The 135,179-nt window shown below is 51.8% G+C and overlaps 10 protein-coding genes and 4 non-coding genes across 41 annotated transcripts; 3 read left to right on the top strand and 11 right to left on the bottom strand.

Moving 5' to 3' along the window:
• Positions 1-6,300: 6,300 nt before the first annotated feature.
• GPR32 (G protein-coupled receptor 32) lies at positions 6,301-7,305 on the top strand. Its single transcript, XM_086349403.1, is given in 1 exon segment — positions 6,301-7,305. A coding segment is annotated over 1 exon segment (1,005 nt).
• A 22,689-nt stretch (positions 7,306-29,994) lies between these two features.
• On the top strand, positions 29,995-35,474 carry ACP4 (acid phosphatase 4). Of its 2 annotated transcripts, none has more exons than XM_086354068.1 (9): positions 29,995-30,435; positions 30,507-30,593; positions 31,366-31,512; positions 31,822-31,920; positions 32,272-32,367; positions 33,785-33,917; positions 33,998-34,080; positions 34,454-34,596; positions 34,769-35,474. In XM_086354068.1, exons 1-9 carry the CDS (start codon positions 29,995-29,997, stop codon positions 35,196-35,198), a joined length of 1,659 nt encoding a protein of 552 aa, XP_086210194.1. In that variant the 3' UTR covers positions 35,199-35,474. The 2 variants fall into 2 exon arrangements, with proteins under 2 accessions (XP_086210194.1, XP_086210195.1); XM_086354069.1 differs by having other exon boundaries at positions 34,829-35,263.
• A 1,811-nt stretch (positions 35,475-37,285) lies between these two features.
• LOC147354303 (Friend virus susceptibility protein 1-like) lies at positions 37,286-43,578 on the bottom strand. Of its 2 annotated transcripts, none has more exons than XM_086353982.1 (5): positions 43,512-43,578; positions 41,625-41,662; positions 40,173-40,211; positions 39,128-39,168; positions 37,286-38,703 (listed from the first exon to the last, which is right to left on the bottom strand). In XM_086353982.1, exon 5 carries the CDS (start codon positions 38,647-38,649, stop codon positions 37,819-37,821), a length of 831 nt encoding a protein of 276 aa, XP_086210108.1. In that variant the 5' UTR covers positions 38,650-38,703; positions 39,128-39,168; positions 40,173-40,211; positions 41,625-41,662; positions 43,512-43,578; the 3' UTR covers positions 37,286-37,818. The 2 variants fall into 2 exon arrangements, with proteins under 2 accessions (XP_086210108.1, XP_086210109.1); XM_086353983.1 differs by having other exon boundaries at positions 39,128-39,302.
• On the bottom strand, positions 38,774-38,865 carry LOC147354304 (small nucleolar RNA SNORD88). Its single transcript, XR_015146735.1, has one exon. It is a non-coding gene; the product is annotated as a small nucleolar RNA SNORD88 (small nucleolar RNA).
• On the bottom strand, positions 39,257-39,346 carry LOC147354305 (small nucleolar RNA SNORD88). The gene has a single exon (XR_015146738.1). It is a non-coding gene; the product is annotated as a small nucleolar RNA SNORD88 (small nucleolar RNA).
• LOC147354306 (small nucleolar RNA SNORD88) lies at positions 40,296-40,389 on the bottom strand. The gene has a single exon (XR_015146736.1). It is a non-coding gene; the product is annotated as a small nucleolar RNA SNORD88 (small nucleolar RNA).
• LOC147354307 (small nucleolar RNA SNORD88) lies at positions 41,741-41,831 on the bottom strand. Its single transcript, XR_015146737.1, has one exon. It is a non-coding gene; the product is annotated as a small nucleolar RNA SNORD88 (small nucleolar RNA).
• Positions 43,579-43,895: 317 nt separating the features above from the next.
• Positions 43,896-57,792, top strand: LOC147354308 (transmembrane protein 202-like). Of its 16 annotated transcripts, none has more exons than XR_015146351.1 (5): positions 43,896-44,267; positions 53,392-53,592; positions 56,369-56,515; positions 56,831-56,903; positions 57,121-57,792. XR_015146351.1 is itself a non-coding variant. In XM_086353995.1 (5 exons), exons 1-5 carry the CDS (start codon positions 44,216-44,218, stop codon positions 57,288-57,290), a joined length of 801 nt encoding a protein of 266 aa, XP_086210121.1. In that variant the 5' UTR covers positions 43,915-44,215; the 3' UTR covers positions 57,291-57,792. The 16 variants fall into 16 exon arrangements, 13 of the variants coding, with proteins under 13 accessions (XP_086210121.1, XP_086210125.1, XP_086210122.1 ...); XR_015146350.1 differs by having other exon boundaries at positions 43,915-44,267; positions 56,831-56,964; XM_086353995.1 differs by having other exon boundaries at positions 43,915-44,267; positions 56,734-56,964.
• On the bottom strand, positions 46,259-51,979 carry LOC147354309 (uncharacterized). Of its 4 annotated transcripts, XM_086353916.1 has the most exons (5): positions 50,784-51,979; positions 50,063-50,337; positions 49,353-49,499; positions 46,861-46,992; positions 46,259-46,510 (listed from the first exon to the last, which is right to left on the bottom strand). In XM_086353916.1, the coding sequence occupies exons 1-5, from the start codon at positions 51,758-51,760 to the stop codon at positions 46,443-46,445; spliced, it is 1,599 nt and encodes a 532-aa protein (XP_086210042.1). In that variant the 5' UTR covers positions 51,761-51,979; the 3' UTR covers positions 46,259-46,442. The 4 variants fall into 4 exon arrangements, with proteins under 4 accessions (XP_086210042.1, XP_086210040.1, XP_086210039.1 ...); XM_086353914.1 differs by lacking the exons at positions 46,259-46,510; positions 46,861-46,992 and having other exon boundaries at positions 47,462-49,405; positions 50,063-50,192; XM_086353913.1 differs by lacking the exons at positions 46,259-46,510; positions 46,861-46,992 and having other exon boundaries at positions 47,462-49,405.
• A 262-nt stretch (positions 57,793-58,054) lies between the features above and the next one.
• Positions 58,055-63,066, bottom strand: LOC147354310 (kallikrein-1-like). Of its 3 annotated transcripts, XM_086354011.1 has the most exons (5): positions 62,985-63,066; positions 61,034-61,193; positions 59,078-59,364; positions 58,811-58,947; positions 58,055-58,259 (listed from the first exon to the last, which is right to left on the bottom strand). In XM_086354011.1, exons 1-5 carry the CDS (start codon positions 63,028-63,030, stop codon positions 58,104-58,106), a joined length of 786 nt encoding a protein of 261 aa, XP_086210137.1. In that variant the 5' UTR covers positions 63,031-63,066; the 3' UTR covers positions 58,055-58,103. The 3 variants fall into 3 exon arrangements, with proteins under 3 accessions (XP_086210137.1, XP_086210139.1, XP_086210138.1); XM_086354013.1 differs by lacking the exons at positions 61,034-61,193; positions 62,985-63,066 and adding an exon at positions 59,463-60,205; XM_086354012.1 differs by lacking the exons at positions 61,034-61,193; positions 62,985-63,066 and adding an exon at positions 59,548-60,161.
• A 1,408-nt stretch (positions 63,067-64,474) lies between these two features.
• Positions 64,475-69,554, bottom strand: KLK15 (kallikrein related peptidase 15). The gene is made up of 5 exons (XM_086354066.1): positions 69,479-69,554; positions 66,282-66,438; positions 65,696-65,979; positions 65,434-65,570; positions 64,475-64,806 (listed from the first exon to the last, which is right to left on the bottom strand). The coding sequence occupies exons 1-5, from the start codon at positions 69,519-69,521 to the stop codon at positions 64,654-64,656; spliced, it is 774 nt and encodes a 257-aa protein (XP_086210192.1). The 5' UTR covers positions 69,522-69,554; the 3' UTR covers positions 64,475-64,653.
• A 9,833-nt stretch (positions 69,555-79,387) lies between these two features.
• On the bottom strand, positions 79,388-83,391 carry KLK4 (kallikrein related peptidase 4). Of its 2 annotated transcripts, XM_086354054.1 has the most exons (5): positions 83,321-83,381; positions 81,631-81,793; positions 80,919-81,172; positions 80,696-80,832; positions 79,388-79,828 (listed from the first exon to the last, which is right to left on the bottom strand). In XM_086354054.1, the coding sequence occupies exons 1-5, from the start codon at positions 83,379-83,381 to the stop codon at positions 79,676-79,678; spliced, it is 768 nt and encodes a 255-aa protein (XP_086210180.1). In that variant the 3' UTR covers positions 79,388-79,675. The 2 variants fall into 2 exon arrangements, with proteins under 2 accessions (XP_086210180.1, XP_086210179.1); XM_086354053.1 differs by having other exon boundaries at positions 80,919-81,084; positions 81,631-83,391.
• Positions 83,392-106,311: 22,920 nt separating this feature from the next.
• Positions 106,312-119,756, bottom strand: KLK5 (kallikrein related peptidase 5). 2 transcript variants are annotated; one of them, XM_086353972.1, is made up of 6 exons: positions 119,538-119,659; positions 119,159-119,242; positions 116,398-116,659; positions 114,708-114,964; positions 114,391-114,524; positions 106,312-106,506 (listed from the first exon to the last, which is right to left on the bottom strand). In XM_086353972.1, exons 2-6 carry the CDS (start codon positions 119,229-119,231, stop codon positions 106,459-106,461), a joined length of 774 nt encoding a protein of 257 aa, XP_086210098.1. In that variant the 5' UTR covers positions 119,232-119,242; positions 119,538-119,659; the 3' UTR covers positions 106,312-106,458. The 2 variants fall into 2 exon arrangements, with proteins under 2 accessions (XP_086210098.1, XP_086210097.1); XM_086353971.1 differs by lacking the exon at positions 106,312-106,506 and adding an exon at positions 109,825-110,327 and having other exon boundaries at positions 119,538-119,756.
• A 2,909-nt stretch (positions 119,757-122,665) lies between these two features.
• Positions 122,666-131,244, bottom strand: KLK6 (kallikrein related peptidase 6). 4 transcript variants are annotated; one of them, XM_086354025.1, is made up of 7 exons: positions 131,106-131,244; positions 130,271-130,422; positions 129,868-129,915; positions 129,076-129,232; positions 126,011-126,258; positions 124,442-124,578; positions 122,666-123,316 (listed from the first exon to the last, which is right to left on the bottom strand). In XM_086354025.1, exons 3-7 carry the CDS (start codon positions 129,911-129,913, stop codon positions 123,164-123,166), a joined length of 741 nt encoding a protein of 246 aa, XP_086210151.1. In that variant the 5' UTR covers positions 129,914-129,915; positions 130,271-130,422; positions 131,106-131,244; the 3' UTR covers positions 122,666-123,163. The 4 variants fall into 4 exon arrangements, with proteins under 4 accessions (XP_086210151.1, XP_086210150.1, XP_086210148.1 ...); XM_086354024.1 differs by having other exon boundaries at positions 130,271-130,442; positions 131,106-131,239; XM_086354022.1 differs by having other exon boundaries at positions 129,076-129,244; positions 130,271-130,442; positions 131,106-131,239.
• Positions 131,245-135,179: the final 3,935 nt, after the last annotated feature.

Raw genomic sequence — 135,179 nt, forward strand, 5'->3', positions numbered from 1 at the left:
AAACATTGTACTGAGTGAAAGAAACCAGCCATAAAGATAAAAGCATTGCCAGATAAAATACAAAATGTCCAGCTAAAGTTGAATTTCAGATAAACAACTTGTTAAAAAGCATGTCCCATGAAATCTTTAAATAAATTATTTTTACTTACCTGAAATTAAAATGTAACTAGGCATCCTGTATTTTCACCTGTTAAATCTGGAAACACTAAAAGGATTATATATTTATATGGAACTTGGAAAAAGTTTTCTGATATAATCTATAATATTAGAAAACAGATTAGTGGCCATTTGGGGCCTGGGGGAACTTTGGGGAACAAAAATGTTCTAGCTCTTAATTATAGTGCTGGTTACTTCTCTGGTGGCTCAGATGGTAAGAATCTGCCTGTTATGTGGGAAACATGGGTTCAGTCCCTGGGTCAGGAAGATTCCCTGGAGAAGGGCATGGCAACCCACACCAGTATTCTTGCCTGGAGAATCCCATGGACAGAGGAGCCTGGCGGGCTACAGTTCATCAGGTTGCAAAGAGTGGGACACAATGGAATGACTAACAGTTTCTCTTTCACGTGGATGCATGTATTTAGGGGGAAAAAACGAATGTATGCTAAGAATGGGAAATTTTATTATATGTAAAGTAAACCTCAATGGAGTTTATTTTTTTGACAGACTGACAAGGTTTCGTGTGTTTTGTTGTTGGCTGGGCTTATCCCCATTCAACATTTCTCTCTGCTGAAAGGCAATTGATTTTTAAACTATTGGACCTTCCCAAGGCTGACTTCTTGACTTCCTTGACTTTCTTCTGGGTCGATGAAAACATTTCACGCTTCCTATTCTATTTGTTGGGAATCCCTTTTGTATGTTTCTTTCCCATATTTGTGTTTTCAGCTTTATAGGTCTGCTATTTTCTTTCACTTTCAACTAAGGCAATTTTGGTGCTTGGTTTTGGAAATTCCAGCTGTCCCAAATTGCTGATAAAAGAAACCTCAGCAAGATAAAAAAGAGAAAAGTCTCTGCTGTCCCCAGGGCCTTTGCACGTGCCGTTTCCACTCTCTGGGACACTGCTCCCTTCCTCTATGGCTGTTGAAAACTTATCAGCCTTCAGATCTCACCCTGAGTGTCACTTCCTCATCAAACCTCCAGCCCTGATACCATCTCCTTTGTTGCAACCCTCAACGAGTGTTTCTTCAGAACTCTTAACCCCATCTGTAAATAATACATTTGTTGTCAGTGTATTATTTCATGTCTCTCTCTCTCAGTACTCAGAATTTCCTGGAGGCAGAATTTGTGTGTTTACCCTGTTCTCCCCAACATCTAACCCAGCGCCTGGTTCATGGCAGGTGCCTAACACATAGTCAATGAAGTTTGAATGAAAGTGGCTGTTTCCCATGTGTATCAGTTTTGCCGCCAAACAAACCACCCCAAAACTTAGAGGCTTAAAACAACAACCATGTCTCCTGCTCATGATTCTGTGGGAAGTTCTGATGTGTTGGGCTTTGCTACAAATCCCTACTGACCCTAGGAATCTGGGGGAACTCCTCTTAGAGCTTTGGATTCTATGGACCACCAACCCCATGCATCAGAAAAATTAGTAGGGAGGACATGTATTTTTTATGTTGGCTTATACAAAGCCAACTGTGGACAGTGACTGCAGCCATGAAATAAAAAGCCATTTTCTCCTTGGAAGGAAAGTTAAGACAAACCTAGACAGTGTATGAAAAAGCAAAGACGTCACTGCCAACAAAAGTCTGTATGGTCAAAGCTATGGCTTTTCCAGTAGTCATGGACAGATGTGAGATTTGGGCCTTAAAAAAGGCTGAGCACCAAAGAACTGATGCTTTCAAACTGTGGTGTTGGAGAAGACTCTTGAGGGTCCCTTGGACAATAAAGAGATCAGACCAGTCAACCCTAAAGGAAATCAACCCTGAATATTCATTAGAAGGACTGATGCTGAAGCTGAAGCTCCAATACTTTGGCCACTCATTGGAAAAGACTCTCATGTTGGGAAAGATGGAGGCAAAAGGAGAAGGGGGTGGCAGAGGATGAGAGAATTAGACAGCATCACTGATTCAATGGACATGAATTTGAGCAAACTCCAGGAGACAGTGAAGGACAGGGAAGCCTGGCGTGCTGCAGTCCATGGGGTCGCAAAGAGTCAGACACGACTGAGCGACTGAACAACAAGGAGAAACCTTGCCCACCATTGCATCCACTATTATTTCCTAAGAGAAGGTCAACTGGAGCTCTCCAAAGTAGGGATAAGCAGGCTGAGTTTTCTTCCTGAGGTGGGGTAGGGCGCTGGGGTGTTAGAAAGGACATACAAGGGGGGGCTGGAGTGGTACAAAATGATCCGTCTGGAGCCCCTCTCCTCTTAGCCCCATCAAGCTCCCAGCCTCCAAAGTCTATCAGGACCCGCATCTACTGATGCTTCGTGGGCTCTGATGTTGATCTCTGGGGCCACCACGATTCTTGCTCAAGACTGTTTCCTGGATCTTATCTGCTCCAAACTCACTGACCATCTTCTGGCCACATGCCCCCTGACTCCAACACGGGCTCAAGGCTGGAGACTTCCCAGGACGGACGGAGGAGACAGAGTTTCCTCAGCCTGACACCCGTGCCCTCGGACACGGGAAACGGTGACGCTCACGAGGAACTGGTATTTGGAGGGAAGAGCCTCAGGGAGCTCAGAGGGTGGAGGTGTGACAGCGAGGACAGGGGAAGTGCAGCAAGGAGGTTTGAGGAGGTGGTGGTGGCAAAAGAGATGAAAAGCTCTGAAACACCTCCTCCAGGTGAAGAGCTTTCTCATGCCTTTCATGTCGGCTCCACCAAGAAAGAGACATCTGTTTTCATCACTGCTGCTCCCCTGGTGCTTAGAGCGTGTGACACACACTGTGGGCTCAATGAGTATTCTTAGACTTTTTAATGAATGACTCCATCCTTTGGGGGACAAGGAGAAACTGTCCTCCTTAGACAATCGGTTTTCAATTATTTATTGAGTGCTTACTATGTGCTAGGGGCTTGTGAATGAGTCACATACTAGCCGCGCCTTTATGGAGCTCAGAATCTTGTGGGGCAGACAGACATGAATCAGAGAGTCCCACAAACTCAGGTCTAATTGCTGCCAGTCATTCGGCTCAGCAGGTAAAGAATCTGTCTGCAATGCAGGAGATGCAGGAGACACGGGTTCGATCCCTGGGTCAGGAAGATCCCCTGGAGGAGGGCATAGCAACCCACTCCAGCATTCTTGCCTGGAGAATCCCCATGGACAGAGGAAACCGGCGGGCTGCAATCCATGGAGTTGCAGAGTCGGACACCACTGGGCGCTAGAGAGCAGGGCTTTCTCTGGTTGCGGGAAGCGGGTGCTACTCTCCAGCTGCAGTGCGTGGGCTTCTCTTGTTACAGAGCATGGGCCGTAGGGTGTGAGGGCTTCCGTAGTTGCAGCTTGCGGGCTCTAGAGCACAGGCTCAATACTTGCGGCGAATGGGCTTAGTTGCCCTGAGGGTGGGTGGGATCTTCCAGGACTAGGGATCAAACTTGTGTCTCTTGCATTGGCAGGCAGATTCTTCACCACTGAGCCACCAGGGAAGCCCCAAAGCACAGCTTTTGAGCTGGGCTTTTTTTTTTTTTTCCCGGCTGCACCACGTGGCGTGCGGGATCTTAGTTTTCTGACCAGGGACTGAATGCACATCCCCTGAAGTGGAAGCACCCCGAGTCTTAACCACTGGACCAAAGGGGAGGTTCCTGAGTTGGGCTTTTGAAGGATCATTCTGGCTGCAGTGTGACAAATGGCTTGCAGGGGACCAAAATATAGGAGCAGAAAGATTGGTAGTAAGTGGGAGACACTGGGGCTCCACTCCCCTCCATTGGACGGAGGGGCTGGGGAGACAGGAAGAAGTGTACGGACACAGAGGCTTTCTGGAGGCAAAATCAACCAGGCTTTGTGGTGAATTGGAGTTAGGGGATAGGAGAAAGGTGTTCAAGGACTCTATACCCCTTTCTCAAGTGGGCAAAACTGAGGCTCAGAGAAGGAAAGCTCTTTGCCCAAGATCACACAGCCAGCCTCTCAACTAGAATTTCAACTATGACTGTCCCACGTCTAAGCTCACATGCTTTCTCCAACACTAGATGTCTGTTCTCTCTCTACACTAACCCTTGATGGTCACAGTCAGGCTCAAGGCCTCAAGAACAAGAACATTCAATTTGACTGATCCATGGTGATGTGTGGCAGAAACCAACACAACATTGTAATTATCCTTTAGTTAAAAATAAATTTAAAAAAGCGTTTAAAAAAAAAAGAACACAAATTTTAATAATGCCCACATATCTCTAGCTGGAAACTCTCTCCTGTAATCTCACTGCCAATATCTAACTGCCTATTTGGGTGTCTAACAGGCAAACTCAGTGCATCCAACACTCAACTCCTAGTCTTATCCTAAACTCGCACCACCCCCACCCCACCCCGACCTCAACAGTGTCTTCCCCATCAGTTACTCAAGCTCCAGATTCCAGCTGTTCAGCCGTCTTGCGGTCACACCTGACTCTGTTCTTCCTCTCACTCTGCACACCCAGTCCATTGGCAAATCTGGTCAGCTTTGCCTTTAAGACATATCCAAGATATGCTTCTCACTGCCTCTTCTGATGGAGCTTCCCAGGTGGCGCAGTGGTAAAGAATCGCCTGCATTGCAGGAGACGCAAGAGACATGGGTTCTATCCCTGGGTTGGGAAGATCCCCTGGAGTAGCCAATGGAGGCCCACTCCAGTATTCTTGCCTGGAAAATTCCATGGACAGAAGAGTCTGGTGGGCCACAATCCATGGGGTAGCAAAGAGTTGAACTCAATTGAGCACGCGTGCACGCGAACACACACACACACACACACACACACACCCCTCCTGTGATGTTTATTACCATGATCACAGTCACCACCATCGCTCACCCCAATTTTTGCAGACACCTCCTCACTGGCCTCTTGCTTCCATCCTAGCCCCCTTCAGTCTAGTCTCAACTCAGAAGCTGCAGCAATTGTTAAAATCTAAGTGAGAACCGGTCCCTCCACTGGCCAAGAGTCTTCCTGCAGCTCCGGCCTCATTCTCAGTAAAAGCTGGGGGAGTCCTCCCTGTGGCCCACAGGATGCTACGTGAACTGATCACACCTGCTGTCTTGCATCACTTCCAACCCCTCTCCCCATCACTCACTGGCCTTCCCACGGCTCCTTGGACTGAGAAGGTGTGGTCTTACTTTAGGGTCTCTGCACTGCTGTTAATGCTACCTGCAACACTCTTCCTCTGGATATTCACACGGCTTTCTTCCTCGCCTCCTTCAAACCTTTGCTCAAAACTCCAAATGCTAACCTCTGTGGTAGCCAAACGACTGAAATCTCTGCTTAGTTCTTGCAAATTCCAGCTCTTGCTTTCTCACCAGGCATCCTGGGGTCTCCCTCAAGCTTAAATAATTTAGTCAAGCAAGGATTTGGATGGAGTCATATGCAGATTTTGGACTTTACCTGCCCTGGGCCTCCCTTCCCTCCACAGTTACCTCTATTTTCACTTTCTGACTGGTCTGCCGGCTTACAGCTCTCTCCTCTCACACCTGAAGCCAGCGAGGATGCAGCAATTACAAAAGGTTCACACCCAGAAGATGCAAACTCACACTGGAGACCTCATCCAGTTCTCCCTATCAAGGGCTAGACTCTCCTCCAGTTTATATTTGATTTTGATCAGTCTCCAATGTCTTCAAACAATGACGTTTTAATGTTTTTGGCCAGAATGTTATAATTTTTTAATGTCAGACTGTCTGACGAAGCTACTCGGACATAAACGAAAGTCAGAGGCCACTCCTTTTTTTCTTTTGTATTCCTTTTTTTCCACAGGGCTTGCAGTCTTCTAAAATAGTACATTCCGGATTTCTTTAGTCTATGCATCATGTTTCCATTCTGACACCCTCTTTAGGATGTAAGTTCTATGACGGCCTGCTTTGTTATGTGATTCAGTTCCAATTATCTAGCAGTATCAGAGTGACATGACAGGCAGTCAATAAAATATATATTGAATTGGTGGACTTCCCAGGTAGTCCAGTGGATAAGACTCTGTACTCTTAATGTAGGGAGACCAGGTTTGATCCCTGGTCATGGAACTAGATCCCACATGCCACAGTTAAGACCTGGCACAGCCTAAATAAATTTAAAAAAATGTTTTTTAAAAAATGTATTGAATCAGAGAAATGAATGGAGGGGTCTCGGAGGGGGCTCTGGGGCTCTGAAAAGCAGTGAAATGTAGCCCTGACGTGTGGTCCTTCGTCCTCTAGAAGGATGACTCCTACCTCCGAGACCGAGTGCCAGCCTGAGAGGATCCAGGGCCTCCACCAGCTGACCATCGCTGTGCTGTCTGTGTCCTTTGCGGTCGGTGTGGTGGCCAACGGGCTGGTGCTCTGGATGATGGTTTTCCGAATGCCTCGCGCTGTTACCACCATCTGGTTCTCCCACCTGGCCTTCGCAGACTTCATGGCCTTACTGCCCTTGCCGATCACCATATATAGCTTGGTCACTGGCCAGTGGCCCCTCACAGCTGCAGCCTGCAAGCTCTACATCACCTTCTTGGCCATCAGCTTCTTCACCAGCATCTGGTTCCTGGTCCTCATCTCCCTGGACCGTTGCATCTCCGTTGCTTACCCGTTCTGGTCCCGAAACCACCGCACCATGCAGCGAGCAGTCTGGCTGGCTGGGTGTGTGTGGCTCCTGGCTCTTGTCACTTGCTCTCCAAACTTGATTTTCCAAGACGTTGAAAAACAGAAGGGATGTGAATACTGCAGCTTCAAGTTTACCACAAGGGCTAGGAATGACTCCAAGGCTGAGGAGGAGAGAGTCGCGGTGACCCTCATCCACATCCTGCTGGGCTTCTTGGTGCCCTTGGCGATCATCGGTACCTGTGCCTACTTCATCCGCACCCGGCTTCGGCAGGAAGGCTGTGCCCATGCCCGCCGGCGAAAGAGGCTGCTGCTCATGCTGCTGAGCGCCTTTTTCGCCTTCTGGTTCCCGTTTAACATGGTGCTGGTGGCCTGACTGTGGCAAGCCAGAGATAAGTTGCGGCCCATCCTCTGGGCTACCTTCTCCCTGGGTTGTTTCAACAGCTGCCTCAACCCTTTCCTGTATGTCTTCATTGGCAGAGATTTCCAAGAGAAGTTTTTCCAGTCTTTACCTTCTGTCTTGGCCCGGGCATTTGGCGAGGAGGGGTTTTTCAATCAGCCTGTCCCCAAGGTGAAGCCCCCAGGGGATGATGGGAACCTTCAGATACAAGCTGGAAGCCCTCCTGCTTAGTTTGCAGCTCCTTCCCCAGGCTGACTTCTGAGACTCTGCCAAATCCTGCCTCTTCTTTCAGGAAGTCTTCCTGGCAATCTCTTATCTAAATCTCTCCATTAGAAACATCTAGTTCCCCTCCCCCCCGCCCCGCCCCTGCACCAAAATCTATTTCACCTTCCTTTATAGTGAGACTCCTACTTGTTTCAGGCTAATCACAAGGTTAGTCAAGGAAAAAAAGGCTTCATTCCCCAGTGTCCCTTGCAACTAGAGATGGCCCTGTGACTACTTCCTGCCAATAGTATGTGAGTGAAAGTAATCAATGTAACTTCCTTGAAGTGCCCTTAATGGAAGGTGCCTGCCCTCCATTCCTCCATTTCACCCTTTCCATTGTCTAGAATGAAAGTGTATCATTAGCTTTGCAGTGTAAAAAACATCTCCAAATCTAGAGGCTTGAAATAATAACCTTTTGTGATTTCTTTGGGTCATCACCTTGGGCAGGGCTCAGCTGAGCAGTTTTCTGTTTTGGCTGGGCTTCCTCAGACATTTGTGGTCAGCTATGGATGTGAGAAGGCAATGGCACCCCACTCCAGTACTCTCGCCTGGAAAATCCCATGGATGGAGGAGCCTGGTGAAGCCCATGGGGTCACTAAGAGTCGGACACAACTGAGCGACTTCACTTTCACTTTTCACTTTAATGCATTGGAGAAGGAAATGGCAACCCACTCCAGTATTCTTGCCTGGAGAATCCCAGGGACGGGGGAGCCTGGTGGGCTGCCGTCTATGGGGTCTCACAGAGTCGGACATGACTGAAGTGACTTAGCAGCAGCAGCAGCAGCATGGATGTGAGAGTTGGATCTTAAAAAAGGCTGAGTGTCACAGAATTAATGCTTTCAAACTGTGGTGCTAGAGAAGCCTCTTGAGAGTCCCTTGGACTGCAAGGCAATCAAACCAGTTAATCCTAAAGGAAATCAAACCTGAATATTCATTGGAAGGACTGATGCTGAAACTGAAGCTCCAATACCTTGGCCACCTGATGTGAAGAGTCGACTCATTAGAAGACCCTAATGCTGGGAAAGATTGAAGGCAGGAGGAGAAGGGGATGACAGAGGATGAGATGGTTGGATGGCATCACCAACTCAATGGAGATGAGTTTGAGCAAACTCTGGGAGATAGTGAAGGACAGGGAAGTCTGGTGTGCTGCAGTCCATGGGGTTGCAAAGAGGTGGACACGACTGAGTGAACAACAACAAATGGGTCAGCTAAGTGAGGGTTTCTGGGAGGAGTGGCTGGCCTTCAGCTAGGATGGTGGCGTTGTTCAAGCCATGTGTTAATGTTTCTCATCGTCCTGCAGGCTGACTGGGTTTTTTTTCACATGGTGGCTGGGAAGGGTTGCAAGAGTCGGAGGGGAAGCCTAAGATCTACACTTGACACTTTGCTCAACGTGACTGGCTTCAAGGGGTAGGAAAAAAGATTCCACCTCACAATGGGAAAATCTGCAAAGTGACATTGTAAAGGAGCATAGATACAGAAGAACATGCAGAACCAGGGCCATTTTTGCAATCTGCCATGGAATCCGTGCTGGTGAACTGTATGGAAAATGACATGTCCCCATACTGGCCCTGGAATACTTAACATCCATGCCGTGAAGAGAGAGATTTCCATTTCTAGCTCATTGAAGGGGTGGTTGTTTTGTGTGTCTGTTACAGCTGCTGAATCTATTCCTTAACTATTATGCTGCCAACCTCTGAACTTGTGTGAGCGACATAATAAATCTCCTTACTGTCAAAGCCCTTTGGAGTCAGGTTTTCTGTTACTGGAATCCAATAGCAGCCTATTGATACATATAATAAATACTCCTTTCTGGGAACAGAAATCCTAGTGGTCGGTCACAGGGGACCATTCCCTTGCTTCTAGGTAGAGGCAAACTTTTTTTTTTTTTCACCCAAATCAAAAGCGATAATCCTACTTGTTTGTAATCAGAAGCACGAGCTCTGGTCCTGCTTTGACTAGCCCTGTGAACTCCGCACCCGGAGCCTCAGTTCTCTCAACTCGGTGAAATGAGACCAAATGCTTTCCTATTTCACAGATGGGGAGAGGATGAAACCATACCATGTCTAGCATCAGGAAGGATAGAAGCACCTTAAAAATAAGTTGGGAAATCAGTTTATCAAAAAAATAAAACTTTAAGATAATGTGGGCACATAGTAAAAAAAAAAAAAGAAAAGAAAAGGAGTGGCTTCCGTGGTGGTCCAGTGGTTAAGGATTCGCCTGCCAACGTAGGTGACGCGGGTTCGATCCTTGGTCCTGGAAGATCCCACGTGCCGCAGAGCAACTAATCTCGTGCGCCACAACTACTGAGCCTGCGCTCTAGAGCCTGGGAGCTGCAAATACTGAGTCCACCTGCCGCAACTACTGAAATTCTCGCACCTAGAGCCCACGCTCTGCAACAAGAGAAGCCACCTCAATGAGAAGCCCGCTCACGGCCGCAAAGAGCAAGCCCCGCTCACTGCAACTAGAGAAAGCCTGCAGACAGCGATGGAGATCCAGCACAGTCAAAAATAAATACATGAACCTTTTAAAAAAAAGATGAAGAAAATGATTCTCCCCCTCCTTCCAGATCCTCCATTCCCTCTTCTTTTCGCTAGAGACTTGTCAGTTCTTGTGTATCCTTCCAGATATCCTAGGTAAGGCTGCATAAGCATTTTTAAACAGAGCATGTGTGTATGTTATCTTACATTGTGGGTGTGCATGCGTTTCATTAAAAGTGTATCTTGGAAATGCTTGGATGTAAATACAGCAGGTCTGACGTTATTTTTCAGTGCTGGTGGGCAAGTGTTTCCTGTATATACTGTGACAACAGGTATTTCACCAACCCACTACTGATGAGCATTTAGGTTGCTTTGAGTATGCTTCAGTGATATCTTGGAAACTTTAAATTATTCCATGTTATCCACATTTTGAACAACACAGAAACCGGAGTGGAAGAACTGATATATCGTGAACTGAACATCTGTGCATGAGTTTGGGCCGTCTCCAGGAGCTGGTGATGGACAGGGAGGCCTGGCGTGCTGCGATTCATGGGGCCGCAAAGAGTGAGTGACTGAATTGAACTGAACGTCCATGCAATGTTGCATTACGGAGTGGAGCACCATCAGCAACCCCAGCATCCCTCTCCCTCTCCCTCCCAACCACCCCTCCATCTGCTTCAGAGATAACCTCTATCCCAACTTTTAAAATAAATCTTAAAAAAAATTTTTTTTTTTTTTTGGCCGCACTATGCAACATGTGGGATCTTAGTTCCCTGACTAGGGACTGGAACTATGCTCCCTGCCTTGGAAGCTTGGAGTCTTAACCACTGGACCACCAGTGCATGCATGCTAAATTGCTTCAGTCATGTCCAACTATGTGAGACCCCATGGACTGCAGTCCGCCAGGCTCCTCTGTCCATGGGATTCTCCAGGGAAGAATACTGGAGTAGGTTGCTATGCCCTCCTCCAGGGGACCTTCCCGACCCAGGGATCAAACCCACATCTCTTATGTCTCCTGCATTGGCAGGTGGATTCTTTACCACTAGTGCCACCTGGGAAGTCCCTAAATCTTTTCTCTCTTTCTCTCTCTCTCTTTTTTTTTTTTGACTTGCTTTTTTCCTCTAAATTTTTTCATTTGAAACAGCTCAAATCTACCACTACAAGAATAATACAGTATAACTTGCAACTAAATTTATCAAACGTTAGTATTTGCCCATGTCCATATATTTTCTCTTCCATTCTCTTTCCCTCTCCCCACTACTTTCTCATCTGTGTATCTCTCTATTGCTTCTATTTCTGTCTTTCTCTGTCAGTGTCTCCTCTCTCTCTACTTCTCTGTGTATCTTTCTCTTTAAACATACACCCATCTGTCTATCTAATCTCTCCACACACACACTTACGCACTGAGACGTATCCGCCCTGATGAACAGACCCGCAGGGAGATTGTGAAGTCTGGGAGGCCAAGGGAAGAAGCCCACAGCACAGCTGCTCTCTCTTGATGGATTCAGTGGTCAGAGGCACCTCTAGCATATTCTGAAACTTTTGAAAGTAGGGACAGACATCATGCTATTTTATCTGCACGTTCTGTAATCTGAGTCTCCTAAGGATATCCATAATATCATCACCACCCTCAAGAACTTTAACACTGATATTATCTAATTAACAATCCACATTCAGACTTCCCCGGCCGTATAGTGGATAGGAATCTGCCTGCCAACACAGGAGACACAGGTTCGATTCCCAGTCTGGGAAAATTCCACATACGCTGAGGAGCACCTAAGCCCATGAGCTAGAACTACTGAGCCGATGTGCAGAAACTACTGAAGCCCATGCATCTAGAGCCTGTGCTCCACAACTGAGGAAGGCACTGCAAGAAGCCTGCACGTTGCAAGGAAGAGTAGCTCCGTTCGCTGCAACTACAGAAAGTCCACATGCTGCAAAAAAAAAAAGAAATGAAACCAATTCACATTTGAAATTTCCTAGCTGTCTCAATAACGAACTTTATGTCCTTAAAACAAATCAGAGTCCTGCAAAGATATTCTCCGCTTTCCTCAAGAATAGACTGAGTCAGAAACTTAGCACAGGTTGATTGCCAAAAGCAGAGACAATACAGGCCACATCCACATTTAGAAATGAATAACAAGGAATAACCACAAGCATTCAAATGTCTCGTACATTTCAAAACACCCTCTAAGTAACTCCTTGGCTAATAGGAAGAATAAAACTGGAGGGTCATTTATTTAGAAATGAGCATGTGTGTGTGCTGAATTGTATCTGACTCTTTGCGACCCTTTAGACTGTCACCTACTTTTCGGGTGGATTCTTTACCTGCTGAGCCATCCGGGAAGCCCTTAGAAGTGAGCACATAACACTGCAAAACTTGTGAAGAGGGGCCAAAGTTGAACTCTGAGGAAAAGCTATAGCTGCAAATGAGAATTAGGAAAAATGCTCACAGAAATGAAATGAACAAAACAACAGTCTAGAAAAAGAGCAATAAAGCAAATGCACTATAATTTTTTAAAAAACAAATTTTATTTTTCATAGGAGGAATCATTATTATTAATTTGCCATGTGGCCTGCGGGATCTTAGTTGCTTGACCAGGGATTGAACCTGTGCCCCCTGCATTGGGAGGGAGAAGTCTTAGCATCTGAACCACCATTCCTGAGTTTCCAGTCCCTGAATGCACTAACATTTGAAAGAAAGCATGGATAGATATTAATGCAGAAATTAACAAAAAAAGAAAAGAAGTGGTTAATATAAAGGTGGCACTAGTGGTAAAGAACCCGCCTGCCAATGGAAGAGATGTTAAGAGAAGCCAGTTCGATTCCTGGGTGGGGAAGATCCCCTGGAGGAGGGCATGGCAACCCGCTCCAGTATTCTTGCCTGGAGAATCCCTTGGACAGAGGAGCCTGGCGGGCTGCAGTCCATGGGGTTGCTAAAAGTCAGACACGACTGAAGTGACTTACCACACATGCATAAAGAAATTTTGCATGCAAAGAGCTGACTCATTGGAAAAGACCCTGATGCTGGGAAAGATTGAAGGCAGGAGACGGGGATGACAGAGGATGAGATGGTTGGATGGCATCACTGACTCGATGGAAATGAGTTTGAGCAAGCTCTGGGAGTTGGTGATGGACAGGGAAGCCTGGCGTGCTGCAGTCCATGGGGTCGCAAAGAGTTGGACACAACTGAGCGACTGAAGTGAACTGAACTGATAAAGAAATTGGTTCTTTCTCTCTCTCCTACAATAGCATCCTGTTACATGCCTACCTGTGTAGGTTGGTGAACGCTCCATGAAGGCAGGGTGGCATGAGTGAAGTCACTCAGTTGTGTAGGACTCTTTGCGACCCCATGGACTGTAGCCCACCAGGCATGGAATTTTCTAGGCAAGAGTACTGGAGTGGGTTGCCATTTCCTTCTCCAAGGGATCTTCCCAACCCAGGGATCGAACCCGGGTCTCCAACGTCGCGGTCAGACGCTTTACCGTCTGAGCCACCAGGGACTGGCCGCGTGTAGCTGGGTGACACCGTCAAGACGCTTTCATTCCCTACACCTCAGTTTCCGTCTACGTGAAATGGGAACAGAACGCACCGCCCTCAAAGAGTCACTGCGTTGATTAGGCGCGTTACTGTGGATAAGGCGCTCAGTTCCGTGCCTGGCACCGCGGGCGGGGGTGGGGGGGGGGGGTTGACGTATTTGGTATCATCAATCTTGTCATCTGTTGTTAGAATACATCTTTCCTCAGGGACGGGCAGGGTCAGCGGGCGTGTTAGATGTTGCTAGCAAGACTCCACCGGGAGCTCGGAAAGGCGGTTTGCTGGAGCTTGCCAACGCAACCGCGAAGTCAGCCTCTTTGATCTCCGCCTTCTCAGAGGAGAATAGTGGGATCCGGGCGAGGTTTTTAATTTGCATTGATTTCCTAATGAAATCGGTTAAGCAGTTTTCCGAGGAGACTCTGTGGTTTTCACAGCAGCTGCAGGACTCTCCTGGGGAGATTGTTGTCTTTGATCAGGAGAGCCCGTCGTGGTGGGCGAGGTGGGTTTTGGGGGCGAGGCCTGGCTTGGGAATCGGCATTTCCTTGTTCAGCCTCCGTGAAGAGGGGCAGAGGGAAGTGGAGGATGCCCCAAGCCTCGGATTCTCACTCTGTCAAACAGGGACTGAAATCCTGCTAAAAAGATTTCTATGAGGATCCAAGAGGGCGATTCACCCCTTGATTCATCCCATAAGTATGAGCTCACAGGTGTTGAGCGTGTCCTGGACACCAGGTCCTAGTGCAGAGCTTTACAAACAAGAGAATTCCAGCAACTTGATCCTATGAGGGCGATAGGACGATTATGCCCCCTTGATGAGGAAACGAAGCCCAGAGAAGTAAAGTAACCTATCAGAGGTCACACAGCAAGTAAATGATACTCAAGACTTGAGCGGTCTGACTCCACTAGTCCGCCCGCTTATGTTTATTGAATGCCTGTCAGATGAAGGGCGTGGTTCTAGGCACTAAAAATAAAAGGTGAAGAAGAGGGACTTCCCTGGTCATCCAGGGGCTAAGACTCTGTGCCCCCAGTGCAGGGGGCATGGGTTTGATCTCTGGTTGGGGAACTAGATCCCACATGCCACAACTAAGACCCTGTGCCTGCGAGTGTGCTAAGTTGCTTCAGTCGTGTCTGACTCTCTGCGACCCTATAGACTGTAGCCGGCCAGGTTCCTCTGTCCATGGGATTCTCCAGGCAAGAATACTGGAGTGGGTTGGCACACCTTCCTCCAGGGGATCTTCCTCACCCAGGGATCAAACCCGCAAATCTTACGTGTCCTGCATTGGCAGGCCGGTTCTTAACCACTAGCGCCACCTGGGAAGCCCAAGACCCTGTACAGCCAAATCAATAAATGTCCTTTTCTTCCTGAATTGTGAAGGCACAGACATCCCTGTGGGGGGAGGGGGGGCGGGGCTGACATTCAAGGGGGAGGGGCCAACATTCCAGGGGCGGGGCTATGGTTCCACCCTTGAGAACCCACAGCCTCCACCTCCACCCCATGCTGCCACGCTCTGTTCCCACAAAGTACAGACCGAGCACACAGTAGGTATAAATCTCTGCCATTCCCGGGGATTCGGGTATGCCTGCCAAGGCCGTAGCCTCTGCCCTCACACAGCTCCCAGCCTAGGAAAGACAAGCCTGAATAGTAGGATTGCACAGAAAGAGACTTACCCCCCAGTCAGGAGGGAGGCAGTTACGGCATGCTTTTAATCAGTACCTCTGTGTCTCTCAGCACCCAGAGATGGGAGGCGGTGCCCCCGATCTGGCCTGGTTTGAGACGTTCCCAGCCGTGGGAGACAGACAGACTGTCATCACATGTCGGAAAATAGGTGTCAGAAGACTGCTCACCCCCTTGACACCTGAAACCTTCTTCCCTCCGCGGCTGCCGAGTCATAGGTTCTGTTCCTGCTGACTGAGCACCCGAATCCTTTCCAGTCCTCGTGCAGCCTGACTGGGGTAGAGACTTCCTCGCCCGAGGTCTCAGCTGGGGTCAGGATGTCAAGGATCGGGTTCAAACTCAGCACCGTGGGTGACACGGTGAGCCGTGCTGTGGGTCTCCGGCTGCCCATTCTTGTTCGTGTGGAATAAAGTGAAGGCACGACAACGTGACAGTCTTACACCCTTGTCTGTTTCATTGTGTCTGTGTCCTCCGTGGGCTTCCCAGGTGGCGCTAGTGGTAAAGAACCTGACTTCCAATGCGAGAGACATAAGAGATGCAAGTTCGGTCCCTGGGTCGGGAAGATCCCCTGGAGGAGGGCATGGCAACCCACTCCAGTATTCTTGCCTGGAGACTCCCCATGGACAGAGGAGCCTGGGGGGGGGGGGGGCTACAGTCCATGGGGTCGCATGGAGTCGGACACGACTGAGCTACTGAGCAGCAGCAGCATCAGGGTCCCCCAGGCCTGGACGTGGTTTGTGGGTGTGCTGTCCCTCCCCGTCACCTCAGACTCACGCTGACCCAGACCTGGGCTTTGTTTTGTTGTTGTTGTTGTTGTTGTTGTTGTGTTAGTCGCTCAGTCATGTCGGACTCTTTGCAACCCCAGGGACTGTAGCCCACTAGGCTCCTCTGTCCATTGGATTCCTCCAGCAAGAATACTGGAGTGGGTTGCCATTTCCTTCTCCAGGGGATCTTCCCCACCCAGGGATTGAACCTACATCTCCTGCCCTGGCAGGTGGATTCTTTACCACTGAGCCACCAGGGATGGGCTGCTTATAGCTGGGTTAATAGAATGTTAAAGGATTTACGCACTTGAAAATGGGGATCCACTCCTCTCATATACTTCCCCTGTGGTGGGTGATGCTGGGGACCCTGGAGGAGTCAGGCCAGGGCCCTTGGTCTCAGAGAGACTGACTTGCCACAGAGATGGACACAGGCAGTGAGGACTGCAGTGGTCATGGCTGTGACAGAGCAGGTACCAGGGGTGCAGCGCCCAGAGCTTAGGGTGATGCCATGGACAGGGAAACCGAGGGATCTGATGGGCGACGGTGGGAGAAGAGCAGGCTGAAGGGCTGGGATTTTGTCCAGGGACACTGGGTAGCCACAGAGGGTGAGCAGGGGAGGGGTGAGGCCAGCCCTGGGTGTAGAAAGACCCATCTTGGGTCCTGTGAGCATGGACACTAGCTGGGAAAAGGTCTGGGGATAGAAGAGGAGGCCTGAGCAGGGACCAGCTGGTGGGGATGGGGGTGGGGTGGACAGGACAGACAGGGCTGGAGGGGGGAAGGGAGGGAGAAGCTGGCAGTGGGCTCTAATCCAAGACCCCCTCCTCCTCCCTCCTCTCACCCCCGCCTCCCAGTCTTGGGCACTTTGAAGCCCACAGGAGCCACAAGATGAAGCCTGGCAGAGTAGGTACCCCACCTCCCTACCCACCCTCCCTGGCTCCTGCTTCTTCTTTCCCCACAGCCAGCCCCACCCCTCCCACCACAGCCTGGCCACCCTCTCCAGGCCTCCCCTTTGGCCATTTGGGGGTCCAGATGCCCCTCTCCCTGAGGCCTGTCCCCAACTTCCTACCCCCTCTTACTCAGCGATTGTGTGGCCCTCAGCAAGGCTCCAGTAGCTGGTCTACAAAAGGAGGGTATTATTTTCCTATGGTCAGTGTAACAGATTCCTACAAACTTAGTGGCTTAAAACAGCATCCATCTATCTCATGATTCCGGAGGCCAGGGGTCCGAGATGGGTGTCACCAGGCCCTGGAGGACAATCTACTTTCTCTCTTTCCCAGCTCCTGGAGCTGCCCTCATTTCATGGCTCATGGCTCTTTCCTCTGTCTTCAAAGCCTGCAGGTAGCATCTTCATTTATTATTAAATTTTTGAAAATTATTTTTGACTGTGCTGGGTCTTGGTTGCTGCACGGGCTTATCTCCAGTTGCCGTGCACAGGCTTCTCACTGCGGTGTGTTCCCTTGTTGTGGAGTACAGGCTCTAGAGCACCCGGGCTTCAGTAGTTGCGGTGCGTGGGCTCAGTAATTGCAGCTCCTGGGCTTTCGAGCACAGGCGCAGTAGTTGTGATGCATGGGCTTAGTTTGCTCTGGGGCATGTGGGATCTTCCCAGACCAGAGATCAAACCCATGTCCCCTGCATTAGCAGGCAGATTCTTTAGCACTGAGCCACCAGGGAAGCCCATTATTAATTTTGTTGTTGTTGTTTTTAGCTGCACCATGCAGCTTATGGGATCTTAGTTCCCTGACTAGGGATCAAACCTGCATCTCCTGCATCAGAAGGCAGATTCTTAACCACGGGACCTCCAGGCAAGTCCCTGTGATGTGCTTATTATTCACTACCCAATTGTCTATGGACCTTTCTCCTTCAACGAGAAAACTGGAGCTCAGGGATGAGGTATATGGTCATATGAGGAGGCGGGTATCTCTGGACTCCTGGTATAGTGCTCACTCAGCCTGCTCTGGGCCCTGAAGCTTCAGCCACCTCCTTACTGGAGGACCAGCCTGAGGTGTTGTATGTCTTCCCCATCATTGGGTTATAGCCTCTTTTTCCTTCTGGTTGGTCTCCAGACCCTGAGCTTCACCTGCAAATACATCCTAAGGCCTCGTGTGAGGGTGGTCCTGAGCTGGGGGGGACTGGGGACATAGATATGAACTGGCCTTTTGGGAGCCTATTTTTCTAGGGCACAGACAGTTCCAGTCTGGAGGGATTAAGGGGATTAGAGGGAAGAAGAGGGACTGTAGGAGGACTGTGTCTGGAAAAGTCATGGAGAACATCCTGGAGGAGGAAGCATTTGCACTGGGAATTGATGTGTGAAGAGGAGTTTGCCAAGTAAAGAGGGGAATACATTCATTCACTCACTCATTCATTTTACAAACATGTCCTGGGGCATTGTGTGGGTTGGTTGTTCAAGGATGATTCATGCATTTATTCACTCAGTCTAACTTTGTTTAGGGAAAATAACACAATGGTTAAGATTTCAGATCCTGGAGTCAGTCAACCTGGATTTCTTTCTCAGTTGTTCCACTGACTGAATGGCTCAGTTATTTAAGTTTGCCTCAGCTTCCCCACCTTGATAAAATGACGACAACAATAGTACGGTCCTCACAGCGTTCTTGGAAGAGTAAATTAAATGGGACTTCCCTGGTGGTCCAGTGGTTAAGAATCTGCCTGGCAATGCAGGGGACATGGGTTCAATCCCCGGTCAGGGAACTAGGATCCCACGTACCCAGGGGGAACTAAGCCCAAGAGCCACAATTAGAGAGTCCAAAATGAAAGATCCTGAATGCCTCAACTAAGACTCAATGCAGCCAAATAAACTAATTTTAAAAAGCTTTTTTAAAAATAAAGCATACTCTAAAAAATAAAGTATACTATTTAAAAAAAGATAGACTAAATTAAAATGAGGCCTGTGAAGGCACACTGCCCCCTACGTAATTGACACTTTGTTCCTGACTTGGCTTAGCTTGAACCTCTCAGAGACTTCACAGTGAAGTCTGATACCTGGTGTAGTCTGGTGTGGTGTGCGGTAGTAGGGAAGGGTTTCTAAGGGAGGGTGGCACTCAGTTGGGTTCTGAAGCTTGAGCAGGAGTTTGTGCATGGGACCAATAGAGTAAAGTGGTCCAGAATGAGGAAATGGCAAGGAGAAAGCCTGGACGGGTGCATGAAATCATGCGGCTTGTTCTAGGAACTCCGAGCAGAAGGAAGGGACCTGGTGAGCCTGGCGACTGGTGATGGGGGTGGAGCCTCTGCAGGTTAGGGCTGCAAAGGCCAGGCTGAGGAGCTCAGATCTCATCCTGGGGATGATGGGAAGGCAGTGCCCAGGCACACAAGCTGATCTTCGGTTCACAGATGGGGAAACTGAGACGCGTGCTCAGACCTGCATGGTGGCCCCTCCGATTTCCAGCCCTCTGATTTCTATCCATTTGTGAGCTGTCCCATCCTGGCTCCTCTGGGAGAGACCAGGCCTGGGGCTGTTGCTCAGATACCCTGGGAGACCCCTGCCTCCCAACTGCCGGTGAGCTCAGGACAATGATGATACAGAGTGGGGAGACGGAGGCCTGCGAACAGAGCAGGATCCCCGAGAGTTAACATCCAGACTCGGAGGTTGCACAGATGTGAGTGCACATCCAGGCTCTGCTTTGTCTGCTTTGATTTTGAGCAAGTGAATTCCCCTTCCCCAAGCCTCAGTCTCCCCATCTGGAAAATGGGGCTGTTAAGAGTACAGCCACCCTGTGGGGCTTGGCACAGCCAGGGTCCTGCAGTCCTGGAAGGATACGGGTCTCCTGAGAGGATGGACCAGGACAGCTAGTTCTGGGAGTGGTTGGATGCGACCATGCATTGAGGACAGGAAAAGGGCTGCAGAGGAGGGTGGGCCAGGGGACCACCCTGGGGTCTCCACTCTAGGATGAGGGGCGGGGACTTTGGCCAGGGGTCCGGGGGAGCCAGGGGAGGTCTCTCAGCAGGGGAGGAGGGGCAGGCTCGCTCTGGACTGGATGGGATGGTTGGAGGCAGGGAGGCCCGGGAGGAGGCTGGGCTGAGCATCCAGCCAGGTGAGTTGGAAGCCTGCACTGGTCAGGGACCGTGGGGTCGGATCAGAGGGGACAGGGCAGAGTCAGGGTGAGACTGTGAGGGGAGAGGGGAAGGGAGGGAGAGAAGACCGTGCCTGGGGCGTGGGTGGACGGTGGGGCCCTCCCTGAGATGGGGAAGTCGGTGGCGGGGGCTGGGTGTGGAGCTTGCTGATGTGGAGGCCTGGCGGTCCCCACAGCATTATCCCGCCCCTGGGGGACCCTTTGGAGACTCGGCCGTCGTCATCCCCTGGAGCCCCTAGCCCACCGGAGGCCACCCTCTTCCTCCTCTACTCCCCAGCCGCCGCCCGCATCTCGTGCTTCCTGGAGGCGGCCAGCCCCAGCCCGGTGGTCCAAGCCGCAGGGCCCTCCTGCCTCCGCCCGCATCAGCTGCCTGGTTCGGCCGCCTTCACCGTCCTCCCGCCCTTGACCCTCACCCGGACGCGCTCTGGCTGGCCCCTGGGTGGCATCTTCCGCCACCTGGACCCCGGCCTGGCCTTCCTGACCCTCTACGGTGGTGGCCAGGGACTGTTACTCCTCGATGCCCCGGCAGGCCTGGGCGCAGAGCCATCGCGCAGCCCGAAGGGCGGTTTTCTGGGCCAGGGCGTTCTGCTTCCTTCTTCCGGTCCTGGGCACGCCGGTTCTACGAACTCTGCGGGGGCCCGGTGAACCGGGCTGACCCTTCTAACAGGACGCCTGCTGGGGAACCTTGTCAGCCAGGCTCATCCTCTGGCCTGACACTGAAGCAGTTTGTGTTTGGACTGGAAGGGAAATCCCTGGAGGGGTTGGGGACTTTTATGGGGACAGAGGAGGGGGGTCTCCCATCTTATCAAATTCTGGAGAATGTGAGATGCTGAGAGAGATAGAGGTTTAGAGAGGGGCATAGAGACCTAGAGAGAGGGGGACAGGGATGCAGAGAGAAATCAGGCCAAGGTGGGGAGAGATGCCAGGAGGGAGAAGGGGGCACTGACACAGATGTGACAGCGTCACACGCACGGGCGACAGACGGGGCCACGGCAGGGAGAGAATGTGAGAGACGGGTCAGGCTGTTGGGAGGGACCAAGCGGGAGACAGGACAGCAGAAGACCTGGGAGGAGGTAGAAATAGAACTCATCTAGAAGGGAAGGAGAGGCGAATGAGTGGAGAGAGACAGGTGGACAGGGGAAGACAGACAGACAGACAGACATGGGCCTGGATCTAAAGACAAAACCAACCATTCCCTGGTGGTTGAGATGGTAAATAATCTGCCTGCAATGCAGGAGACCCGGGTTCGATCCCTGGGTCGGGAAGATTCCCCTGGAGAAGGGAAATGGCAACCCACTCCAGTATTCTTGCCTGGAGAATCCCATGGACAGAGGACCCTGGCAGGCTGTGGTCCATGCTAGGGCTTCCCAGGTGGCTCCCGGTTATTGCCAGGACTCAGCAATGCAATACTGGGCTATAGGACTTTCGGAGCTAAAACCGTGTAAGGCTCATGCCCACTGGGATGTCCTGGTCCCCATAGGTAGGACTGAGCAACACAGGACAGCTCTGGGCCACCAGATTTTCTGGGCCCCTGGGACACACGTTATTATTCACCTTCTCTCACTGCCTTTTGAAACACGCGTGCACCTCCTAAGCATCTCTCCAGTGGCCCAGCCTCTGGGGAAGGATGTCGTTGGTCATCTTTGGTTTTCAAACTCCCTAACGTTTCCAAACTAAAGGTTAATTTTTGCTCCACATTCTAAAGAAACCTGCTGAGCTCCAATGGGGAAAACCTCTCTCTTCTGTCTTTGGAAAACACATTGCTGGGATGCCTCTCTTGACCCTGGTCTGCCCATTAGCATCTCTGGGGGGAGCTTTTAAAATTCGAATCAATGCCCGGGCCCCACCGCTAGGTGTTGTGGTTTAAGTGGTCCAGAATAGAGCTGGGCTCTGGGAGTTTCAAAAGCTCCCCAGTGAGTCCCAGGGCTGAGTTCGGGCTGAACCCCATCCATCCCCAAGTGCCTGTGGTTGTGAAAATGCAACCTCGATAGCTCCCAGGGGACTGAGAAAGCCCAGCCCTCAATGGCTGAAAACCCTGGATGTGGGAGTGGAGGGGGGAGGACACAAAGATCAATTTCTTTGTCAATATTTGCTTCACAAACACTGATAGCCAAGACCCATGCTGGGGGTGGAAGAGGAGTCAGATCTTATTCTGCAGCCCCACCCTCAGGCTCCCAGTCACTGCAGAGAAGGGTGAGGAGCGGGGAAGGTGTGAGGGGTAGGGAGCCTGATTCTGATCGGGAGGGGTTTTAGGAAGGCTTTCAGGTGGAACTGACACAAAATAGAGGTGGATGCTCCAGGCTGGGAGCACAGCATGTGCAATGGCCCTGGGGTGTGTTTTTCTTTTTTTTTTTTTTTAAACCATCTCAGTTACTTATGGAATTTGCCTCCCAATAGAGGAGACACACTCGAGGAGACCTGGATTCGATCCTTGGTGCAGGAAGATCCCCTTGAGAAGGAAATGGCAACCCACTTCAGTAATCTTGCCTGAAAAATCCCATGTATGGAGAAGCCTGGAAGGCTGCAGTCCATGGAGTCACAAAAGAGTCAGACACAACTTAGCAGCTGGGCAAGGGTGTGCTACAGAGGGGGCGTGGGAACTGGGTGAGACTTTAAAAAGAAAGCCTGGAGGGCTGTCAGGTTAGATACACCTTGCTGCGATGCCAGTCTCCTGGGCTGGGACAGCTATCCCCAGGGGAGGGACTGTGCGCAGGGAGGGACAGGTCAGCTCTGCTTGTAGAAGGACCGTTGGGAGGACTGGAGGAGCGAGATGGGGGGCAGGGCTAAGGTCCAGGGAGAGAGGAAGCCTCAAGGAAGGCTTCCCCTCCCAGGTCACAGAATTCCGGTTTTGCAGAAATCAACTAACTTCCCTACTAGAACCAGGGGACCAAGTTCTGGCTGGGAACATGGTCCAACACCGCCCTCGTGTGGTCATTTTGCAAACAAGGTCTCCTGTAAGTGCTGTGTGCTGAGTCGCTTCTGTTGTGTTGGACTCTTTGGGACCCTGTAGACTGTAGCCTGCCAGGCTCCTCTGGCTACGGGATTCTCCAGGCAAGATTACTGAAGTGGGTTGCCATGCCCTCCTCCAGGGGATCTTCCCGACCCAGGGATCGAACCCATGTCCTCTTAAGTCTCCTGCACTGGCAGGCAGGTTCTTTACCACTAGTGCCACCTGGGAAGCCAGCCCCTCTGTAAGTAAGACTACCTTTTAAATCAGGACACTTTCAAGAATTAAAGAAAGGGGCTTCCCTGATGTCTCAGTGGTAAAGAATCCGCCTGCCAGTGCAGGAGATGTGGGTTCAACTCCCAGTCCTGGAAGATCCCACATGCTGCGGAGCAACTAAACCTGTGCACCCAACTATTAGTTGCCCACTTGCTGCAACTACAGAAGCCCATGAGCCCTAGAGCCTGTGCCCTGCAACGAGAGAAGCGGCAGCAACGAGAAGCCTGCACACCACAACTAGAGAGGAGCCCCTGCTCGCTGCAACTAAAGAAAAGTCCTCAAAGCAATGAAGACCCAGCACAGCTAAAAATAAATAAATAAAAAAGAAGAAATAAAGAGGATACGATTCCCAATTATACTGGAATAACTGGCCCAAAGTGTTTGCATTCCGCAAGCCAAAATTATAGTAAGACTATAAATCAATTCCTAATTAGAATTTGCTAGGCCTTCCCTGGGAAACCCAGGATGTTCAGTCACTCTGCTCAGAAGTCTCCTTTTCAAATCTTGAATTGAAATGAAATATTGATCTGATGAAAAAAATAAATAAAGGTCAACTAAAGGCTAGCGTGTCACCCAGGGCATTCCACCTACTGGGGATGGAGACAGGGAGTGGGGAGGAGGCAGTTAGTGATGGAGGGGGTAACTGACTATGTGTTTGGAGGTCTGGATACTTTTATAGTAAGGGGCATTTACAGTGGGCATTGAAGGCTGAATAGGAGTTTGCTAAGAGAAAGATGTGCTGATACAATGTGACAGTGAAGATGACCACTACAGACCCTCCGTAGCTTGCAAATTCCATTCACATCTTTCATGTCAGGTTGTCCTTGCTACGGCCTTTTGGAGTCCAAGGAGAAAACCAAGGCTCAGAGAGAAGAAATAAATCTGAAGTACACAGCAGTCTGTGTTGGTACCAGGTGGGGAATCAGCCCTGTTATTTCTCCTCTCTGTGCTCTTGCACACAAGTTGGAATGTCTTTTCCCCTTCTAAACTCTGACAGACTCCTACTCATCCTTCAAAACTCAGCTCCATGACTGGACCCTAGCCTCAAATCTGAGAGTCTATCTTGCTAGTCCCCAACTTCCCCAGACCCAGGAATCCAGGCTTCCTCTCTCTGACCGAGAAGCCTGGACCTCAGACAGAGCTGGCTGGAGGCGGTGTGCCTGCTGGCCTGATGAGGTGGAGCAGGGTGTGCTGACTCAGTCACATTTATTTGGTCTCAGAGGCAGAGTCATGGTCGGGACAGAGGCAGGACTCTTGGGTTAGGTAGTGCTCTATCTTCTCATTGCTGAGCCTACAAGAGGAAAAGAGACAGAGAGATCCACAGAAACAGAGGAAGGGAAGAGAGACCAAGATGATAACACAGAGGCCGAAGCGACTGAGATCTAGCCTGCCACCTCCACCCCCTTCCCACTCACCTTGTTGAAGAAGTAGATGGAAGCAAGGATGGTGAATACGGCCATGGCCAGGGTCACATTCTGGGTGGAGGGGTCAGAGGTCAGGACCCATCCCTTCCCTTCACCCCCACCCCTGCCCTGGGGCACCGCTCTCCCGCCCATGGGCCCCTCCTCACTTCCTGAAAGTTCATGGCCATGATTTCCAGACTCTGGGTTGCTTGGCCTCCCTCTCCCTTTCCTGGGCCTCTGAGCCAGACAGAGAAGACCAGCAGGCGGAACCCTGAGGGGAGACCAAAATGGTGGCCACGGTGACCGGAGAAGGGCATTCTGGGTAGAAGGGACCTCGCCCCAGAAGCTTTGGGGTAGATGGGCACTTGGATACAGGGAGCATCTGAACTCTGAGACGGGAGTATCTGAGATGAGAGAAGCCAGACCTACGACCCCAGAGGGCGCTGGGGAGCCACGGGAGGGCCAGGAGCAGGGGAGGAACAGGATCAGCTCTAAGTGGCAGAAACATCCCGGAGCAGGAGCAGGAGCAGGAGCAGGAGGAGGCTGCAGGCCAGAGCAGGTGAGGTGGCCCAGGCAAAATTTCCTCCGATGGTGTCCACCAGACGAAAGCTTGAGAGACACAGCAGTGGGGGAGCTGAGCCTTCCAGAGCCCCATCACCAGTTTTGAGGGCGGGAGCAGCATTTGTTCAGTCTCTCGGTTGTGTCCGACTCTTTGTGACCCCATGGACTGCAACACACCAGGCCTCCCTGTCCTTCACCATCTCCTGGAGCTTGCTCAAACTCATGTTCATTGAGTCTGTGATGCCATCCAACCATCTCATCCTCTGTCGCCCCCTTCCTCTCCTGCCCTCAATCTTTCCCAGCCTCAGGGTCTTTTCCAATGAGTCAGTTCTTTGTATCAGGTAGCCAGCATACTGGAGCTTCAGCTTCAGCATCAGTCCTTCCAATTCAGGGTTGATTTCCTTTAGGATGGACTGGTTTGATCTTCTTGCTGTCCAAGGGACTCTCAAGAGTCTTCTCCAACACCACAGTTTAAAAGCATCACTTTTTCAGTGCTCAGCCTACTTTATGGTCCAACTCTCCCATCCATACATGACTACTGGAAAAACCACAGCTTTGACTATACAGAACATTGTTGTCTAGGTGATGTCTCTTCTTTTTAATATGCTGTATAGGCTGGTCATAGCTTTCCTTCCAAGGAGCAACCATCTTTTCATCTCATGGAGCACCAGTTATGAAGGTAGAAATCGGCGCAGGTAACAACTTCCCCATCTCTGGGCCAAGGGCTCTGTGATGCGCCTGGGACTCCCACAGCCCTCCGGTGGTCCCTGTTGTTCACTCCACCAGCCCTCCTTCTCAGCAGGTGGTGTCTGTAGACATCTGAATCTCTTTGGGTCCATCTTTCAGGACTAATTTTGAGGTTAGGAGAGATACGGAGGACAGAGATACCAGTGCAGTCAGCCCTCGTTATCCACGATTCCATCTCTACACAGAGTGGCTACAGTTTGAGACTGAGGACATGCACATTCCCAGCTGTGGCTGATAGAGGTGATAGTTCTCTGTTTTCCTGTTTCAGCTGTGAGCAGAGAGCAGCCCGGAGGCTGGAGACAGGAGGAAGGGGGAGGGCGGGGCTAGGGAGGAACTCCTGCTCTGGGGGCCAATGGGATGGGTTTGAATTCCAGCTCTGGCACTTGGGAGTGGGGTGGCCTTAGGCAAATTTTCTAGTTTGTAAAAAAAAAAAAAGGTAAAAGCAAAAAAAAAAAAAAAAAAAGGCATCTACCTGGCTGAATAGTTTTTTATATTTGCTTTTTTTTTTTTTTCTAGTTTTTGGCCACAATGCTCTGCATACAGGATCTTTCTTTTCCCAACCAGGGATCGAACCCATGACCCCTGCAGTGAAAGTGTGGCTTCTTAACCAGTGGACTGCCAGGGAAGGCCCAAATGAGTACCTTTCTGGATTTAAAATGATAAGCTATGTGATATACACATACACTCCTAGAAGCAATGATTCAGTACTTGCTAATCTAGAGTTTCCAGTGGATTTATACAACCTAAAACCTGGAAATGACAAGAATCGGCTGTGAAATGATACCTTACCAAGAAGGTAAGACATTCAACGGGGAAACTGGCAGGGTCTCTCCAAGAAGTCTGTGTCCCCAAACAAAACAAAAGAAAAAAACCCAAGGCACATGGGCTTGCTCTACTTGAGCAAATCCGTAAGAGACACATGACCAGGTTCTATGGGTGATTTTGAACTGGGTTCTGGCTTGGATATATCAGCTGTACATGATATTTGGGAAGACATGTGGGTCCTCTGAGTGGCTATTAGATGAGGTGAAAGTACTGTTGACGTGGAAAGTAGGAGGTCGTTACAAAATTGCAGGATCTCATTTCAGTAAAAAGCACACAGATATTTTTAAAATGTGTGTTGGAACTTCCCTGGTGGTCCAGTGGTTAAGATCGTGCTCCCAAAGCAGGTGAGACTCTGCGCTCCCAATGCAGGAGACACAGGTTCGATCCCTGGTCGGGGAACTAAGATCTTGCATACAGCTCGGCACAGCAAATAAATAACATTTAAAAAAAATATATGTGTTGAAAAATCTGGAAGGATGTTCTGTCTCAGTGTTGCAGCAGAAAGTGGCAGGTGCAGTTCAAAAAGGTTTAATGCAGGGCTCATGTTCACAGCTGGCAGGATGGTACAGTGCTGGGCTTAGAAAAATCAGGGAGCTGTTGCCACCTGGTAGGAATTGAACTGAATCCCCCCGCCCCAAAGGTCAGTTCAAGTCCTCTCCCCTGGTACCTGTGAAAGTGACTTCATTTCAAAATAGGGTCTTTGCAGATGTAAATCCAGTTAAGATCAGGTCATAGCCAGTGTCCTTATAAGAAGAGAAGAGACCCAGAGACAGACACACATGGAGAGGCCCACGTTTTGACAGAGACTGGAGTGATGCTCCTGAAAGCCAGGGACCGTCAGTGACCGCAGAAGCTAGGGAGAGCCTGGGAACCTATCCTTCCTCCCAGGAGGGACCAACTTCCTGCTGACACCTTGATTTCGGACTCCTGGCCTCCAGAACTGTGAGACAATAAATTTCTGTGGTCCAGTGGTTAAGAATCTGCCTTCCAATGCAGGGGACTCTGCATTGATCCCTGGTCAGGGAACTAAGATCCCACAAGCTCGAGACAACTAAACCTGCACTCCACAACTACGGAGAAGCCCACACTGCAGCTAAGATGCAACACAGCCATATAAACGAACAAATATTTTTTTAAAATTAATTAATTTCAGGTGCCTAAACCAGCCCTTTTGCGGTCGTTTGTTACGGCAGCCCTAGTGAATCAATACACACGCCTAGGCATCAAGGGGGGCTTCCCCGGTGGCTCAGCTGTAAAGGATCCACCTGCAATGTAGGAGCCATAGGAGACATGGGTTCAATCCCTGGGTCAGGAAGATCCCCTGGAGGAGGGCATGGCAACCCACTCCAGTATTCTTGCCTGGAGAATCCCCATGGACAGAGAAGCCTGGTGGGCTACAGTTCATAGGGTTGCAAAGAGTTGGACACAACTGAAGCGACTTAGCACATGCACCATAGGCTTCAACGGGTGAGATCCATGTCACCAGACCCTCAAAGGACAGGGTCCTCCCCTAAGAAAGCTGTGTTACAGCCAGCACCACCCTCAGAGCTCCTGCTCCCCTCACTGGCTGACCCCAAAGGGGACCCAGAGAGTAGAGGGGCCAGGATGGTGCTGAAGACAGATGGCTTTCTTAAAGGCATGGAACAGGGAGGAGAAGGGCAGAAAGTGGGTCAGAGGGGTGGAGCTGGCCACCCCTTATTTACTTGTGTGGTGGGCTGAGTCATAACCCCAAACTGCCCACACCCCAACCCCCAGAACCCCCACATGGCTTAAGGGACTTTGCAGCAATGATTACCTTAAGGATCTTGAGTTGGGGCTTGTCTTAATCCATCTGAGCCACTCTAACAGAATACCATTCTGTTAGAGAAGGCAATGGTACCCCACTCCAGTACTCTTGCCTGGAAAATCCCATGGACGGCGGAGCCTGGTAGGCTGCAGTCCATGGGGTCGCTGAGGGTCGGACACGACTAAGTGACTTCACTTTCACTTTTCACTTTCATGCATTGGAGAAGGAAATGGCAACCCACTCCAGTATTCTTGCCTGGAGAATCCCAGGGATGGGGGAGCCTGGTGGGCTGCCGTCTATGGGGTCGCACAGAGTCGGACACGACTGAAGCGACTTAGCAGTAGCAGCAACAGAATACCATAGATGAGGTGGCTTCTAAACAACACAAATCTCTTTCTCGTAGTTCTGGAAGCTGGAGATCCAGAGATCAAGGTCCTGGCAGATTCAGTGTCTGGTGAGAGCTGGCTTCTTGGTTCACAGATGGCCAGTTACTTAATGTCTCCTCTTGTGATGGGAGAGACCAGGGAGCTCTCTGTGGTCTCCTTAATTTATTTGGCTGCGCCAGGTCTTAGTTGCCGTACGCAGGATCTTTAGCTGTGGCGTGCGGGGATCTAGTTCCTTGGCGCACAGGCTTAGTTGCTCCAGGGCATGTGGAATCTTCCCAGACCAGGGATCGAAGCTGGAAGCTGTGTCCCTGCATTGGAGGGCAGATTCTTATCCACTGCACCACAAGGGAAGTCCTCATTATGTTTTACAGTGATCTGTTACACAGCAATAAATCACTGACACTATTGAGTAGTTACTCTGCAAACCCTTGGATTAAGTGCCCAATATATTGCATTGCATTGCGTGCATGCTTGACCCCCATGGACTGTAGCCTGCCAAGCTCCTCTGTCCATGGGATTTTTCAGGCAAGCATACTAGAGTGGGTTGCCATTTCTTCCTCGGGGGGATCTTCCCGACCTAGGGATCAAATCTGCGTCTCCTACATTTCCTGCATTGGTAGGCAGATTACCACTGAGCTAGTAGGACTCCCAATCTATTAGAACTTGTCAATTCTCAAAGAACCTCTCTGAGGTACAGACCATGTTTGTCCCCATTTTATGAATGAGAAAACAAAGGCAGAGACAGGGGCAGTAACTTGCCCCAAATCACACAGCTTTATATGTGGCAAAGCTGGGGTTTGAACCCAACCTGTCTCAGCTCCAGGGTATGGGTGTCCAGCCTCTGGGCCATGCTGGCTTTGGCCAGCTGTGAGTGGCACTGAAAGAAGATGAAATCACCAAGAAGTTCAAGAGAACCTCAAAGAACAGACGTGGCAGGCAGAGCAGGGAGCAAGGAGAAGGCAGGGTCTAGAATGTGGGGCAGGGGTGGGGGTCTCCCCCCCTCTGCACCCACTCTCAGGGCACTAGGTTCAGATCCCAGCTCTGCCACTCACTAGCTGTGTTCCCTCAGGCAGACTGCCTACCCTGATGGTGCCTCAGTTTCCCCATCCACACCATGGAGACAGAGGCAATCAGATCAACATCTCCTGGGGTTGCGGGAAAGATTAAACGGACACATCCCCGGTGAATCCATGGCTGACAGAGGCCCTGGGGGATCGGGGGTTCTGGATCCAGGGGGAGGCGTGCTGGGACCTGCTCTTCTGGTGAGGGGGTGCTGGGGCGGGGGTAATGAGCAGGTGGGGCTGCGGTGCAGACAGTGCGCTGAGCTCAGCGTCTGGCTGTGTGGAGATGGCCGGGCCAGGGTTTCGGGGCCACCCCGCCGGACCTCTCCTGCTGCTGCTGCTGCTACTGCTGCCCCCAGCCCTGACGGAAGGACCCCTGGTCTTCGTGGCGGTGGTGAGGTGCCCCCTGCCCCGTCCCAGCCCCTCACGTCCCCCAGCCTGGCCCTGACCTGGTCCCCTCCCCAGGTGTTCCGCCATGGCGACCGGGCCCCACTGGCCTCCTACCCCACTGACCCGCACAAGGAGGTTGCATCCACCCTGTGGCCACGTGGCCTGGGCCAGCTGACCGAGGTGAGACACTCAGATGGAGTCTGGGGTGGGGTGGGGTGGGGAGGGGTCCGCTGAACCGGCTCTGTCCCCAGGAGGGGGTCCGCCAGCAGCTGGAGCTGGGCCGCTTCCTGAGGAGCCGCTACGAGGACTTTCTGAGCCCCGAGTACCGGCGGGAAGAGGTACAGCCATGCTGACCTTCAGCCTACCTCATGACCTCTCACCTCTGACCTCCACTGACTCCAGTGCCTCCCTGGGCCTCCATCTCTGGCCCTTGACCCCCATCCACCTGACCTGAACCTTAGGTCTGATCTCTGACCCCCGGAACCATCAACTAACCCATACTGACCCCTGACTCTATCTCAACCTGAGTCACATCTTGACCTCTGACCTCCGTCAACTCTGACTTTTATTTTCAGATCTCCACCTCTGTGTTCTGACTCTCACTGACTCCAGCCAGGCCCTCTGACTTCGAAACTTGATTGATTCTGTCTTTGGCCTTCATTGATTCTACCTGCTCTCTGACTCCAACCTTTGACCTCTACCCTTCATCAAATCTGACTTTTCTATATCTTCCTCTGTCTCCTGACAGATGACCATAGGATCATTCCTGCTGACATGATCTCATGACCTCCAACCTGCCCTCCTCTCTTGACCTCTAACTTTCCACCTTCAGTGACTCTGATCTTCCTTTCTGACTTTCATTGGCTCAACTGATCCCCTTAATCCTCAGTGTCCATCCAACTTCCCACCTCAACTGCTCTTGACATTAACCTCTGACCCTTGATACCAACTTCTAATGTTGAAGGCCAGGTCCTTGAACCTGCCCTGAGTTTTGACCCCTAACACCTGACCTTCGACCCTGAGCTGAATCTGAAGCTTTTGGTTTGCTACTGTAGTTGACTTCTGACCCCGACAGTGGTCTTCTGGCCTGTCCTCTCACCCCCTATCCAGGTGTACATTCGCAGCACAGACTTTGACCGGACACTGGAGAGTGCTCAGGCCAACCTGGCCGGGCTGTTCCCTGAGGCCGCCCCAGGGCGCTCCGAGGCCACCTGGAGACCCATCCCTGTGCACACGGTGCCGGTCACTGAGGACAAGGTCAGGGGGCTGGACTGGCCTGGGGGCGGGAGGGATGGAGAGAGACAGGGACTCAGATGGAGAGGGCCAGCGGCTCAGAGACCAGGCTCGGACCCGATGGGGGTGATGGGGGGCTCCCCGGAACCAGAGCAAGGAAGCCTTCCCTGGGGCTGAGTTGTCCTGATGGGGCTAGCGGCCCACCCCTCGCTGCTCAGCCATATCTGGGAGAAACCGTGGACTGGAGACAGGACGCCCCCCAAGTCCCACTTCCCTGTCTTCAGTCGGGCCCCGGTCACACTTTTGTCCCCTCTGAGCCTCAGTCTCCTCCAGCTGCTGAGGTTCCCTACGCGGAGCTGTCCCCGATACCGTGAGCTGCTGAGGGAGGCCACGGAGGCCGCCGAGTACAAGACCGCCTTGAAGGGCTGGACGGTGAGCCAAGCCGGCCCAAAGCGGCAGGATGGGGAGGGACCCACAGCACAGGGCGGGGCCGGAGAGGGCGGGGCCGGCAGGCTGAAGCGGCGGGGCCGACCGGGATGGGGCGGGGCCAGTGGGATGTGGCAGGACCCACAGGACAGGGCGGGGCCGGCAGGCTGAGGGGGCGGGGCCGACCGGGTTGTGGCGGGGCCAGTGGGAGGTGGCAGGACCCACAGGACAGGGCGGGGCCGGCAGGCTGAAGGGGGCGGGGCGTGTGGGCAGGGCCAGCGGGGCCGGCCGGACACCGCTGGACCCTAGGGGTGCTGACGTCTGCCAGGCTCACCCATCCCGGTTCGGTGCTTGCAGGACTTCTTGACTCGCCTGGAGAACTTCACGGGGCTGCCGCTGGTCGGGGAGCCGCTGCGCAAGGCGTGGAAGGTCCTGGACACTCTGATTTGCCAGGTGGGCCCCTGCCCCATTCACCCAGCCGGCTAAGTCGTTAAGGGCTCTGGGTTCCAATCCCAGCGTTGCCGCTCACTACTTGTGTTCCCTCAGGCAAGTCACTTAACCTTTAGTGCCTCAATTTCTCCATCTATACAACGACAATGGCGACATTCGTATCAACTTGGGTTGCTGATTGGATCGAAAGGGGTTAATTCACGCGATGCGCTTAAAATAGCGCTTGGCACACAGTGAGGCGTTTTCGGTCTACGTGTTTGCTGTTCCAATCCTCCAGTTCCCTAATCGGAAAAGCGCAGGAAGGCAAAGCTTGGGCCCCAGGCGCTGACCTGAAGAGGCATGAGGCTGGCAGTCCTTGCTTACCCACTTAATGGGAATGCTCCTAATTGCATGGTGGGAAGAGCAAAGTGTGTGTCTAAGGCGGCTGCCCCAGCCCCCACAGAATGTGTTACGAGGTATATATTAATACTACCCTCACCACCAGACCTTTCTGAAATTGCAAACGTCTGAATTATTTTTTTTAATTAAACAATTATTTGGCTGCACTAGGTCTTAGTTGTAGCATGAAATCTAGTCCTCTGATCAGGGATGGAACTTGGACCCCCTGCAGTGCAAGTGCAGAGTCTTAGCTACTGGGCCACCAGGGAAGTCCCCCCAAACGTCTGAATTCTGAAACAGCCCTAACCCCAGGGGTTTCTGATAAGGGCTTCTGGAATAATGGTCATTACTATGGTTAATTAATAATCACTATTACCCACACCAAGGACATCCCAGGTGGTGCTAGTGGTAAAGAACCGCCTGCCAATGCAAGTAGAGGTAAGAGATGCAGGTTTGATCCCTGGGTTGGGAAGATCCCCTGGAAGAGGGCATGGCAACCCCCTTCAGTATTCTTGCCTGGAGAATCCCATTGACAGAGGAGCCTGGTGGGCTACAGTCCATAGGGTCGCAAAGAGATGGACACAACTGAAGCAACTTAGCACATTACCCACACCGTAAGTTCCTGACCAGACCTCACCTATGAGGGCATCAGAGGAGGGTTCCCTTCCCTGCTGTCACTTCAGTCGTGTCCAACTCTGTGTGACCCCATAGACGGCAGCCCACCAGGCTCCCCCGTCCCTGGGATTCTCCAGGCAAGAATACTGGAGTGGGTTGCCATTTCCTTCTCCAATGCATGAAAGTGAAAAGTGAAAGGGAAGTCATTCAGTCGTGTCCGATTCTTCGCGACCCCATGGATTGCAGCCTACCAGGCTCCTCCGGTACTGGGATTTTCCAGGCAAGAGTACTGGAGTGGGGTGCCATCGCCTTCTCCAGAGGAGGAGGAAGAGTGAACTGCAGCTGATGGGGGCATCGTGGTGGGTCTAAGGGGAGCATGAAGAACTCAGGACATCGCGGCCACTTTGTCCCCTCTCTCTCTCCCCAGCAAGCCCATGGTCTTTCCCTACCATCCTGGGCCTCCCCAGATGTCCTGCAGACACTAGCTCAGATCTCGGCTTTGGATATCGGAGCTCACGTGGGCCCACCCCAGGCAGCGGAGAAGGCCCAGCTGAGTGGGGGTGAGATGTGGAGCCGGGCGGCTGGGAGGCCCAGGCGCCTTCCTTTGGAGGGTTCTTAACTCTCTGACCTGCCCTGTCAGGAATCCTGCTAGATGCCATCCTGGCCAACTTCTCCCGGGTGCAGCGCTTGGGGCTGCCACTCAAGATGGTTATGTATTCCGCTGTAAGTCTTTGGGAAGGGAGGCAGTGCCATGTGGGCACAGGGATGGGGAGGGGGTGGGATTTGGGTGAACGGGGACTGGTGGAACCTCAGCCTCATGCCTTGAGTAACATATATCTCCAAACCATACTCCCAGATCACATCACCAGATATGGAATCTGGAAGGAGGGAGGTGACAATATGATGATGGGAAAGAAATCAGTTCTTCTGGAAGGACAGCCTTTTTGGCTGAGCTGTCCACTCATTTATTAAATGACCACCTGTAACTGGTGGGGCTGCCTCCAGGGTTGAGGAGGTTTGAGGGCGGCGGGATTTGTTCTAAGGGGTCCGAGGGCCATCTGGAGGAGCCCCGACTCAGCCCTGGATCCGCCCGCAGCACGACAGCACTCTCCTGGCCCTCCAGGGGGCCCTGGGTCTCTACGATGGGCACACACCGCCTTACGCCGCCTGCCTCGGCTTTGAGTTCCGGCGGCGCTTGGGCGACGCAGACCGCGACAACGCAGACGGCGACCACTCAGGGTAAGGAAGGGGCGGTACCCGGAAGTGGGCGGGGCCAGAACGCTCGCGAGGAGGAGGGATGGAGACCCGGGTACAGGGCGTGACCCAGGCACAGGCGGGGGAGTTTAAAGGGACGGTATTGGCAGGGATAGAAGTCAGAAACGCCGTGCTCCATCCAATTGCTCTTCTCCAGATTCAAAGTCAGCGGCAGGGAAGGCGAGGACGGACCAAGGTACCTCCTCTCTTCCTCCAGGAATGTCACCGTCTCCCTCTTCTACCGCAACGACTCTGCTGGTCTGCCTTTGACTCTCCGCCTCCCCGGGTGCCCAGCCCCCTGCCCACTAAGCCGATTCCGCCAGCTGACGGCCCCCGCCCGGCCTCCGGCTCACGGGATCCCCTGCCACGGCTCCCACGAGCCCGCCACCCCCGCAGGTGACGGCCCTCGGCGCTGGGGTGGGAGTGGGGGGCGCCGGTCTCGAGACTCACACCCCCGTGTTCTCCCCGCAGCCACCGTGGTGCCCCTGTTGGCTGGGGCTGTGGCCGTGCTGGCGGCCCTCAGCATGGGGCTGGGCCTACTGGCCTGGAGACCTGGCTGCTTGCGGGCCTGGGGGGGCCCCGTGTGAGCCAGGAAACCGGGCACCCCTTCCCCCACAACTGAACCTGGATCCCAACACTTCTGCTCACCCGCTCCTCTGGCTTCTGTGACTTACTGTGCGCGCCGGGGGGAACGCGGGGGCGGGCTCCCAGGCATGGAAGCCACACGTGGCCCTATGGATGACTGTGGGCTGAAGGGTGCATGGGTCTGTGTGCAGGTGCACGCGGACGGCTATCCACGCGTGCACTCCGGCACGAATGCGTGTAGTGCTTGTGTATATACATACTTTACACTCATGTGCATACTTACGTGGTCCTGTGCTTCTGTGGACAATACCTGTATGGGTGTTTCCGTGCACGTTTCTATACATGCTTGGGAGCACAGCGTGTACGTGTGGAAACCCGTTTCTAGGTGCCATCACCTGTGCTCTGGGTCAGCCCCCCACTGTGGGTTACACACTTCTGGGAGAGCTGAGATTCAAAGCCTGGTCCCACTGCCAGCCTGCTGGGACTTGTCCGGAGGCCGTGACTTTGGGTTAACTGGTCTCTGTGCCCCCACCTGTGATGGTTGGGTGGCATCACCAACTCCATGGACATGAGTTTGAGCAGGCTCCGGGAGTTGGTGATGGACAGGGAAGCCTGGCGAGCTGAAGGTCGCAAGCGACTGAACTGAGCCCCACCTCCTTTGATGCAAAAACTCCCCCACCCCTGAAACTAACCTCCTGGGAACCAGCAGAGCAGGTGGGGACAGTAATATTAACGGAGGGCTGCCTAGCATAGCAGGGGCTACAATGATCTGAAGGGGGAGGGACCCCACCTGAACACTGCCGGGTATGGTAGCCAGTAGCTGCCTTGAGGTCCCATTTGTACCAGTGGAAGGTACAGATCAGGAGCTTCATTTGTGGGCGGGCACTGAACCAAGGGAAGCTACCGCACACCTAATGAACAGCAGGCTCATGGGTGCTTGTCCTAGACCGGGTGATGCCAGGCCTGCTCTTGTGGGGCTTCGGTCACCCCTCAAACCAGGAGGCTCTGCCTTCCCCACACACCAAGTAGCAGTCTGGGGCACCAGCATCGTGTCGACACCCCATCTGACTGTACAAGTAGCCTGGTGTGCAGTGGGCACTCTGTAACGCCACTTGGTGCCTAATTAGATGGGGCAGAGTTGGAGGACCAGGGGTGGGGGCTTGGTGTTCAGACAGACCCAGACACCCCAGGCATGGGAGAAGAAGGGCTGAGGTTAACAGCTGGGTCCTCACAGCTAGATAAGACAGGAAAATTCTCCGCCTGCCCCAAGTGGGGCCAGTACACCCTCCCTGGCACTACCCACCGCCCAGCATCGTGGGGCAGGGGAGCTGGGCCCTCCAGGTTGCCCGGGTCATGAGCATGCAGGCCACCATCACCCCTGGAGTTCCAGGACAGTCACAGGGCCTCAGGGAAGGGTTAGGAATGCTGTCTGCACTCCATGGTCTTGGGGGGTGGAGGGGGTACAGGAACATAGTCTCTTGCTTACGGATCCATGTGAGAGTGCTCAGTCACGTCCAATCCCATGGACTGTAGTCGGCTAGGCTCCACTGTCCATGGGATTTCCTGGATCAGGTTGCCATTTCTTCCTCCAGGGGGATGTTCCTGACCCAGGGATGGAGCCCGTGTCTTCTTTATTGGCAGGGAGATTCTTTACCACTGAGCCACCAGGGAAGCCCCATAGAGCCATAGAAGACCCAAGGAAAGCTCTAGATGATTCACCTAACCCTGCTGCTGGAGCAGCTCCCATGGCCTACCAAGAGCCCGGTGCTCTCCTCTGCAGACAGCTGGGGGAGGGGTGTCAATGGAGACCACGTAACCAACCCCTGGCCTCACTAGGGGAAGGTTCTGGCTCCAGCTTCACCCCTGCACCCAAACACCACAGCTCACAGGGAGTGACACGCGGGGTTTTTTTTTTTTTTTAATGGATGCGTGGTACCACCTGCTAGGGCTGTCCATCCTCACAAAGCTGGGATTCTTGGCCGCAGTGCCCCTCGCCCGGAGGTGACAGACCCTCCAGCCACACACGCAGCTGGAGAAACAGGAAGGGACAGGCCGTCCCCTTCGCAGGCGAGCAAAGGACAAAACTCCATTTTAAGATAAAGTCATTGCAGAAGAAAAAAAAAAAAAAAGTCTTTTAAGAGACAATCCTTCACAAAGGGGGAAACGAGCACCGCTAAAAAACAAGTGTTGTCTGCTAAAGATCATAGAGTAAAAAAAATATTGCATTAAAAAAAACCAAAGTAAACAACAACTTTAAGAAAAAGGGAACAAACTTCAAAGTGCTTTCACGGTGTGGGCGGCAGGGTCTCCCACTTGGCCTGTAGTGCCTGGGGGGTGGGGCTGGGGGCCATGAGGCAGAGTGGTGGGGGCAGAAGGCACACCCACCCCACCATGCCCACTGGGCTAAAGTGTAACAGACTGGAAATGTAACAGATTCTCTCCCTGCATCCAGCAGCAGCTGCCAAGAGCCAGCCACCTGTTTTCCTCCAGCAGTGGCCGGTGATGCCCACGGGTGGCCGGGGGCACAGACACCACCCCTCTTTGGGGCTCCTTGGACACTCTGGCCAAGGCTCTGCATCTCCCCTACAAGGTCCCGGTCCCAGTCCCGAGGACAGGGGGCACCTAGTCGTGGCGCACCGGTGGCTCCTCCCCACATGCCTGGTCGGAGTACGGGGGAGGCGGGGGCTGCTCCTCCCCTAGCCCGTAGGGGGCGTGGCCGCGGCTGCGCTTCGCCTCCTTGATGTACAGCTCCAGGAGGACCTTGGTGGGCTGCTTGTCCACGCGTTCCTTGGGCACGCCGTGGCTCAGCAGCCAGCCCATGAGGTCCTTGCGCGTGGGGTTTGGCCCCAGCATGAGCTTGGCGCGGCCCGGCTGGCTCTGGCGCCAGAGCAGGCCCACGTCGGCGATGGTCTGGATCTCCATCACTGCCTCCAGCACCGTCATGCCCTTGACCAGCAGGCTGACCAGCGAGAGCCGCAGCTCGGAGGGCGCGGCTGTCAGCAGGCGCCGCTGCAGGCCCTGCGTGAAGGGCAGGTCCTCCGGCGCCAGCCGGGCGGGCTCGGGGAGCGGCGGCTCACGGTAGATCCAGTCGAGCATGCCCAGCTCGCGTACCAGCTGGATGCCCTCCTCCATGGTGGTCCAGGGACGGAAGGGCAGCTCGGTGGCCTCGAAGTGCAGGAAGGACTCCCAGCGCTGGCGCCAGGCCAGCAGCAGCCAGGCCAGCAGCGTCTTGCAGTCGCCCCGCAGGGCCTTGCAGCGGTAGTTGAAGACGGCGTCGCCGGTCAGGTCGCCCAGCAGGGCCAGCTCCCCGGAATTCAGGGACAGGGCCTGGCCACCCTGGTCATATACCCGCAGGATCCAGCTGATCATGAGCTCGTTGGGGTTCTGCCGGAAGCGCCGCGCGATGGCCAGGAGCTCGGTGTACGTGTAGTAGCGGTCGCCCCTCCCCGCCATGGCTGCTCCAGGCGCGGGGTCCAGCGAGAATGCCGAGGGGCGCGGCCGCTGGAGCTGCGGGAAGGGTACGGAGGGGCGTTGGGCAGGGAAACAGTCACCCTCCCCCAACCCCTCCCCAGAGGGGGAGCCCCTCAGATCCCCAGGTGTCAAAGGTCCTGGGGGGGCACCGTGTCCTCACGGGAGATCAGAGCCCAGTGCTGGAAATCACAGGGGCCCCAAGCACGGCCCCTTCAGGAGCCCGGATACCGGATATCTCCGCAGACCCCAAGCTGTTCCCCTTATACCTTACACCACCCACCGTGCCCCCATCATGGGGTTACTGTGAAGATTAAATGCCTTCAGTGCCTAGCACTGTGCCTGGTTCATAGTTTAGTGCTCAGCATCTGCCTGTACGGATACCACCACCACCACCACCACCTCTACATTTGATAAGTTCGATACGATTACGGCATTGGCCAACCCACTAACTTGTTCTTACCGGGAGGGCTGAAGGAACTGATGGACTCCTGGAGCAACTGCCTGCAGACGGGAAGGCATGGGGGTGGGGAAGAGGAGGTTGGTGGGGTGCAGCAATCACAATCCCTATCCACCTCTGCCCAGAGCCCGGGACCCTCAGACCCCTGGGTGTCAAAGGTCCCAGGGGAGCACCACGTCTGCAGAGAAGATCAGAGCCCAGTGCTAGACATCATGGGAGGTCCCCTACACGGCCCCTTCGGCACCAAGTGAGCACATCTCTCTGCAAACCAACCCCCGACCCCCCACCCCAGGCTGGCCTGTTCCTCACCCCAGCCCTTCCTGCATCCACTTCCTCTTACCACCACCCCTCCATCTTTGCAGCGGATGCCACAGGAATTCAGGGAGCATGCATTACTTTTCAGGGTGACTTGCAAAGGTTGACTGTTCAAGGACCCCCTAGCTCTGCCACCTCCTGGGCAATCCCTAGGACTGGCTGAGGCATTAGCTACGAGCCCAGGCAGGGTGGGGCCTGGGACCTCAGGGGAGGCCGGCCCACAGCACGCACAAGCACGTACGCGCACGCACGCGCACACACACACACACTGCGCCCCAGCCCTATCCTTGCAGACACATCATGAAGGTGCCCTAATGTCAAAAGTGGCAAAACCACGAATCAAAATCCACCTCCTTGGTCCTGTATGCTCAACTGTAGGGAAGAGGGGTGACAGAGAAAGCCCCCACCACCCGGTCCCCCTGAATGTGGATGGGGGCTGCAGAAATAAGCCCCCTCCTGGCCAGAAGGAGCCGAGGATGGGTAAATCGCAATCTTTATGTGCCTCCGCCTCAGCTGTGAAGTAGTGACAAAAGTGCACCTATTTCAAATCATGAGGTTATTGGCGGGATGACTCTGGGGCTTAGAAATGCGGCCTGGCTCAGACTAAGTGCTCAGCATCCATCTTTATTAATATTACCATACTCTACACATTTTATTAACAAATTGATGCCGTTGCAAATTGGATTATGATTATTACAGTATTAATAACAAGGGGAGTCTCTTCTTTACTTACCGAAGGGTGGCCAGGCTGCTCAACTCCTGGAGGAACCACCTGCAGACAGTAAGGGGTTGGGGAGCTGGAGGTTGGTGGGGTGTGGAGCAACCACGCCCCCTCCTCCATCTCTCCCCAGAGGTGGGACCCCGCCTCAGACCCCCGGGTGTCAAAGGTCCCGGGGTGCACCGTGTCCTCAGTGGAGATCAGAGCCCAGTGCTGGCCATCACGGGGGTCCCAGTGCCCTCAAACCCCACACCCCAATCCCGCCGTCCTCAGACTGGCCGATGCAGAATAAAACGCTTCCATCTCACCAGTTCTGCTGCCTCATAAATCTACAGGTGTTACACATCCCTTAGGGCTTCCTCTTCTCAGCCCCTTCACATATCCCTGTCCAAGTGGCATCCTCCCAACTCCACACTTCCCCAGAAATTCCCTCTCGGCCCACACCACTTTGGATGAAGAGAAGAGCCCTTCCAAAAAGGTGCTCCAATGTTCCCCATTCTGAGCTAACCTTTCAGAGGACACAGCTTCTCACCCCCTCAAGTACTTGTCAGCAAGAATCTAAACCTCCCCAGAGACTACACTTCCAGTTCTCCATAGTATGTATTTAGAAAGTAATCTATTTCCATCAATTTCAAGTCAACCTTATTAGTGGGAATACAGATTTAGGCCCAGACTTCATTGAATAGAGGGGGGGGGAACCCTCCTAGAACTGGGAACAGTTGTTTGTTTTCCAGTAACACACATACCCATGCCTATTTGATGATTTAGCTGTTGAAACAATTGTGAAACACTCTGCAAGACTTGAAACATTTTGAGACAGTCTCCAGATAAACCATGTTCTTTGACAGTGGCTATTGTGTAAACTGAGGGTAAACTTGATAACTGTATCAGTTTACATATGCACGATTCATGGGAAGCTGCCTAAACTCTGCTGAAAGGTACACTGTCTACAAATCCCACAACCACCACCCTACAATGTGACAATGATAGTGCTTCCAGCCTTTCTGCTTCTTTTCTGCTGAGTCTGAAAATCAGACTTTGGATTAGTCTTTCCCCCTGAAACCCAAAAACTTACACTGGGCCCTCCATATCTGTGGGGCTCTGGAACCAATCCCCATGGATACCATGGACAGACTATATATTTCCCCTTCTGCAGTCCATATTCCTTGTTATATTCAAACCCTACCTTTGAAGGCAGGGGGCATCACTATCCCCCACCCAACTGGGCAGAGGACTAGGGCCCATCTGCTCCTGATGGATTGTACCCACTCTACAGACACAGAAACTGAGGCTGAGGAGAGCAATCACTTGACTAACATCTCTAAGCCCAAGAACAGGACAGTTGGGCTTTGCATGATTGCTGGCAGATAAACTAGGTCACAGAGATGTTTGATGCAAAGTCACCGCAAATGAGGGTGAGACAGTTTAGATCTGGGTGGGTCAGGGACTGGGAGCAAGGGTTCTTACCAAGGTGGGGTGGGTGGCCCCTCAGCTTGAAGACACACCTGTAACACAGGAAGGATTTGGTGAGGGCGGGGGGGGGGGGGGGGGGTTGGGGGTGGATCCAGAGAACATCAAAACCAAGGCCCCTCAGATCCCCAGGTGTCAAAGGTCCTGGGGGCACTGCGTCCTCAGGGGGTAATCAGAGCCCAGTGCTGGACATCATGGGAGCCCGGGTCCCTCTGCAACCAGGTCCCAAGGCCACTCACCGTCACCCAATGCCTAGAGACTGGAAAACAAAAGTCCTCCACAGGGTACAAAAGCCCACAGCCTTCCCTGTGGTGACACCAAGATGCCTTCACCTCCCCAGTGTCACAGGTCCACAAAGGACTGTCCTAAACCCACGTGGAGAGAACCTGCTGACTACTCCCCTTACCCAGTTTTGCAGATTTCCAGCATTGACTCTACTGGCTACCGACCCTGAACAGTGACTACTAAGATGCAAATCCCTTGGAAGAAACTGTCCAGGGGGTGGAGGGCGGTGTATAAGGAGGCAAAGAGAAACCTTGAAGTACAAGCAGCAGAAGCAGTCACCAGAGATCCTTAAAACACAACCAGTTTTGAACAAAACAGTGAAAGACATTTTGGAAATGACAGGAGCTATGACCACAAAGCAGACAGGAGATGGCCTCCTGAACGATTTAATCTCATTGAGGACAATGACACCATTGTCATTAAATAGAAAAAATGCTATTTGAGAGACACTGTGTTAACGATTTTGGATGAAACAAGAAATTTATTTCCAAAACATGAAGTACACAAAAAGCAAACATGGCGAAACGTACTGTTAAGCGTCTATTTCCCTGTATGTTTGGGGATTTTAACAACGAAAAGGCCTGAAAAGGGAATATATGGGACAGTAGCAAAGGAGTGATGAATGGATGAGAAACTGCCTTCCACTTGTGACAAGGCAACGATTAGGATAAAATTAACTGTTTTCTAAAAGGAGAAACAAAGCTGGAGGAGATTCTTGCTGGCTTGTGGTAGGGAAACAGAAAATCGGCTAGCTATTCCTGGGCTGAATCTCCTTGGAAGAGGTGTGGTATTGCTCGGGAGTTGGGAAAACGCTATCCAGAAAGCCCCATTAGCCCAGAACTAACGCTTAACAAAACTCTGATGTTCTGAGCGAGCACAAAACTGGTATTTAAATGACTGTGTCAGAATGACTCCTGAAAGTGAACGAAGGCCCCCTTTGCTTTGTCCGACAACTACTCCCCTCTGGTTCTGACACAACCCAGTAATTCACTTAAGAGAACCCAGTAATTCACTTAAGAGATCCCACTCCTTCCTTGGCAACCCTCGAGGTCCTGTCTCTACCTCCCACGCGGCCTCTGTTGTACATGGCACAAAACGCCAGCCACATGAAATCAGAATACAGATTTCCTAAGGAAAGCACGTGTAAGCTAACACTGGAGTGGAAAACCTCCAGGCAGAAAGACTGTCATAAACCTACCTTCCCCACCTCCCCCACATCTCCCCACCCCGCAAAATAACTCCAGAAATGGACAAGATGGCGGAGCCCTGAAACGTGGGCAGCAGACACGGCGCAGCCAGACTGCGGCGCAAAGGAGGGCCAGCCCCGGGGGATCCGCGTTCGCTTCGGCAGCAGGACTCCTCCTCCACCCGCTGGGCGCCCCCAGGGAGCCACCACCCTCTCCGAGCGAGCCACTGCCCGCCCGGAAGGGAACACTCAGGGATCGCCTCGAGGTGCGGGTGCCGAGTGCTTACGAAAGCCCTGACACCGTCCCCGCCACGGCGTGCCCGCCCCGCTGCAGCCCCGGGCACACACGACACGCGTGACCCAGTCCCCAACGCGCGCCCTCCCGCAAACAGGAACCACAGGGGAAACCTCACCCAAACCTCACTCTCTGCAACGCATGTGCGAGTCGCAGCGCGCTCTGCTTTATTGCGCGCGCCGCTCGCACGGCCCGCCCCGCGGCGCCAGGTGGGCCATGCCCCGAGGTGTCCAGCACAGACGCCGGTGTCAGAAACTGTACTTTGGTGCTTGAGGAAGGAAATAATAATAATAATCTTCCTACAGGAGATGAGACATTGGCCCAGGAGGCGGAGAAAATGGGAGCAAGCAAATACTCGGGGCAGTTATCCTGCATTAGAGTCAGGCAATTCTGTGAACAGCATGAGAGGCGGGCCATGGGCGAGAGGCGCCTTCCGGCCCCCTCCCTGAATGTGGGCGGAGCCGGAAGGCGACGCCGCTGGGATTGCCAGCGCGGCAGGGGTGAGCGCTGTGGCTGCGGGGGCGGGGCCTACTCAGACAGTCCCAGCCGCAGGGTGGGAGGCGGGGCCAGCGCGGAGATTGACAAGGGGGCGTTCCGGGAAAGCGTCTGCGTGGCGCCTAGTTAGAGACCGAGCCTGCGCAGTGAGAGGTGGGGAGGGGGCTAGGCGGAGGCTGGAAGGCTGGCCCCCGCCCTGGGTCGAGGTAGGAGCGGGCTGGAGGCCCGGGCTCGCCTGGAAACTTAGATTCTTGGTATGGTTGGAGATCTGAGGAGTGTCTTGCAACTGACATGATTGTAAAAGTTTTTTTTTTTTAAACGTATGAAATGAAACCTCTACTTCAATCCTCCTACTGCGTACAGTCGCCAATGTCAACAGGTTGGTGTGGACTTTTATTTTATGGACACGTGCGCGCGCGCGCGCGCGCGCACACACACACACACACACACACACACGTTTTATGGGTAAAGATGCTTTTTTTAAAAAAAAAAAACAAAAAACTCCAGTTTGTCCCATACGTAGTCTCTTCCCATCAGTACACAGTGACCTCATTCCTTAAGCAGTAGCTAAGTATTCCCTTGTGTGAATAGAACACGCTTTAGCTGGTTCCCCTGATCACTGGGGTTTTCTCCCGTCTAGTGAGGAGACTGATCTGAAGTAAAAGGCAGAGACCTAAACTCTGCACGTTAAAGAAGTGACAGCGTTTCCTTCACTGGTTCTGCCTCACTCAGGAATGCAAAGTCCCCACTGTGGCCCACATGGCCCAGAGTGACCTGGGCTCTGTTCCCTTTCTGCCCTTATCTTTCCTTCCTCTCTCTTCCTTGCTCAGGCTCCACCAGCACATTGGCCTCCCTGGTCTTTCTCGATCCTGTCAAGGACATTTCTACCCCAGGAACTTTGGTTTTGTGGTCTCCTCTGCCTGGAACTCTTTCCCCCCAATCATTCCCCATGGCTCTGTCTCTTCAGTCCTGTTTCTGCTCAGAGGTCAACTTAGCATGGAGCCCCTGCTTGTCCACTCTATATAACAGACCCTCTCCTTTCCAGACTGGTCTCCCTGACCCTCTGTTCTTTCCCTTCATAGCTCTTCTCTCCTAACATATCTACTTGTGGGCACTTTTTGGGTTTTGCAGGGTAGGGGAGGTTTTCCTCCCTGCAAAGTTGTCAATTCCTTAAAGACTAGGATCTGTGTCCAGTTGGCTATAGACCCTGTGTCTTGCACATAGTTGAGCTCACTTTTTGTTAAAAATGAATACACCGGAAAGCCTTTTGTGGGCGACAAGAGGAACAATTATTGTAACAACACTTAATGAGCACGTACTGTAGACTAAACTCTAACTAGATTAAGGTACAGTTGGTTTTCTGTGTCCACAGATTTCACATTTAAACCAATCTCAGGTGGAAAAATTGGGGGAAAAAAATAGTTCCAGAAAGTTCCAAAAAACAAAACTTGAATTTGGTGTGTGCCTCAGCAACTGTTTACATAGCGTTTCTGTTACATTACATATTATAGGTAAACCTACAGATGATTTAAAGTGTACAAGAGGATGTGCATAGTTTATATGCAAATACCCTACAATTTTAAAATCAATTTATTGCTGTGCTGGGTCTTCATTGCTGCACATGGACTTTCTCTAGATGCAGTGAGCAGGGGCTACTCTCTAGCTGTGGTACGGGGGCTTCTCATTGTGGTGGCTTTTCTTGTTGTGGAGCATGGGCTCTGGAGTGTGGGCTCAGTAATTGTGGTACATGGGCTTGGTTGCCCTATGGCACGTGGAAACTTCCTGGACCTGGGACTGAACCCATGTTCCCTGCATTGGCAGGCAGATTCTTGACCATGGGGCCACCAGGGAAATCCACTCTGCAATTTTATATAAGGGACTTGAGAATCCCCAGAGTTTGGTATCCAAGGGAGTCTTGGAACCAATTCCCTGCCGATACCGAGGGACAACTGTACTGTCTTTATCCCCCAAACCATCTGCAAAAACTGGCTACATGTAACAGCCTTTAAAATAAATAAATAGGGAAGGAGTGGGATACTGTAAAAAATTTTTTTTAAGTTAAAGGAATAGACTTGTGTGGAGAGAAGTAAGGGGTGATGGCAGGAGCTGTAAGGGGTAAGGGCAAGAGGTGAAATGTGGGTGCCAGGAAGAGCAAATTGTTAGGGGGTCACAAGTGTGAAGAATGAAGCCCAGAGAGCTTGGGGAGAGTCAGCTGTTCAACAGACATTGCTTGAGCACCATCTGTATGCCAGGAACCTCTCCCGTCTCTTTCCCCCAAGTCCCTCCCCAACCCATCCCTCTCCCCAAGAGGGCCCCGAGGAGGCGTGGCATTTCCAGGGACCGCTTACAAGGTACTGAACTAAACAAACGTTCTGGGTGAGAAGTACAGATTATTTGAAAATACACATCATTAATCTGAGTTGGAGGGATTTCAGAGGGGACTGAAAAAAGGACAAGACTCTTGGTGGGGGGTCGGGGGCTAGAGAGAAGGGCTGGCAGGTTGCTCGACAGGGAGCCGCCAGAGCAGACTCGAGGGTGGGGACATTCCCACTTCTTAAGTCCAGATGGCCTGGTTCGCCAGGAGGGACCAGAAATTTATGTAGTTCAAATAGGAAAAGAAACCTAGGGGAAGGAAGAGAGCAGAGAGGGTGAGGCGCAGAGTTCACCAGCCCAAGCCTGATGCCAGTCGCTTCTCCAAGCCCAGCTATGCTCCCTGTCACGTCCCCAGACTCACGTCTAAACCCAAACTTGGCCCCATACCCCTATGCGGTCCCCAACCCATTCCCAAATCCAAACCCCAACCCTGCCCCTACATCCAGCCCTATGCCCATCCCCAACCCCATCTCCCTCCTCAGTCCAGTCCTCCTTGTCCACAAGCTCCCCCCCATCCCAAATCTATCCCACCCCGGTCCCCATCTGCATCCTGGAATCCATGCCCAAGCCCCAAACCCCAACCCTGCCCTGGCCCCGACCAATCATCACAAAGAAGAAGACTCCGGTCCATGCCAGGTAGAAGCTGCACCCCAGTTTGTAGGTCATGCCTTCCTGCAGGTATTCCCGGGCCTGCATCAGGTAGAACAGGATACCCAGGATCATGCTGGTCCCTGCATGAGTACAGGTGTTAGGAGGCCAGGCGTCCCGTGTGTCAGGACCCCTCCCCAGAGCTGCGTGGCTGCCAGGGTCTTGCTCCTTATTTTCCCACTCGCTTTCACCTTCATGAACCTCTGCTCACAGGCAGGAAAGCAGGCTCCTGACAGTATCGTGGTGGAGGACGTGGGTAAGGGCAAGGCTTGGCTCTTTAGCCGGGCGATGGTGACGTCTAAAACCACAGGCTTTGGAGCTAGCAGACTGGAGCTCTTGCTTCTGTATCCCCCACCTCAGGGCAGCCACTCCCATCTCTCTGAGCCTCATTTCCCTCATCTGTAAAATGGGAGTAGTCGTAGGACCCATCTCCTTGGGTCGTCATGAGGAGTTATTGAGATTGGCACACAGTGGGTCCTCAAAAACTGAGGTTATCATTGCTCTATTGGGTGTTGAATTTTGGGCTTCTGAAGCAGTGGACAAGAAACTTAATCATTCTGAATATTTTAATTTTATTTTGAAATGACATGAATTTAAAGATAATTGGTGAACTTCCCCTGGTGGCCCAGTGGTTAAGAATCCGCCTGCCAATCCAGAGGAAATGGGTTCGATGCTGCTCCAGGAAGATCCCACATGCTGTGGGGCAGCTAAGCCCACGTGCCTCGACTACTGAAGACTGCTCGCCCTGGAGCCCGTGCTAAGAAGCCACCGCAAGGAGAAGCCTTGCAATCAGTGAAGAGTAGTGCCTACTCACTGCAGCCAGAGAAAGCCCATGTGCAGCAGCCAGGACCCACCAAGGTCAAAAATAAATAAATCTTAAAAAACAAAAAAAAGACAATTTGTGAAAAGGAAAAGACTCTTTTTCCTCCCCTCCTGTAGTGGAGCACAGGGTAATTTTTATGGTTTTGAAAAATAATATAGGAGATAAGTGCTTTCCATCTAATTAAAAGGGGGAGTGGGTAAAAAAAATGTTTTTTTCTGGCTGCGTTCAGTGGCACACGGGATCTCAGTTCCCCAATGAGGGATCAGAACCCGTTCTTCCTGTGCTGAAAGCATGGAGTCTTAACCACCGGACAGCTGGGGAAGTCCCAGATGTGATTTTCTTACAGAGAAATGTCCTACTTTAGATGACACAAAGCAGAGATGTTTTCTACACTTTGTTCCTTAAACAATCAGGAAGAGTTACTGGACAAACTGGATAAAATACCTTTTACTAGCAAGAAAACAGGAAGCTGGGTGTTCTCTCTTGTTGCCCCTACTATCACTCTCCAAAAATGTTCTTTTGATGCAACAGACTGTTGTGATCAAGTATTACAGGAGACAGGAACACAATATTCTTCATTTCCAAATTAAAGTGCCCCTCCCCCCCCAGTCCCCTCTCCACCCCCGCCACCGCTTTTCAAAAAAAGCGGAACTTGGCACGCAAATGGAAAACTAAACTATTCTAATCAGAATATCGATTTTGAGTTATTTGGAAAAGAGAGAGGACTATCATGGCAAGGCTGTGTGCAAAGCTAAATAGCTGCCATCATGTACTGACATTTTCTAATTCAGTCCTCCCTGTGTCTCCACGTGGTAGGGAATTTCACCCCCCTCCTACAGATGAGAAAACTGTGGCTCAGAAACATGACCTAGCTTGAACAAAATCACAGAGCTGGTGGTGGCGGTGGTGATGGTGAAATAGGATCTGGGATGGAGTTGAAACTGACCATGGGGTTGAGTATTGGACAGTGGATATTTGTGGGATGGACTCTGAGGTTTGGGGGGATGAGGTTGAGCTGGGGTTGGGAATGGAGATGGATTGGAGACAGGTGAGAAGATGGGGGCGGGAATGCATTGAGTTGAGTCTGAGAGTGAGAGTCATAGGTGATCAGGGTCTGGTGGTAGTTGAGGTTGGGGATGAAGAAGACGGGATCAGAGATGGATGGGGCTTGAGTTGGAGGTTGAGACTCATAGGCGACAGGGGTGGGTTGAATTTGGCATGAGTCTTGAGGATGGGTTAGGCATGGAGCTTTGGTGTCAAGGTTTGTAAAGGGGTCGGAGATGGTAACAGGGATTGTTTGGGGGCTGGAAAGAAGGTAATGTCGAAGTGGGCGTGGGGACGAGAACGGACATCATGCACGGGAATATGAATGAATTGGAGGTGTGTTGGTGGTGGAGGCGGAAGGTGACGTGGAGGCTGGTGTCGGGGCTGGAGAAGTTGGGTTGGAAACTGATCTGTCCTAAGATGGGGTGGAGATGTGGAGGGAGACAGGCTTGGGGTGGGGGGGTGAAGGGCGAGGACGGGGGTGGGACTGGAGCATGGTGGGGAGGGGCTGGGGTATCAGGACGGGCTTTGGGTGCTCCTGACTTGGCTCCTCAGGGGAGGGTCTCAGCGCCGTGCCTGTGAGGGCTGTGATGATGACATTGGAGAAGTCCAGCAAGGGCACGTTGGAGCTGGTGGAGAAGATGATGTTTATTAGAATGATGCAGAGGATGAAGTTGGTAATGCTGGCGACCAGGAGGAAGGCCCAGGCAAAGTCCAGCAAGTCTAGGGGAGGAAGAGAAGCAGGAACACTGGGATAGGCCCTCAGGCCCCAAGCCTGGCGGGGAGAAGGTCTCCCGGGAGCCTAGGGGCATTGTTAAGCCGTCTCCCTTGAGAATTCTTTGTGCCCCCCGCCCCTCGCCGGCATTGTAAGAAAATTGAAACTAGGCTCCAGAGAAGGGAGACTGAGGCAGATAGATGCCTTCGGCATTAAGGTATGCACCTCCAGGTCAGTCAGTACAGGTTTTTGGGCAGTGATGAGAGGGGTGGGCATTGAGGAACCAACTTGATGCGATGTGGACAGATTCCTTAGGGGTAGGGTGTAAGATGTTAAGGTTGTGAGAACTATGAGGATGAGTATCACGTAGGTGAGAATGAGCAAGGGACAGTGAGGATGATTCTGAGGCAGTGAGGACCCTCCTGGGAAAAGGGAGGACCCGCCATGGGGAGGAGGAGGACCAACCCAGGGCAGAGAGGACCAACCCTGGGGAGGCAGGAAGGCGGGGAGTGTCCCTGAAACAAAGAGGAAAGAGGAGCCCCAGGAGTAGTGAGTATAGGGCAGGCCTTACAAGCATTCTGGTCATACTCGTGCAGGCAGGCCATATCCGAGCAGCGGACGACGAAGACGGTGTCGATGGGGATGGTCCGGAAGCCAGGGTCCCCCAGGGGTGCCAGGGGCACCTGGAAGTGGATCCAGGGCTGGCCCAGAGAGATGAGACCGATGATGACTATGCTGGCCAGGCTCAGCAGTAGGTTCAGCTGGCGGCTGATCCTCTTGGCCTCGTGCAGCAGCCACCAGCCCATGGGCAGCTGACAGTGGCTGAGCCTACACTTGCCCAGATACCTGCAGTGGGCGGCGCACCACCAGGGTCAGCATCGGGTCCAGCCAGCCAGCCCAGCCGACCACCCCCGCTTCTAGGTCCACGTGTCAGAATCCTGGGCAATCTGACGTTCAGACTCTCTCTTCTCTGTGTCCATTCTCCATGCCCTGTATCCCCCAGGTCCCCCCTCTAGGACCTGCTCACCCTGGAACAGCCTTGAGGCTCCCTGGCCTCCAGATCCTAGTTTCCAGGAGCTGCCACCGCCCCTTCCAATCGCTGGGTGGAATCACAGGTCCAGGCTCTATGCCGTGCCCCATCCAGGGCCAGCCTTCATCCCTGCCACCCCTAAGTCCGACCTCTACCTTGTATACTGACCGTGCCTCCCTGGTCCCTGACTTTTGCCTGATACCCCACCTCCTAGAACTCTGGACCCCAAAGCCGCCCTACTCCCTGCACCCCTGCCTCTCACCTGCCAGCATTGTTCTCGAAGGAGGCCGATGGTAAGTTCTGAGCGTTGTTTTCCAGGGTGGACTGGCTGATTTGGGAGCTGCTCAAAGAGTCTCTGATGGTCTCCTGGGAGGTCCAGACAGTTGACTCGACGCTTTTGATACTGGCCTCGGGACTGTGAGTAATTGAGAGGGGGACGTCGACTCTGGCCCGGACTGGTGACGTGGAGCTTTGAAGACTTAACTTGGGACCCTGGACACTTGGTTGGCTGTGGTAGGTCACTGATTTTATGTTGGTCAGAGGGGTGCGAGTAGTTAGCAGGGGGTTTTGGCTGCTGAAGAGGCGACTTTGGAAAACTGGGGGAGCGTCTCGGGGGTGGAACTGGCGGCTGTAGGTGATGGATAGTGGGTCTTGGATGCTGGCCCGGTGAGAGCCGATGACAGGCGTCGTGTCCTCGATACTGAATCGGTGACTGTTGATAGATAGAGGATCTTGGATACTGACCCGACGGTTGTGGATGATGGGCAGCAGCTCTTGGATACTGACCCGGCGAGTCGGGGTGCTGGGCTGAGGGTCTTGGATACTCACCCGGCGAGTCAGGGTGCTGGGCTGAGGGTCTTGGATACTGACCCGGCGAGTTGGGGTGCTGGGCTGAGGGTCTTGGATACTGACCCGGCGAGTCGGGGTGCTGGGCTGAGGGTCTTGGATACTGACCCGGCGGTTGTAGATGATGGGCAGCGGCTCTTGGATACTGACCCGACGAGTCAGGGTGCTGGGCTGAGGGTCTTGGATACTGACCCGGCGACTGTGGATGATAGGCAGGGGCTCTTGGATACTGACCCGGCGAGTCTCGGGGGAGGACTGAGAGTCTTGGTTACTGACCCAGGACCTGAAGGTGCTGGATGAAAGGTTTTGGGTCTCACCTTGGGAGTTGCTGGGAGCGGCCGGGAGGGAATCCGGCTGAGTGCTCTGTTGACCAGAATGGGACCTCTGGGCCATGTGGAGATATGGGACAAGGCCGGTGCCTGGATGCACTCAACACCCTGCCAACCGCCTCATCCCCCTTTGCCAACCATCACTGTGTCCTCCTGGAAGCCCATTGGTCTCTCCTGGGCCTCCTGCTCCGTCCCTCAGGGTCTGAATCTCTCTGTCCCCTCTCCTGTCAGTCGTGGTCTCTCTCACTGTCCACAGGCAAGCCTCGGAGCTTTAGTCTGGCCTGGCGCTGAGGCTGGGGGGAGGTTCCATGACAGTTGGAGGGGTTCCAGGAGGTTGGGACGTTGGCCATGGACTCATGTTCTACTCTAGCTGCTCGTGAGAGACATGGGGGCTTGGACTGGGTCAGGGTGGGCTCAGGATTGGGTCAGGAATGGGGTCACAGCTGGGTCAGAGAGCTGTCAGGACAGGGCAGGGTTAGGGGAAGAGGATCAGGAATGGTCAGGGTGAAGGCAGAGCAGGATCGGAGAGGGGCCCAGGGTGGGGTCAGGGCTAGACACAGCGGTGGCAGCGCTGGGTCATGGGCCACATCTGAGGTCAATTCTTGCAGTCTCTGGAGGGCCTGAGATCTGAATCTCTAATTCCTTCCCCCTGCCTGTTCCCACCCTTCCCCCTACCCCAGGGCCTTCTACAAATCAATTTCATCCCTTTATTCTCAATTTCTACGTGTCTTCTTGCTCTCTTTACTTCTCCTCTGCCTCTCTGTCTCCTAACCTTTCCCTGAATCTTGCCAAAGACTGGGTCTCTTCCCATAGCCCTTGGTGACTGTTGGGTGCACCACCCGTGTCCACTCTTTTATTTTTGCCTCTGCCGGGTCTTCATTGCTGCACGAGGACTTTCTCTAGTTACAGAAAGTGGGAGCTACTCTCTAGTTGCAGCGTGCAGGCTTCTCATTGCAGTAGCGTCTCTTGTGGAGCTCGGGCTTCAGTAATTGCAGCACATGGACTCCACAGTTGCGGCTCCTGGCTCTAGAGCACAGGCCCAGTGGTTGTGGCGCACGGGCTTAGCTGCTCTGAGGCATGTGGGATCTTCCTGGATCATGGATCGAATGGGTGTCCCCTGCATCGCAAGGCAGATTCTTCACCACTGGACCAGCAGGGAAGCCCTGGTGGGGACTCTTTTGACATCATGGGTCTTGGCCTCGTGAGCACCCTTGGGAGCCCGTGTCACAGTTGTCCGTGTCCTGGCTTGGGATCTGAGACAGGGATGAAGATAAGGGGATGATGTTGGGAGCAGAGATTGAGCTGAGATTTGGGGAATGAGGGAACAGATGAGGCTGGAGACAAAACAAGTAGATTTGGGTTTAGGATGGGTTGTAGGTGGGAGGTGACCTGCGCCGTCAGGGTCAGAGATGGGAATGGAGTTGTGTTCGGGGTTTAGGACAGGGAGCATCCTGGAGATGGCATGGGGTTGTGGATGGTGCTGGGGTGGGACAGGAAACAGAGATGGGGATGCAGCTGGGATTGGGGTTTGGGTGGGGTTGGGAAGATGGCTGTGGGTGGAAGGGAACTGCGTACAGGGTAACAGGCAAGGTGAGGGTGGGCGGGCGGGGGGATATGGTTGTGTTCGAAGGTGGAAACCAGGATTTAACAGTGGTGCAGGCTGAGCCAGGCCCCAGGAACTCTGTTCTTCCCCAGTGGAACCGATCTCTTCATGGGAGGAGGACCGCAAGTTCGTCCTGCGAGCCTGGTGTCTTGTCTTCATCATCCTGGCAACCGCGATGCTGCTCAGCGTGCTGGACGGGCGTATGGCCTACCTGCACGGCGCCTACACCGGCTACGTGGGCTTCTGGACCAACTGCAAGAAGCATACATGTGCCGACCTGCGCCAAGTCACGGGTCAGTGGGGGATGGGGCGGGCTTTGGGGCTCTCTATGGGGTGGTGGTCTTTAGAGATGATCAACAGAGAAAACCTCTGGAGGAACCTCTTTGGGTGTTCTTGATTGCCAGGGAAATCTTTAGGATTCTTGAGGGGCTCTCTGGAAATTCTCTGAAGGCCTTGGGAGGGAGTTTCCTGGAGTTGTATGCGGCTTATGAGGCAACGGGAGTGGCACTGTGCTTGGGAAGAAGAGTACTACACTTGGCCAAACCCCAATCTGCTTCATGATTAGATGGCTAAAGACACCATCATTCTCTCTCCCACTCTTTTTATTTTTATTTTTTAAAAAGAAAACAAGATGGCTTCTAGCTCCTTCAGGAATTTTTTTTTAATAACAATTTGTTTTTGGCTGTGCTGGGTCTTCATTGCTGTGTGGGCTTTCCTCTAGTTGCGGTACACGGGCTTCTCACTGCGGTGGCCTCTCGTTGTGGAGCACAGGCTCTAGGGCACGTGGGTTGCAGCTCCTGGGCTCTAGAGCACAGGCTCAGTGGTTGTGGTGCATGGGCTTAGTTGCCCCGAGGCATGTGGAAGTCTTCCCAGACCAGGGATCGAACCTGTGTCTCTTGCATTTGGCAGGCAGATTGTTTACTGCTGAGCCACCAGGGAAGCCCAGAAATATTTTGCTTCCTTATAGGTCTCTGCTTTTCCAGTGCTTTTGAGCATTACCACAGAGTCAGCCCAGACCCTGGAGCCAGAACACCTGAGTTTGAACCCTGGCTCAGCTACTTGGTAGCTGAGTGACCTTGGGCATATTTCTTTACCCTTGTGTGGCTTGGCTTCTTCATGTCTATAATGCCAGTGATATTGGTACCTATTTGTGGGCTGTTTGAGGAATACATGAGTTAAAACACACAAAAGAATTAGAATAGCACCTGGCACATATTACAGTAAGTGTTTCATCCAGGTTTCTTATTATCATAAGGATTTCCACCCCTGCCCCAAGTCAATGCACCTACCTTCATTTCAGATCGCAAATAAGTTCTCATAAAACTTTCAGAACATTATGTAGTATTGATCTTACTTACTTGGGATGTTTCTTTCTCTTATACCTCTCAAACTCAAGCTCGTTTCAAGTTACAGAAAAGTCCATAGGCATAAATTGTTCAGGTTCAGGTACTGCTGGATCCAGGTGCTCAAAAGGTGTCTGTCTCTTGCCATCTCTCCTTGAAGGCTTCCTGTGTGTTGGGCCCTCAGGCAAGCTGTGCTGTACAGCGGCAGTGGGGCTGTCAGCAGTTTCTGGGGTCCCATTTTGTTTTTCCTGTACACAACCATGGAGAAAAGAGAGTAACTTGTCTTCTGAGGGTCTCAGGATTGGCTCCCATAGGACCAGATTTATTACCCTGAGATTTCTCACTTCTCCCTGAACCATTTTATTGTGGTTAGGACGATGTCATTCTGTGGTTGGCTGGATTCCATGAGGCTGGATGTAAGTCTGAGGCAGTTCCCAGCTGATAATCTTCTTGATTAGAGAGGAAAGAGCTGGTACCTGACAGTTTCAGTTAGAAAAAGTCCCAGGGAAGAGTTTGGTTGGCCTTGGTCCATGTGCCCATGTTTGAGCCAATCACCACTGCCTAAGTCACTGGGGCACTGTGATTGACTCAGCCTGAGTTACATGACTACTTCTGTGATCCCAGAAGGCAGAGTATGTTGTGAAAAACACTGAACCAGGATTATGTTATTGATCCCGAGAGCACGATTTCTATTTTGTATATACATGCGGTTTTCCAGTAACAAAGCAGATGGAGTTTTAGCTCATTTGGATGAAACAGTCTTGCGCTGTTCAAAAGTAGGTAAAGTAGGAAAGGGCTAAAAGGAAGATATGTAATTCTCAGAAGGGGCTAAAACTCTTGTCATGCTGAAATGAAAACTGGATGTCAGTTTCAAACTGAGTGTGATTATGTCTTTTAGGTACTTTGATTTTAGAGTATTTGGAAGTTTCCTTGTGTGTATATCTGTGTGTGTGCTCTGGGGGACATTTGGGGGGTTATTTGGAGAATGTCTGTGAGGGGCTCTAGGGGTGACCTTGGTATATCTGGGGAGGCCTAGGGGTGTGAATGGGGTCATTAGGGAACCCTGGGGTATGAGTGGGAGAGAAGTAGGGTGACTTTACAGATTAATGTGACTGAGTTGTCCTGGGTAACTTCGAGGGTGCTATTGGGAGTGGAGGGTTGGTATTGAGGGTATAAACGTGATCTGCTGTGGGAAATCTTTTGGGAGTATGAGCAGAGTAACTTTGGGGGTGTCTGTGGGGATAATTCTAGAAATGCTAGAGATGATTCTGTGGGCTGAACTTGAGGATGTGGGTGGGGGTGACTCAGGGATCATCTGTGGGGTGATCTTAGAGGTATGTGTGGAGTTGATTATGAGAATGACTGGGGTTGACTTTGGGGGAAGGGGGTGATTTGGGACAACTTTGAGGGTGCAAGTGGGAATGACTTGTTTTAAAACTGAGGTATAGTTTACTTACAACATTATATAAGTTTCAGGTGTACAACATAGCGATTCACACTTTTTAAAGAAAGTGGGGATGATTTGGGGTTGACTTTATGGGTACATGGGGTTGACTTTGTGAGGGTGGGAATCATGGAGTTTCTAGGAGGTGACTTTGGCGATGGCATTGGGGGCGATACTGAGGATGTCTGTGGCTAAACTTCAGGGGTGTCTGTTGGGGATGACTTTGGAGGGTGACCTTGGAGAGTAGGGGTGAGTCTGGGGCATTACCTCCTTTCCCCCCAGTTCTCATCCACATGAGCATGGGCTTCATGATCCTGGCCGTGATCCTGGCTCTAGTTCTCCTCCTGGCCATGGGCTTCTCCTTCCGGCCAGCACTCCGCCGTCTTAACAAGACTGACCTCGTCTTCAGTACCCTCAGCTCCTTCACTGGTAAGTGTCGCCCTGGGGAAAGGCTTCGGGGAGGCGTGTCCCAGAATTGCTGTCCCGCTGGGTCTCTGAATGTCTCTTGAGCTCTGCGTCCCCCCGCCCCTGCCCCTTGCTGTAGGCTTCTCAGTTCTAACTACTATATCCCTCACTCTCTTCCTGTTTCCCCACTCCTGGTATCTTTCTGTCGTGAATGTGTGTGTCCCCGCGCGCGGGCACACTAGTCATGCAGGATGGGAGAGGATGTCTCTGGCTCGCTTCTCTTTCTGGAGGTCTCTGGGTCCCTGTCCAGCCTCGTGTCCATCTCTGGCCCCATCTCAGTGCAGGGCTCCTGATTCTCCTCAGCCTGACGCTCTTTATAGCCAACTGCGAGATGCTCAAACCGAGGCCACAGGTATCCTACCTGGTGACCACCTACCTGAGCTGGGGTGCCAGCGCCTTGATGCTGTGGGCCGGTGAGGGCGGGGTCTCGGCAGGGCAGGGGGTGGGGCCCCGGGCGAGCGTACCAGGCAGGGCCTCGGACCGGATTGGGGTGGACCCCACGGGAGGTCAGCCTACAGGGAAGGGCCGGGGCCTAGGGGGCCATCTAGCAGCTCCACTCCCGCCCCCAGGAATCCTGAGCTACTTAAACTACATGGGCATGTGGGGCAAAGGGACGTCCTCCACGGAACGGCGGATGAGCTACCGCCGGTGGGCCTCGCTGCAGAACACCCGGAAGTCCATATCCGAACAGCTGTCGTCGGACGCAGGCTCCAAGCACGCCGAGGACCTGTCCGTTTAAGAGCCTGCCCCCCGCCCCCACCCCCCACCTCCAGCCTCGTCCAAGCCTCTTGAAGCCGGCTGCACCCGAGCTTCTCAGGACACTGATAGTAACCGCCGCCAGGTGCCGGGCCACCCCTTTCACCTTGGCCTTCCCGCCCAGCAAGTCTCTCCCTGCCCCCACCCCGGAAGTCCGACGCTGCCCACTCGCGTTCGGCGCGCGGCCCGAGCGGTGTGGCCCCGCCCCTGAGCCTGGCGAGGCCCCGCCCCCGGGTGTCCGGCTCTCACTGGCGGTGGCCCGAAGCCTCACTCCATTATAGGCATTTCTACCCCTCCGAGGGCTAGCACCGCCCCAGAACGTCCAGTCTGGCCCTCCGGACCGGCATGACACTGCCCAGCCTTGGATGTCGCCCCGCTCATCGGCGAAACAGGTCTTACCCCGGGGGGGCGTGGCTTGCAATTACATTTCCACCGTCCTTCACGTTCCTGGCTTTCCCAGCCATTAATAAAACGTGGGTTCCTTCTCTCAGAGTCCGAGCCTCCGTTTCCTGCTCTCCCTCCAAGGAAGAGTGGGGCTCAGAGTCCTTGCCTTGCCCTTTGGGGCCTGAGCCTTTTTGTCTACACCTGCCTCTCTGACCCTTCCTTTCCCCGCTGCTCATAACTGCAAATCTCCCGCCAAGAGTCCGGGAGGGCTGGGGAGGGAGGCTCTAGTCCGGGCTGGATGGGTCCCGAGTTCCCAGGTGTCCAGCGTCTGGAAGCCCAAACGACACCAAGACTTGATGCAAATTTGATGCATATTCGATTTTACTAGGGGTAAGGGACAGGGCGGGGGCATTCAGGGGTTGTCAGTCATGGTCTTATTGATCCAATCCAGATACAAAATCACTTTGGTGTAGACGGAGGGCTTATTGGGAGTGCCACACGGGATGTGGCCCCATGACGTGATTCCTTGCAACATACCCTCGCAGATAAGCGGGCCCCCTGAGTCACCCTACAGCACAAAGGGGAGAGTGTGAGAGAGGTTAGCAAAGACTTGAGTGTTTTGCCTGGTGAGCTCTAGCACTTAGACGCGAGTGCACAGATCCAGACAGTAACTCCCCATGTCTGGAGAAAGAGATAGTTGTCTCCAGAGCCCACTCCCTTAAGAACATCAGCGCGGATTCCAACAGAGGGGACAGTGGCTGGAGTCCTGCCGATGTGCCTGCCCGGGATGGGCAGGATTCAGGAGCAAGATGGTCCCGGCAGGCAGGTCAGTGCGGAGGAGGAGAAGGACCCTACAGGACCCTCCCACCCTCAAGCTCATCTCTCCCCGAGGCTTTCTCTGACTGGACCGGAAATATGTGTCAGAGGGAGGAACGGGTGAACTCTGATGTGTGTGGAGGTTGGGGATACAGGAAGGAAAGGGGGCAGCGAGCTACAGCTGCGAAGCGATGCAGGATGCAGACAGATGCCTGCTTAGCTCTGAACCCCAGCGCAGAATCTGAGCCCCCTCCCCCAGCACTTGAAGGCCCCGGAGTGGGGGGGGGGTGCAGGTTGGCTCACCACGCAGGTGTCCTTGCCGCCCTCCAGGTGTCCAGCACACAGCATCCACTCTGTCACCTCCTGGGGGTGGGCTGTGGCACACTTCTCATTGGGCAGGAGGGTGAGGTCCACACACTGGAGATCGTCTGGATAAGAGACTGCGGGCCAGGGAGAGAGGCGGCTGCGGCCAGACCCCACACCTCCCTCAGACTCTGGAGTTCAGGTCCCCAGCGCCCTCCTCCCGCCCACCCCGGTGCCCGGTGCCCGGGCTCCGCGGTGCCAGCATACACTCATCTGGCTTGACGCTGCCCCAGCCGGAGGCGTAGCAGGTGGTCCCCAGTTGGGGTTCCTTGGTGGGCAGACCCAGGACCTGCACGTTCTGTGTTAGCTGGACGGGCTCCTGCAGACGGAGCAGCATGAGGTCGTGGCTGTAGTCCTCTCCTGGATGGCGGGTGTGGTTTTCCAGGAGGCTCAGGTTGAATCCTGGGTTTGGGAAGTCCTCACTGACACCGGCGAACTGGGCCGTGTCTTCGTCCTCAAACAGGTTGTGGCGACCCAGCCAGACCTGGTAATTGCTGGGGGAAGGAGAGGATAGAGACCTTGAGAGTGGGGGTGGGGGGGGGCGGGGCGGAGGAAGGGCTTCCCTGGTGGCTCAGACGGTAAAAGAACCTGCCTGCAATGCGGGAGACCCGGGTTCAATCCCTAGATCGGGAAGATCCCCTGGAGAAGGGAATGGCCACCCATTCTAGTATTCTTGCCTGGATAATTCAACGGACGGAGCAGCCTGGCGGCTACAGTCCATGGGGTCCCAAAGAGTCAGACAGGACTGACAAGCAAGCAGTGGGGGAGGAAAGGGAGACGGAGCAGGAGACCATGAGGAGGGGTCCAAAGAGAAACAGGAAAGGAGGGGCGAAGGAGAGAGAGACAGGAAAGATAGAGTCACAGAGAACAGTGAGCGCAAAAATAAGAGAATGTGACAATGTCACAGTCACAGACAAAGAAACGGAGTGAAAAAGAGCTTGGAACAGTAGAGGGGATGGGAAAGAGGTGGGAGAGACAGAGAGACAGAGCACATCGGAGATAAGGAAGAGACGAGACGGTGAGAAATAGACCAAAAAAAAGAGGAAGGGAGGGCAAAGACGGAAGGAGCAAGGAGAGCGAAAACGGGGCCACAGGAGGAGGGAGGAAGAGAGAATGAGGAACAGAGGCAGAGGAGGCGAGCGGGTCAGTTTGACAGAGAAAAGGGGGGAGGGGGCGAGGCGGGGCGGGGCGGAAGGGGGCGGGGCCTGGGACCAGCTCAGCTGCCGCGGAGGGGCTGGTTCCCTAGCGGGCAGGTGGCCTGGCCCCCGGCCCAAGGTCGGCGTCCCCTTCCTGCCCCAGCTCCCTCCCTCCCTCTTCTTCCTCCTTCCCTCCACTGCCTCCGCCTCCCCAGCTCCAGCTGACACCAGCCCTTCTCTGTGTCCCCCTAGAGCCAACCCTCTGTACACGGATGGGGACAGTCTCTTCCGTTTCTCTGGGGAGGAGGCGTGCTCAGTAGTGGTGGAAGAGGGACCGAGAGAGAGAGGCAGACAGACAGACAGACAGACACAGAGACAGACAGACAGAGACAGAGACAGAGAGAGACAGAGACAGGGAGAGACAGAGAGATGGGGGGCAAGGCAGAGAGATGGAGGGTGACACATGGGTGATAAAGATGGTAGCAAAGACCTTGAGATGGACAGAGACAGGGAGAGAGACAGAGATCTGGAGACAGAAGAGAGAGAGAGATAGACATAAATCGTCGTTACAGACACACAGAACCAGTTAGTGAGACTGACAGGACAGAGGGAGACGTAGAAAGACAGAGGGACACTTAGGAGGACTGACTCAAGAGACCCAGACGACCGTGGAGCAGGCTTCCCTGGGGTCATCCAGTCCCAGCCCTGCCTCTCTCGCCTTGTGACCCTGGACCACAACCCCCTCCAACCCCCGTCTCTGCCTGAGGCCCCCAGCCTCCCCTGAGGTTATCCGAGGGGACAGTGCCTGCGTGTGTGTGTGTGTGTGTGTGTGTGTTAGTTGCTCAGTCGTGTCCGACCCTCCCTTCTCCAGGGGATCTTCCCGACCCAGGGATGGAACCCAGGCCTCCGGCATTGTGGGCAGACTCTTTCCCATCTGAGCCACCAGGGAAGCCCACCCGAGGGTCAGTGCTGGCTGCTTAATCCTGTGTGCACGGGGGCCCCCTTCAGACCCCCTGCCCCTACTCACTCGCTCTTGCAGTGAGCGGCTGTGAGCACCCACTGGGGGGCCACCAGGACGCCCCCGCACTGGAAGGTGCTGAAGTGGTATATAGCCACCTGCCAGGGCTGGGAATGCTTCTCACACTCCTGGCCTCCAACGATCCGGGACTGAATGGGGAACACAGCGCCTGCGGAGGGGGTGCGCCGGGTCAGGTGGGGAGGGTGGGCAACACAGTGGGGCGAAGGGTCCCAGTTGTGGGATTGTAGGGCCGTGGGAGTGCCTGACCAGAGCTGGGGGTGGGCCTAAGGACATGGGCCAGGGGCCGTGCAAAGGGCCTGGAATTCTGGGGGCCATCCCTGGGGTGGTGGGGTGGTGTTGGAGGCCGATCCTGGGTGTGGAGACTCTGCAGAGCACAGAGCTGACCCCGGGGATTAGGGAGGGAATGACAAGACAGCGTGTACAGCAGGCATCTGGTGTGGGGGTTGGATGGCCTGGTTTCTTGGTTTGGAGGAAGGGAGGCTCTGGGTTCTGGGAGGGGAAACCGAGGATTAAAGTCCCCAGGAGGCTGAGTCTGAGGCTGTGGGAGGAAGGGTTCGGAGGATGAAAGGGCTCGAAGGCTGATGAAATGGTTAGGGCAGGGGCTGACTGGGGCTCTGGAAAGAAGGCAGATTTGCAGATTCAGGTTAGAGGGACCAAGAAGAGCATCGGAGGGATCTGGGGACTCCTGGATTGGGGCTGGGAGATTTGGGAGAATCTGGGGTTCTGGATCAAAGAGTGAATGAAAGGATTAGACTGGGAAAGAAGTCCTGTGAGGGTCAGAGTCCTGCAAACCAGGAATGACAATCTAAGAAGAGTTAGAGCTCTGGAACCGGGTTGGGGTCAGATTGGGAAGGAGCTTGGGAGGAGGGAAGGTGGAATGGTGGTCATTCTGGATTCAGGTGATTCTCATGGGGATGGGGCTCTTGGGATGGGGCTCACGGTCTGGGGACCTGGGGTTCTCCTGGTGGCAGGGCCAGAATAGAAACGAAGGGGAAGACATGCCAAGGGCCAAGCAGCTGTGGGGACACAGAACTCATTTGATGGGGGAGGTTTTAGAATCGGATGTTGAGGTATCTTGGGACAGGACAGCTGGGCTGAGAAGGTGTGTGTTGGGATCTTGAAGAGGTGGCAGGGGGTCCCAGAAAACCAGAGCTGGGTGGGAGGAGTTCAGCTGGAGAAGAGCTGGCTTGTGGGGGAGGACGGAAATCCCACATGGAAAGGGGCATGTGGTTGTGCCTTCCGGATATTTTTCCTGGTGGGGAGAAGGCTGGGGGTGTGGGATGGAGATTCTGGAACAAAGAGGGGAGGAAGAGACACTTCCAAAACCTCCCACACCAGATGGGAGGCCCACCTGGTCACAGACCAGAAAGTCTGTTTTCGAAGAAGCATCGGTATCTAGTTGGAATTCGGGGATCTTGAGGAGCTTAGGGGGCATCAGATGGCAAGACTGGAGGAGCCAGTTGAGAGCTGACAGCTCGATGGGGAGAATCACCAGGGTGTGGTAGGACTTGGGGATTCAAAAGCCAGACCATCTGGCCATAGAGAACTAGGGAGAGCAGCGGGGGCTTGGGGTCCCAGCGTCCGATGGGGTTGGGGGTGCTCCTTGGAAGAGACAGACAGACATGGACGGGGATCCACCCTATAAAGTGGACGGGGGCGGGGATCTGAGTGGGGAAGAGGAGGAAACCCTGCTTGTTTCCCAGGAGGGAGGAAGGACCTGGTGGGAGCAAGGTGACAGTGAGGAGTGACAGGCTGGATTTTAGGGTGTGGCTGGGAGAGATAAGAAAGAGCCTGGTATCCTGGTCTGGGCTGGACAGGGTTGGAGGGGTGAAGGCTGAGGTGCCAGGTGGGAGGGGAAGGAGTTACGGAGCGGGGATGGGGGGATAGCTGGAGAATCAGGGCCCAACCCCACCCTCCCCCATCTTCCCCACTGTCTCACCGGTCCCTGCCAGGGACAGGGCAAGGCACAGAACCGGGAACCACATGGTGTCCAGGGACAGGCAGGCGGTGAGCTTGGAGCTGGGGAGCCTCCCCGAAGGAGGCTTTTAAAGCCCTCCTCCCCTTCCCCAGGGCTCCACCCCTGCCCTGCTGGCAACCAGATGCTGGCTCAAGCCCTGCCCCTGCTTCCTGGGGGCTGGACAACCTTCTCCCACCCCGAGAGCTGTGGAACAGATGGGACACTGAGCACCTGTTCTTCTGCAGGCCCTCAATCGCGCTGGAAGCATTCCTGCGGCCAGAAGCCAGCCGGGGCAGGGCCTGGAGCTTGCTCGTGGGGCCAGAGCCGGTGAGCAGAGGGGGAGAGGGGTGAGTGGGGGCAGGAACAGGATGGTGGAGGAACCACTGAGTTCCACTATCAAGCCCCAGATACCTTAACCCCACATAAGGCTATGTACCCCCAAGACCCAATGCACCCTCAAATACCAGCAGTGGGGTTCTGATTCCTTTCTCCCTGAACCTCTTGGAGCCAAAGATGCCAATATCTCAGGTTCCAGCAACCTTCTAGAATATAAGTCTGGGCTTTCAGAAGGCCCTGACTCTTGAATTCCCAGGTTTGGAATCCAGGTCCCTAAATCTACTGTTCCTTTCATAATAAAGTCTTAGGTACCCCTCACCAAATCCTGGCATCTCCAGATGCAGAACTATGACATTTCAATGGTTTCCAGAGTGAATTTCCCAGCATCTCAAAATCTAATGTCCCCCTGACCCCCAGACAATGGGAGTGTTCCATTATCCACCTCCTCCTGGTTTCCCAAGTCTGGATGCTCAAAGTCATGTCCTCCAAAATCCCAGAGATCCTGGAATACCTGCCTTCCAGGGTGAAGAGATTTTCTCCACAAATTCCAACCCACCCTCCCCTCCATAAAATATTTAGGTATCAGAAGGCAGGTTCATGTGCTCCAACATTCGGTGACCTTGGGAAAAAATCACATTTTGGGGGTCAGGAACTAGATTCAAAGCAGCTCACGGGGGCCCAACCTCTGCTGCATGTCAGGAACCTGCCTACAGAAAGGAGAGTCTTTGCCTTTTTGCCATGGCTACCAGGAAGCCCAGAACTCAATCTTGAAGAAAAGGAAGTCATTCTCGACTATCCCATGTATACTGCGTCCTTGCACTGGGGTCCGGAAATACAGTCTTTTCTCAGTGCCAGGGACTATTCAAATAAGTCCCTATGAATCACATCATTTAATCCTAAGGACAGCAACATGAGATGGGGAAAGCCAGGCTGACTGAGGTGGGATCTTTGGCTCAAGATCAAAAGGTGCTGAATGAACAGAGAGGGCCCTGCTTCATGTCGTTTCTTCTCACCTAAAGATCAGGGCAGCGGGTGAAAAGGACCAGGATCTGGTGGCTCTGGTTTCCCCTCCCAGTCTCTGACCCCTTTTTCCCTTCACCCCCAGAAGTAAGTTGCAGAAACTTCCACAGAGAAGCTTGCATCAGTGTTTTCTGTTATTTTGGTATCAAACAGGTGACCATGAGCACCAGCTCTGGTCTCAGACAGGCAAGTCCATGGCTAATCTCTGGGCTTTGGATCGGGTCTTGGGGGGATGGCCCAGTTCCGTTCCAGGCCAGGATGGGGCTGCTGGGACATAGGTGGTAGGCCCAAACGGTCAGCTTCTCTTCATGGTTTCCTTAATCCACTCCAAGTAGCTGCAGACTTTGGTATAGACACCGGGCTTGGTGGTCGTGTCGCAGGGGACATCACCCCAGGACACAATGCCCTGCAGGACACCCCCACAGACCAAAGGTCCCCCAGAGTCACCCTGTGGGAAGAAGGGGAAGCTTGCATGGGAACCCATTCCCATCTTCACCACCATTCAGAATCTCAAACAAAACCCAATCCACCTCCACCCCCATGCAAACCCATCGCAGCTCAACATACGAGGACTCAATTTAATCCAAACCATTCGAACCCAACCTCAACCCAACACAGCTCGATACAACCCATGTCCAACTGCACCCCCCCCACCCAGCAACCCAACCTGACCCCCCACCTTTGCCATTCAAAATCTAATCTAACCCACGTCCATCCTCACTTTCAACACAACCCAGCCCCAATCTTTCCGTCTTTTGGATCCCAAACAAAATTCATCTCCATCCTCCACTTAACCTCGATATATTTACCATCTGAAAACAAGCCAAACTCATACCCATCCTCAACGGCCAGCCCAAACCACATCATCCACCCCAAACACAACCCAAACCCATCACCTCTCTAAGCCCATCTCCCACCTCACCTCCATCCTAAGGGCCCTTCATTCTCCCTTCCTCAAACCTATCCTCAGCATTTTCCCTGGCCCACAGCAAGCAAAACCCGCCCCCCTGTTCTAACTCCCAAACCCCTTTCCCCGCCCTTTCCCTTTCTTCCATGGCTCCCTGTCAGCTCTGACCTCACAGGAGTTGGTGCCTCCGCCCTCCACGCCCGCACACACCATGGTGTCCATCAGTCGCCCTGCATAGTCCTTGTTACAAGACGCGGTGGAGATAATGCTGATGTTGGCACAGTGCAACGTATCCGGGAGTCTCACTGCAGAGGACGGTAGAGTGGGAGCGAATCTGTAAAATTTCAGGCCCTTGTCCCCTCCGCCTGAGAGCCCTGGAGAATAAGGTCCTCGAGGGAGGCCAGACAACCAGTTCCATCCTTTTACGCACCTTGTGACTCGGGGCTCCCTGTGGCCCCAGGCTCCTTGTTAGCCACCAGGCCCCAGCCGGACACCACGCAGGCCTCTCCGGCCTGGGGGCAGCGCGCGGGCAGCGGGATCGGGCGCACTTCGGCGGTGACACGCACGGGTCGGGTTAGACGCAGTAACATCAAGTCGTGGCGGTGGTTCAGCGCTTTGTATCGCGGATGTGGGATGATGCGAGAAACAGTCCGCAGTTGCTCCGGGCCATCGCGCTTGCGCAGATTGTGCTCGCCCAAGCGCACTCTCAGGAAGCTGTGCGGGCGGGCGAGTGGTTACCAGCAAGCCCAGTGAGGAGAGGACAGAAATATCAAGGGGCGGTTAACTCGGAGTTCCCAGACCCTCTGGGAATCTGGAGATCCTGTTACGCTTTCCCTAAGGCCCTGGAGCCAATAGTTCCAGCCCCTGCCTCTCAGAGACCAAGGTGCCAAAGTCATGCACACACCCGGAACTCAATCTCCCGGTTTCAGCTCTTTTTTTTTTCTCCCTCAGAATCCACGATTCTCAGATTCCTAGACCCTCCCACCACGCCGCCTCAGGACCCTAAGCATTCATACCGAGTTTGGCAGTGGGCTGCAGACAGCACCCATTGCGGCGAGATGAGGGAAGCCCCGCAGTTGAAGTGTCCATGCTCGAAGAGGGCCACCTGCCATGGCTGGGAGTGGGGCACACACTCCTCATCCCTCCGTACCTTGTCACTGTCGTCCTGGGCCACTGAGAAAGGAGAGAGAGGCGATCCCTGAGGGAAGAGTCCTTTCCCTTGCACCCTACACTTCCTTGCACCCTGCCCTCACCACACATTCCCCCAACTTCTTCAGATGTCCCTGTTGTTGTCTTTGTTGTTGTTTCGACCAGTGGCATGCAGAACCTCCCCAACCAGGGACCGATCCGTGGCCCCTGTAGCGGAAGCCCCGGTCTTAACCATTGGACTGCTAAGGAAGTTCACCTCTGTTGATTTTTTTTTTTTTTTTGCCCCTGCTATTGATTTTTTAGCACAACTTTCTCTCTAGCTTTTACAACAGCTACTTTAAACAAAAAAAGGGCTTTTTTTTTTGGCCATGTCACGTGGCATGTGGGATCTTAGTTTCCCCACCAGGGCTTGAACCAGGGTCCCCTGCGGTGGAAGCACAGAGTCTTAACCACTGGACAGCCAGGGAAGTCTCCAACTGCTGCTTGTTCCCTCCAGAACCGTGTCCCTGCCCTTAGCCCCCACCCATTTGATACAGGACTCTGGGAGCGAGGACAGGGAAAGGACAAGAGGGCAGGAAGCCGTCTGTGAGAGGAAGTGGAGACAAGGATGATAGATTCAGGTCCAGACAGATGGTCACTTGGAACCAGCCATTCAAGGTCACCCATTGAGCTGTCACAGCCATCAAAAAGATGTGGCCTCTCAATATGTATGACACAAGTCTTGGCTCCAGAGTCTGGACATCTCAGCCAAACGCAGTGTCTTACAAGGACACAGATGTGGCCACACAAGGTCATGGACAAACATAGGGGCAGTCTTCTAAACGTAGGAACTGATATTGCCAACACTTTAAGCTGAAATTCATTTGCACGTACATGGGTTGCAGCTTTAAGAATCACAGCACAGAACTCCATGTGTGTATGTGAATAGGGATAGTTAGGATGCCAGCATGTGTATGTACGTGTGTGCATACACACACATTTACAGACACAGATTTGGACATAGAAGCTCAGATCAAGTCTCCTGTGTGGGTCTGCATATACAGGGTCACAGGTTTGCATACTTGCACATGGGGTCTGAACAACAAAGTGAAATCTTTAATAAGGGTACACAGGAAGAGACACCAATACACACTCAGGTCCCCAAAGACTGGTCACCAACATGAATCTATAGTGTAGTGGTTCAATCTGAAGTGATAGAGTAAAAACTCCTGTATTCAAATGTATTATCTGCAAGACTTTGAGCAAATTGACCTCTCTGTGCCTCTATTTCCTCATCTGTATAATGGGATCGTTCTAAGAATTAAGTGGGAGAGAGAGCAAGAGAGAGAAAGAGAGAGGGTGTGTATGATGCCTGGCACATTGTAACTGCTTAATAAATATTAGTTATCTTAAATAAAGGACATACAGATTTACTTATGTAGGCACACATGTGGATCTTCAAGTCATCGACACAAATTTAGCCAAAGGAAGCCAGATGTATGTGCAGATTCACATAAATATAGTCAAGGTCAAAACTGTGATTCCTTCCCAAGCCACTTTGTGGAGATTCAGAGTTATAGAACCGACCCAGAGGGCCAGAATTCAGATGTGAACCCACTAGATCAGACCCAGGGAGACATGGAACACAGAGGTGGCATTCAAGGTCAATGACACATTGCTGGAGACACAGGCAGCCAGGACAGGACACATTTATCCATCTCTAGATCAGCCTTCAAGTCACTGCCTTGGTGTTCAAGGTCACTAACTGCATTTCACAGCTGGGGACCGGGTTCACATGTGTGGTCAGGATGTAGACACATAAGGTAACCTTTGCACACACACACACTCCCCCCACCCACACTGCACTGTGCACAAGTACATGAACAGGGAAGGGTCAAGATCATGACCCCCTGCACCGGGCAATGTGGATATGTCTCCTCAAGGTGACAGCTCCCTAGGCACACAGAGACGCACACCGGGGCGGGCTTCACACAGCCATACCAAATGGCCACACGCTACCCGGCTCCGGGGTCAGGAACTGGGCCAAGGGCCCTGGCCAGGCCGGGGGAGGGGGGAGAACGCGGATGTGGTGGACAAGGGGCTTAACACGGGAAGGGTGGGGTTGTCCTACGGAGAAGGTCGGAGAGTGCGGGCTGAACAGCTGGGCACTGAGGCTGCACCTGGCCAGTTGAAGCTGGAGGAGGGTGGAGGCCCCAGTCGGGTGCAGCAGGCAGGTGGGGGGACGGGGTGGGGGCAGAGAGGAGGAATCATGGAGAGCGCCAGAGGGGAGGCTGGCAGCGGGGTTGGGGGGAGGTCTGAGGGGCCCCCAGGAGTGAGGATCATGTGGGGAGAGGTTAATTACAGTCCACCTTCTGCTTGTCCAGAGTAGAGGCATCAGGTTACACTTAATTTCTCCATGGGGGGTGGCTGAACCTGGTCTGGAGTTCTCCTGTCACCTGGGGTCACCTTGACCTAGAGGCTACCCCTCTCCGAGTCACAGCCCCCTCCCCTGTCAAATGAGGGCAGTAGAACCCACCCATGGGGCTTCCCCAGGGGCTCAGCAGTAAAGAATCCATCTGCAATGCAGGAGATGCAGGAAGACGCGGGTTCAATCCCTGGGTCAGGAAGATCCCCTAGAGGAGGGCATGGCAACCCTCTCCAGTATTCTTGCCTGGAGAATCCCATGGACAGAGGAGCCTGGTGGGCTGTGGTCCATGGGGTTGCAGAGTTGGACCCAACTCAGCATGCATGCATGCCTAAGCTTTACCTATATCGTACTATGGAAACGTTGCCATTATTGTTACAGGGAGGTCATCTTCTAGAGAAGGTGCGCGAGGACCAGAAAGGGAAGCAATTTCCTCAAGGTCACACAGCGAGAAAGGGACAGCCTCAGAACCCGAACTCAGGTCTGGGTCCTCCAAGGGCTGTGTTCATCATCACGGGGACTCCGGAGCAGCCCTGGGCCCCCGACAGAGCTTGGGGTAGGGTGGGGACCCCAGGGGGGGACGTTGGTGGGTGGCTGAGGTGGGGGTGGGGACAGGGAGCCTCAGATGGTCCCCTTGGACCCGACCTGGGCCCACCTCACCTGCAGACGCCAGCAGGAAGGAGAAGGTGAGGAGAAGACACATCGTGACGGAGGGACCAGGGCTCTGCTGAAGTCTGGGGAGGGGAGAGGGTAAGCTGGTGTGAGGCTGGCCCCTCACACCTCCACCTGGACCCCTCCAGGCACAAACTCATCCCACTTTTTCTTAAGACAAGACACCTCTTCTCAGCATCCTTGTACTCCACCCCAACTTGCTCTTCCTCCCGGGTTCCCCCTCTTGCAGGAGTCTGCTGTTCCTCCAGGCACCGAGTCAGACTCCACGGGGTCCCCATGGCCTGGCAGACGCCAACACCATCCACTTGCCCGAGGGCTCTGGTTCAAGATTCATTCTTTCTGCAAACCCTATACCAGTCCCATACCCCCCACCAGCCTGTCCTCCCACATGGCCCCCACAGAATGCCCCTATGCTTGGAGTTGACCAGTTCCTTTTCCACTCACAGCCCTTGCAGACCCCCAGTTCCCCCGGGATAAAGTCCCAGTGCCCCCAGCCTCACTTGTGAGGACCTGAGTGTTTTCTCCCCTTCCAGCCTCACTGGCTGGGTCTCTCATGACCTGGCCCTAGAGGCAGTTGATTCTTCCATTTCTTCCCTTCTTGCAATGTCATGCCTCTACACTTCTGTTCAGGCTGTTCCTCCTCCTAGGTATGCCATTCCCTCCAAGGTCCACTTCTGACCTCTGCCAAGTCAGTGGTGCCTGCCTCCCCTTCCAGACCCAGAACTCCCTAAGGGCAGTTCCAGCCTGACTGGACTCTGGAATCCCAGCACTGCATGGTGCTGGGCAAGCTTGGGGCTTAAAGTCCGTCTTCCCTTCAGCTTCTGAATTCATATTTGCCCGCTGAGGCTCAGCCCTCAGCTGAGCTGGGAGACCATGATATTGAGCAGGTATCTCTTATGAGTCCTAGAGTGCCTGCTCTGATTTCATCCCCAGGAACGCTCAGGTCAGCACCTCTCTGCGTCCCCAGCACTGCCCAGCCAGGCGCCTGGCACATGGGAGGCCTCAGGGAGATTGTGCTGAGCTGACCTGCTCCGGTGATAACTCGTGACCTTGGTTCCTGGCTCTGGTACAAATGCTTTCGAAGATGTCCTTCTGATTTGGTCCCTCCCCTCCCCCACCTCCCCACTGCAGCTCCCTCTTACATCTACAGGACATTTTCTTGGTTCAGGTCCAGCTTGGTGTCTCGGTAAAGAACACATGGACCTCCCCAGGTGCCCTTGACACGAAAATCCCTCCAGGCAGTCCATATCTGCTCCCGGGAACCCGGGCATCTCCTGTTTCCCCTAGACCAGCGCAGACCTGTGTCCCTCCTCACTCCAAGCCCTCTCCCCCATCTCAAGGATCTCACCCCCTCCAGATCCTCCAGCAGCATCTGGGGCAGCTTGGATGCCAGAAGAAAGGGAGCTGGCACCCCAACGCCTGAATTTATAAGCTCCCAGCTCCACCCGGGTCCTGGGGGAGCGGGGAGGGTGGGGTGGGAAATGGCTGGGAGTCAGTTTACAGGCGGGGACGCCTAGGTGGCTGGTGGGGTGCGGGACAAGGCCTAATGAGCATTTATGAGGCTGAAGTTTTTGTCTGAGTCTATGAGGAGGAATTTCCCTCCCAGGGGCGGTTTGTCTGGGGAGTGGGGGTAGAGGAGGCAGTAGGGCAAGAGCAGAAAATTGGAGGAGACCAAAATACAGAGCCAGGAGTCCGGAGCATGTAAACCGGGAATTTGGGGTCTGGAGTGTAGAAACTGGATTCTAGAGCCCAGCTTCCTGTGCCTGGATAAGGGTTCTGGATCTTGGACTCTGGAGCTGGACAGGGATCCCCCAAGTTCTGGACCCCTGATTCTGGATTCTGAACTCTCTGCTCTGGATCGTGGATCTCTGATTCTGGATTTTGAACAGTGGATTCTGGATCTGGATATTCAGTTCTGGATCTTGAATTCTGGACCTAGACACCCAGTTCTGGATCTTGCAGTCTGAACATCCCAATTCTGGATTCTGGATCTTTGATTCTGGATCTCCAATTCTGAATTCTGAGTTTGGGGCCTAGAACCAAGCACTCATGACCTGGAGTCAGGGGTGGATTTGGGAGTCTGACTTCTGGAATCTGTATCCTGGACTCTGGCCTTTGAGTGCCAGGTCTCAGGCTTAGATTCTAGATCTGGTGTCTCTGAATACTAGAGTCCAGATTAAGAGATTGAAGTCTGGTGTTTGGAATATAGGACTCGAGGCTCTGGGGCCTGGAATATAAATGACAAATTTTGGATTTTCAGTTTTGGGGGTCTGGATTTCTAGAGTGTGGGTCTAGACTCTGAGGTTACATGGATAGACTCTGAAATGTGAAGTCTCGTGTTTCAAATCTGTATTGTGTATTTAAAAGACTGGACTGGGAGACAGGGGCCTGGCTTCCCATGAATCTGAGATTCCTAGAATCCTGACTCTAGAGCATGACTTCAGAGACTGGGACGCTGGAGTCTATTCTGGATCCTATCGTCTTTATTGTGCTTGAAATCTGGATTCTGGTTTTCTGGAGAATGGAGATCATCACTAAGATAACCCAAAGCTTTGGAAATTTAGATTTGTTTTCTAGTCTCAGGACCATAGAGGATCCTGGGAAATTGTCTCAAGACTATCATGGCTAGTTTAATGAGGAGACACAAGGAGAAGGAGGTACTGATCTCAGATCACCCAGCAAAAGATGGGAACTGTTATAGGCATAGTTCTTCCATGTTTCTGGAAATCCATCACGTGTACAGGAAGGGGCTGCCTGATTGGGGCTGACTGTTAAGGATGTTAGTGCCAATGCCTAGCCCTTGACTTCTGCACAGATAATATGGGAGAATGATGGTATCTAAGCCCTCCAGATGTCTTTCAGACATTCCAGAACCACACGCTCTTAGTTATTCCAGAATCCTAAGGTCTCAGTCATTCTAGATCCATAGACCTTCAAAATCTCTAGAATGTCAGACCTTCTGATTCTAGACTAGAAAGGCTTGTTGTCATTGTTTAGTTGCTAAGTCGTGTCTGACTCTTTGTGACCCTATGGACTGCAGCATGCCAGGCTTCCCTGTCCTTCACCATCTCTTGGAGTTTGCTCAAACTCATGTCCATTGAGTCAGTGATGCCATCCAACCATCATCCTCTGTTGACCCTTTCTCCTCCTGCCCTCAAACCCAAGATAGTAAAATAATCCAGAACTGTACATCTCTAGGCATTCTAGAACCCTGTCATATTCAGATGTCCTGGGACCCCATCTATAGTTTGACTTCCCAGGCTGGAATCTACTCTAGAACTATTTTGTCTCCTTTTCTTGCCACAAATTTGTGCTCAAAGCCATTGGACTCACAGTGGGTCACTGCTTTGGCAGTTGAGCGACTGCTGTTTATGGAGTGTTGGCCTCGCATGATCTCATTTATCGTTCTGACAGCCCCCTGAGGTGGATATTATTACGGCTTCCTCCTTAATATTGGGGCTTCTCTGGTGGCTCAGACAGTAAAGAATTTGCCTGCAATGCAGGAGACCCAGGTTCGATCCCTGGGTTGGAAAGCTCCCCTGGAGGAGGAAATGGCCGCTGCAGTATTTTTGCCTGGAGAATTCCATGGACAGAGTAGCCTGGCGGGCTACAGTCCATGGGGTCGCAAAGAGTTGGACACGACCGAGTGACTCACACACATATACCATACGGTGGAGACTGAGACCCAGAGAGGGGCATCACAGCAAAGGTCACCACGGAGGGTGAGATGAACCCTGCCTTCTGCCACCTAGTTTGTCTGTTCAACTCCACCCCTGGAGCCACCTCCCTCTGCTTTAGCCGGGTGGTGGCGAGGGGTAATCATAGCAAGGGCATCCCAGGTGCCAGGCTAAGCGCTTTCCATCACCACCACACGTGTACCTGTCCCTCCCACTAGCTCTCACAGGCACGTATTCTGAGCGTCTCCCTGACACAGATGGAACTCTGAGCTCACACCAGCGTGCAGCCCAGGTTCCTACCTGAACTGAGCTCAAGCTCCTGGGGAGGGCGCCCCTTCTCACCCCGCCCCCGACGCGGTGATGTCCACGCCCCAACCCTAGCCCCGCCCACTCGGCAGAGTCAGACGTGGGGAATCAATGTCCCCCTGGGCATCTCCCCAGACATTCTTCACCTCCACTGAGGCCCTCGTCCCGCCCTAGTCTTTCAACTGCGAACACTCCCTGGAGTCTTTCTTTCATCAGCTCCATGGTTCATTCCAAGGAGTTCTCCATCTGACCCTAATACTCCAGCTTCGGGCAGCCACACTCCTGGGAGGCACCCCCAACCCACCCGGGGGAAGCCCCAGGTCTGTCTCACTCAGCGTGTCATAACTCATTTATCTCTTTTCCCAAACTCTCCTCCTCCCTCCTCCCACGTTTCCCGTCTCAGGGAGAGCCCCCAGTGTCCACCCAGTCATGTGGCCAGACGACTCCATCCCTCCCCTCACTCCCTACGGCCCAGTGGCATCCACCCCTGTCCTTCCCCTCCGTCCTCTTGGTCTGGCTCAGGTGCCCCGCTTTACTCCTGGACCTCGCCCCCACTTCCACCCTGGCCTGCCATCCTCTACTCTGTCCCCTCCTGTCCCTCAGCAGTTGGCCTCAGAGGGTCTCTCTAGACACTCAGAGCCGACCCCGCCCCCTCCTTGCTCATGGCACTTCCAGGGGCGACTCCCCAGCACCCCTGAACAAACGTCTCAGCCTGGTGTTTGAGCCCCTTTGGGATTTCCCCTCCCCACCCCGACCCTGAGGGAACAGGGGGCTTCCCAGGTGGCACTAGTGGTAAAGAATCTGCTGCCCATGCAGGAGATGCAAGAGATGTGGGATCGATTCCTGGGTCAGGAAGATCCCCTGGAGTAAGAAATGGCAACTCACTCCAATATTCTTGCCTGGAAAATTCCATAGACAGAGGAATTTAGACTGGCGGGGTACAATCAAGGGGGTCGCAAAGAGTCAGACACGACTGAGCACACATGCTGAGGCAACAAGCTTCATCTTGAACCCTCTCTACCAGGGAGACAGGCACTGCATCCTGTCCCCCTCCCCAAGGGGCACTGGACTCTTGACGCTCCAGGGAACTCCCCATGTGGTGTTGGGTCTCCTCTAATTTCATCTCTCCACAACCCCCTCCCCTTCATTATGGAACCAGTCAAAAGTAGTGTTTCAGGGTCCTGGCCCTGGAGTCAGACAGCCTGGGCTCAGGCCCCTGCCCCACGGCTTACTATTTTGGAAATTCTGGTAAGTGCTTTCAGTCTCTCATCTTTAAAAAACCAGGTAATTTTACTTAATAATAATCAGATAAAATCACAGAGTTTTACAAGGAGTATCTAAGACAGATAAGTATAAGGAGCTAAGAGTAAACAATCCCACACAGGAGCAGATATATGGGGGGGAGGGTAGCACCCCAGAAGTTCAAGGTCACCCAGGCTGCAGAAGTTGGAGAGTGGGACAAGAGAATGGTCCAGAAGTCCTTGGCTCTTTGAGTGTGAAGCATCACCTCTCTCTAGTTATCATTACTCATCTGTGATGGGGCCTTAGGGTAGGGGAGGGAGTGGAGAATGGATGAGATTGGACGAGTTGATATGCATAGAGCAGGTGTGTAAATCAGAATTAGGCTGGTGTGTGAAAGACAGGTTAACAGAGGACGTGATTCAGACGTTGACTCTGACTCCAGGCAGCCTAGAGTCAAATCCTACCTCCAACACATAATGCTGTGTGTCTTTAGGCAAGTCACTTGGCTTCTCTGTGCTTCAGTCGTCCATCTAATAGATGAGACTAATAATTGCTTCTGCCTGTTCGGAGTGTTTTGAGGTGTTAGTGTGTGAAATCTGTGCCTGGCACTTAATGAGTAATCCAGGCCATCATCAGTCCTGTTTTCCGAGAATCTTGGGGAGGGGTGGTTTTGGGGTCTTTCTCAGAGCAGATTAAGACCTGAAGAAGCAAGGGCTCTCCCGTCTCTCAATTTTGGCTTCTTTTTCTGAACCCCTCCTTTTCCCAGTTTACAAATGGGGAAACTGAGGCCAGGGAGTTAAAACATGTGTGCGGCCCCAGCTTGCAAGTGTGACTCTGAGGAGGGGGAACGCCCCATGTACGGCTAGGTTTTTCCCTGAGACTTTTTATATTTCTTGTGCTGCGCTGGGCGGAACCGGAAGGAATCTCTTTTTCTCCTGTCCTGGGAGGGTTCCACAGCTAGGTGGCGCCCAACACACGGCTCTGAGGGACGGGGCGGGGTGGGGGCGGGCTGGGGCGGGCTGGGGGGCGGGGACTCCTGGGTCAGACGGAGCGGGGTGTGGGGGACCAACTCCGAATTCTGGAGATCGGGTTATGGAATTTTGTCAATTCCTAGCTTAATGACATTGTGGCCAGACAATAACCTCGGTATTTTAACATTTTGAAATGTGGTGAGACTTGCTTCATAGCTCAGTATCAGTACAATTTTTGTAAATGCTGTGCAAATGTGTGTATATATATATATTTCCCCCCCATTCATGGATAGGTTTTTAAACCCACTTTTATTCATTAATTGTAAGTAATATAAATATTCCAAAAATAGAAACAGACACTTAATGGCGTCCTACATTTCAAGTTTTCGAATACAACAAATTAATCAAGTCATGAACCTGTAAGCAGCAAGGTAGTCAGAACCCCACAGGCCAGTCACAGTGGAAGGCAGGTCTCCCCTGCCCTCCAGAGGCATCTTGAAGGGGGTTGAGCGGCACGACATGGACAGGTCGAATCTGAGACAACTACAAGCAAAGAAGCTCCCGGAACCCAAAGAGGAGGGTCTGCTCCAGGGGTAGGCCCCACAGCATCAAAGGAGCAGAGCAGGGGGCCAGACCTCTGCCTCCCCTTCCCGGTTTGAATGTAAGTATTTACCGGTGTTAAAAAAAAAAGACAAAACTGAAACCCCATTCTACAAAAAGCTGACTGAGAGACAACAGTGACAAATAACCAACTGAAGCGCTGAAGGGGAAAACAAGGCTTACGTTCTGTAGACACTTGACCTGGGTGGGACGTGGGGTGCAAGACGATCTTGGAGGGGGCGAGGGGGTTGCCTTACTGGATGAGGCCTTGAGGTATATTTTTAAAATCATGGTGTACACAGTGCAAGGTATAGATTTCATGTTCAATGAGTTTTGATAAATGCATCCACCCAGGTAACTCTCAATCCCATCAAATTATAAAACATTGCAGTCTACTGTATAGCACAGGAAACTCTACTCAGTACTCTGTAATGATGTATATGGGAAAAGAATCTAAAAATAGTGGATATGTGTATCCATACAGAGGGTGACGGGATGAGATGGCAGGATGGCATCAGCGATTCAATGGACATGAACTTGGGCAAACTCCAGGAGATAGTGAAGGACAGGGAAGCCTCGGGTGCTGTTGTCCATGGGGTCACAGAGAGTCAGACATGACTTAGCAACTCAACAACAACAACAAGCCTTTCTATTCTAGAATCTGAAGGTCTGATAATCCAGAGATTTTGAAGGTCTATGGTTCTAGACTGACTGAGACCCTAGGATTCTGGACTAACTAAGAGTCTGTGGTTCTGGAATTTCTTAACCACTGGACCACCACGGAAGTCCCTACTCAGCATCCTGATTTTGAGGTGCACTTATACTCTTGTATGTATCAAGACTTCAGCTTTTTATTACTGAGTAGCATTTTACATTGAGTGAATAGTTCACAGTTTGTTTGCTCATTCACTCCTTCATGGACATTTGGGTTGCTTCCAGGTTGGCTGCTATGAATAAAGCTCCTATGAACATTCGTGGGAGGTGTTTTTTTTTTTTTTTTTCCATTGCTCTTACATGAATATCTAAGAGTGGACTTGCTGGTTATGGGGTAGACAACGTATGTTTATGTTCTAAGAAACTGCCAAACTGTCTTCCGAGGCAGTTGTACCATTTTATACTCCCCCGCCTCCAGAAATACGTGAGAATTACCGCTGCTCTACATACAACCAATACACCATGCTGTCCTTCTTTTTAGTCTTAGCCATTCTGGTAGATATGTGCAATTTGAAAAGGTTGTATATTCTTCAGATACTGGGTGCAATGTTCTATATATGATGACTAAATAAAGTTTGTTAATCACGTTGTCCAAATCATATATGTCCTTATCCACTTTTATCTTGTTTGTTCTATTATTTTTTAAGAGGCTCCTTAAAGTCCTCTTTATGTTTTTTAAAATCTTTTTTTTTTTTTTACTTTTGGTCGCACTGAGTGGCTGGTGGGATCTTAGTTCCTCGACCAAGGATTGAATTTGTACCTGAGCCATCAGCAGTGAAAACAGAGTCCTAGCCACTGGACTACCAGGGATTTCCCCAAGTCCTCTATCGTGAGTAGGGATTTGTCTCTCTTAGTTATCTCATCACTTACTTTATATATTTGAGGATACTGAAGAGATACAGAGAAAGTTTAATATCTACTTAAGAATAGGTTCACAATATGTTTATGAAGATATTCCTGGATATAAATTCTTATCAGTATATTCTATTTAGTTGTTGTTGGTTAGTCAATAAGTCGTGTCCGACTTTTTGCCACCCCATGGACTGTAACTGGACTGCCACCGGGCTCCTCTGTCCATGGGATTCTCCAGGCAAGAATACTAAGTGAGTTGCCATTTCCTTCCCCAGGAGATCTTCCTGACCCAGGAACTGAACCTGCATCTCCTACATTGTCAGACAGATTCTTTACCATTGAGCCACCAGGGAAGCCCCATTGTATTTAGTATAATAACAGTTCTTTATGTTCTTGGGGCTTCAGTCTTCTCTCTCTCTCTGTCCTAACTCACCCCTCTCTCCATCCTCAGACTCCCCGACCCCTGCCCCCCAGATTCTTGCCACCAGTCTCCAGCTACAGCAGGTGGGTCCTGAGGCAACCACAAGAGAAAAATTCTTAAAATGCACCGAAGAAGTCAAAACCAAAATAAGTCAAGCAGTTTGGGAATCCACTGTTTTACTTTCTCAAGGGAAAATGGAATTTGGCCGTGGAACTTTTAGCTACTGACAGATCTGGTGGATCATGACGTTTATAGGCCAGTTTAGAAGTCATAAAACGGGTTGTTACCTTTGTTCTCCAATCGACCAAACAAGCAAAAATCACAGCAAATCTTCTCAAAGTTTCCTTTTTAGTTGCTCTGAAATATAAACGGCTGTGTTCCGAAAGAGATTAAAAGCTCTGGCAGTATCATCGTATTTCACAGCAATGAAAAACATCACCATGCTCTTTGTCATTTCTCATCAATAATGTCAGAATGTCATGAAGGTATTTTGGCATTTCAACTTTGCTTTTTTTCTATTTTTTTTTCAAGTAATTATGCAGAACCAGAGTTAGCATTTTTACAAAAGTCTATTACTGATTTCAGGAGAAAGCAATGGCACCCCACTCCGGTACTCTTGCCTGGAAAATCCCATGGATGGAGGAGCCTGGAAGGCTGCGGTCCACAGGGTCGCTAAGAGTCGGACGCGACTGAGAGACTTCACTTTCACTTTTTCACTTTCATGCTTTGGAGAAGGAAATGGCAACCCACTCCAGTGTTCTTGCCTGGAGAATCCCAGGGACAGCGAGCCTGGTGGGCTGCTGTCTATGGGATCACACAGAGTCGGACACGACTGAAGTGACTTAGCAGCAGCAGCGGCAAAGTTGATTAAACAAAATAAGGAAATCCCATTAATTTGCCATTTGCTGATTCGACTTTTCAGAAACTAGACAACATCCACAGAATCAGTTTCTCTTAACCTTCTCTCAGGTATGTCTTCTTCCAAGGGGATCCTGTGACTCTCCTGGTCACGGTCCCAATTCCCAGATGAAAAAACTGAGGCACAAAGAAGGCAAACTATCTACTGGAATCCCTTGGATGGGAAAGGAAGCAAGGAGGACAGTATGAACAGAGCTGGTGCTCTCTTAGACTTTATTTCAGGGCTTAGGCAAAGGGACAAAAGCGGTGAAAAATCAGCTTTCTCTACCAATGGTAAGGTGGTGTCAACATCGTGCCGCTAGGGGGCATCATGTATAGGAAAAGATTCTTGATGGGACAGGACTCCTGGGGTTGAGGGAGGGAGCTGGGGGTGAGGGTCTAGACTCCTGGGTCTGAGGGTGGAAGGCACTGGGAACCTAGATTCCTGAATTCCTTCAGCAGCTTATATTTTGGGGTTCAATTTCATGAATCCCAGTCGCAGGAGTTAACTGGCCTGGATGGTTTTCTGTATCCAGTCCGTGAACTTGCAGAGATTGGTGTAGACACTTGGCACGTAGGGTTGGCCACACTGGGCTTGTCCAAAGGATACCAGGCCCTGCAGGGACCCGTTGCAGACCAGGGGGCCCCCAGAGTCACCCTGTTGTGGAGAGACAGAGAATAAAGAATCCAAAACCCAGAGAGGTGGGGACGCGGCTGGCAGCCCAGTGGTTCAGAATCCCCTTCCCAAGGCAGGCAACACAAATTCGACCCCTAGTCGGGGAACTAAGCTCCCACATGCGGTGGGGCAACTAACTAGAGTGGGGCAACGGGCTACTGTGCCACAGCTAGAGAGACGCCTGAGCGCCACAAGTAGAGAAGCCAGCGTGTTGCAACGAAGATCCTGCGTGATGCAACTAAGACCCGGGTCAGGCCAATAGACAGACAAATGAATATTAAAAACAAACAAAACACAGAGAAGTGGACATAGATGTGAGATCAGAAAGGAGCCAAATGAAGAGAGGCAAAGACAGGAGAGAGAGAGGACAAAAGATAGCAACATATTCCTTAAAGGTTCCACTACAGAGCCCCCATCACACCCAATTCGGCTCCCTATGTCCTAACAGCTGGCCGATTCTCTTGCGTTTGCTGCTGTTCCATCTCTGTGTCTCTCCTTCTTTTTCTCCCACTATAGCTTACTTCTCTATCTCAATGACTCTCTGAGTCTCTATGCAACTCTTCACCTCCTTGTATGTTGATTTTTTATCCTATTTCACTTTACATTTCATTTCTGTGTGTCAATGTATCTGTTTCTCTCTGGGTGTGCATGTGTGTATGTCTGTTTCTGCCTTGCTGCATCTGTCTTTATTTCTATTTCTCACTTTCCTTGCTTCTCTTTATTTCTGTGTCTATTTCTCTTTCAGTCTCTCTCCCATATCTCTGTTTCTTCTCATTATGGGGTCCCTGTCCCCTCCCTTTTCCATCTCTCCCTGGATCTTCTCCCCTCTTCCCTTCCCCCATCTCTCACATGGCAGGAGTCCTTCTGGTCCTGGCCTCCGCCAGCGCAGAACATGCTGGGGTGGTACACGTGGGCATAGAGTTCACTGCAGATCTTCTCCGACACAACTGAGATATTCACACATTGGAGCACTTTGGGCAGTTTGCCTGGGACGCAGAGCATCAGATCAGCCTCTACTGGCTGGGCGGAGAACCCCTCAGAGAGACCAGACACATCCATCTCCCGAGCTCACCATTCACCAGCCGACCCCAGCCAGAAACCAGGCAGGAATCCCCCCCGGCAGCCGGGCACTGGGAGGCGATGCTGATGTCCTGGATGGTATCAGATGGGGGTACCGATTCTTCCAACTTGATGAGCATGAGGTCGTTGGCGAATGATGGTTTGTTGTACTCTGGGTGCTGGATGGAGAGGTGGGCTTCTATCATCTGACTGCCTGGTTCTTGGTCGGCCTCAAGACTGTGCAGGCCCAGCCCAATGGTATAGGACCTGAGGGCCACGGGGTCGAGGGTGCGGGGATAGCGTGGGGACAGGTTAGTTCTGTGGCAGCCACGCCATTATCTCCATTCCTGTTTTCAACCACAACCCCATCTCCGGTCCCTTGCCCCACCCCCATCTTCCTTGCTAAGTTCTGCACTACCCAGTCATGATTTCAAATCCTAATGCACAAGCAATAATCCAGAGGCAAGGACTTGCCTTAATTTACTGGATACTCAGCAGTGGAACTGAGATTTCAACCCAGGATTCTGAGTCTTTCCAAAGCAAGAGCTCCCGCTTCCCTCACACAGCCTTCCTTGAGAGCGGCTTTCACTTTTAGTACCCGGAGACTGAACCTATGAAGCCCCTCTCCTCAGCTAACAGTGCATCCAGACCCTCCCTAGAACCCAAGCCCCGCCCCTGTCCCTCCTCCCCGCGCCGCCCCCCTCCCCCCCGCGCCCTGTACTCACTTCTGGAAGCAATGCGCAGCTGACAGCACCCACTGCGGATGCACCAGGACTCCCCCGCAGAAAAATTCATTTTCCAAGAACAGGGCCGCCTGCCAGGGCTGCGAGTGCGGGCGGCAGTCCTCGCCGTTGATGATGCGGCTGCTGCCGCCCCAGGCGAGGGATCCTGAGGGCGGAGGCAGGGCTGGGGGACCCTGCTCTGAGCCGAAGCGGGACTTCTGGGGGCGGGGCTCGGTGTGGGGGCGTGGTCAGGACTGAGCCAGAGGCCCAGAAAGTAGGACACTAACTCCTGTGGCCTTGGCTCTAGGGGGCGTGACCACTGATGATGGGCGTGGTCGGGGCTTCTGCCGCGGTGAGGGGGCGTAGCTCAGGGTGGAAGCCGGACAAGCGGGAGAGGGGTTGGGGGCGGGGCTCTCGGTGCACGGGGGCGTGGTCAGAGCTGGGAGACAAACAGGAGGCGGGACTAGGCCTCTTGGGGCGGGGTCACAGTGCACTTCGGTGCATGGCGGTCAGATGGGACTAGACCTCTCGGTGGGCGGGTGTGGTCAGAACCACAGGGATGGAGTCAGGGATCCTGCGGGCAGTAAGAGTCCTAGGGGCGGGGTCAAGGATTAGTGAGGAGACTGGGGAGGGGTCACAGTGCGGGGCTTTAATTCCACGCATCAGGTTCCTTGGGGCGGGGGGGGGGCGGGGGTTCGGGTTCACAGAGGTAGGGTCACTTGTCAGGGAAGAGTTTCAGCTTCGAGTTCGTCACACCCATCTCCCAGACCCACACTCCATCGCTCTCTCTCTCACACACATACAAGCACCACGGCAGGCCTGTGCACTGCTGGGGCCTCAATCTCCCAACACGAGCAGACCCCTCCACACAAAGTGGCAGAGGCAAGGGCGACAGAGGAAGACGCTCAGGGAGGCAGTGCCAGTATCTGTAGCCCTGGTGTCTTGCCCAACTCGGCTCAGTCCTGTCCCCCCCAGGGCAGCAGACAGCCAGCAGACACAGAAACCCCATCACACTGTCCTAATGTGGATCCCTGGGGCCTCTCGGGATTGGAGACCCAAGAAGCAGGCGCAGATTGCCAGCAGTGGGTGACTCTCCTAGAAGCGTAATCTCCCTTTCAGGGGTACCCCAGGCAAGGTCTGGTGGCTCAGACGGTAAAGAATCTGCCTGCAGTGCAGGAGATCCAGGGTTCCATCCCTGGTTCGGGAAGATCCCCTGGAGAAGCGCATGGCTACCCACTCCAGTATTCTTGCCTGGAGAATCCCATGGACAGAGAAGCCTGGGGGGCTACAGTCCATGGGGTTGCAAAGAACGAGACACGACTGAAGCGACTGACACTTTCACACTTTCCGGCTCCACGGGTCCTTGCAGCCTCATCACTCAGGTCCTCTCAGCATTGTCACTGCACAGGGTATCCAGAGGCATAGACTGTCAGAGCCGTTCCCCCAATCATGCACCGACTCTCATGGGTATGACTACACGGAGGCGTGCAAAGCCACACACATGCCAGTACACAGGTGGCACCCATGCAAACACCCTGTGATACAGGGAATCACATGTGTGCATCCAGAGAGCAACCGTCACACCGTACTGTCACCCACGCAGCTTCAGTCGGGTGCTGGAGGACCCTGAGTCGTGCCCACCCAGTAACAAGCCTCAGACACAATCTCACACACACACACCTCACTCAGATACCTGTGACACTGAGGAGGAGATGCCCCAGGAACCAGCCCCAGGAATTTCCTGCTGTGGTCATCCTTCAGCACCTGTATAAGGGTCAGTCTCTAGGGAACCAAGTCTTTCCATCAGTCTCTCTCTCCACTCCTGCCCCCCCCCACCCCCAGGATATTATTGGATATACCACCCCCTCTCCAACACACACACACATCGCAGTGTCTGAGCTCATGGCCCAGAGACCCACAGCCTGGAGAGACTGAGAGGCTGAGAGAGAAGTGGAAAGAGAGAGAGAGTGGTGGGTGGAGAGGAAGAGATGGAGAATGTGTCTCTCCATCTGTAGACTGGGAGATGTAGGAGGATGGAGACAGGGCCTTCAAGGATGCAGAGAAGAGGGAACATCAGAGGCTGGCTGAGAGTCAGAGTCTGGGAGAGAGAGATTCAGGGAAATAGACCAGGGGAGACACAGGGAGGACTGGAGAGACCCTCCTAACTAGAGACCTATTTGGAGGAAGCAGACCTGAAGACCCAAGGTCCGGAGGCTGAGAACCACAGGGACACGGAGCTGTAGGGAGAGTAGATCATGAAGACTGCTCTTAGGGGAGTAGTGGGTGGAACGCTCACCTGGTTGCCTCTGGGCTCTGGGATCCTACACTGGGCTGGGCTCCTGCCTGCTGCCTCCAGCAGGGGCCCCCTGGGGAGCTTATAAGCATCCCCAGCTGGGCTGGCCTGCCCCCTAGGGACACACTCCTGGGGCGAGGTGCTGCCAGCTTCCAGCTCAGAGCTCTCAGGCTGCCTGGTGCCAGGCTGAGCTCAGTGAGCCAGAGGGGCCGGGAGACCCCGGTCTCACTGCCCCCTTCTTGCTTGGTGGCCTGTCAGCTTTCTCCTCTCTCTCTCTGGTTCTCCCTCCCTCTCTCTCTCACACACGTACACACACTGTCTGTTTTTTTTTCTTTTATTCTCCCTCTCATTAAATCTCTCTCATCCTCCCTTCCTTCCTCTCCCGGCTGTGTTTCCCCAGCAGAACCTCCCCGATTCAAATTCCCAGCAGCACATTCTGCCTTTGGAACCTTGCACACGTGACTGCACCCCTGTGAGCCTCTGTTTTCCCATCCGTAAAGTCAGGGTGATCATTGTTCCTCTGTCTCAAAATTCTTCCAAAAGACTCTGCGGGGGGGAAAATGCCTGGACACCAAGCCAGGCGTGCCATGGGAACCCAGAGAGTGGGGGGTAGGTTGAAGCCTTTGCTAGTCAAAGAGCAATTGCGCCCCTCCGAGGCTCCAAGCTGCGGGAAGGGACAAGCACATTCTGATGCTTCAGGGGCACATGTCCCAGCGGGGGAGACCGACCAACAGAAAAAAATGCAGGGACAAGCGAATATCTGGTAGTCATGTGTGTGCAGAGAACACGTCTGATATTAGAGACGGACTGGGACCAGGTGGGCTAACTGCAAATGAGGAGGTGTTGGGGCGTCTCAGAGGAGGGGACTTTTAGGCTGAGAGGCAGTGAACTTGGCAGGAAAAAGAGAGAGAAGTTGGGGGAATTTCCTTGTTGTCCAGTGGTTAGGACTTGGCATTCAGGCTGCAATGGCCTGGGTTCAATCCCTGAGAGATTTGCATGCAAGGGGAAAGAGTTTGGGTTTATTTTCAATGCAATGGATTTAAAATTATTATTATTATTTTTTTGCTGTGGACCATTTTAAAAGTCTTAACTGAATGTATTACAATACTGCTTCAGTTTTATGTTTCAGTTTTTATTTTTATTTATTTTTTTGGCTGCAAAGCATGTGGGGTCTTAGCTCCCCGACCAGGGATCGAACTTGCACCCTCGGTATTAAAAAGGTGACATCTTAACCCCTGGACCACCAGGGAAGTCCCTCAATGTAATGGATTTTTAAGCATGAGATAGGAGTGGTGTGATCTGATTTCTTTTTAAAAAGCATTCCGGGTGGAGAATGATGGGAGTAGGGGTGAGATGGAAGTGGAGAAACCAGCGAGGAGGTGGGAGGTGGCAACAGCCCCCCAGAAGAGAGAGGCTGTGGCTCCTGGGCAAAGAGAAAGGGGAGGGGCGAGGAGTCAAGTACCCGATGGGTGGACGGTGTGGGGGGAGGAGAAAGGAGGCGTGGAGGGTGTCTCCGCCTTGGTCTGCTGGTGGTCACACCTGTGGCGCCATCTGTGTGGAGGTGCAAGGGGGTGTGGGGGAGAAGGGCTGAGCTGAGGGCGCCCATCGGGAGCCAAGCGGTTGGACGTGTGAGCCCCAGGAGGCAGACAGAGGTCGGGGTGGGTGAGGAACCGTGAGGAGTCACCTGAGGAGATGTGTGTTTAGAGCCATGGGGTTGAATGAAATCACCCAAGAAGCAGGTGTGGACCGCCCTGATGAGGGGTTGCAGGGACAGTTGAGGTGATGCTGAGGGATGACTGGGCCTCCCTCCGTCTCTCTCGGGCCCGGTTCCCTCTGCTTTTTCTGTCTCTGGCCCCTCCCTAGCGTCTGGTTCTCCGACCCTGTCTCCATCTACCTGCCTGCGGTGTTTGGTCACCTGGGGGCACAGAAACCCCGGACCCCTCTGATCCGGGGACCTGCAGCTTTGACCATGAACATGGAGGAGGTCAGCAGGAGGGGTGTGTGTGTGGGGCGGGTGGGTGGTGCAGGGTGGGCTCAGACCTCACAGCTGCCCAGACGTGACTTAGGTCTGGGCGGTGGGAGGAGTGGGGTTGGAGCCAGAGGGAGGGACAGGGCTGGGGCGGCTGGAATGAGGGAGAAGGGGGTGGATGCGGCATCCCTCTGCCCTGCTCTGCAGCCTCACTTCTGTCCTGTCCTGCTTGAGGTTAGGCAGAGGTGACCCAGTTTTTTGGGGATGAATCCAAGAGTGAGTGTGTCTGTGTTTGAGGGGGTTAGGTCATGTCATGGAGATGCCTCCAGCCTGGCAAGTGGGAAGGGTTTGGAACGGGGGCTCCATGGGTGAAAACCCAGGCTGGGGTGGGGGGTGGAGAGAGGCAGAGACCACGAGATGCAGAGATAGGCAAGGAGACTGGGACCAGAGGCAGAGAAATAAAGGTATAGGGAGAGACAGAGAGCGAGATGGGCTTCGCTGGTGGCTCAGCAGGTAAAGAATCCTCCTGTAATGCAGGAGACCTGGGTTTGATCCCTGGGTGGGGAAGATGCCCTGGGGAAGGGAACAGCCACCCAGTCTGGTATTCTTGCCTGGAGAATCCCATGGACAGAGGAGCCTGGTGGGCTACAGTCCATAAGGTCACAAACAGTCGGATATGACTGAAGTGACTTAGCTGCAGCAGCAAGGTCACAGAGTCTGGGAAAGGTGGAGATGGACAAATGGGCCGAGATGGACAGACACAGAGCAGAAGAGAGTTGGAAACACAGTGAAAGGTAGATGCTGGAAGACACACATCTCAGGATAATGATGATTAAAAACAAAAAGATCTAACAGTTATATATCACTTTTTACTATGTGCCTTCATAACAGTTTTACACATACCAACTAGTTTTAATCATCATGATAATCCCACGAGGTACCCATTATTATGCTTAATTTTATGAAGGTGGAAAGGGAGGCACAGAGAGGTCAATCGGCTAACCCAAAGTCACACAGCAAAGTGGCAGTGAATCCAGGCATCTGAATCCAGAGCCCGCATCTTGAGCTCTCTGCCATGCAGCCTTCTTCATGCACATTAAGAAACAGAAAAGAAGCTGAGGAATGCGTGTGCTGTCTCGGGACACAGGTTATGGGGGTTTAGAATACACCTGGGTCCACAGCCCCTCACCTGAGCCATCTGCCCTCATCCCCACCTGCAGGTGAGGGGCAGCCTCGGCCAGAGAAGACGTAGAGCATCACTGGGGAGGGGATGAGATGCGGCCATGCCAGCCCCAAGTACCCTTCTTACTGCATAATTGGAAGAGTGAGCCCTTTCCCCTCCCATAGATGGAGCTAAGAAGAGAATCTTAAATCTCCTGGACACAGTGGAGGCTGGCCACCTGCTTACAGATGTCATCTGCTCTAAGGCCCAAAGCAGCCCTCACCACGTTTTCAGGGGCGTCTGTCCCAGCCCTTAGGGTAATACTCCCCCATTCTTTTGGGGACCAGGGACCAGTTTAACAGACGACAGTTTTTCCACAGACCGGGCATGGGGTGCAGGGAGGGTGGTTTCAGGATGACTCAAGTGCGTTACATTTATTGTGCATTTTATTTCTATTATCACATCAGCTCCACCTGAGATCATCAAGCTTTAGATCCTGGAGGTTGGGGACCCTTGCCTTAGGGAACTCACCCCCAAGTTCTACCCGGTAAACTCAGGAAATGCCTTCAGGCTGGCTCTGAACCAACTTGAGGGTGGCGGGCAGAGGGGTTGCCCCTGTTTCAGTCAATAACTAAAACCAGGTTGGCATAGATTGTATTCCCTGAAGAAAAGTGGTTTTCTCCGCTTATCACAGGCAATGGGGGATTCTGTCGGAAAACTGCCTGCTGAAAGCATCTCCCCTTCCTGCTTCTCTCCCAGGGGAGAGAGAGGCCAACACCTCGGGTGGGGGTCCACCCCGAAGCAGGGACAACGGAGACAGGGATTTGGGGAGGGGTGAGAGAGTTGGAGCCTGGAGAACTACAGAGGCCACAGCCTGCCCACTTGTGAGCTGGGGAGATGGCTGTGGATTGTGGGGACCGCTACTGGGGTGTCTCCTGAACACTTCACAGAGACAGGGGCTGGGGCTGGGGTGCTCTCAGTGAATGTCAAAGGAGCAGAAGTTAAGACAGTAGCCCTCATGGGGCTTCCCTAGTGGTCCAGCAGCTAGGACTCCATGCTCCCAATGCTGGGGACCTGGGTCCAGCCTCTGGGCAGGGAACTAGATACCCCATGCTGGAACTAAGACCTCAAATGCCACAACCATAGATCCTGAGTGTGGCGACTAGGACCCAGCACAGCCGAAAAAAAGGCAGTAAGTAGCCCTCATGGACCAGCAGCTTGGACATTTCTCTTTTTCCCGCTATTTTCAAGCTAAGTTATGTCATCCCCCTGTAGAAGAAAATGGGACCCGGCAAGTGACAGACATTTCCGGCCAGACTGGTGGGATATGAGGTTGGGGGAGGACCAGTGGGCTTGAAGCAGATTAAAATCCGTTTCGATCTTCACTGCCCAAACAGCAGCAACCATCGGCGTCTATTGGGCACTTAAAACGTGGCCAGTGTGTGGTTAAAGAACTGGCTTTCACTGTTTAGATAATTTCAGCGAGTTTCAGCGTAAATGCCAACACTTGGTTCAATTATTGGGAAAGTTTTAAGTTCCTTTGGAACCAGCCGGGTACCTGAATCCACCTTTTCAACTCTTTTTAAGTTTTACAGGCTCTAAAATAAAAACCTAGAATTTCAAATGAAAATTTAGCATTCTAGTGGAGATGCTGCTGTAGGTGTGAAATAGTCACCGGATTTTTAGTTTCCTAAAATGTACTTTATTTATTTTTGTCTGTGCTGGGTCTTCGTTGCTGCTTGAGAGATTGTTCTAGCAGCAGCGAGCGAGGACTACCCTCTAGTAGCTGTGCCCGGCCTCTCACTGGGGGTGGCTTCTTTTGTTGCATAGCAACAGTAGCTACTAGAAAATTTTAAAGGACTTAGGGAGTTGCTGCTATATTTTGATTGGACAGCGCCAGTGTGGAGGGAATAGGAATCAAAAATTAGCAACACAAAAAAGCTTAAGTGTTATGTAAACTGGTGTGATTGGAGACAAGAGATGGATGTGAGAGATGGATCATAAAGAAGGTTGAGTGCTTTCAATTTGTGGTGCTGGAGAAGACTCTTGAGGGTCCCTTGGACTGCGAGGAGATCAAACCAGTCAATCTGAAAGGAAATCAACCCTTGAATGTTCACTGGAAGGACTGATGCTGAAGCTGAAGCTTCAATACTTTGGCCATCTGATTCAAAGAGCCGACACACTGGAAAAGACCCTGATGCTGGGAAAGATTGAAGGCAGGAGGAGAAGCAGGTGACAGAGGGTAAGATGGTTGGATGGCATCACCGACTCAATAGACATGAGTTTGAGCAAACTCTTGGAGATAGTGAAGGACAGGGAATCCTGGCAAGCTACAGTCCATGGGTTTGCGGAGGCGGACATGACTGAGTGACTGAACGACAACGTGACGGGGGACCAGTGAGTTTCTTTTTTCTGGGCTGTTCTTGGCACCTATGAGTTTCACTGATCTATAAAAAAAAAGCTCTGGAAATGGCAGATCTTTTGTCTGGGCTGATCCACAAATAGCCTTCAACTGTAGGAGAGACCTCTCTAAGGCATACACCTGATCCAAAGACTTCTCCTCACGCTCAGAATAGAAATTAGAAAACTTACCAGGACCCAAAGGCCCAACCACACTCTATGCACCTTTGTTCTAGGTTTTCCACAAACGTTAATTCAATGTCCTCACTGTCCTATGAAATAGTGCTACCACCCCCACTTTACAGATGAAAAAAAATTATGCACAGAGAAGCAAAGAGTCATATGCAGTTGATCAAGCTGAGAAGATGCCCAACGACTGTGCAACACTGCCCCCTCGTGGATCCGGAGACACACACACGGAGAGAGTTCCGAGGTTGGGAGGGGGTCAGGGACAAAGGCGGGACCCCAGGGTCTCTTGCGTCGGTCGCCCTGGGCCCCGGCACCCAGCTCTGGACCCAGACGTCGGAGCAGAGGAGGCAGGTGCAACCCCGACTGGTGACGGGAGCAGGGACCGCCACCTGAGCTTTACCCCTGGTGAGCTCTGAGCCTTGGGCTCTGTGAGCTTGGGTCTTGATCCTGACCTTGGGTGTGTCAGGAACTAAAAAGAAGGGCTCAGAAATCTGACCTCTGGAGTCAGATTTGCTCCAGCAAGAGCTTGGGTGAGCAGCTGAGTGTTTCTGGTCTTAGAGGTCAGCCACCGTTTTCTCCAATTATTGCTACTAATACAATGAGTCAAAGAGGACTTTGTTTATTTATTTACTCTATCTCTGTTCATTTATTTTTTTTTGGCCACACCGTGTAGCTTGTGGGAGCTTAGTCCCCGGACCAGGGATCGAACCCAGGCCCTTAGCAGTCAAAGTGCTGAGTCCTAACCACTGGACCTCCAGGGAATTCCCATCTCTGTTTATTCTTGAATCATGGTGACCCTGGGTGTCTTCCAGAACCGTGTCCTCTGTGCACCCAGATACCCAGAAAGGATCATGCTAAAATAATGAGGATAATGAAATTAATGAGGATAATAAATCCCTCCCATGCATTGAGTGGGCTTCCCTCATAGCTCAGTCAGTAAAGAATCTGGTTGCAATGCAGGAGACCTGGGTTTGATTCTTGGGTTGGGAAGATCCCCTGGAGAAGGAGATGGCAACCCACTCCAGTATTCTTGCGTGCAAAATCCCATGGACAGAGGAGCCTGGCGGGCTACATTCCATGGGGTCACAAGAGTCGGACTTGACTTAGCGATTAAACCAACATGCATTGAGTGGTTCTAGTCATGGTTTCACTTGTGTTATTGTTCTTAATCTCAGGGGATAAAATTATGAGCGTGTCTTTTTACAAAAGGAGAAATAGGTTCAGAAATGTGACTTCCCCCATTACAAAAGGAAATCAGTTTTTCTCAGAAAACTCCTCGCTGGCTATATTTGTTAGGGTGGTGGGGGAGGTGGAAACAAAGTCCTTCTTTGTTTTTACATACTTGGGGGAACATGTTAACACTAATGGTTACCATATGCTGAGTGCATGCTCTGTGAAATTGTTTCAGCAGCTTCACTCAGATTGACTTGCTAATGTGCCCATTAACCTTAAGAAGTCGCTACTATTGTCTGTCTCCACTGTAAGCGGGGGAAAAACCCAGGCAAAGAGAAACTAGAGTCACCTTCCGAGGCTATCACAGAAACAAATAGCTGGATTGGAACCCAGGGAGAGTTGCATGAGAATCTGTGTGCGTGTGTGTGTGTGTGTGTGTGTGTGTGTGTAATGTCATTCCCACTTCACTTTTCAAAAGTAGAAACAAGTAGATTTATTTAAATAAAAATAGATATATTTATCTATGTGGCTGGGTCAAGTCTTAGCTGCTGCACGTGGGATCTTCACTGTGTCCTGCGGGATCTTTCCTTGGGGAGCAGGGACTCTCTAGCTGCGGCTCCAGGGCTTTACAGCACCCAGGCTCCCAGGCTTAGCTGCCCCGCAGCACGTGGGATCTTAGTTCCCTGACCACGGATCAAACCAGAGTCCCCTGCATTGCAAGGCGGATTCTTCTTTTTTTTAATGTTGGGTTTTTTCATTTTTAAAAGCGTTTAATTTATTTATTTATATTTATTTTTGGCTGCTCTGGGTCTTCATTGCTTTCTACAGGCTTTCTCTAGTTGCGGCCAGCAGAGGTGACTCTGGAGTTGAGAAGCACGGGTTTCTCTTTGCGGTGTCTTCTCTTGTTGCGGAGCACGGGGGTTTGGGTGTGCGGGCTTCAGTAGCCGTGGTGCACGGGCTTAGCTGCTCCGTGGCACATGGGATCTTCGCGGGCCAGGGATCGAGCCCGTGTCCCCTGCGCTGGTAGGTGGATTCCTATCCACTTGTCACCAGGGAAATCTTCCAGGCAGGTTCTTAACCAGTGGATCACCAGGGACGTCTCTCTGACTTCATTTTTGAATAGGTATTGCTTCCACATGGCACAGAAACAAAGTGTGTTTATTAAAAACGTACAGAGCGATGAACCTCCATCGTGACCTTGCCCGCCTTTGATCCTGTCCTCGCCCCTTCTTCCAAGCATAACGACTAGAATGTCTTTCTTGGGTCATCTTCAAGGGTTTCACTGCACATGAACCATTAAACGCAGAGATGTCTTCTCATTTTTGCCTTGGTTTTAGCCACCAGGCTGGGCTTCTCGAAAAGTAAGTTGTCTCCTGGTGTTCAAAACACGTGCTGAAATGAACCATTTAGACGCTGAGAAAACAAATTGAATTTGAGAAAGTCTAACTCTTGGGCCTACATAAACGAACTGGGTCTTTGCTACATCTCCAGGGGAGATGATGAGTGTAAATAAAGAATAGCTCCTTATCTCATGTGACTGCTGTCAAAATGCATTATAAACAGAAAAGTTTTTGGAAATGGCAGTACACAGTTTATGAGAATTACAATAGATCTGCATTTGTTTCTACTGTATCTATCAGTTCAGTTGCTCAGTCATGTCCGACTCTTTGCGACCCCATGAATCGCAGCACGCCAGGCCTCCCTGTCCATCACCAACTCCCGGACTTCACTCAAACTCCCGTCCATCGAGTCGGTGATGCCATCCAGCCATCTCATCCTCTGTTGTCCCCTTCTCCTTCTGCCCCCAATCCCTCCCAGCATCAGAGTCTTTTCCAATGAATCAACTCTTCACATCAGGTGGCCAAAGTATTGGAGTTTCAGCTTTAGCATCATTCCTTCCAAAGAACACCCAGAGCTGACCTCCTTTAGAATGGACTGGTTGGATCTCCTTGCAGTCCAAGGGACTCTCAAGAGTCTTCTCCAACACCACAGTTCAAAAGCATCAATTCTTCGGCGCTCAGCTTTCTTCACAGTCCAACTCTCACATCCATACATGACCACTGGAAAAACCATAGCCTTGACTACAAGGACCTTTGTTGGCAAAGTAATGTCTCTGCTTTTCAATATGCTATCTAGGTTGGTCATAACTTTTCTTCCAAGGAGTAAGCGTCTTTTAATTTCATGGCTGCAATCACCATCTGCAGTGATTTTGGAGCCCCCCAAAATAAAGTCTGACACTGTTTCCACTGTTTCCCCATCTATTTCCCATGAAGTGATGGGACCAGATGCCATGATCTTAGTTTTCTGAGTGTTCAGCTTTAAGCCAACTTTTTCACTCTCCTCTTTCACTTTCATCAAGAGGCTCTTTAGTTCCTCTTCACTTTCTGCCATAAGGGTGGTGTCATCTGCATATCTGAGGTTATTGATATTTCTTCCAGCCCAGTGTTTCTCATAATGTACTCTGTATATAAGTTAAATAAGCAGAGTGACAATATACAGCCTTGATGTACTCCTTTTCCTATTTGGAACCAGTCTGTTGTTCCATGTCCAGTTCTAACTGTTGCTTCCTGACCTGCATATAGGTTTCTCAAGAGGCAGGTCAGATGATTTTGTATTCCCATCTCTTTCAGAATTTTCCACAGTTTATTGTGATCCACACAGTCAAAGGCTTTGGCATAGTCAATAAAGCAGAAATAGATGTTTTTCTGGAACTCTCTTGCTTCTTCCATGATCCAGCAGATGTTGGCAATTTGGTCTCTGGTTCCTCTGCCTTTTCTAAAACCAGCTTGAACATCTGGAAGTTCACTGTTCACGTATTGCTGAAGCCTGGCTTGGAGAATTTTGAGTGTTACTTTACTAGCGTGTGAGATGAGGAGCCAAGAGTAGCTACCCCTGAGGTCAGGGGCAGTGGCTGAGAGTGCCAGGCTGCGACGGTGCAGGAACGGCCGAGAGGAGCTACCCTGCATCCAAGGTCAGGGGCAGCAGCCTAGAGTGCCAGGCTGTGATGGCACAGGAACCGCTGAGAGGAGCTACACCGCGTTCTAGGTCAGGGGCGGCCGGGAGGAGCTACCCCAAGTTGGAGGTCAGGGGCGGCTGAGAGGAGCTATCCAGCATCTGAGGTCAGGGGTGGCGGCCGGGAGGAGCTATCCCACGTCCAAGGAGCCGTGGCTGCGCGGGCGCAGGAGGGCCTAGAGGAGCTACTCCACATTGAGGGTCAGGAGGGGGTGAGGAGATACCCCTCGTCCAAGGTAAGGAGCAGCAGCTGCGCTTTGTTGGAGCAGCCGTGAAGAGATACCCCACGTCCAAGGTAAGAGAATCCAAGTGAGACGGTAGGTGTTGCAAGAGGACATCAGAGGGCAGACACACTGAAACCATACTCACAGAAAACTAGTCAATCTAATTACACAGACCACAGCCTTGTCTAACTCAATGAAACTAAGCCATGCCCGTGGGGCAACCCAAGATGGGCAGGTCATGGTAGAGAGATCTGACAGAATGTGGCCCACTGGAGAAGGGAATGGCAAACCACTTCAGTATTCTTGCCTTGAGAACCCCATGAACAGTATGAAAAGGCAAAATGATAGGATACTGAAAGAGGAACTCCCCAGGTCAGTAGGTGCCCAATATGCTACTGGAGGTCAGTGGAGAAATAACTCCAGGAAAAATGAAGGGATGGAGCCAAAGCAAAAACAATACCCAGTTATGGATGTGACTGGTGATAGAAGCAAGGTCCGATGCTGTAAAGAGCAATATTGCATAGGAACCTGGAATGTTAGGTCCATGAATCAAGGCAAATTGGAAGTGGTCAAACAAGAGATGGCAAGAGTGAACGTCGACATTCTAGGAATCAGCGAACTAAAATGGACTGGAATGGGTGAATTTAACTCAGATGACCATTATATCTACTACTGTGGGCAGGAATCCCTCAGAAGAAAAGGAGTAGCCATCATGGTCAACAAAAGAGTCTGAAATGCAGTACTTGGATGCAGTCTCAAAAACGACAGAATGATCTCTGTTCGTTTCCAAGGCAAACCATTCAATATCACAGTAATCCAAGTCTATGCCCCGACCAGAAATGCTGAAGAAGCTGAAGTTGAATGGGTCTATGAAGACCTACAAGACCTTTTAGAACTAACACCCAAAAAAGTTATCCTTTTCATTATAGGGGACTGGAATGCAAAAGTAGGAAGTCAAGAAACACCTGGAGTAACAGGCAAATTTGACCCTGGAGTACGGAATGAAGCAGGGCAAAGGCTAATAGAGTTTTGCCAAGAGAATGCACTGGTCATAGCAAACACCCTCTTCCAACAACACAAGAGAAGACTCTACACATGGACATCACCAGATGGTCAACACCGACATCAGATTGATTATATTCTTTGCAGCCAAAGATGGAGAAGCTCTATACAGTCAGCAAAAACAAGACCAGGAGCTGACTGTGGCTCAGATCATGAACTCCTTATTGCCAAATTCAGACTTAAATTGAAGAAAGTAGGGAAAACCACTAGACCATTCAGGTATGACCTAAATCAAATCCCTTATGATTATACAGTGGAAGTGAGAAATAGATTTAAGAGACTAGATCTGATCGATAAGAGTGCCTGATGAACTGTATCTTTAAGGCTGGTCTAAGGAGATCAGCCCTGGGATTTCTTTGGAAGGAATGGTGCTAAAGCTGAACCTCCAGTACTTTGGCCACCTCATGCGAAGAGTTGACTCATTGGAAAAGACTCTGATGCTGGGAGGGATTGGGGGCAGGAGGAGAAGGGGACGACAGAGGATGAGATGGCTGGATGGCATCACTGACTTGATGGACGTGAGTCTGAGTGAAGTCCGGGAGTTGGTGATGGACAGGGAGGCTTGGGGTGCTGCGATTCATGGGGTTGCAAAGAGTCGGACACGACTGAGCGACTGAACTGAACTGAAATGTCTTATTAGATGAAAGGAAAAGTGAAACCATATCTGATTTGTAGGAGCTTTGACATTATGTTTATATTTTGATTATTTAGTACTCATGATTTGGGGAGGACAGTCTGAACACTGTCAGTTCTTTCCTCAGCAATGCAGGCAACACATCAGCCTCACTTCATACATGTAAAAAGAGAGCTCTACCCCAGGACTGGGGGCCACTCTTCCAGGTGTTTTTTGCTCTCTGCAGCTTTTGCTCTACCTCATCCAACACAATACTTCTCTTAGGAGTGAGCCATGTCATTGCAGACTAGTCCAAGCCAGTTTTTTATTTCTCCCCCTCAATGTACTTTCCGCTCATTCCAGGACTGTTTCACATGTATATGGTGTGTTATTATAGGTGTGGTTTATGCTGACAGACAACATATACTGGTAAAGATCACCAAAGGATCCATGTCCCCAGCCTTGCATTTGCTCAGAAGATTGGTTGATGAACGTCAATGCATATGTTTTAAGTGAAAATGCTTAATTTTTCAAAACTTGACCTCTCGCTTCAAATGACTTTTTTTTTTTTTGATTTCTTTGGTCATTCTGTACAACATGTTGAATCTTAGTTCCCCAACTAGGGATTGAATCTGAATCCAGTCTTAACCACTGGACCACTAGGGAAGTCCCCAGATGATTTTTTGTTAACGACAGAGGATGAGATGGCTGGATGGCATCACCGACTCGATGGACGTGAGTTTGAGCGAACTCCGGGAGTTGGTGATGGACAGGGAGGCCTGGCGTGCTGCGATTCATGGGGTCGCAAAGAGTCGGACACGACTGAGAGACTGAACTGGACTGAAGAGTCACAGGCAGCTAACAATGAGGGTACATGAGAAAAAAAGTAAACATTTGGTGAATTCTTTTTTGTGATATAAGCATCAAAAAAACTTATAATGCTGAGTTAGTTTCAAGGTTTGTGCAACACTGTTTAGATAATTACGTAAGTTATAAAACAATGGCTGGTGTGAACATTACAGATGATTCATAATTATATCTATGAACATAAAGCTCTCTACTGGGAAGGCTTCCAGTCTGGGAGAACTCAGTGGGAGGCATTCCTCCACCCATGCCCAAGGGAGCTTGCTACTCATTCTGTGGTGACTGCTGTTGTTCAGTTGCTCAGTCCTGTCCGACTGTTTGTGACCCCATGAACTGCAGCATTCCAGGCTCCTCTGTCCTCCACTGTCTCCCAGAGCTTGCTCAATTTCATGTCCATCGAGTTGGTGAGGCTATCTAACCGTCTCATCCTCTGTCGTCCCCTTCTCCTCCTGCCTTCAATCTTTCCCAGCATCAGGGTCTTTTCCAATCAGTTGGCTCTTCGGATCAGGTGGCCAAAATATCAAAGCTTCAGCATCAGCATCAGTCCTTCCAACGAATATTCAGGACTGATTTCCTTTAGGATGGAGTGGTTGGATCTCCTGGCAGTCCAAGGGACTCTCAAGAGTCTTCTCTAGCACCACGGTTCAAAAGCATCAATTCTTCGGCGCTCAGCCTTCTTTATGGTCCAACTCTCCCATCGGTACATGACTAGTGGAAGAAACCATAGCTTTGACTGTACAGACTTTTGCTGGCAAAATGATGTCTCTGCTTTTTAATATGCTTTCTAGTTTCATCATAGCTCTCCTTCCAAGGAGCAAGCATCTTTTCATTTCATGGCTGCAGTCACCGTCCTGTGGGTGGAAAGAGAACACTGAAAATAGAGCAAAGAAGACAGTGAAAGGTGCACATAGAGAGATCTAGAACAGTGATCACAATACACGTTCAATGCAGAAATATCTACATTGTTGGTTGCAGTATGTAGGAGCGTTAGTTGGGTCTAAAGCTCTAAAGTCATGTGAACTCATGAGTTGCAGCAAGTGGGATCTGGTTTCCTGATCAGGGATCAAACTTGCACCCCCTGCATTGGGAGCATGGAGTCTTAGCCACTGGAGCACCTGGGAAGTCCCCAAGTTTCAGTTTTGCAAGATGAAAACGTTCTGGAGATCGGTCATACGACAATGCGAATGTACTTAGCACTACCAAACTGCACGCTTACAAGTGCCCAAGATGGTACATAATTTCATATTATGTGTTTTTACCACAAAATATTAAAAAAGATCTCCTGATGCTGGAGTTGGTTACAAAGTTTGTGACACATCATTTAGTTAGTTAACATGAGGTATAAAACAATGACTAAGAGTGAAAATTAGAGATGACTCTCTTGTTATCACTGCAGGTAAATGATACAGCCCCAAAGCTTCCCTGGCATATTTCTTAAGGTACATTGTTTTTAACATCTATAAAGCTCTGGACAAACTCCTCACTGTGAAGATGAACAGTTTCACTCTTCTTTGTCTAATGCCCTGCAGGGGTGTTTTGGTAGAGTCAGTTCTTGACAGTTTTTCTTGAGTGTGTACGTGTGTGTTAGTCGTTCAGTCGTGTCTGACTTTTCACGACCCCATGGACTGTAGCCGTCCAGGCTCCTCTGTCCATGGGATTCTCCAGGCAAGAATACTGGAGTGGGTGGCCATTCTCTTCTCCAGGGGATCTTCCTGACCCAGGGATGGAACCTGCGTCTCTCAAGTCTCCTGCATTGGCAGGAGTGCCAATTACTATTGGCATTACCACTACTACCACTCAATGCCTCGACAGCACATATAGGAAAATGTCCACATCGGCTTTCTCTGGATGGTTGAATCACTATGTGGTTTTATTTTCTTCATTCACATACCTCCGTGTACTGTGTTCCTCTGTGTTCCACGTGTTCCTTACACATGTTCCTCTGTGTAACTAAATAGTTGATGAGATAATTTGTAAATAGAAGAGTTCCAGATCATAAATATAGGAAAGTGATAAAGTTATAAAATCACCATTTTGCAACGCATAACGAAACAGTGCCTCTGGGCTATGGTCACGGTTGACTGCTAAAGCCAGTAGGTGGAAAGCAGATGGGAACTTATAATATATAGGTCAGGCTGACGACACTGGAATCTTAACATCACAAACAGAGACAACTTGACAGCAAGTATCTCTTGATTTATTGTGACAGTAAAGACACGGCCGCAGCTTTGAAATATTTTGCTCCCAGCTTGGACCTGAAGGAGATTGTGCTTTTTGCTCCAACTACCAGAGGATGGAGAAACATGTTAAATAGGCCTACAGGGAGCCAATCAAGAGAATCTGTGATGTGCAAACTTCCAGGATGAACAACCTGTTTTCATCAACAATAAAATTGTTCAAGATTGGGAAAGGAGTATGTCAAGGCTGTATATTGTCACCCTGTTTATTTAACTTCTATGCAGAGTACATCATGTGAAATGCCTGACTGGATGAATCACACGCTAGAATCAAGATTGCCGGGAGAAATATCAACAACTTCAGATATGCAGGTGATACTACTCTAATGGCAGAAAGTGAAGAACTAAAAAGCCTCTTGATGGAGACGAAAGAGGACAATGAAAAAGCTGGCTTAAAACTCAACATTCCAAAACCTAAGAGAAAAGTGGAAACAGTGACAGATTTTATTTTCTTGAGCTCCAGAATCACTGCAGATGGAGAATATGGCCATGAAACTAAAAGAAGCTTACTCCTTGGAAGAAAAACTATGAAAAACCTAGACAGCATATTAAAAAGCAGACACATCACTTTGCTGACAAAGGTGCATATAGTCAAAGCTATGTTTTTTCCAGTAGTCATGTATGCATGTGAGAGCTGGACCCTAAAGAAGACTGAGAGACAAAGAATTGATGTTTTTAAATTGTGGTGCTGGAGAAGACTCTTGAGAGTCCCTTCAACTGCAAGGAAATCAAACCAGTTAATCTGAAAGAAAATCAACCTTGAATATTCATTGGAAGGACTGATGCTGAAGCTTCAATACTTTGGCCACCTGATGTGAAAAGCTGATTCATTGAGAAAGACCCTGATGCTGGGAAAGATTGAAGGCAGGAGGAGAAGGGGATGACAGAGGTTGAGATGGTTGGATGGCATCACTGACTTGATGGACATGAGTCTGAGCAAACTCCGGGAGACAGTGAAGGACGGGAAAGCCTGGCGTGCTGTAGTCCATGGGGTTGCAAAGAGTGGGACACTACTTAGTGACTGAACAACAACAATAAAACCTTTATCAGTACGTAGAACATTTATTGTCACTTCATGCCAGTGCCCCATCAATACCCACTCTCACCCAACAGGCAAGCAGTATTCTGATTTCTTTCCACTATAGGTTAGTTTTGCTTGCTGTTCATATAAATGGAGATATAAACACATCCCTTTAGTGTAAGGTGCTTTCATCTTGAGATTCACTCAGTGGTAATTTGTTCCTTTCAATGGCATATCCCATTGCTGGACTCCACAGCAGTTTCATTTATACGTTCTCCCAACTATGGATGCCTGATCTGCTTCCAGTCCTCTCCAAATAAAGCCGCTATGAACAACTCTCTGATGGTTTTCAGTTGCATTTCTCTCATGATTAAAGATGTTGCAATCTTTTCACTTGCTTTTTGCCCATTTGCCTATCTTCTGCTGTAAGTTCAATTCAGTCGCTCAGTTGTGACCCCGTGGACTGCAGCACACCAGGCTTTCCTGCTGCTGCTGCTGCTGCTAAGTCACTTCAGTCGTGTCTGACTCTGTGTGACGCCATGGACGGCAGCCCACCAGGCTCCCCCGTCCCTGGGATTCTCCAGGCAAGAACACTGGAGTGGGTTGCCATTTCCTTCTACAATACCCTGTCCAGCACCAACTCCCCCAGCTTGCTCAAACTTTCTGTTGTAAAGTAGATCTATCTTTGATTTTTTTCTCTCAAAGAGAGGAATCTTGGACCTCCCTCATGGTCCAATGGTTAAGAATCCGCCTGCCAACACAGGGGGCACTGTTTAGATCGCTGGTCCTGGAAGAGCCCACCTGCTGCAGGGCACCTAAGCCTGCGTGACTGAGCCCGAGTGATGCAAATACTGAAGCCTGTGTGCCTAGAGCCCGTGCCCTGCAAACAAGAGAAGTCACAGCAACGAGAAGCCCGCGCGCCTGGCAAGAGAAAGCCTTGCGCAGCCTAAATAAATAAATAAAATTTTAAAAGAAAGGGGTCTTGATACATTTTCTAATGCCCTTATTTAACTTCCCTGGTGGCTCAGACGGTAAAGAATCTGCCTGCAATGCAGGAGACCTGGGTTCGATCCTGGGGCCAGGAACATCCCCTGGAGAAGAAAATGGCACCCCGCTCCAGTATTCTTGCCTGGAGAATCCCACGGACAGAGGAGCCTGGTGGGCTACAGCCCACGGGGTCATAAGGAATCAGACACGACTGAGCGACTAACACTTAATCTAACTTACACAGATGATCAACCTTCCCGTGAATATTCTTTTTCCGGGACTGCTGTGATAAGGTGTCACAAGCTGGGTGTCTGAAAACAACAGAAATTCATTCTCTTACAGTTCTGAAGGCCAGAAGTCAAGGTGTCTGCAGGGCTGAGCTCCCTCGAAAACTCGGGGTGGAATCTTTCCTTGCCTCTTCCAGCTTCTGCTGGTGGCCGGCAGTGTTTGGCTTGCAGCAGCACCCCTCCATCTCTGCCTCTGTCTTCACATGGCGTTCTCCCCCGTGAGTCTGTCTTCACATCGTCTTCCCTCTTCTCATAAAGACACCGGTTTTATTGGGTTCAGGTCCACCCTACTTCGGTATGAACTCAAGTAATTACATCTGCACTGACCCTATTTCCAAATACGGTCACATTCTGAAGTACTGGGGATTAGGACCTTGACATATCTTTCGGGGGAGCACCACTTAACCCATAATATTATCGATACAGTGATCTGCACACCCGCCCACCCCCAATTATGTGTAGGCACTAGCTGTCTTCAAAATTGGGCTGCATTCTCAAAGTGGTGGCATATTTTTCTCTGCACCAACTCTGGGGCAGACGCTGGGCAGGAGGTGGCATTGTCATCGCGGTGTTACCCGTAAGGAGTTTGATTCCATCCACAGCTCAGACGGGTCGAGGAACTTGCTCAAAGTTAGCGGAGGAATTGGTGCTCAGAATCCTGACTCCAAAAAATGTCCGGCCACGTTCACGGCTTCCCCTAGGCGTTTCCTCAAGGGGCCTCGAGGTGGCGCCGTAGAGCAAACGGTGGATTCTAACACCGCGGCTTTTAAAACGCCTTCTTCCTGGGCGCACCTCAGACCTGAACATGAATCACGGGGGAATCTTGCAACTCTTGATTCAGTTGGTCCGAGGAGGGGGCCAGGAACTGATTCTTTTAACATGCACCCAGAGGATGCCGATAGGCGAGGGCTGAAGGATCGATGCCTATCTGAGCAATTGTACAGGGCAGCTTAGGGAACTCAATAATGTTAATAATCGTTACGGAAACAACTCTTCTCACACGATCTTTCAGTGCCCAGCTCTCTGCGCTTACTTTTAAGGGTACGTTCTCTCCTTCAGTGCTCATGGTAGCTCTGTGAAATCGTCCCACGGGAACGAAACAGGAAGCGGATGCCAGTCTGCACATCAGTCCCCTCTTTACTACCAGACAGACCCGACCCACGGGGAGACTCAGCGCAGGAGCCGAGGGAAACGAGATGGGCGCTCTGGAGGCTGGTGGCAAGGCCACAGCGTTTGGGGGTGGCGGTGGGCGGAGAGACTTAGGCATCTAGAAGTGTAGGGAGAACCAGATCAAGGTCAGCCAAGGAAATCTGGGGTCAACGACTGCCCCTCTCCCAACTAAAGCTCACTGCAGGAATCCTTCCTACTTTACTGTCTCTTCCTGTGCCTCTCTTTCTTCTATCTAACCATCCTCTGCCTATCAGTCTAGTATCTATCTTACCGAGTCTCTCTCTCCATCCCCTTCAGTCCTTCTCTGTAGTTCTGTTTTAGTCTTTCTCTGAGGTTTCCCAAAGGGCTGGATCCTTCTTCCCCACTCTTGAAATTTGTGTCTGATTTTAGATCACTTCTAACCTCTTTTATCCCCCCCCCCCTTTTTTTAAAAGATTTCTCTTTCTCTCTTTTTTGATATGGACCATTTTGTTATTCAGTCATTCAGTTGCGTCCGACTCTTTGCGAGCCCATGGACGGCAGCAGGCCAGGCTTCCCTGTCCTTCACCATCTCCTAGGGCTTCCTCAGACTCATGTCCATGGAATTGGTGATGCCATCCAACCATCTCATCCTCAAAAGTCTTTATTGAATTCGTTACACTCTTGCTTCTGTTTTATGTTTTAGATTTTTTGGCCCTCAGGCATGTGGGATCTTAAGCTCCCTGACCAGGGATGGAACCCACACCCCTGCATTGGAAGGCGAAGTCTTAGCCACTGGACCACCAGGGAAGTCCCAGCCTCTCTTTCTTTAAAGATCTCAGTCTCTCCCGCCTCCTCTCTTTCTCCCCTCATCCCTCTGCACCCCTCCCATCATCACTCATTCTCATCCCTTGTTTGGCTCTATGTCCCTCTGTTTGCTTTTGTTGGCCCAAGTGAGTTGTGGTTTCGGGCACAAGCTCAGGACTCCCACTCCTTGGGTCACATCCTAGCTCTGCCACGTACCAGCTGCAGAAATGGAGCCAGATTTACCCAATCTCATTGCCCCTCAGCCTCCTGATTTGTTGAGAGCCTCCCTCCAGAGAGGCTGCCGTCAGAACCGGAGAGACGAGGCTCACAACGCATGTGGCGAGGTGTCTGGCACTCAGTAAATGGAAGCTGTCATCATCAGCGTCATTATTATTATTACTAATACAAGGTAACCCACTGCCAGCCTCTCTGGGGCCAACAATTAGGTGCTTATCTGGTGTGTGGAATGCATGAGGAAGATCCTCCCACCACCAAAATTGGTGCCACGCCCTGACCTGGGTTTCTAGCCTGGATCTGGCACCCCCAAGAGCGAGGGCACCGGGCGGAGGACACACCAGCTTTCTGTGGACACACCCGATGACACTTTTCGCCCTTCGTCTCGGCTTCTCTGATGTCCCAAGCCAACCCCATGCCCTTGGTGTGTGTGCTGGGAGGGATGAAGCAGGGAGCCGCCATGTCAGGTTAGATTCAGAGACTCATGTAACGAGTGAGGGATATAGAGCGGTATCAGAAGGTGGCCACGGAGTAGAAACAGCACACACAGCTCCCACAGTCTTGCAGGAGAGGCTCAGCGCCTCCCTGGGCAAGATGCCGCTCGATCATTTGACGAGTTCATTTCTTTCTTTCTTTTACTGCCTTTAGACCTTAGGTCAGAGGTTGAATATCATACACACATGATTATTAACATTATCATCGCTGGTTTACACGGAATCCCTCTTTTATCTGTCTCCTCTCCCTCCCTCCTTCCATCCTTCTTTCTCTGTCTTCTCTCCTTCCCTCTTCCTTCCTTCCTCCTTCAGCCTCACAAACCATGTCACGTAGCTCTTATATGTATTTTTAACTGATGTCACTGGCGTTGGATTACACCTCTCCCTCGCTTCCTAGTCGCTTTTCAAACAAGCACTGTGTTTCTAAGACCCGATCACGCTTTTTGTGTTCCTGCGTCTGCCTCATCGCAGGAACTCCACGGAGGGTGTCCCCACGTTCACCCAAGAGTCTCCCTGGAAGCGGACACGCCATGGCTGCCAACTCCGAGACACCACAAAGAACACTGCGGGGCACATCCTCATACGTGTCCCCTTGTGGGTGTGTAAGAATTTCTTTGGGATGGATACCCATGATAGAAATGGCTGAATCATGGGGTGTGGGTATGCTTAATTTGATGAAATAGTGCCAGAATCCTTCCTCAGAGAATTGAAACCACCACACGTACCCAAGCGGCGCCTGAATATTCTAATGTCTATACATCCCTAGCAATACTTCGCACTACGCATCCTCCTAATTTTCTCCACCCTCATGGGCGTAAAGTAGTATCTTGTTTCAGTTTACATTTCTATGATACCTAATGAGTTTGAACATCCCCTTATTTGCATAGCTTTTTTGCAAATTGCCTATTCAAGTCCTTTACCTATTTTCCCTTAAGGGTGTCCATCTTATTGCTTATCAATTCACAGGTTGTTCTCCTTGTTGTTCAGTCGACAAGTCAAGTCGTGTCCAACTCTGCAACCTCATGGACTGCAGCATGCCAGGCTTCTCTGTCCCTCACTGTCCATTGATTCAATGACGCCATCCAACCATCTCATCCTCTGTCACCCCCTTCTCCTCCCGTCTTCAATTTTTCCCAGCATCAGGGTCTTTTCCAATGAGTCGGCTCTTCGCATCAGGTGGCCAAAGTATTGGAGCTTCAGCTTCAGCGTCAGTCCTTCCAATGAATATTCAGGACTGATTTCCTTTAGGATGGACTGGTTGGATTTCCTGGCAATCCAAGGGATGCTCAAGAGTCTTCCCCAGCACCACAATTTGAAAGCATCGTTTCTTCAGTGCTCAGCCCATTATAGGCATTGGTCTCTTTTCCATCTTTTCCCCTGGTTCATGTTTGATTTTACAAATAAGTTCTCCCATTCTGACAAATGCCCATCAAAGGTCTGTTTTACCCTCCTTTAAACCCAAATTCTTAATTTTGTCATAATCAACCTAACCAATGTTTTGTTCTAATATCTTTGCTTTTAAAGTCTTAAGAAGTTATTCCTTGTCCCAGAGAGTCAAAGATATTCTCCTTGATTTTTTTCTACTGACTTTATAATGATATCTTTTCCATTTTGGTCCCTAATACTTCTAGACATCACTTTCTTGTGTGGTGTCAGATAGAAATCTGGGTTTATTTTCCTCCTCATAGTGAGCCAGTTTTCTTAATACCATTAATTAAGTGTACCGTATTTCCCCTATTAATAAACAGGGTTAAATAAAACTATTAAATTCCCTATTAAAATTTCCCCTATTAATTTGAGTTGCTACTTTACCGTATTTTATATATAGTATATAATATTACACTGAGTTCCCATGAGTTCTTTCTGAGCTCCTTCTCTGTGTCATTGACCCATTTATCTGTTCTTTCACTAATGCCTCACTTAAAAAATACATTCCTTTTGTTTTGCAGTATGTCTAGTAGGGCAAGAAGCTTATTTCTTGCACCACCATAACTCTATTCTCACCGCTTACATCACCGTGCAGGAAACACACTGATCCTCTCCACCCTTCATGGGAACTGTTTACTGACGCCTGCCCCATCCTGGCCTCCCCGTCGGAAAAGACACATCCTTACTCAGGAAGAGAAAGTCGAACCTGCCAAGAAAAATCTGCGCAACGTTTTTACTGGCTTTTACTTCCTGGAAACTTTTCTCCCCACCATCTCCTCCGTATCAGCATACTAAAAACCAACTCCAGTAGCTCAGACACTTGAGGTTTATTAAAAGATACATTTATTTACTTGTTTCATTTTTGGCTGTGCTCGGTCTTCGTTGCTGCTCCTGGGGTTTCTCTAGGTGCGGCAAGTGCTGGCTACTGTGCAGCTGTGGCGCACAGGCTTCTCCCCACGGTGCCTTCTCGTTGCAGAGCATGGGGGTCTAGGCGGGCAGGCTCAGCAGTTGCAGTGCTCCGGCTCAGTTGCCCCTCGGCACGTGGGATCTTCCCAGACCAGTGATCGAACCGGTGGCCCTTGCATTCCAAGGCGGATTGTTAACCACTGGACCCTCAGGGAAGCCCCGACACTTAAGGTTTTATTCTCTCTGTTTCAAGCCCAGATGTTGGAAGTCCGTGCCTGAAGCAGATACTTAAGCGAGTCACCAAGAATGCAGGATTCCTCTTGCTTCTTGCGACCCAATCTTTATCCTGTGATTTTTATCCTCATAGTGGAGGGTCTGCCTCCGGGCACCTACATGCCAAGTGGGAAGAGGGGGAAAGTCCAAACATGATGCTCTCCCTTTTATCAGCAAAACAAAAACTTCCCGGGAAAATCCAGCTGCTAGTTTTCAGCTGCTGTCTTACCCCTTAAAACTGGATCATGTGGCCACCCAGAGGTAGGGTGAACGTCTTTACTTAAGTCACGTGCCACGCCATGGAAACAGAGGGTCTCAGGTGGTGATGCGGTGCAGAGAATGACAGCCACCTCTTTGACTTCTGTCTTCTGGCCCACACACTTCCCCTCTGATCTCCTGCTGACCCTGGAGTCTAAATCCATCCAGGACGTCTCTGGGTTCCACCATCAGCAGAAAGAAGAATGCGGATGGGGTGGGTGGAGAATCAAAGCACATGGCTTCTCCTAAACTCTTTTCACCATAGTTTTTTTTTTTTTTTTTGCAATTTTAGGGGCGTAATATTTATTTATTTGGGTGCACCGGGTCTTAGTTGCTGCATGTGGGGAGGACTGAGTCTTAGCCACTGGACCAACAGGCAAGTCCAATAGATGTTACATCAGGAAAAAGGTAAGCTGTTTAAAACTGTTGAAGAACCTAGAAACTACTCCAATACTTATCCAAAGTAAAAATGAGTAAGTAAGTTGAAGCACGTTTACATAATAACATACAGGGCAACGGTGAGAAGGAAACGTTCACATCTATAGACAAAAATCTGGGTGAACTGAGAGCAAATACAATATTGAAGTCTGGATTCTGAAGACCAAAACTCCTGTCCCCAGACGGGTCTGTTTCCTCCACCGCCACACCCTGCAGCCTTCTCAAGGGCACTGCCCCGTGGGTTGCTGCTGAAGGTGGGGTGATGGACTGCTTGGCCCGTATTAGGTGGCCCCACCTCCTTAACCATAGCTGATTGGATCCAGAGTCAGCACCTGACCCACGAGCAGCCAATCAGATTTTTTCCTCTCTGTTGACTGTGAACTAAGACAACCCAATCACTGGAGCCAGTTGTCCCAGAAGTGATGAGAAAACAGAGGCCCCTTGCAGAAAATGAGAAGAGACCATGAAAGCAAGATTGAATGGGGAAAGAGTGAGCCGTCCTAGAGGCAACTATCTGTCCCATCGTTTTCCAACTACAAGTCATGGACAGTCTGTTGATAACGCACCTCCCTTTTTAACTTTGGCCCATAAGCAGCTCCATTTTGTTTTCCATCAATATCTGGAATGATCTGCTTAGCATTGTCACCAGCCGGCTTTAAAACCTCTAGTGGCTTCCCGACCTTTTAGGGAAACAAACAAACCATCTTCCAGGTATACTGGCCTTCATTGCGTTCTCAGAAATACCCATTCTATCACCATCTTGCAGCCCAAGCACTTAACCTTTTATCTGGAATTCCAGGTCCCAGACATTCTCAGGGGTGGTCACTTTTCATCTCACACGCTGTTGTTAAGTCGCTAAGTTGTGTCTGACTCTTTGGGACCCCATGGACTGTAGCCCACCAGCCTCCTTGGTCCATGGGATTTTCCAGGTAAGAATACTGGAGTGGGCTGCCATTTCCTTCTCCAGGAGATCTTCCCAACACAGGGATAGAACCTGCGTCTCCTGCGTTAGCAGACAGATTCTTTACCATTGAGCCACCAGAGAAACCCTTCATCTTGCAGGTCTCAGCTCAAATACCTCCTCCTCTGAGAGGCTCTTTACATTAGTTTCCTATTGCTGTAACGAATGATGTAACGATTGATGTAACGAATGATCACAAACTTAGTAGTACACAACAGAAATTACTGTCTTACAGTTCTGGAAGTCAGATGTTCAGTGTTGTCTCACTGGGCTAAAATCAAGGCACTGGCAGACAGGACTGAATTCCTTTTGGGAGCTCTCAGGGAGAATCCGTTTCGGAGCCTTTTTCATTATCTGCATTCCTAGGCTCATGACCCCTTCCTTCATCTTCAAAGCCATCAGCAGCCATGAAATTAAAAAACGCTTACTCCTTGGAAGGAAAAAGTTATGACCAACCTAGATAGCATATTAAAAAGCAGAGAGATTACTTTGCTAACAAAGGTCCGTCTAGTCAAGGCTATAGTTTTTCCAGTGGTCATGTATGGATTTGAGAGTTGGACTATAAAGAAAGCTGAGCACAGAAGAATTGATGCTGTTGAACTGTGGTGTTGGAGAAGACTCTTGAGAGTCCCTTGGACTGCAAGGAGATCCAACCAGTCCATCCTAAAAGAGATCAGTCCTGGGTGTTCATTGGAAGGACTGATGTTGAAGCTGAAGCTCCAATACTTTGGCCACCTGATGCAAAGAGCTGACTCATTTGAAAAGACCCTGATGCTGGGAAAGATTGAGGGCAGGAGGAGAAGGGGACGACAGAGGATGAGATGGTTGGATGGCATCACCGATGCGATGGACATAGGTTTGGGTGAACTCCGGGAGTTGGTGATGGACATGGAGGCCTGGCGTGCTGAGGTTCATGGGGTTGCAAACAGTCGGACACGACTGAGTGACTGAACTGAACTGATTCCTAGGCTCATGGCCCCTTCCTTCATCTTCAAAGCCATCAGCATAGCATTGTCCAGTCTCTCTCTCATTTTGACTCCCTACCCTGCTTCCTTCTTATAAGGGCCCTTTGGATTGTATTGGCCTCTCCCTCTCAAAATCCTTAATTTAGTCACAGCTGCAACATCCTTTGCCATGTAAAGTCATGGGACTCCCCTGGTGGCTCAGACAGTAAAGAACCTGCCCCCAATGCGGGAGACCTGGGTTCGATTTCTGGGTCAGGAAGAACCCCTGAAGAAGGAAATGGCAACACACTCCAGTATCCTTGCCTGGAGAATCTCATGGACAGAGGAGCCTGGTATGCTGCAGTCCATGGGGTTGCAAAGAGTTGAACACGACTGAGCAACTAACACACGCACGAAGTCACATATTCACAGATTCCCAGGATTAGGATGTGGACACCTTGGGACAAGGGTGGGGGTGGCTACTGCTCCCCCACACCCTTCGGACCATCGGGTATAAACATGCCCCTCCCCCAACATTCCTTTTCTTCCCCCATGCTCTGTTCTCCTTTTATTCATATCACTTACACACTTATTAGAGTATAAAATGTGTCTATCTTTTCTGTTCTGCCTGCTGTAGTATCCCCAGCATGTGGACCCATTCCTGGCAGGAAATCATCAGTTGATCAGCATTTGTGAATAAACTGAAAAGCTGATCAAAGGAATCTCTGTTTCCTGCAGTCGCGAAGATGACCCAACAGAGCAAACAGCAGTGCAGAGGGGCCTGTGACCTGTTCCTGGCCACCCGGCTTTTCAAGGAAGACTGTACACATGGAGCCTGCTTCTCAGGTGCTTTATTTCTGGGATCAAATCTGGGTCACAGCTGCAGAGAAGGTGGACTCTGGACCTGAGGAAGGAAGCACTGGGGAGACTGAGGTGCAGCCTTCGCCCTGGGTGTTATGGGGACTGTCTTCAGGATCCGACCAGAAGGACTGGTCTCTCCACTGCCCGGGGAGGGGGATCTTGACTCCAGGTGGAGGGCGGCGCTGGAGAGATGAGCAACCTCAACATTTTAGGGAAGGAACTGGGGTCTGGAAGGAGTGTCAGGGTCCCTGCACAGGCGGGGACTTGTGGGGGGATCAGGGGGACAAGGGGAGTCCAGAATGCTGGATCCAGGAGTGAATCACGAATTGCACTTGATAGTGTCCTGGATCCACTTGGTGAAGCGACAGAGGTTGGTGTAGACACCAGGTCTGTTGGGCTGGGCGCAGGGGAAGTCTCCCCAGGACACGAGGCCCTGCAGGGAGCCATTGCAGACCACGGGGCCCCCAGAATCACCCTGTGGAGGAGAGAGGGAGGCGGGGAGGTAGAGGGTGGGGGCCACACAGATGAGGAAGACACCAGAGGGCGAGACACAGGTAAAGAGACATACGGAGAGCGTATTACTCTTTCACGCCAAGTCCACCCTTCAGAAACCCTCTTTGTCCCTCTCTGGGCTTCCCAGGTGGCTCAGATGGTATAGAATCTGACTGCAATGCAGGAGACCTGGGTTTGATTACCTGGATCAGGAAGACCCCCTGGAGAAGGGAATGGCTACCCACTCCAGTATTCTTGCCTGGAGAACCCCATGGACAGAGGAGGCTGGTGGGCTACAGTCCATGGGGTTGCAAGGAGTCGGACACGACTGAGTGACTAACACGAGCTGACCCCTTGTCCCTCTCTACCCAAAGCCTCTCTTTTCTGTCTGTCTCCCTCGTGGCCTGTCTTTCCTTCTATTTCTTTCTCCCTCTTCCCTCCAACTGAGTTTCTCCTCCTGGACACGCCTTCCTTTCCCTTCCTCACTCTTTACCCATCCTTGACATCAATCCGCCTTGTACCTATACCTCACTTTTGCAGAGGAGCAGTCGTCAACCCCTGGGTGAAGCTTTTTCAGCCTGGCACTGCTAACATTCTGCAGGCTCACTCAGTCATGTAGTCGTGTCTGACTCTTTGCAATCCCATGGACTGTGGCCCGCTAGGCTCCTCTGTCCATGAGATTCTCCCGGCAAGAATACTGGAGTGGGGTGTTATTTCCTCCTCCAAGGGAGCTTCCTGACTCAGGGATGGAACCTGTGCCCCCGGTGGCTTTTGCACTGGCAAGTGGATTCTTTACCACTGAGCCACCTGGGAAACTTACTGGGACCACAGTTCTTCACTGTGGGCGGCTGTCCTGTGCATTGTTAGGCCTTTAGCAGCAGCCCTCCAGCCACTACACACCAGGCGCTCCCTCCCTCCCCAGACACATTGAGACGACCAAAAACATCTTCAGTCATTGTCACATGTCCCCCGAGGGTTCAGAATTGAGGATCGCTCTCGAGGACTAATTTGGGTTGCCTGTGCTTAATTCCCTTAGCTCCCTGTAATTACCCTTCCTATAATAATACTCTGCATTTTTCCTGTCACTTCTTGTTTATGTTTATGCAAAATCCCTCCGACCTGGCTTCTTCTCATATTATAATGCAGATGCTGTTTTCCAGGCAAAAAAAGCTCTGCTGCCCCAATTGCTAAATTTCCACTTTATTGTGGTTTAATTTCTCTCCTTTTTTGTTCGCTGTTGTTTAATATCCCTGCAGAGTTCCTTTCGCTCGGCAGTGAGTTAACTGCTCTGAGCCTTGGCTCCTTGTCTGTAGAACAGAGTTAATAATAATGGTTAAATGGGTTAATTGAGCTGATGCTTCTGAACCACTTAAAAAGAGTGTCTGGCAATTAATTAGCTCCTATTATTATTATAGTATTAGTATGATTGTTATTACTTCTTGCTTTTAGTGTCCACGCCCAGACCGCATTCGGGTATGAAAAAGCCACTTGAGGTTTAGGAAAAAAAAAAAAACCAAGGTACTACCCTTGGCTACAGAAAGGCTACGCATTTTACGATGTTGACATCTGGATGCTGAGTGAAGTAAGACAGACAGAGAAGGAGAAACATCTCTTTTATGTGGAATCTAAAAAGAAATGATACACATGATCTTATTTACAAAGCAGAAAGAGACTCACAGGCTTAGAGAACAATTTACGCGTGCCAAGGGGAACGGATAGTTAGGGAGTTCGGGATGGACATGTACATGCTGCTCTAGTTCAAATGGATAACCAATAAGGACCTATTGTAGAGAATGCGGAACTCAATGTCATGTGGTAGCCTGGATGGGAGGGGAGTTTGGGGGGAGAATGGATACATGTATGTGTGTGACTGGGTCCCTTTGCTGTTCGCCTGAAACTGTCACAACATTGTTAACTGGCTCCACCCCAATACAAAATTTAAAGCTTTTTTTTTTTAAGATTTTGGTATCTGAATCAGATGTGCTTTCTTCTCATAAAAACCCCTCCATCCAGATGTGTGTGCTTCCAGTGTTAACTGGGAATAGAGATTAAGCTGGTGGACCTGGAAAGGTTTTGCATTTGTTACATTTGTAAGATTTTTGGGGTAGGGGAGCTTTCCCCAGACATCAGAATGGGTCTGGAGTGCTGTCTGAGCCCACAGCTTACTAAACACCAGTATTACTAAACATACATCCTGCCAGCAGAGAGCTTGTTAATTTACATTCCTTTAGAGGGAGAAAGGTTCCTTTGGAAGGAGGGGATGTTTCCCAGGTAGCGCTAGTGGTAAAAAACCCACCTGCCAAATGCAGGAGACAAAAGAGATCCAGGTTTGATCCCTGGGTTGGGAAGATACCCTGGAGAAGGAAATGGCAAGCCACTCCATTATTCTCGGCCTGGAGAGTCCCATGGACAGAGAAGCCTGGCGGGCTACAATCCATGTGATCACAAAGAGTCAGACTAGACTGAAGCAACTTAGCACGCATCCAGACCTGACTACAGGGAAGGGCCCTGAGCTGTAACATTAATTTCTGTCATCCTCAACAAATAAAGCGGCCATGAGAACATAAAGAAGCTGTGTCCTGAGAATCAAGAAGTATTTGCTGAACACTGGGTTCCACTCATCCTTCCACTCTCAACCTCTGTCCCCTAAACATGCTGGCTCTTTTTTTTTATTCTTTCAATCAGCGGAACTCCTTCCTGCCTCAGGGCCTTTGCACATGCTTTTCTTGCTCTTAACTTCTGCAAGGCTGGCTCCTGTGTGTCAATCTCTGCTCAGATGTCACCTCTTCAAGGTCCTTCCAACCACCCTTCCGTATGTTGCTCCCCCATCACTTGCTACCATAAAACTACATTTTATTTTCTTCATGGTCCTTACCACTTTCTGAAATTACACTGTTTATGCAGTTTCTTGACCATAGGATTTTTTAAAAATTTATTTACTACACCAATAACTTTGTGATCAATCTTGTCTATTAAATACTGCCTTTAAAAAAATACCCCTAGTTCCTGTTTTCCTTTTTTGAGATGTTTTACGAGCATTTGTCAGAAAACATTCCTACTACAGATTTTGTGGGGATAAGATTCTTAAGACTACACTTGCCTGAAAAGTGCCAAAATAAATAAGACAAACCTGTGATGTTTATCAGGGCTTCCCTGGTGGCTCAGACGGTAAAGAATCTGCCTGCCATGCAGGTGACCTGGGTTCGATCCCTGAGTGGGGAAGATCCCCTGGAGGAAGGCGTGGCAACCCACTCTGGGATTCTTGTCTGGGAAATCCCATGGACAGAGAAGCCTGGTGGGCTACAGTCCATGGGGTTGAGAAGAGTCAGACACGACTGAGCAACTGAACACATGTGATGTACGTGGTATGAAGGGTGGCCCCTTAGATGTGGGATCTTTTTTCAGGGCACACCCTCCCTGTCCATATAACACAGGCTTGATCTCTCCCTTGAGATGAGTGCTGTCTGACGCAGTGGCCACTAGCTACACAGTGTTCTTGAGCACTTGAGACACGGCTAGCCCCATCTGAGATATACTGTCAGTGGAAAAGGACACACTGGTGCAAACAACAAAACAAGAAAAAAAAACAGGAAAAAGAAAAACCATTGAAAAACATCCACACTAGCTTTCAAAGACTTACTATGAGACTCAAAGGATGTAAAACACTTAATTCTTACATATTAATTACATTTTGAAATGGTGGTACTAATGGTGGGATTAAATAGGGTATATTATTACTGCTCGTAGCCCACCAGGCTCCTCTGTCCATGGGATTCTCCAGGCAGGAGTATTGGAGTGGGTTGCCATTTCCTTCTCCAGGGGATTTTCCCCACCCAGGGATCAAACTTTTGTCTCCTCACTGACAGGCGCATTCTTTACCACTGAGCCACCATTATTATTATTATCATCATTATCACTGTTATTATTTGCTGGGTCTTCATCGCAGCAAGTGGGCTTAGTGGTCCCATGGCATGTGAGAGTTTCTTTCCTGAATCAGGGATCAAACCCATGTCCCCTGGAATGAATGGAGAAATCTCCAGCCTTACCTGGCAAGAGTCTCTGCCCGCCTGGTCCCCAGCGCAGAACATGGTGTTATCTATTTGATTTGGATAGGCCTTCTTGCACTGGTCGTCACTCAGCACCGTGATGTTCAGGCACTGGAGGGCTTTGGGGAAGGTAACTGTCGAACAGAGAGACCGCAGAGAGGGGCAGGGGGTGAGTGATGGAGGAAGATGGGCGGGCGGGTGGCAGGGCGGGGCGGGGAGCGGGGGCGGGGAGACGAGGGAAAGGCAGAGTGTTCAGAGACGGAGAAGGAGAGAAGGCAGACATAGGTGGGCATCGAGAGAGAGACCCGAACACTCACCCTGGGGACTGCTGGTTGTTCCCCAGCCAGACACCAGGCAGCTGGTCCCAGCAGAGGGACAACGGGAGGCGATGTTGATGGGCCTGACATACGGAGTCTCGAGGATCCTTTTGTTCAGTTTGATGAGCATGAGGTCGTTGGAGTGGCCAGGGTGGGAGTAGCCAGGGTGGGGGATGGATTTGATGCCCTTGAACAGCTGCTGCCCGGACTCATACATGGGTGACAGCGAGTGGTGGCCAAGACGGACTCTGAAAAATCTGAGGAAGGTGGGTGCTGATCATCGCACTGACTCTGATCCCGACCCCCATATGCAATGCCAACTCCCATGCCAAAACTACCCCTAACCCCAATTTCACCCCCATCCTCAAACCCATCCCCGACACCATCTTTGCCTCCAACCTTTGCCTAACCCCGCCCCGGTCACAATGGCAAACGCGTCTCCAGCCTGTCCCCAGCGCCAACTCTAATCCTTTCCCCACAGAAAGTGAAGTGAAAGTTGCTCAGTCATGTCCGACTCTTTGCGACCCCATGGACTGTAGCCCAACATGCTCCCCTGTCCGTGAGATTCTCCAGGCCAGAATACTGGAATGGGTGGCCTTTCCCTTCTTCAGGGGGTCTTCCGAACACAGGGATCAAACCCAGGTCTCCCACATTGCAGGCGGATTCTTTACCAGTTGAGCCACAATGGAAGCCCCCCACAAAAACCATGAACAAATTCATTCTCAACCCCAAATACAGCCATCCTCAATCTCACATCTAACCATGCATGCTAAGTCGATTCAGTTGTGTCCAACTATTTGCAACTTCATGGACTGTAGCCCACCAGGCTCCTCTGTCCATGGGATTCTTCAGACAAGAATACTGGAGTGGGTTGCCATGTCTTCCTCCAGGGGATCTTCCCCACCCAGGGATCAAACCCATGTCTCTTACATCTCCTTCATTGGCAGGCAGGTTCTTTACCACTAGTACCACCTGAGAAGCCCAATCTAACCCTGTCCAACCTCAAATCTGAACATCTCCAACCCCACCCATAGCTCTAATCCCAACTCCATTTTCAGTCCTACATCTAGTCCCAAGCCCCACCATATCCAAATTCCATTTTTATCTCCACTGCATCCCAATCTTCACCAGAGCCAAATTCCAGAGCTCTAATTCACCAGAGCTCTAATTCCAGAGCCAAACCTAATACTATCTCCATTCCAAAGCATCAGCTCAAACCCAAATTCAACCCATTCTCGACCCCAAACCAGCCCTCACCCAGGCCTAATCCTTTAAAGAAGGCGTGTTCAGTCGTATCCCGCTCTTTGCGGCCCTTTGGACATGACTGTAGCCCTCCAGGCTCCTCTGTCCGTGGGATTCTCCAGGCAAGAATACTGACAGTGGGTTGCCATTTCCTCCTCCAGGGGATTTTCCCTACCCGGGGATCGAACCCACGTCTCCTGTGTCTCCTGCCTTGCATTCGTAAGCATCCAGCGCTTGCATTTCTAGCCTCAAATCCAGCTCATCCCTAACTCCCATCCCCTACCACAACCCACTCCCAGTCTAACGTCATCCCCGACCCACTCTCCTCCCCAGCTCCATTCTAAATCCCACCCCCAACTCTGCCACCTCCTGCTCCCTCGACTCCATCCCATCCTCACCAGACCCTCCATGCCCTTCCCCCCGCCCTCCTCTTGGAGCCCCCACTCACTGCTTGCGGCAGTGGGCAGCCGTGAGCAGCCACTGCGGGTCCACCAGCACGGCCCCACAGTAGAGCTTGTTGAATCTCACCAACAGCGCAGCCTGCCACGGCTGGCTGTTCCTCTCGCAGTCGGTCCCATTCACAATGCGGCTGCTGCTCTCATCCGCCCGGGTGTCCTCCGTCGCCCCAGGCCTGAGGTCCGGGGTGCTCCCAGAGGGCCTGAAGGCAGACGGGTCGTCGCAGGAAGCCACATCGTTTGCAAGAACCCGGTCTGGGGGCAGAAAGTGGGCGGGATGGAGCTCGGGGGCGGGGCTTGAACGCCGGGGGCGGGGGCCAGTCGGTGGGTGAGGGGCGGGGCTAGGGCCCTAAGGGGTGGGGCCTAGTTTCCAAAAGTGAGGAAGTCAAGCCTTCTAAAGAGCCGGGTCTGGGCTTGTGTGGGCAGGGCCTGAGATATGGGTGGGGCTTGAAATCGATCTGGGCGAGGCCAAGGCCAGGGTCAAGGGGAGGAGTGATTCTATAAAGAGCCCTGAGTTGGAGGAAGAGGCCGGAGCTGGGTTCTAGGAACTGTGGCCAGGACCGGAGGTAGAACCTGGCCCAAGGAGGTAAACCCAAAGAAGCTGGGGCCTTTCTTGGTGGAGGGGCACAGCCCAAGGACCCCGGAGTGTAGATAAAGTCTGGACCAGGGGTATGGTTGAGGAAAAGAGACAGAGCTAGGAGAAGTGCTCAGACTGGGGCAGGGGGAAGGGGTTCATCAGAGTGGGGCGGTGGAGAGCAGAGTTGTTTTGTGAATTCAAAAACACAAGTGTGCACCCTTCTTCCTCACACAAACCTGCACGAAGGGACCCAGATACCTTATTCCATCACCGGTTCTCCCATTGCCTGTTCATCGCCTGTCTGTGACGGCTGTCACAGACACGCACACACACAGCGACACGAATCATCCCCACACGCAGCTCTGCCTCGTGGTGCAGACGCTCCCCAAGTACATTCACTCGGGGGAGGCTGACACTTCTCCAGTGGGCATGTATGGGTGTGAGAGTCGGACTATAAAGAAAGCTGAGCGCCGAAGAATCGATGCTTTTGAACTGAGGTGTTGGAGAAGACTCTTGAGAGGCCCTTGGACTGCAAGGAGATCCAACCAGTCCATCCTAAAGGAGATCAGTCCTGAATATTCACTGGAGCTGAATATTCATGCTGAAGCTGAAGCTCCAATACATGGGCCACCTGTTGCGAAGAACTGACTTATTGGAATAGATCCTGATGCTGGGAAAGATTGAAGGTGGGAGGAGAAGGGGACGACAGAGGATGAGATGGTTGGATGGTGTCACCGACTTGATGGACATGCAGTCCACAGGATTGCAAAGAGTCGGACACAACTGAGTGACTGAACTGACATGATCTCACTCACCCACACACAGCATCTTAGTGACCTGTATATATATACCCTGTGCACAGACACGTAGAGACTGCCCCTCACTTCTGCACACAGCACGATAGCATAGTGACAAGGTTAGATAGACTCTGTGGACCACGCATGACACAGGGCAAGTCGCCTAGCCTCATTCACTGTCACACAGCCACTGTCTCATGATGACGGCCTCTTCCGCACACTCGGTCTGTTGCAGGAGGGATGGGAACTCCACACACACCACTGCGTGGTCACTCATACAACCCCTACAAACACGCAGTCATGGGACTTCCCTGGTGGTCCAGTAGTGGCTAAGACTCCAAGCTCCCGATGCAGGGGGCCCAGGTTCGATCCATGGTCAGGGAGCTAGATCCTACAAACACACGGCCACATACAGTCACCCATACATAGAGCCTTAATCAGTCACACAAAGTTGTTGTTGTTCAGTCACTCAATCATGTCTGACTCTCTGCGACCCTATGGGCTGCAGCACGCCAGGCTTCCCTGTCCTCCACCAACTCCCAGAGCTTGCTCAAACTCATGTCCATTGCATCAGTGATGCCATCCAGCCATCTCGTCCTCTGTCATCCCTTTCTCCTCCTGCCCTCAATCTTTCCCAGCATCAGTGTCTTTTCCAATGAGTTGGCTCTTCGCATCAGGTGACCAAAATACTGGAGCTTCAGCTTCAGCATCAGTCCTTCCAATGAGTGTTTCAGGGTTGATTTCCCTTAAGATCGATTGGTTTGATCTCCTTGCTGTCAAACCAGTGAGCAATACATGTAGCTGTCACAAAGAGAGCCACCCATAACCACCCATAACCTCACACCCAGCCACAATCACACAATCACAGATTGCTACGTGAAGGCACCTAGCCACACATTTTCACGGCGCCGAGCACTTTTGTCAGACACAATCCTGTGATGCAGGGACAGAAACCAGCTGGCATCCATACACACAGCCAAACAGCCACACACAGCCAGGCACACAGTAGCACTCACAGCACACACACAGCCACCCACACAATCATTGAGACACACACATCATCTTGGATGCACACACACTCAGTTACACAATCACATGTACAGTCTCAAAGGGTAGTCCCACCTGTCACAGATAGTCACTTGATATGGGAAAAGGCACCACACACACACACACTCACACACACACACACACACGCTCACATACATAGCTGTCCCACCGCCACACAAAATCACAAATGCAGGTTCACAGTCACCCGACCCTGGTGGCCATAACTGGTCACACAGGGTCCCCCTGGATCACAGAGTCCCTGACAGCTCCCCGGCCCTCCTCCCCCCTCCCCAGCACGGTTGGCTTGTGTGCACACACTGAGGTCCTGGTTACCTTTCGCCCCCAGAATCAGGGCTGCGATTAGGGCATGGACCATCCAGGACCAGGGGGCTCCTGCTGCGGCCATGGTCTTTGCACCTGATGGAGGTGGGTGGGGGAGAAGAGGGTGGGCGGGTGATTCTGGGACCACTTATCCCACCCCCATCTCCTTCCACACCCTGTGGCTCAGAGCAGAGAGGGGCCATGAGCACGTGGTCCACCCAGAGTGCTGAGTTGAGGCTAGGGGGAAATTCTAGACTTCGGAGCATCCTCCAGTCTCCGGTCTCCGAGCGAGGATGGACATGGGATGGAGAGAGGACCCGGACGCATCCTTCCCAGACCAGACCCCACGCGGAGCCGTCTCTCCGTCCCTTCGCCCCTCCCCAGGGCTCACCTGCCGCGACCCCCAGGTGGCGGGTGGGGACCCGGCTCCCGGCTCAGCCGCAGACTCTCAGGCCGCCGCCGCCGCGGTCCTGCAGCAGCCACCTCCTCCACCTCCTCCTCCTCCTCGGCTCCCGGCACCGGCCTGGGTTATAACCACCCAATGATCCCCGGGGCGCATTCCCGGGTAGTGAGGCGCCCTACAGGGCTTTAGCAACCACTCCTACGGCCTTCCCCCCACCTCCGCCCCCAAAGCATCCCCCCACCCAGTCCCGAAAGCCACTCCCTGCCTCCCTGGCCCCGGGATGGGGAGAGGTCTCCAGAGTTCTGGCCCCGGGGCCTCCCCGAGCCTCAATCCCAGCGCCTCGCCCGCTCGGAGGCGCGCTGGGCTCGGTTTTCCGTCTTCCCTGTGCCTTATCTCGTTCGGCTTCCCCTGCCCGCCTCCCACTGCTCTAGGCTTCTCTCTGTGTTCCGCTGGCCTTGGAATCTTTCTGAGTCTCTTTCAGTATTAAGGCGCCCAACCGGTGTCTCTTTCTGCTTTATTTCGTACAGCTTTATTGAGGTATGACTGAGCTACAATAACATGCTCATGTTCAGTATGTACAACGTGATGCGTTCTGACTCACATTCATCCAACCACCACCCCAACCAGGATAACAAATGTATCCATCACCTCCAAAATTTGTTCATGCCCTTTTGTGTGTTTCTGTGCTTCTCAATTAACCTCTCTTTCTCCACACCCTGGGTCTCTTTCTGTATCTTTTCTGTTACCTCTCTCTTTTCTGACCCTACCCTTCCCTGTCTCCTATCTCTATTTCTGTCTCTGCATCTTCTTCATCTTCTTCTTCCCCTTCTTCCTCCTTCCCCCTCTCTCTCTCTGTCATTGAGTGCATGCATCTCCACATGTCTCTGACCCTCTGTCTCCCTTGCTGTCCATTTGGGGCCAGGAAGACTCTGGCTACGTTGCCGAGGGACCCCCTCAACACCTCCTCCTGACCCACATCCAGGACCTGGTGCTTTGGGGGCAGAAAGGGGCAGGGATCTGGTCTAGGGGCCCCCGCAGGTGACTTCCACAGACTGCCGTGCACAGCCAGGTGTGGGCGAGAGTTGGGCAGGGCCACCTGCCAATGGGGAAGGAAGCCAAGAGGCTGGGAGAAGGGGTGGGTGGCTCCTGGCCCCTCAGGAAATGGGGCACTGGGTGGGGACCCAAAGGGTGCCTACTCCCTCCCTGGTTCCCGGCCATCCGGGGCTGCCTCTCCTGACCTCTTACCATCCAGGCTCTTCTTTCGGTCTGCCCCCCAGCTCTCTGCATCTGCCTTTAACTGTGTCTCCAAGTCTCTGTCTCTGCTAGGATGTAAGAGCCAAGGACTCATCCGACACCTACTTTCTGAGCACCTACTGTGTGCCAACTCAGGTCTCTCTGTGAACAAAAACAGACAAGGACATCTGGAGATGCTGCTTTTGCAGAGCTCACATTCCTTGAGGGCAAAACCTGAGCTGTCTTGTTCACCTCTATAATCCAGAACCCGTTGACTGGGAGGATTTAGAGCCCCGAGGTTGGTTTTAGTGTGTATGGAAAAAAAAAAAAAAAGTCAAAACATAAGAGTCTGAGGCTTATTTTGCCTATTGCAATGAATATTTCATGCATTAATGTGACAAACCCTGCATGCTACTTCTTTCTTAGTCTCTTAAGCTTAGCTCACTCACCTTTTTTAATTCCAAATTCCAGAAAGGTTTTTTTTTGTTTGCTTTGGTTTGCGGGGACTTCTTTTTTGCATTTTAATTTATTATTGAAGTAGAGTTGATTTACCATGTTGTGCTAATTTCAAATTTTGCCCTGATAAAATTTCACCTTCCTTTGGTTCTTGAGACATCTAAGTGTGTTTTTTTCTCAGCTCTAAAGATCTTTGGGATCTAGAGACAGTCTGGAATGGACACTCTGTGATGATTTCTGACATCATTCTACTCTGCAGGGCAAAACTAAGGTTGCCATTCATGTTGGTGAAGCAAATGGACCGTGGTCTCTGACCCTCCCTCTGATTCTTACTTCTGCTCCAAACTTCAGCTCCCCATGTTGGACCCTCGTCTCCCTTTCTCTGGGGACCCGCTTACTGCTCCGTTCAGCTTCCCGGGAGGATTGCTGGCTTAGATGGCCTTTTGTCTCTCAGAGCTCGTGCAGTGGGACTAAGTGAGGAAGGTCTTTCTGAGGACAGGGCGTGAACATCAACGTGGGGTCGTGCGCAGTGCATGTGGGTGGAAGAAGCCCAGCAGGCACATGCAAGCCTGGGTCTTTACCCGGTTTTGTCTGTCTGCTCCCCTCATTTGGGGGCTGCGTCTCTGGTCTCTCCACTTCCCTGCCCATCCCCCTCCTCTCCCCTCAACTGGACTGCAGCGCGATCTTTCACATATCTGCCTCCGATCCTGTCTGTCCTTTTCTCAAGGCCCTCAGGATCAAGGTCAAGTTCTTCGGCCTGGCACTCAGGACCCAGCGCCATCTTCCACTGACCTACATTCCCAGCCCCATCACCCACTTCTCCAGCCTCAAACCCTAGCCCCCACCATCCTGGATAATTTACCATGTCGAGGATACATTGGAAGTTCTCACCGCCCCTCTCCACCTGCAGATTTTTCTACAGGTCATTAGCATCCTGAGAATGCTCCTGACCCAAGCACCTCCATATGGTGTACTCAAATTCAGCCTCTCTTCTCCAGCCCTCCCAGCCCCAGCCCCTGCTCACCCCGCATCATCTCTCCCTTCTGGCCCATCCTGCACCTGGTCCCAGAGCTGCTCGTACTCACACTCTTTCCATGGCTCCCTGCTACCTCAGGAGAAGCCCCAGACTCCCAACCTGGGGTCTGGGGTCCTTTGGGATCTGGTCCCTGCGCTCTCCTCCCCTCTACTCTCCCATTAGTCTTACCCACTCACAGTGGCCTCCCGGCCCTCTCATCTCCCTGCTGATGCTGCTACAAGGGGAGTTTAGTGGAGAAATCCACCTTCGGGCAGGGCTGGTACAAGGTGGAGGAATCAAGGGCATCTTCCCTGAGGGGGAGGAAGATCAAGTTGGGTTGTGAAAGAGGACTAAGGATATCCGAGCCTCAGAGAGGCAGATGAGGGATAAAAGCAAAAAGCACCACAAATAATAAAATTCACTCTTTTATTGTTCACGTGGGTGTGCCAGGCACTGTTGCTTGTTTCACACTTTTACAACCTTCAATCTCCCCCACCACAGCCACTGCCTTATGAGGCATGTATGATTCTTATCTTCATTTTTACAGAGGAGAAAACCTACACAGTGAAGGAGGGCAGTTCCTGTGGGTACATGGCTAGCAAGTAGGGGAGCTGGGACCCCCCAACTCGACTCTGGCCAGACAAGAGACCACTTCTCTGTAGGAAGAAATTGAGCCTATGGGGTCATCAAGGGAGGAAGAGATCACTGGAAGGGAATTGCGTGTATTCTGTTAGCGGCAGGGGTAAGACCTTAGCCCGTGTCCACCATCACACCTAGCGATGAGAGGGTGGGGCTGGGGTAGAATCAGGAAGGGTCTGCACTGTGGTGTCACGGCTTTTTATTAAGCATTAGGGTCGGGTGTGGGCAGGAGGAGGGGAAGAGGTCAAGAGGTAGAGGTCACAGGTCAGGATCAGTTGGCCTGAATGACTCTTTGGATCCAGTGACCGTATCTGCAGACGTCAGTGTAGACGCCCGGCTTCTCCTTGGAGCCGCAGGGGACGTTACCCCAGGACACGAGGCCTCGGAGGCGGTCGCCACATACCAGTGGACCCCCGGAGTCGCCCTGTGGGTGAAGAGGGGGAGAGAGTCAGACACAGACCCACAGGAGAAAGAAAAAGAGACGGCGACTTCCCTGGGGTGCAGTGGACCGGGAATCCGCCTGTGCAGGGGAGGTGGGTGCGATCCCTGTTCTGGGAAGAGTCCATGTGCCACGGAGCCGCTAAGGCTCTGCTGCCACTAGTGAGCCTGCATGCCGCCACTCCTGAAGCCCGCGTGCCCAGAGTCCGTGCTCCACCATGAGAGAAGCCACCGCAATAAAAAGCCCATCCACAACGAGAGAGCAGCCCCCGCTCACCGCAACTAGAGAAAGCCCCAACGAAGACCCAGGGCAACCATAAACAAATAAATAACTTTAAAAACCTACTCTAAAAAAAAAAAGAAAAACAGACAGAAGGAGACACAGAGAGACATGTAGAGAGGGGGTGAAGATACTCAGATGGAGAGAATGACTCATATACAAAGAAAGAGAGACAGACACAAAGTCACAGTCAGGGGAATAGAGACTGAGGGAGACTCAGAAACACAGACATCTCTAAAGGGAGGACGGACAGTCTCAGAAATGCGGCTTCTCTTCCTGCCCTTTCCTTGCATCCAACTCACTGGGCATCACCTTTCTCTAGCTTTGTCTCCTTCTCCCTCTTGGCTGGTCTCTGCAGATCCTCCAATGCAGAGGGGTCAGTTTGGGCACCGGAAGGAGAGATCCAATGGACGACGTGGCAGGAACCCAAGTTAAAGGTATTTGGGAGAGAGGACGGGGCCCCTTTGCTCCCTGGCTAGGGTCTCCCTTCTGCACAGCTTGGCTATTTCCAAGCAGGACGGTGGGGGCTCTGTTAGAGGAGGGACAGTCTCCTGGCACCATCTGCCTCCTGACTGTATCTCTCTGGTTCTTGATCTCTTCATCTCCATCCTTGTCTCTGCACTTCCTGTCTCTGCTAATTGGCTCTTTGTCTCTGCCTGTCCCTGTCTGTGTTTCTGTGTATGGAATTGAATCTCTCTCTCTTTCCATGCCTCTGATTCTCACCCAACCTGACTCTATGTGTGTCTGTCCCTTCCATTTGGGCTATGTGTCTGTCTCTTCCTGCCTGTCTACCTCCTTGGCCGTGTAGCCGATGGGTCCCGGTGTCCTCACCTGGCAGGAGTCCTTCCCATGCTTCTCATCCCCGGCACACACCATATTTTGGGTGATCTGGCCAGGGTAGGCATGATCACACTTCTCACGGGACACCAGGTGGACGTACGCACACTGGATGGTGTCGGGGTATTCACCTGCAAAGAGAGATGGGCCATGATCACTTCACAGTCCACCCTTCTCACTGATCCTCCAACATCTATAAATCCTCCCTCCCCTAATGATTCCTATTTCCCACTGGTTCCATTATTCCTGTTTGTCACTCATTCTCAACACCCACTTCCACTAACTGACTCCTGATTGGTCCTTCTTCCCATCACTCTTCCCTCCCATTGGCCTGTCTTCCTCATTAATTACCCCTTCTCTTAGTCAGGTTAGTCGCTCAGTCATGTCTGACTATTTGCAACCCCATAGACTGCAGCACGCCAGGCTTCCCTGTCCATCACCAACTCCCGGAGCATGCTCAAGCTCATGTGCATTGAGCTAGTGATGCCATCCAACCATCTCATCCTCTGTCGTCCCCTTCTTCTCCTGCCTTCAGTCTTTCCCAGCATCAGGGTCTTTTTCAGTGAGTCAGTTCTTCGCATCAGGTGGCGAAAGTATGGGAGCTTCAGCTTCAGCATCAGTCCTTCCAATGAATGTTCAGGATTGATTGCCTTTAGAATTGACTGGTTTGATCTCCTTGCAGCCCAAGGTATTCTTAAGAGTCTTCTCCAGCACTACCGTTCAGTCTTCATTTCCTATTGGTTTTTCCTTTCTCTTAGGTCCCGCCTCCACTTATCACTTTTCCACTGGTCCCACCTTCTTCAGTATTCTCTTCCTCTATTAGTCGCTCCTCTGTTATATCCCGTCCTCCTTCACTGGACCTGTTTTCCCATTGGCCCATCCTGATTGGTCACCACTTGACTGTGTGCCTTTCCTAACTGGTCCCTTCTTTCCTCATTGGTTCTCCCTCCCTATTGGCCCTTCATCCAAAGCTGTGCTCCCTCATTGGTTGTTTCCTAAATGGCCTCGTGTTCCCCTATTGATTCCCCCTTCTTTTCTGGCTCTTCACTCACAGGCCCACCCTCCATGGTTCCTGCTGATCTATTGGGTTTCTTTTTGCCTCTAATCCTTTATCTACTGACCCCTCTTGACCTTTGACTCTTCTCAATTGGTTCCTCCACCATCAGCTTTCTCTACACTGTTCGCTTTCTTGATCCACATCCTTCAGCTGGCTTCCCTGCTTTATTGATCTCTCATTAGTCCCTCCTCCGTTTATCCTTTCTTGATCATCCTGATCAGTCCTTTTTGACAATTGGCCCCCTTCCTGATTGATATCTCCGCAGTGACCTTCCCTGTTTATTGACCCTTCATGTCATGTCCCACAACTCCGTTTCAACCAGCTGTTGGTCTGCGCTCTTCTCTGGCTGTTCACTTTTAGCCCAGCTCTCGTATTTGCCCTCCCTCCCCATTGAACTTTCACCCACTAATTCACTCTCCCACTGACTCTCACTGTGAACCACCTCCCCCCACCATGACCCATCACCCAGTGATGACGGGTCACCGCATCATTCTCCCCTTACTGACCGTCTGCCATCTTGCCCCAGCCTAGGATGTGGCAGCTGGTGTGGTTGGCTGAGCAGTCTCTTTCCAGGGCCAGAGGCTGGATGTGGTCGGAGAGCCTGGCTGGCCGTGACAGACGCAGCAGCATGATGTCCTGGTCGTGGGTGGCGGCATTGTAGCCCGGGTGGGCCACAGTCCGGACGACAGAGCTCTCCTCCTGGAAAAACTCCCTTTGCTGAAGGTTGTGCTTCCCCAGGAAGACCTGCAGATTCCTGGGAAAGGAAAGGGCAGGGTCTCGCCTGAAGCCCTTTGGACTGCAGCTGAGACTCCGGGGGTGCCTATGGTGGGAGATGGGGTAGCCTGGTGCACCATGAAACATCTGGCCTGCCGCTTGCCTCGTGGGCTTCCCAGCTCAGCAAATGACAACTCCATCCTTTCAGAATAACCCCGGAGGCTATTCGCGACCCTTTATGTGTTGCTTCATATCCAAGCAGTCCAGAAATCCTTTTGTCTCTCCGAAGCATATCCAGAATCTGACCACTTCTCTCCTCCCCCATTGCTACCATCTTGGTCTGAGCCCCAGTAATCTCTTACCTGGACTGCAGCCTCACTGGACTCCTGGTTTCTACCTTTAGTCCTCTCTGTCTTCTACAAAGCAGCCAGGGCTATTTTAACAATACAAGCCAGCCGTGTACTTCCTGTGCTCAGCACCCTCCCATGACTCCCATCTTGCTCAGAGTAAAAGCCAAAATTCCCACTGTGGTCCATAAAGCTCTGCACAATCTGTCCCCATTATCCGTCAGCCGTGTCCCACTCTCCTTCTCTTTCTGCTCCAGCCACACAGGCTTCCCGGCCTTTCCTTGAACACAATAGTCATCCTTTCACCCCAGGACCTTTGCACTGGTTGTTCCACCTGCCAGCAGCTCTTTCTCCCAGATACCTGCATGCCTCACTCCCTCACCTCCTTCACATGTCACCTTCTCAGTGCGGCCTTCCCTGGAAACTCAATCACAGTGCAAATATTCAGACTTCCCTGGTGGTCCAGTGGTTAACAATTCATCTGCCAGTGCAGGGGACACGGGTTCAATCCCTGGTCTGGGAAGATCCTCATGCTGTGGGGCAGCCAAGCCCATGCACCACAACTACTGAGCCCATAGCCACAACTAACATCTGGAGCATCTGAAGCCCTCACGCGCTACAGCCTGTGCTCTGCGACAACAGAAATGGTATCAGTGAGACGCCTTCCCACCGCAGCTAGAAAGTAGCTCTCACTTGCGCAGCAATGAGGACTCAGTATGGCCAAAAATAAAAAATATATATTACTTTAAAAAAAGATGAGATTTTTGTTTTAGTCAGATATATCCTCCTTAGCACCTAGACCAGTGTCTGGCCTATGACAGACATTGAATAAATATTTGTGAAATGGATCAAAGTGTTGCTCCCTTGCTCAGAAACTTTCTGTAGTTCCCTATTACCCTCGGAATAAAGCTCACGTGCCTAATCCCACTATTCTCTGACCCTCAGTGAACCATTTTCCTTAGAACTCTTCAGACTGTTGCCACCTCGGGTCTTTGGGCCTTCTATTTCCTCTGCCCTGGATGCTCAGCCTGCTTCTTCATTTGGTTCCCCTTTCTCATTCATTTTCCGGGCCTCAGCTTAAATTTCATCTCATCAGAAAGTCCTTCCTGATACTGTCTTCAGTCTAAAGCAGGTACTTCTGCTCTTTTCTCTCATGGAGCCACCCCTGTTTTTCCCTTTCATTGGACTTAGAGTAATTTGTGATTATATATTTCTCCCCCTCCACCCCCCACCCCCACCCCCGCCTGCCCCCTCCAAGGATTCAACAGCTGTCTTCCGGTGCCTGTCTACTCCTGCGTTCCAAAGGGCAGAGACTCTGGGCAGCTCGCTGGGTCTTTGCTGAGTCCCCACGGCCCAGCTCAAATCTACCATTCATGGGCGCCCTTGGTCAATGTGCACTGAATGAATGAATGAGGATGGTGAGAGTGATGCCAGGTTTCCCTGTGTTTGGGGGAGACCACTCAAGGTCAAGGTCCTTGAGTCCTTGACCCTGCAAGGGGAGACCTCTACTGAGGTCTTCCCCTGACGCCACTGGGGCATGACACCTCTTGGTTTATCACTTGTTACTTCTCTGAGCTTCAGCTTCGACATCTGCAAAATGGGTCTAAAAAGTCTGTTACTGGGCTTCCCTGATGGCTTAGATGGTAAAGCGTCTGGCGGCAATGTGGGAGACCCAGGTGTGATCCCTGGGTCGGGAAGATCCCCTGGAGAAGGAAATGGCAACCCACTCCAGTATTCTTGCCTGGAAAATTCCGTGGACAGAGGAGCCTGGTAGGCTACAGTCCATGGGGTCGCAAAGAGTCGGACACGACTGAACGACTTCACTTTCTTTCACTGTGAGGGATTCCAGGTGCCTAACTAGACACATGGCCCATAGTTAGCACTGAAAAAAAATGGAGGCTGTTGTTACTCCAGCTACTGGTTATTAGCGCCCTGAGGATTGGTCCTGGACCTGTGGTTGTTTAGTTGCTAAGTCGTGTCTGACTCTTGCGAGTCCACGGACTGTAGCCCTCCAGGCTCCTCCGTCCATGGGATTCTCCAGGAATGAATGCTGGAATGGGTTTACATTTCCTTCTCCAGGGGATGTTTCCGAGCCAGGGATCGAACCCATGTCTCTTACATCTCCTGCACTGGCAGGGGGGTTCTTTACCACTAACGCCACCTGGGAAGCCCTTTCCAGAGTGCTCTTAAAAACGTAAACCGGAACTTGCTGCTTCGCTGATGAAAACCCTACGCGGCTTCCCCCTGCACTTGGAGTTAAATCCACTCTTCCCTACAGGGCCCGGTAAGATCCTCCTTCCCCATGTAGAAGGTCGGTTTATTAAAGCAGCAGTTTTGCTTGTTTTCCTCACTGCTCTGCACCCCCCAGGGCCCCAAACACTGCCTGGCACGGATACGGTACTCAATTAAATACTGGCCAGTTGAGCCTGGTTATCAGACGGCGTTACGACGTGGGAGCCATGCAGTTCTGCACGAAACCCGCAGGGCCTAGCGGCAGCGGGGATACTCACGGTTTTTTGCAGTGGGCAGCGGTGAGGACCCACAGCGGGTGAATGAGGACGCCTCCGCAGAGCAGGTGGCCCGCCGTGTAGAGGGCAGCTTGGTAGGGGTGAGACGTCTGCTCACAGGGGCCACCGTGGAGTACCTTGTCCTTCTCCTCCGCTTGGGCTGAGGGAGGGTCTGAGTGAGAGGGGAGGTCTGGAGGTGTCGGCTACACCCCCCCAAGCTGAACCCCATTGCTGCCTTGATCATCAACTTCATCCCCATCCCTAGCGCCAGAGCCAAACCCATCCTTAAACTCTCCTGTCTTTAAACCTATGCGTGCCTGCTAAGCCACTTCAGTCCTGTCTGACTCTTTGCAACCCCATGGACTATAGCACACCAGGCTCCTCTGTCCTTGGGATTCTCCAGGCGAGAATACTGGAGTGGGTTGCCCCGCCCTCTTCCAGGGGGTCTTCCTGACCCAGGGACCAAAGCTGTGTCTCTTATGTCTCCTGCATTGGCAGGCAGGTTCTCTACCACTAGCTGCCACCTGGGAAGCCCATCTTTAAACCCACCTCCTACCAGTTTCCCCATGTCCCAAACCAACCTCAACCTCTTCCCCATCTTGAAGCCCACCTCCCACCCCTTCCCCACCTGCATCCCTCATCCCTAACTTAAACTCCCCAATGGCTTCCTCATTCTAAACCCCCTCCCCAGCATACCCGTATGTGTCCCCATTCCCAATTCCAATCTCTTCCCCATCAACCACCCCCCACCCCCCACCCAAGCTGACTCCCTCACACCACCACCCTTTTGCCCACCTGCAGCGACCAGAACCAGTGCTATGACCAGCATCTTCACGGCCATTCCTGAGAAGGGAAGCCAAATCCTGCATTAGTCCCAGCCTCAGGGTTCGCCCAGGCTCCTCCCTCCCCATCCTCCCCGGCTGGCATGGTCTCCTGATCCTTGGCTTCCGTCCTTCCCATTTAGCCTCCTGGTTCCTTATCTTCCCAACCCATGCCTTCCATCTGAGGGTCCCACGAAGGCGGGGATGCCAGCGAGGCCCCAGGACCTGCTGCTCACCCTGCACTTCTCCTTATGTTTCTACACTCGTTCTGTTTCTCCTCTTGGCTCTGGTTCGCCTGCTCAGTAACAAGACGGAGGGCCCCTGAAGCTCTTCCCTTGCCCTGGGGTTTCTCCCCCTCCCCTTGGCTCTGAGCTTACCTGTCACTTGCCTCCACACCTGGGGCTTCTGCTGGGGCCGGCTGCGGGGGTGCGGGGGGTGGGATGGGCCGGTTCTTGGGTTGGGGCAGGGACAGGAGGTGTCCCGAGCGGATGGATGGACAGGGAGACGAGAGAGTCAGAAGAGCAGGGAGCTGGGCAGAGAGAAGGCACGCTGAAAGCAGAGGCAGGCAGAGATAGAGGGCCGAAAGCAGAGAATGTGGGCGCCCAGGGCCTGGCGGACAGACACCCCAGCACCCTGGCCTGCCTGGAAGAGGCCCGTCCTGTCCTCAGATGCTCCCATGCTTCCTTTTAACCCCTGCCGCCCCGGGCCCCTGGAGCAGGAGGCGGCCCCGCCCTTTCCTCCTCCGGGCCTCCCACACGCATTCCTCCCACCCCCACCGCACTGCTCCTGCTGACCCCTGATCCCCGGTTCAAGGGAGGGGGTGCAGGTGCCTGAGTGCACCAGGGGGGCGACTCCCCGACTCCCAGGTCAAGGAAGGAGGGGCTGGGGGTCTGGACCCCCGGGTCTGAGGGAGGAGGGGCTGGGGACTGAGAATTCTGGACCTCCAGGGAGAAAGGGGCCGGAAGTCTGTACACCTGGATCTAAAGGCAGGAAGGGCGGGAGCTTGTCCTCAGTTCCTAGACTTCTAGGTCCTCGAGCACGACAGGTTGGGAGGACCCCAGAAGGCCTGTGTCCCTGGCAAGCACGCAGTACCCCTGGCCTTCGGGCCTCCCACCACTCCTGTGAGCGCTCTGGGGCCTGCAGGCCATCAGTGCCCCGGGGCACGGGCCACCAGGCGGCAAGGGTTCAGTGGGGTTGGGGTGATTCACCCACCTGCCCTTAAGTTGCCTCTGTGGGTGTTCAAGAGCCTCCGTGTCCCCGCAAGACAGAGCAAGCCAACCAGCAAGAGAGCATGTGTCACCAAGCCGGTCCCCACCCCGGCCCCAGGCTGAGGTGCAGAGCCAGGCGGTATGGGGAAAAGGCCTTCGAACAATCGGGCTTTGTCCGCCCCCAGCACCCTGTGCCATGCTCCTGGCACCTCCATTTCTCAAGCTCTCTTCCGGGCAGGCGGACGGGCGGCTTCATCAATAACTTCCCTTTGTCCCTCTCTGACTGTGCTTTGATTGTCCATCCACCTCTGGCCGGATACCAGGGCTCTTGACCCTCCTGGTCCCCCTCTTCCATGTCTCTGTCTGTCCATCTCTCTCCTTGGCGGTGGTGGCGGTGCCTCCATCTCTTGTCTGTCTGCTTCTGTCTCAGCATCCTTTGCCTGTTTATCTTTTTCTCTGTATCTCTGTCTTTCCCCCTCAATTTTCTGTGTTTCCACTGACACGCTAAATCTCTCTTCTTACCTCTCCTAGCGTCCCCTGCGTTGCCAGGAGAAGCGTGTGTATGCACAGAGGGGTGTTAACTCCTGGAGAAGGGGCGACATGGAGGTGGGAGCCCCAGGGGAGCTAGTGGGACCAGGGGGACTTCAAGACTTGAAGATTCACATGTATATGGAAATAAACATGGGCCACGGAAATAGGCAGGGATGCAGGAAGATTGGGGAGCCACGTGAGAACGTGATAAGTAATGGGGATTCAGGAAGCCGTGGAGGTGTCTAGGGAAGATTTGAAGAGGTGTCTTTGAACTTGAGCTTGCGATCAGGAGGAGAATGGGGGGTAGTTCAAGGATCTGGCCCAGGTGGGGAAGCAACTGACTGGTGATGAGCTGGAGCCCTGAGGGTGTGTGTGGCCGCGTGTTGGGAAATGGGTGTGGTGATCAGATGGGAGAAGTGGGATGGAAATGGAAGCTTTTGGGAAAGTCATTGGGTAATAAGTCCAACTGATATGAATAATGTCTACCTCAGCAACTAGCGTGGGCCTGGCAGTACAGGTTAACATTTAATTCTTGCATTAAATCGAATTGTCACCACCTTTGCTCGGGCCCCGTCACCCCTGGGATGAAAACCGATTTGGCATTTGAAATGCTCTCTCTTGCCTGGAGAATCCCCATGGATAGAGGAGCCTGGAGAGCTACAGTCCATAGGGTCTCAAAGAGTCGGTCAGGGTGGAAAGCAACGGAGCACTCAAGCATGCTCTCCGGGAAGCTCCTCCCACCCCCACCTCTAGCCTCCCCCAGCCCTTCTCATTCACCTCCCCACTGAACTCAGCATCTTCTTCTCAGGACCCCCCACCCTCCCAGATATCAGGCTGGACTGCTCACAGCCACTGATCCCCAAGCACTGTCCCCCCACCTCCTCTCTCTGTGTGATCCCCTCTCTCTGTCCCCATGTCCCTCGTCCCAGGTCAAACCTGCTTCTCTCCCATCTGGACCATTATCACAAATTCTTCCCTTTCTCTGTATCCTTCACGTGACCTCAGAGGCATCTCCCTGTGTCCAGAGCTGATCCTGCCTCTGTCCTGCTCACACCCCTGGCCTGGGTCCCTCAGCATCACCCGGACAAAGTCCCAGCCCTTCAGCATTCAGGGCAGCTCCAGCCAATAGAAATATAATGCCAGGGACACGTGCCCTTTTAAATTTTCTAGCAGCCACCACAATTTTTTTTAAGTAAAATATTCATTTTAATATCTCATTTAGCTCAATGCATCCAAAACAATATGATTTCAATGTGACATCAAAATACAATTTTAAGGAGGCGGTTTGCTTTCTTATTTTTCGCGTAATAAGTGTTTGAATCCCACGTGTCTTTTACACATACGCACGTGCTAAGTTGCTTCAGTCATGTCCGACTCTTTGCAACCCCATGGACTGTAGCCCACTAGGCTTCTCTGTCCGTGGGATTCTCCAGGCAAGAACCCTGGAGTGGGTTACTATGCCCTCCTCCAGGGGATCTTCCTGACTCAGGGATCAAACCTGGGTGTCCTGTATTGGCAGGTGGATTCTTTACCCTTTGAGCCACCAGGGACACCCCTTTTATGCTATGGCACCCCTCAATTGGAACTTGCCACATTTCATAAGTGCGGAGCCACCAAGGTGAGTGGCTGCCTTATTGCCCCGAGCAGCTCTGCTCCACTTGTCTTCTAGGACTCCAGCCATGGAGACTAGTTTTCATGAACCATTCATTACATGTCTTCTAACCTCTAAGCCTTCGCTTATGCTATTCCCCTCTCCCACAATGCTCTTCCCACCTCCTGCTGGCAACAACTTGTCATTGCTTCATCATTACCTCTTTCAGGAAGGCGTCCCTGAACACCACCCAACTTCCAGCCCCTTGCAGGTGGGTTAGTCACTCTCATCAAAGTTCCTACAGCAGGTGGCTCCTTCATGTCACCATCTGGGTCCATTTCCCACACTTGGACCATGAGCTCCTTGAGGGCAGACCCTAGGGCTGATTCATCCCTGTGTCCCAAGTAGCAGCACAGGACTTGGCCCAGAGGAAGCCTTAGGAAATGTTGACCAAGTGATTAAATGATTTCATTACACCCACTCCTGTTTTACAGAAAAGAAAACTGAGGCTCAGAGAAGGGAATTTAGTTGCTCAACCTTGAACACCCAGAAAATGATGGAGCCTGAACTGGAACTCAACTTCCAACATGGCGGTGGACATGACCCATCTCTTGGGCGCCACCTCTGGATCCACCTTACTACCTTATGGGATGGGTGGATTTTTGAGGAGCTGCAGAGAGCCCCTTAGGAAAGGAGGGAGGTGGTCGGCAGTGGGGAGTACAAGAAGCTCTAACAGAGAGAGTGAAGTGCCCAGGACACTAGGCATTTGCCAGTGGCCTTCATGGTTTTGCCATCCCCACACGTCATGCATGCTTATCCTCTGCAAAAGTCTTCAATGAAGAAAATGTTTGGGACTTCCCTGGTGGCCCAGCAGTTAAGATGTCACCTTCCAGTGCAGGGGGTTCGGGCTCAGTTCCTGGTCAGGAAGCTGAGATCCCTCATGCCTTGGGGCCAAAAAACCCAAAACATAAAGCAGAAGCAATATTGTGACAAATTCAAGAAAAGACTTTAAAAATAGTCCGCGTTACAAAAAAACTTAAAAAAAAAAAGTTTTATTAGAAAACTTTACGAAAGTAGAAGCACGAAGAAGAGCCAGAAGTCACAAACCATAAAAACCAACCCTCACTGCAGGCTTACTCTATGTCAGACACCGTTCATGCACTTTCTGAATATTAAATTTATTCTTTGTAACAGCCATGGGAAACAGATGCTCTTTGCCTCATTTCCGGGGTGAACGGGGGACTTCCTGGTGGTCCAGTGGTTAAGACTTTGCCCCACCAATGCGGGCTCAACTCCTGGTCAGAGAGCTAAGGTCCCACACACTGGGGGGTGTGGCCAAAAATTTAAAGAAAAATTTTAAAAAAAAGATGAAGGAATTTGAGAAGGAGGGGACATATGTATACTTATGGCTGATTCATGTTTATGCATGGCAGAAACCAACACAATACTGTAAAGCAATCATCATTCAATTAAAAAGTTAATTAAAAAAAAAAACAGAAAAAAAAACAGAAACAACAACTACTTCTGTAAACCCTCCATGGAAACACCAAATAAATTCTTCTGAACGTCCCTTTACTGAGATACCATGATTCCCATTGTGTGCAGTTTCCTCCGTTTCAACAAGCAATAAACTTGGTTTATTCTACTTCAAAAAAAAAAAAAGGACGAAAGAATAAAGGTGGGGAAGTGAAGCACTCAAAGGCAAATAGCTCACAGCTGCCAGAATGGGATTGACATTGAAAAGCCGTTTCTAGAGTCAGTGTCTTTAACGAATACAGTGTACTGTCTGCCCAGAGAAAAAAAAGAAGTTGTTTAAAAAAAAAAAAAAAATTCAACAAGAGAGAACTCTCAAATCATTGCAAAAAACCCACCTTCAGATTTGCATAAAGATCCGCCTAGAGGCATAGTCATGGAGAAGGCAATGGCACCCCACTCCAGTACTCTTGCCTGGAAAAT

This window comes from Bos grunniens, chromosome 18 (assembly GCF_055505025.1).
Source record: "Bos grunniens cultivar Pamir isolate PY7600 chromosome 18, Bosgru_T2T1.0, whole genome shotgun sequence".
NCBI classification, from domain to species: domain Eukaryota; kingdom Metazoa; phylum Chordata; class Mammalia; order Artiodactyla; family Bovidae; genus Bos; species Bos grunniens.

What these genes read in the sequence shown, in the direction of transcription:
- ACP4 (XM_086354068.1), top strand. Translation starts at nt 29,995, where the DNA reads ATGGCTGACAGAGGCCCTGGGGGATCGGGGGTTCTGGATCCAGGGGGA. An exon ending in CCGAGTACCGGCGGGAAGAG is followed by an intron (nt 30,594 to 31,365) that starts GTACAGCCATGC and finishes CCCCCTATCCAG; the next exon opens with GTGTACATTCGCAGCACAGA. An exon ending in TGCCGGTCACTGAGGACAAG is followed by an intron (nt 31,513 to 31,821) that starts GTCAGGGGGCTG and finishes AGTCTCCTCCAG; the next exon opens with CTGCTGAGGTTCCCTACGCG.
- LOC147354303 (XM_086353982.1), bottom strand. Translation starts at nt 38,649, where the DNA reads ATGGCGGGGAGGGGCGACCGCTACTACACGTACACCGAGCTCCTGGCC.
- LOC147354308 (XM_086353995.1), top strand. Translation starts at nt 44,216, where the DNA reads ATGAAACCTCTACTTCAATCCTCCTACTGCGTACAGTCGCCAATGTCA. An exon ending in CGACCTGCGCCAAGTCACGG is followed by an intron (nt 53,593 to 56,368) that starts GTCAGTGGGGGA and finishes CTTTCCCCCCAG; the next exon opens with TTCTCATCCACATGAGCATG. An exon ending in CGCCTTGATGCTGTGGGCCG is followed by an intron (nt 56,965 to 57,120) that starts GTGAGGGCGGGG and finishes TCCCGCCCCCAG; the next exon opens with GAATCCTGAGCTACTTAAAC.
- LOC147354309 (XM_086353916.1), bottom strand. Translation starts at nt 51,760, where the DNA reads ATGGCCCAGAGGTCCCATTCTGGTCAACAGAGCACTCAGCCGGATTCC. An exon ending in TTCGAGAACAATGCTGGCAG is followed by an intron (nt 50,338 to 50,783) that starts GTGAGAGGCAGG and finishes CGCCCACTGCAG; the next exon opens with GTATCTGGGCAAGTGTAGGC. An exon ending in CTTCTTCTTTGTGATGATTG is followed by an intron (nt 46,511 to 46,860) that starts GTCGGGGCCAGG and finishes TCCTTCCCCTAG; the next exon opens with GTTTCTTTTCCTATTTGAAC.
- LOC147354310 (XM_086354011.1), bottom strand. Translation starts at nt 63,030, where the DNA reads ATGTGGTTCCCGGTTCTGTGCCTTGCCCTGTCCCTGGCAGGGACCG. An exon ending in CCTGTCCCTGGCAGGGACCG is followed by an intron (nt 61,194 to 62,984) that starts GTGAGACAGTGG and finishes CCCCCTCCGCAG; the next exon opens with GCGCTGTGTTCCCCATTCAG. An exon ending in GCGGCAAGGACACCTGCGTG is followed by an intron (nt 58,260 to 58,810) that starts GTGAGCCAACCT and finishes TTTGTGCTGTAG; the next exon opens with GGTGACTCAGGGGGCCCGCT.
- KLK15 (XM_086354066.1), bottom strand. Translation starts at nt 69,521, where the DNA reads ATGTGTCTTCTCCTCACCTTCTCCTTCCTGCTGGCGTCTGCAG. An exon ending in CTTCCTGCTGGCGTCTGCAG is followed by an intron (nt 66,439 to 69,478) that starts GTGAGGTGGGCC and finishes CTCCTTTCTCAG; the next exon opens with TGGCCCAGGACGACAGTGAC. An exon ending in AGGGAGCCCCGAGTCACAAG is followed by an intron (nt 65,571 to 65,695) that starts GTGCGTAAAAGG and finishes CGTCCTCTGCAG; the next exon opens with TGAGACTCCCGGATACGTTG.
- KLK4 (XM_086354054.1), bottom strand. Translation starts at nt 83,381, where the DNA reads ATGACCACAGCAGGAAATTCCTGGGGCTGGTTCCTGGGGCATCTCCTC. An exon ending in GCTGCGCATTGCTTCCAGAA is followed by an intron (nt 81,173 to 81,630) that starts GTGAGTACAGGG and finishes CGTGGCCCTCAG; the next exon opens with GTCCTATACCATTGGGCTGG. An exon ending in ACCAGAAGGACTCCTGCCAT is followed by an intron (nt 79,829 to 80,695) that starts GTGAGAGATGGG and finishes TCTCCACAACAG; the next exon opens with GGTGACTCTGGGGGCCCCCT.
- KLK5 (XM_086353971.1), bottom strand. Translation starts at nt 119,231, where the DNA reads ATGGCCGCAGCAGGAGCCCCCTGGTCCTGGATGGTCCATGCCCTAATC. An exon ending in GCTGCCCACTGCCGCAAGCA is followed by an intron (nt 114,965 to 116,397) that starts GTGAGTGGGGGC and finishes CACCTTCCTCAG; the next exon opens with ATTTTTCAGAGTCCGTCTTG. An exon ending in AACAACCAGCAGTCCCCAGG is followed by an intron (nt 114,525 to 114,707) that starts GTGAGTGTTCGG and finishes TCTGTTCGACAG; the next exon opens with TTACCTTCCCCAAAGCCCTC.
- KLK6 (XM_086354022.1), bottom strand. Translation starts at nt 129,913, where the DNA reads ATGGCCGTGAAGATGCTGGTCATAGCACTGGTTCTGGTCGCTGCAG. An exon ending in ACTGGTTCTGGTCGCTGCAG is followed by an intron (nt 129,245 to 129,867) that starts GTGGGCAAAAGG and finishes CCTCTCACTCAG; the next exon opens with ACCCTCCCTCAGCCCAAGCG. An exon ending in CTGGGGCAAGATGGCAGACG is followed by an intron (nt 124,579 to 126,010) that starts GTCAGTAAGGGG and finishes CTCTCTTTGCAG; the next exon opens with GTGAATACCCCGACACCATC.